Source organism: Dermacentor variabilis, chromosome 9 (genome assembly GCF_050947875.1).
Source record: "Dermacentor variabilis isolate Ectoservices chromosome 9, ASM5094787v1, whole genome shotgun sequence".
In the NCBI taxonomy this organism is placed as follows: Eukaryota; Metazoa; Arthropoda; class Arachnida; order Ixodida; family Ixodidae; genus Dermacentor; species Dermacentor variabilis.
The window spans coordinates 83,270,896-83,415,074 of record NC_134576.1 but is presented as its reverse complement, the minus strand read 5'-3'; the positions used below and the strand labels follow the sequence as shown (position 1 = coordinate 83,415,074).

The window sequence follows — 144,179 nt, the reverse complement described above, 5'->3', positions numbered from 1 at the left end:
TATAAGGACACAGACGTTTGCATGTATGTTGTTGCCGAACATACATGTGCATGTATGTAGGGGGGCTGCGGGCCTCGTCAAGCTGCCTCTACTGGAGCAGCTTTTACTTGCAGACTCCTCCATCAAGTAGCTGGAAAAAAGTTATTCTATTCTATATTACCAACCCTAATGCCGTAGCCACGGCACTACATGCACGACATTTATTGCTAAAGAACAGGTAGGTACAGCCTATGCACTAATGTGTGCTCAACGACTGCGTCTGTCCCCATTTTATTTCGCCTAATGCAGCCTTAAAGAGTACAACACCATACGATTATATATGTGATCCTTCTCTTGGTGAAACTCTATTGCATTGGATGTTTGCCGTTTGCGCTACCTGTACTTGCTGTGGCAATATTCACTAATTGTCGCACTCGCTTTATTTTACGACCCGAATGGCGAGGAAGTCGTACAAGTTTGCGGCGCCCTCGTTGCATCTATACGCAAAAGCACCGGCGACGCGGAGGAAGTGCTTAATGTGGCCGGTCTGCATTTGGAATCTCACAACGCGAGGAGGTGGAACTGGTAGCTGCCAATGATGAGAAAGCTCGTTCTCACTTTTCCGAGTCATCCACGCCTCACAGAAACTCGACAAGCGTGCGAGAGCTGAACTGTCTGGCATCAAGTTGGCATCAAGCGGTTGGCAAGAACGCGGACTGGTGGCCTCCTAGAGGCACGGTTTAAGTCTTCTTGGTGTTCAGCTTCAACACCCGAGCTGATGCGTTATGGTGTGCTGGAGAGGGGGCCTCTTTTATTAGGACAGTACAGTGCCAGCACTGTCGCGAACGCAGACCCTGAAGCAGCGACAAGCAGTCTGGCGTTTAAAAACATCAGACGAAATGAAAATGCTCACCAAGACAATATGACTGACTCCATAGCAGGGTAAATTTCTCTTTACCTCACAGAGGGAACTTGCGCAGACACAGTTAAGCCCCTAACCTATTGGAAAGCGAACGCTGGCCGCTTTCGCTTGCTTTCCCGCCTCGCAAGTATAGTTTCCACTGTGAATACGACGTCAGCTGACGTGGAACGCGTGTTGTCTAAGACATCCCTGATAATGACAGCGAAGCGAAGTCGGCTGTGAAGCAGCTCTGTTGGGCAGTCCATGTTTGTGAAGCGCAACATATAGGTATAAGGCAATTGTTTTATCTCCCTTTTTCGTATTTTTTCGCGTTTTCGTAGCAGCCGTAATTTATACTTCGGGTTTTGAAAAGTAAATCGCGAAGCGCCCATTTAGCTCATGAAATTTTGTTGCAAAACTTCGGTGAATAAAAACAAAATAACGCTTCTTTTTGAACCTTGCACTACTCGCGACATTACTTGCAGCATTTAAAAATAACGGGGACAGCTAAGTAAAAATACGCTATGTGGTCATTTTAGCATTCACACATATAAGCTTAAAAAATATTAAAATATCACAAGCCGTTAAATTATGCTGACCATGCAAATAACCCGTACAAAAAATTATTGAGAAGGCATTGAATTAATATTGGTCAATGTTGAGTTTTTGATTGAGAAATTGTGAAAATTTTGTTGGAGAATTGTTGGGCTGATTGTTGAGTGGTCTTGAATATCGGCCACTGAAATTTAATTGGAACACCATTGGGTGCCTCAATGTTGAATAATTGTTAAGTTACCACTGAAATTCCATTGCGCTTAGACGGCTCGTTGTGTTCACTTTGTTGAGCGGTTGTTGGATCACCATTGATAACGCATTCAACTGATGTTGTGGTAGTTCTGTTGACCTGTTGTTGAGTTATTGTTGTCACAGCACTGAAAAGTACGTTGTGGCCCAGTTGAGATGGCATTAAGATTTCAGAAGTAGCCATTGAAATATGATTGACATTTCGTTGGGCTTGTGGATTTTTATTCATATATTGAAATTGCTTGGCTATTCACACTTGCATGCCCCGGTGCCTGCTCATAACTTTCACAAACAAAAGCAAAGGACAGACTGATCAATTTGAAGTACCTTTATTTACACTAAAGATGCGTGCCCATGAAACATTATTACAGTACATAAGGCATCACTAAATTGAACCTGGAGACACAGGCTAGTACCTACAGCACTCTTAACAGTGTAAATACATCTGAAAAAACTTTTACATATCAATTAAATCAAAATGATCATTCTGGTCTTCCCTTGCGACTTAAGTTTTGACTGGAAGGCAAACGACTCAAAAGGTAAAGCTTAAGCATACCCTTTGAACAACCAACTTTGAACACATGAACACTTGAAGCTGCTTGCGTGTGAACACACACAAGACACCTGAATACGTTACGTTAATATGTTTCGCACACTAACCCATCACAGGAACAGTTACGGCTGACTGTGAAAAGGCAAATAATAGACCTGAAACAAATGGCTTCACGTACATGCAAGCTTTAGCACAAGTCTTTCACCGCGATTAAAATTTAATGAAGTACCAAAGTAGACTGGTCTGAGCTTTTTGTCTTCGAGATGTATATATTCTCAGGTTGCCCAATTATTTTATAAAATAACATCACTCAACTTAGCTATTAATTGATGAGACATCTTTTAGAAAGTTGTCTGGCATGGTGAACACCTGAATCACGTTTCTAACGAGCCAGGTTTGCAAGAACAGTACACCACTTGTATATTTTAAATTGAGGTACAGAAGAGTTTGTTGGTGGTACAGTCTAGCCCGGTTATGACGAAGCCGCTTATAGCGAAATAGTGGTTATAACGAAGGGTTTTCAATTTCCCATTCCCATTTTTGCATTTTCCATACATTTTGGGTCCGGTTTTAACGAAGTATATAAGAGCGCGTCAGTGGATATAACGAAGAGATTTAATACCAACCGAAAATTAATCTGTCAATCAAAACATTTTTGCGTTCTTGAGGCGATTTTTTCCGCGGAAATAAGAGCAAAATTCGACTGACGGCGTCCTTTCGTGGCGTCTTCTGCTCTCCCGCGGAGCGAAAGGTTGCTTCACTGCATCGTATGGCACGCCGGCCTCGTGTTGCGCCGTCCTTGAACGGCGTGACGGCGTAGAGCGGTAGAGCACGCCGCGCAGGGAAGAATGTAAAAAAGAAGAGACTTTTCTTGTTTATTTTTTTATGTCGTCGCGGAGAGCAGCCGTCTTGGCCAATCGCGGTTCTCTATTTCTCTAGTTCTCTATGCAGTCGGCACCACGGCTGGACTGCAGTCTGCAGGAGGTGTGGCAGCGCGCGCTTTGTTTTATGTCGGTGCCGCGGTGCGCTAGGCAGGGAGAAAGCGCGGCAGCACTGTGCATGTTGGAAGCGCGGCTCATTTTCATCGTTTTCGCGGATCGTTGAATACTTTTTATTAAGACAGTCATTCGACTTGATCTAGCTGGTAAACGGACAACTGAGCGCAGAGTCGCACTGTTCCAGGTTCGGAGCACGGCATAAATGGGTATGCCCATGTTTGCATGTTTTTCATAGTCCACATATTACGAAATAGCGGATATAGCGAAGTTATTTCCGATTCCCGCCGACTTCTTTATAACCGGGCTAGACTGTATTTCCTCAATTTAGTGAGCTCATTTTCAGTTAATTTTTCTGGACTTGCACAAAGCTAATTAGAGCACTATTTGGGGCCTTCTTCACTATACCCAGCAACTAAGTCGTACCTCAGTCAATAAAGAGATAAGGCAAGGCTAATACCTTGAACGATCAGAGAAAACATCTTTAGCACAAGAAAGTGGTAGTAACACACGGCTAACACAATTAAAAAGAGCCAAATAGATGGTCACCTGCACTTCCAATATCAAGTACCCCAGAAATCGTGATAAAGGATGGGAAAAGGTTTCAATGACTAAACAGTCAGATTGGTGAGACAGTCAAAAACGCAAATAAATGCATATACGAAAAACCAGTGACCTCAATTGCGCAGGTAAAATGTTATTAAAATGCTACCAGAATTTTATTGCATAAGATACATAAAAGTTGCAAAAAAATTGGGACAAAGCAGTAACAAAGACGGAGGGAGATACAGTACCCGTGTTGAAAAGAAATTACAAGTCATATACATGCATATTTAAGCTCAAGACAATTTTTTCTCCAATATTTATAAAAAGAGCCATGCACTGACGCATAAAAGAAGTTTCCTGCGCCTGGAGAATGCATCACAGTACAAAGCAGCGTCATGAGAACCGAAAACTAGAGCTTAGTATGTTTAAAACGTACAAATACTTGCATACCTACAGGCTTGTGACATGTCATGCCTTGAATGGATGACATTCATAAATATCACACAAATGAAGTTATCATCACTCTTATTGGCTTCCTCAGGAGACTCCTTGAAGTTGAACTAGAAAAATGTACATCAGTGTTAAAAACAGAGAAGACCCTATAGCGTTCTTCCTGAAATAAGCAGCGCAAATATTTTATGTATCACTTCTATGGACACTTCCCCAATTCGGTGTACATTTATATTTGACAACCACCCACAGACGAGAAGGATGAATTAAGGTAGGAACACACATGAACGCTGACTCAACTAGAAGTTTATTCGTGAAGACAAAGATTTTAAACACCTTGGCCAACTACACAAAGAAAAAGTCATGGATGCGCAGCAGAAACAGCCCGGCAGGACAAAAAAGCACCGAAAGACATGTCCTGTAGAACAAACATGTGCGTCAAAAACAAAAAAACACATGAAAACTGAAACGTTTGTCCTGTAAGTGATATTAACGTGAAATACTGCAGCAACTCTTTCCCACTAAGGGTCACGGAAATCTCGCTTATGAATTTTTCTTCGTGATCAAAAAATAATTCTTCTATAAGTCCTCTTGTGTTCTCGTCTTTGTGATGAAACAACCGTTCTTTTTCCTCTATACCTCAACACCAGAGGCGTTCCAGAAGCAATATTTATTATCATAAACGAAACAAATGCATAACCAAATTATCTGTTGCCCTTAGTAGGAAAGACTTGCAGTTCTCAAGAGTATATTTCGTTGGGTAGTATCACTCATCGCACTAATATTTCGCTTTTTTGAAAGATTTGTCCGATAGTTCTCATTTTTCACGCACGTTTATTCTACATGACATGGCTTTTTCATAAATTTTTTCTTGTCGCTCGTGCCTGTTTCTGCCACGCATGCAGGGCTCTTTACCTTTGTCAAGTTGACCAGCGTCTTTATTACCTCTGTCTTCAAACATAAACTTGCGCTCGTGTGTGCTCCTATCTATTTCGTCATCCGTCGTCCGCCTCTGTTCGCGCTGCTGTTTTCAGTACGCACGTATCACTTGGTTAGGCTGGTAAACATTCTCGCAAGCAAAAGGAAATACCTCCCCTCAAAAGGTAGCCCATCTTTCACTACTAAAAGCCAGAGCAAATCGAAAGTGAGCCTTCACAGCGTCCATGCGGCAGCTAGTACACCACAGAGCAGCACAAAAAAGCAGTTAAAAATCCCACTTGATGGAGAGTGGCAACAAAGATGCGAGTTTGCCAGTGACTCAGCCACATATCAACGGGTGTCTCTTGCACAACGCCAAGGTGCTCTTGACGTAGAACACTTTGGCACCTGGGCATTTACGGCATGCGCAACCTGCGAGAAGGAAATGCGGACAGAAAATGAGATTGCGCGGATTAAGAATCCACCACACACTGCACATAACTACGCACAAAATAGAACTACACGCTATACTGGCAAGTAAAAATTTGCGACTCTTTACGAGTGCTGTCTAGAAAAGGAAGAAATGGGTCACTACGGTAAATGTTAGCTAAGACAAGCACAGCGATGTTTCACAGCAGGGAGAAATATTCCCGGCTCTCTCGCAGAACCAAAGATCACGCGACAGCGCGTAGCCAACACCAAGCAGATATCGAATCTTTGGGTAGAAATCCAGCAGCAGGAATGACCTAAAGATACGCCGAAAGCGATGCGAGCGTGAGCGCGCCTGTACGAATGAGAACATGCACTGCTTTGAAGTTAGCCGCTCCGGCGTGTCTCCGATCATCCCACGCGATTTGTGTGCAGAACGTCGCGTACACGCCCTTGCGCGTTTTGCGCGGTAGCGTCTGCGCAGTGAGCTAGCTTCATGCACGCGTCATTGTTCACCGCGCAAACGCTGCTCGAGGCGACAACGCGCCGAGTGGCGCTCCTTTCGCTTCTGCAAGCAACGCACATTCGGATCGGCCCAGCTCAAAGAGGCAGCAGAGAACGGCGGCATGTTTCGGTTATCGCCAATTAAAATTGTAGAGTACGCCTTCAACAGAAACGCGCCGCGCTAGATCAAGATGCTTACTGCGGTAGTTTTGCCAGTGATAGGCGATAAGGGGAGCCCGTCGGCGGCTGTGTTCTTTGCCGACGTCGTCATCACACCTCTGTTCATTTGCGCTGTGTATCCGTGAACAGTCACCGCGCGGAAGCTGCGACTTATCGGTTGGCCGTTCTCCGCAAATCCCAGAGTCGAAATACATATTGCGGTGCGCCGGACCACTAGGCGCAACCTAAATCGAGGCACGCTTAGCCGCTACGGCACAAAAGGTGATCACACTAACCATATGGTATACGATGAGCCACTACGGATTAAAAAAATCATTATGATGACTTACGTGCGAAACCAACCCTCTGATTATGAGGCAGGTCGTAGCTGGGGACTCCGTATAAATTTTGACTTCCTGGAAATTTTTACGTGCATACAATGCACAATGCACGAGTGTTTTTGCATTCCGCTCCTTTGGAATGCGGCCGCTGCAGGGATCGTATCCACGACCTCGAGCCCCAAATTGCCATGGCGGCCGCCATAGTTACGAAATGCGTAAGCGTGACGTGCAACACCGCCTTCCGGTACGAGTGTAGTGCAAACGTAGCACAGCTGCGCACCTGCTGCACAATTATTTGTCGCGGTTCTCCCAAGTTCGTAGTCTCTGCCTAAATACCTTGAAAGGCAGCGCGCCTCTCACGTATCGGAACGCGATAACAAGCGCTTAGACGGCCCACGTGAGCCCCTATGAAAGATGGCGTGGCCACTGTACAAAATTATCACTGCTCAGAGAAGCTGATCCTCATGTTCCAATTGTGTTCTCTCATAGAAATTAAGGAAAGGTCATTAGGCAGGAACAAATGAAGCAACGCAGTTTTACGCACATGGGGCGCCGCTGCCTCTTCGCCTACTATTGTTTCAAACGAAGTGACGGCGGCAGCGAGCGTTAGTATCGCGCGCTTTCGCTCCGGGGCATACGGTTTGCTTGAAGAAAGTGAACGGTGTGCATAACATCTCACGCTTGTCAATGTCAAAATAGAAAAAAGGCTACGTGCCCAAGAAAACGAGATTACTTACCTATCTGCAGGAGCTCGGCTGCGACTCTTTCGGGGTGCCTTTTCTCCAACAGGCATCACGACCTCTGCCGCGCAACTCATCAAAACAGCCAGGCTCGCACATCAGTCGAAGACTAGTAGCTGAGTCAGCCAACGACTTCAACGGATAAACGTCCCACTTATCGTCGTTAAAGCATTTCACTAAAATGCGCGTCGTGATGTCCGAAAAGAAAAAAATACTTTCATCGAAAAGCACGAAACGTGAACCACCACACAAGGCAACCAACTGAGTCCGTAAGCCGTTCACAGCTTCACTATCGTATGGAGTTATAAAAACATTTCAAACAGAAAATAACCGCACGGAAAATCAACTAATTATATAGTAATAATTTTTCATCCACTAACCTTATAAAGTTTCAAGAACAACCTAATTTGTAGCGTAAACAACAAATACTACGACCAAAATATGCGGCTACGAAACAAGCGGTAACCATATGTACTGTTGCGAAAGTGTGCTCAAAAGGGCGTGCGTCTATTTGTCGTACAAAAATCCCTCACGTGACCAGATCCTAGGTGCCTAGGGACAGCATCGTTTAGGGATTTTTGAGAAGGCGCGATGCTGGCGCAGAGCGACGCCGTGGCGTGTTCGTCCTCGGCGTGATCGTTCTCTGGACCGCGCGTTGTTCAACATTGCTCATGTGATTGTGCGTGTGTGGCGTGTTCGTCCTCGGCGTGATCGTTCTCTGGACCGCGCGTTGTTCAACATTGCTCATGTGATTGTGCGTGCGTTGCTTGTGTGTTGGTTGTAGGCTGTGTGTTACTTGGCGGAAAACCGTGAGTAGTGGCGGTGCGGCAGAGCGGCTTTGGCCTCGGTGAGCTCCGGCAGTACAGAATCTGCGTTGTGTGACCCGTACTTTCTTGAGAACCCGGCGGTGGTGACAATTGAAATATCGAAGTGGCCTAGCGCCTCGACAGCGCAGTTCTGCGAACCGCGATGTGGCACCGCCGTGTCCGACTTTGCTTAACGGACATTGAGGGATGTGCTGCTCGCTGCAAGTCATGTAAATGCAACTGCGTCGACCGCCCACTGTTCAGCGCTGAATGTGTGTTTGGTGTGCTGTGCTTGAAATGAATGGTGCAGCCGTACAGCGGGGGTGCTGGAGGCGCTGAGTGACTTAGGAGCTCCGTTGGCGCATTCACAGACATGTGCTCCCGTTTTGGTCTCATTTGCGGCTGACGCGGGATTGTGGTGTGCTAGCTCCTTGCCTAGTATGAAGTTTACGGCGCTAACACACAGCATGTTCACGTTTTTCCGCGCTATATGTCATTTGCATGACGCCCGAGTTGAAAGCGAGACATATCTCTGTGTTGTTTGCGTTTGTGTATTGTAAATTATTTTCTATTGTGGAAGTTCTCGGAGTCTTATTACGCAAGGAGTGCGAACGTAAACATGAACACATATGTGTGTCTGAAATTTTGAATTACCCATAATACCCTTTACGACTGATAAGTGGGCTACACGGCCTGTGTGAATCAGCTACCGTATCTTGCGACGCTCTTTCGTGTGGTAGAATGATGCATGGTGCGCGTTTATTTCTGTACTGTTGTAAAAACCATTTGTTTATTCACTCAATACAAACGTACGGCTTCTTTGCCGCAGTACATTTTAGTTACGCGGTGAAGCGTACTAAAAGTGGGAGGGGGCCGCTATCAGCCAGCATAGTATGTCCACTTAGGCGACCTGAGAGGCGGCGGGTGCGCGAGTGTATAATTAAAGAACTCTTGTTATGTCCAGTGACAGTGGAGATCATTAACTGTAGCACCAAAGTAGTGGACCCCTGCCAGAACAAAGGCGTGTAGTATGCCCATCTCAATTCTTGTGCTTATGCCAGTCTTCTTTTTTACAGCAATAGCTGCTATGGGCTAGCTGCCCTGGTTGTTATGATGTCTACTGGTGTTGTCACTGGAATTCCCAAATTTCTTGCTAGAATATTGCAAATAAAGTTATTGTGCTCCGAGGATTCAAGCATACGATCAAGAGTGGCAGTCCACAATTCTACATTTCAGTCACTCTGCTGAAGGTACAGTCGTGGTGAATACTGATCCCGGAGAGCGTGATCTAGCCAACAGGTGCCATGATTGGCTAACACCTGCTTAATGGCTACGTACTGTATATAGAGCTGGCATCCACACCTTCAAGTTCTTACACATCACCTTCCCACTTGTGAAGGCAGTCCTATGGTAAATTTTCTCCTTATATGTGATTACAATGATTGGGTGCATCTGCTTCATTAATATTCTTCTAGTGCTTGGCTTCTCAGATTTACTGGATGGAGCTGTTGGTGTCTTGTTTTGCTCAAGCAAAACGCGAGATCCAGCCATGGGTAGCCCAAATATAGATATGAGAAAACCAAAACGAATTCAGCAGTAAGAAGCTAAAGGGTTGTTTTGGTGTAGATCAGTGGCCAAGTCCGGATATGAAAGAGGAGGAAGAAAAGCCAAGTCTTTCCACTTCAGCGCTCTGAGGCAAAAGTCCCACAAAAGAAAAACGACTCTTATTTTGCTTTTTAAGGAGGTTACCGACTTGCTTGGCAAGTGTTCACTTCAACAAACACTGCATATTTCACCAGCTACTGCATCATTGTTTCACATTATGAGTGAAACTGCAATTTTCTTTATGCCACAACTTGCCCAATTTTGTGTTTTGCAGTAGGAAGTTAGCAGTGCTGTTAAGGCACTTATTTACTCATGAATAGTAGTAGCGAGAAAAAAAAGTAAGAAAGCAGTGGCTTTTTGTGCGTAGACTAAGCATACACCTGGTGCTCTTATGGTCATCTCTTCCCCATCCGCTAAACCATTCTAAACAAGAAACGTTTATACACAGACGACAACTAAACTACAGGTACCGTTGGTAAGCAAAGTATATTTATTCGGTGGCATTTTCTGCAGCCCTGCTATTGGGATTTCCTTCCTTTTCAGCTGTGCAGGTTCATTAAGTGATGAGACAGTTTGACAATTTTAATCGTTGAAAGGCTTAGTGAAACCTTTCTCGGGTTGTTTTTTGTTGGTTTCAGACTCTGCACAGTGTATTTTAAGGCGTGTTTTCTGTGTTTGTTGTTTTTTCTTTATGGGTAGGGCATGTCAACATTTGTTACATCATGTCAAGTATGTGGTGCCATAGACTGTTCTTAGACGGAGTCTTGCCCTTTCGTTCTGTACAGTATGATGTCGTTTTTTGTGTCCAAGGCCATTTTACAGCGTGATTCTAGCATTTTGCTAAGTTTTACCTCTGTAACCCAAGCTTGAAAGCTTGCTGCCCACTTATGGTGGCATGACACATGTCACATTTGTTTTTCAATGAAAGGAAGTCTGTCGCCTACCCTGTGCCCTGGTTGTCTTTTGTCTCTGAATTGCAATTTGTTGCCTATGTTTGCTCTTTTGTTGCATTTCAGATTAGGAATGGCTATCATAATTGAAATTTAACCATATTGCACACAATGTGGATGATATGTAATTGCAATATATGGCCACCATAAATATATTAGAAGTTAATAATTCAATAGTGCATTTGCATGGTGGTGCAGCCATGAATTGTGGCTCTAAGGTGCCAGTGCTGTAGGTAGCACTGCTTGTGCAGAATATAGTTCAACTCTACTACTTTCAAACATCATTGTCTTTATCTGCATTTGTATAGCTCCAGTTTCTGTGAACACACATCTGGTGGAAGAGTGGCTTGCACCTGCAGTTGGGTCCAATGAATAGCCAAATTTCTGCTCGTTTTCATGTTATTAGCATATTAGTAAACCAGCTGTTTTTATAGTAGCCTGTTTGTCCAGTGTAGAAGCCGCTGCAGGGTATCAGGATATCATACACATCTTCAGCTTTGCAGGGGACACAGCATCTGGCACACAGTTTGTCACTGGCCATGTATTCGCGGCAAGTTGAGTTCACTCACTAGCAAAGGGAGAACCAAGCTTGTTGGATATGAAGTAAACCGCCTGTATACTCAGTGGCCTTTTTCATTTCGTGTGACATATGTGGTTATAGCGACCCTTGTTTTAAGCAATTCTTGTCCAGCAGCGGTAGTTTGCTTTTGAAACACCCAGGATAGCTTTCAGCAAGCTGGACAGGAACAACACTGAAATACCAGCAGATGTTAATTCTCGCACTTATTATGCGAAGCTTCGTACAGTATGATGAGGGCGTAAATAAATGAGGGTGTTCCTCAAGGCCTTGTAGCACATGTCGCGAGTTTGGAGCAACATGATGTATAGCACTTTTTTGATCGCATGCTATAGGTTTAGCAGGTGTGGCCATGCTTGAAGTGCAGTGCAAGGTCAAGAAAACAGATATCTATGAGCAGCACCCTGGTAAAGGAGACTCTGACAAAACTAGTGGGAAGCCTGTTGAACATCTGGTCGATCCACTACTTGCTGGCTCCATCAGGCAAAGTATTATAAAGAGAAGGAAGTCATCAACACATCAGAAGGTTTTTACATATAAACACTGTGCTAAGGTCATAACATGCCAACAAGTCTTAGTGCACAGGCTATGCACGACCAACTACATATGCCTTCTGTTCGGACATTGCTCATTGTAACTAACAAGGATGGAGTGGACAAAAAAACAACAGCAGCTCCATTAATTTGGTTTCACTGGTATCAACAGTGTTTTGTAAGCGTACATTGCCATACTCCCCAATGCCTTCTTGGGTGACATCAGCAACGACCAGCTTGAGGCAAGGGGTAATAGACGTCTTTACAAGCTAAAAATGCATGCATGCATGGAGAGCACATTGTGTCCAAAAAGTAGGCACTTCACAGGGGCACTAGAGAAGAAACAGGTTATTAACAGTGGGCAAAGACAAGCTACTAAACACCCAACACTGTTGCCATGTAACGACCTCTGAAGCAATCCCTCTTAAAGAGGAAATTATCTTTGTGTATCCATAAAAAGGGCAGATGGGCAAAGCCCCTTCAGTAATGCTGCCAGCTTCAAAAGCCCATTTTGCACCCCCCCCCATCCTGAATGCTTCCTTCTTATGACTTTGCTGGGTGCAAGCATTCTACTGTCCAAAATCTGTCATTGAGAGCACTGTTGGTTTGCTGGCAATAAAGTTCAGAAGCAATTGCAACAAACCTCCCTTCCTAGTTGGCCTGGATGCTTACGGTGCTTATAAAGCAGCACCAAGGGCCAGGCAAGGTGAACGGATGCCTCCAATCCATTGTTCGTTTATCACACTGTTCTGTCAATAACAACCATGAGACTTGAAACCAACAAGCTCAAGTTCGGCACTCGCATGGTTACTGCGGAGGATTTATAAAAAGTACGAAAACAGAAAACTCAAGCGAAAGGATAAAGCACCATTTAACACTTAGTATTGCTACAGCCCACGCCCTTCATTTATTTTGTCTGGTCGTGCTACATCTTTTTACTATATATAGGCATGAACTTAGGTGATGTTCCCAATCAGTGTCCAATTTTTATATACACTATGTGCTGGTTCAAAGAGGCTCGTGTGAAGTTTGGTGAGCGACACGGTGCGGTGATCGGAACGGTCAGGAGCAGACGACACTAGTGCACGCGCGCCGAGGTGGAAGAAGGAAAACGACGCCGAAGAGCGTCCGGCACGAGAACGCGCGGCGCATGATAAACAACAAAAAGAACAAAAGCAAACCAATTAGAAAAGACCACGGGGCGTCAGTCAGCCAATCCGAGAATGCCAAATTGGCCAGACAAGAAGAAAAAGCGTGATGCGCTGGCAGAACGAGAGGACACGCAAGGAGACGCAGGGGAGACGCCAGGAGAGTTCCAGAAAGCAACGGCAGGAGGAGGTCAACCACCGGAGCGGGCGTTGAAGACGGGCCGTCGGGTTCCCGACCCGAGCCCACCAGGACTTCACCCGACCGGGGCCTCCTGCCAACCTGTTCCTGTGCGTCGCCCGTCTACCTGAGCGTGCCGCCAGCTCCTCAAGGCCGGTGAGCTTCTGCGCCAGTGGGCAGGACGAGAACAGACGGGCTACGGGCCCGAGTTCTACGCCAGCTGCCCGGCCAGAACGCCGCCCTGTCTGTCGTGCCGCCTGCTGCCCGAGGCCGGCGTTCGAGCTTCTGTGCCCGTGGGCAGGGCAAGAGCAGTCGGGCTACGGGCCCGAGCTCTACACCCAGCTGCCCGGCCAGAACGCCGCCGCCCTCTACTCCTGCCACCAAGCCGCCCGCTTTACCTCGCCTAGCCAGAGCTGGCGCGCTCCGGTTGCCCGGTCGGTCAACGTACACCGCGACCTCTGGTGAGACCGGCGCCCCTCCTTTCGCCAGCTTGTCGCCGCGTCGCCACGTCGAGACTGTTACGCGTCTCCGCCCTCGTGGCAAGCCCGGACTCGCGCACCCGTTAACCTCATGCAAGCTCTATGTGTGTTCTTTGCCGCAATGTCTTCTTGAATGTTTGTTTTAGGCATGCTTTCCTTTTCCTGCTATTTGCTTTATGCCTCTTTTTAGTTTGATTAAAAGTCTTTGTGTATGTGTTCAAACCAACGGCTTTGTCCTCAATTGGGTTCTCGGAGGCTCCACCTAAGAGAACCAACCGAACCATTGAGTACACGAACCTTTGCCCCATATTAGGGTCATCACAAATTGGCGTCCGCGACAGGACAAAGCCGTTCGTTTGGATATTTTTTATTCTAGCGGCTAGGAACTATGGCTAGCGCACGAGACTTGTTAGCCTTAGCCGAGCGCATGGGGCTAGAAGGTGCGGAGTTGAGGGCATGGTTGAACGAGCAGGAAGCGCGGGCGCGAGAAGAGCGGGCAGCGGAGCGCGAGGCTAAAAAGCAGGAACTTGTATTAGAGGAAAAGAATTTACAGTTACGGTTTAAAGTCGCGGAAGCTGAGGGCGCAAAACTAGGCAAGAAACAGCCAGAAATTAGTTTGTCTGACATAACCACAGTCGCCCAGCGATTGGGGTTTGCATGGGGCAGACTTGAACATGTGGGTTCAAGACAGATGGGTAATAATATGCGAGAAATCTCAGAGAGAGCGCGAAAGCCGAGTGGCAGAACAGGCGGCTGAGAGGGCACGCCTGGAGGAGGAGCTTCGCGGGGTACGCCTCAGCATCAAATGCCTAGATTCATCACTCACGGATGCTTGCCCCGAAGGGATAAGATCCGCGGTTGATGATACAGCACAGCAGTGCAGGGGCGACCCGAGGGTTCCCTCCGACATGACGTCAGGCCTTGGCGAGAAAAAAGGGTCTCAAGAAAAGACACCTTGTAATGACGCCATTACAGGCAAAGATACTGATGTATGGTCACAAGACAAGGAGCATATTGCTTCCGTACCTCAACTAGTGCCGCGTGAACCCAGCGCAGGCAATGACTGGTTCGTGCAGGGTTCAGAGCTGCCGTGCATGGGCTTGGTTGGAAAAGTTGGAACCGAGCACCGCCTATAGGCTAAAGATAGCACGTCGGAGGGTTCGCACCATGATCAAGATGAACCTAAAAATGTCAGCGCTCCTGTGGAACCGTGTTTGGTTTCCACAAAAAGTATTGAGGGGTCTTTACTGCGTCCCTCGACTCAGACAAAAACTATTTGTGACACTATGTGCACTTGGGAGGGCTCAGGCATGTGTACCCCACCAACTTATGGCTTTGAGTATCCAGAACATCCTTTGTGTTTTCATGCACTCGTATGTGGTTCGACCACTGGCACTGATGCGGCAACCACGCGTTATAATGTTCACTACCTTAGAACGCAGGCAGTGATTTGGTCGACACCATGCAGAGGCATTATTGCCTGGAGCAATATTATCGCGGACTGGCCAGTGCACTCTGACCGAGAAAATAGATGTCTGGTCCGCCTCATGTGGGAAAGGAGCCGATGCTTCGCTTATGGCTCTTCACGGACTTTTGACCTCGGACTTGGTAACCTTCGACTTGATGGTTTATAGTGTGTTGTGATAGCCCTTGATGCTACAGTTTTTATTCTTGAGTTGTTGTGGTGTTTTTGAATTGTTAATGTCTTTGATCTGTATGCTCCGTGAACTGTGGCACTCTGTGAACTATGCATGAAACCTTACAGTGCAATCTCGTGGACAGACCATGACTGTAGTGTTGTGAACTATGTCGCGCACTGAGCGGCAGTTTTTCCTCAGAAAAACTTGTTAAAAAAGGGGCTTATGTGATGTGTGGTGCGCGACGTGGTGCGGTGATCGGGACGGTCAGGAGCAGACGACACTAGTGCACGCGCGCCGAGGTGGAAGAAGGAAAACAACGACGCCGAAGAGCGTTCGACACGAGAACGCGCGGCGCATGGAAAACAAAAAGAACAAAAGCAAACCAATTAGAAAAGACCACGGGGCGTCAGTCAGCCAATCCAAGAATGCCAAATCGGCCAGACAAGAAGAAAAAGCGTGATGCGCTGGGAGAACGAGAGGACACACAAGGAGACGCAGGGGAGACGCCAGGAGAGTTCCAGAAAGCAACGGCAGGAGGAGGTCAACCACCGGAGCGGGCGTTGAAGACTGGCCGTCGGGTTCCCGACCCGAGCCCACCAGGACTTCACCTGACCGGGGCCTCCTGCCAACCTGTTCCTGTGCGTCGCCCGTCCACCTGAGCGTGCCGCCAGCTCCTCAAGGCCGGTGAGCTTCTGCGCCAGTGGGCAGGACGAGAACAGTCGGGCTACGGGCCCGAGTTCTACGCCAGCTGCCCGGCCAGAACGCCGCCCCGTCTGCCGTGCCGCCTGCTGCCCGAGGCCGGCGTTCGAGCTTCTGTGCCCGCGTGCAGGGCAAGAGCAGTCGGGCTACGGGCCCGAGCTCTACACCCAGCTGGCCGGCCAGAACGCCGCCGCCCTCTACTCCTGCCACCAAGCCGCCCGCTTTACCTCGCCTAGCCAGAGCTGGCGCGCTCCGGTCGCCCGGTCGGTCAACGTACACCGCGACCTCTGGTGAGACCGGCGCCCCTCCTTTCGCCAGCTTGTCGCCGCGTCGAGACTGTTACGCGTCCCCGCCCTCGTGGCAAGCCCGGACTCACGCACCCGTTAACCTCATGCAAGCCCTATGTGTGTTCTTTGCCGCAATGTCTTCTTGAGTGCTTGTTTTAGGCATGCTTTCCATTTCCTTCTATTTGCTTTATGCCTCTTTTTAGTTTGATTAAAAGTCTTTGTGTGTGTGTTCAAACCAACGGCTTTGTCCTCAATTGGGTTCTCGGAGGCTCCGCCTAAGAGAACCAACCGAACCATTTAGTACACGAACCTTTGCCCCATATTAGGGTCATCACAGCTCGAAACACTGCAATGGAAGCTTCAAGTAGAAAAGGTGCCTGGGAGAAAAAAAAATCTTTGCTGCAACCATCTCGGCAACATCTTGTCACCTTAATAAATATTGTGCTTCCATACTAACTTGAGCCCTCCAGTTTAGAGTAAAGTACCAGTGCACTTATGATCAATGAATCAATTCTCAAAGAGTATGTGCAGTCCAGCCAAAAGCAGGGGAAAGAATCCGCACTGTGCTCCTGCATTGAAGGTGAATAACACGTACCATAATGGCGAATGTGCTTTAGTAAGCTTCCCTGCAATATGAATTTGTAATGTACAATGAATAGTCGATGAAGCTTACCACGAGCACAGATGCACTTGCAAATTATGTCGCAATTGAAAATAATGAGCACAGTGTAAACCTATGTGCCCTTTCCACTCTTAGTATGCTTTACTGCACAATGCTTATTTACACCCCTGTATTGCGGTGTAGCAAGCTAAAAGAAAACGTTGCGTAATCAGGCTTTTTACGATTATCTTTCACGCAAAACACTAATATTTTGCGGTGAAGCCTAAGCAATGTACTGCGGTGAAGCATACCAAAAGTGAAAAGGGGCCACTGTCACTGGACATAATAAGAGTTCTTTAATTATACACTCGCGCACCCGCCGCCTCTAAGGTCGCCTAAGTGGACATAGTATGCTGGCTGATAGCGGCCCCCTCCCACTTTTAGTATGCTTCGCCGCGTAACTAAAATGTACTGCGGCGAAGAAAACGTACATTTGTATTGAGTGAATAAACGAATGTTTTTTACAACAGTGCAGAAATAAACGCGCACTATACATCAGTCTACCACAAGGAAGAGCGTCGCAACATACGGTAGCTGATTCACGCAGGCCGTGTAGCCCACTTATCAGTCGTAAAAGGTATTATGGGTAATTCAAAATTTCAGACACACATATGTGTTTATTTTACGTTCGCACTCCTTGCGTAATAAGACTCCGAGAACTTCCACAATAGAAAGTAATTTATTTATTTATTTATTCAAAAAAACCTTACAGGCCCTATGGAAGGGCATAAAGTAAAGGGGGCACATTGAACAGTAAGAGGTATAAAAAGTACAAATTTCTAATAGGAACAGTGCTATAAAAAGATTACCATGTTACACAATATTGAAGGCACTAGGAATACAAAGCAATATCTGAAGGCACACGAACACTTGTTACTGTTAACAGAGCAAAGGAATACCGTTTATGAAAATGATATACAACATGGCAAAAATGCACGATAACATACACTAGATTGGTCACTCGTGAACGGTATTAAATGGGAAAAGCGTGAGTAACTGAGAGCGGAACGTGTCGGGATTAGATATGGAGGCTATGTTATCAGGGAGGTCATTCCAGAGACGGATGGCACATGGTAGTGCCGATGAATTAAATGCATTTGTTTTACCGTATATGCGCTTGAAACTGAACTGATTATGTAATCTGCGTGAAAAAGAGTGGGGTATTTGTAGTTGCAACCGGGTTCGTTTATTAGTGTAAATATATTTGTGGAATAAGCACAGAAGAGCGATGTTACGGCGGATATCTAATGGCGGCAACAGTAGGTCTAGTTTAACACAAACGCAAAGAACACAGAGATATGTCTCGTTTTCAACTCGGCCGTCATGCAAATGACATATAGCGCGGAAAAACGTGAACATGCTGTGTGCTAGCGTCGTAACCTTCATACTAGGCAAGGAGCTTGCACACCACAATCCCGCGACAACCGCTAATGAGACCAAGACGGGAGCAAATGTCTGTGAACGCACAAACGGAGCCCCTAAGGCACTCTGCTCCCCCGCCAACCCCGCTGCACGGCTGCACCACTCGTTTCAAGCACAGCACACCAAATACACATTGAGCGCTGAACAGTGGGCGGTCGACGCAGTTGCAATTACATGACCTGCAGCGAACAGCCAATCCCTCGATGTCCGTTAAGCAAAGTCGGACACGGCGGCGCCACATCGCGGTTCGCAGAACTTCACTGCCGAGGCGCTAGGCTACTTCGATATTTCAATTGTCACCACCGCCGGGTTCTCAAAAAGCACGCGTCACACAACGCAGATTCTGTACTGCCAGAGCTCACCGATGCCAAAGCCGCTCTGCCGCACCGCCACTACTCACGGCTTTCCGCCAAGTAACACAGAACCTACAACGAACACACAAGCAACGCACGCACAATCACATGAACAATGTTGAACAACGCGCGGTCCGGAGAACGATCACGCCAAGGACGAACACGCCACGGCGTCGCTCGGCGCCAGCATCGCGCTTTCTCAAAAATCCCTAAACGATGCTGTCCCTAGGCACCTAGGATCAGGTCACGTGAGGTTTTTGTACGACAAGTAGACGCACGCCTCATAACGAAGCTACAGCGGTTGCAACTGCGTGCGCACACACACGCACCCGAACGCCGCCTTGACGTTGGTAGCACTACGTAGAAATAAAAATTACTACTAATTTTGTTATTTCTACGAAAGCAACGCTACTGGAATAGTTTATAGCACCTTTGCAGATGACGAGGCGACAAGTAAGTTGTGATAAGTGTCCGTTACCAGTATTTCTTTCATTTCCCTTTTGTGTTCTTCTATTTAACTGAACAAACGGGACATGTTCTGCAGGCTTGGGAGAGGCCAACAGTTCGGCGAGGCTCAAATAAATCGCCTGCTTCTTGCAAGGAGAGAGTCGGGAGCAGCCGCAGATACAGCAATTAGGTGCGATACTGTTGCGGCTGTTTCCGAATCAGAAGCTCTTTGAGGTCAATGGTTACAGCGGCTGCGCGCTGCGATCTCAAAGCGTGTTGTTGTTTTATCTCTAGTACCACGGCCGTTGGATAAAAATAGCGATATTCACTTTCCGGACAGAGGGTGCGTCACAGGAAAGTCGATCTCTCACGTGTGTTTGCAGCATGTGCGCCGCTTGCATCCTACGGTTCCCACAGCGCGTCGGATGATCGAAAATTCGAAGATCTCTCACGCGTATGTTTGCAGCATATGCGCCGCTTGCATCCTACGGTTCCCAGAGCGCGTCGGATGCTCGAAGGTAGCCTCGTCGCGTGTCGGCGCAAGTCTTATCGCCGGCCGCGCTGACGCCGTGTCTACTTTTGGGGAACTCCACATGCGCGTAGTCACCGTGTTTGCGAGTGCACTTCGCATTCTTCTGCTCCCCGAAACGTGCTCACTTTGGATCGTACCAATTGCTAAAATTGTTAAAACGACGATGGAATTTGTACACCGGCGAAGAAATAAATCGTTATTAATTTGGACGGTCATGAAGCTAGTCTAACGCTGCAGTTCTTAGAGCGAGAAAATGGCTACGAAAGTGGGGCGGTCCCCGAGATAGGCGCTTGAAAGCGCCAGTTTTAGAGACAGCACGAGGAAGTGGCACGCTGCGCACGCGCCAAGCATTTCCGAACTTACTGGCTGTCGAACGAGATGAGCATGTGCGCGTTCGTGGCCTAATGGTTAGAGCACCGGGCTCAACGGCCGACGTTCACTGCCACCCCATCGGTCACACATTATGTTGTTTTTATGAGAACTAGGCGAAAGAAGAACCTACCTGCCGCAAAGCGACAGCAATGAGGCTGGAACGCTTCGCATTGAATTTTTGGAATGTCTTCATAAGCGAGTCCTAATTATTGATACTGGACTCAACTGCTACACAACAAAAGAACAACTACAAAAATCAACACAAATTACCCAATAAATTGTTTATTGAGAACACTCAACGGTAATATTGTTGTCCAAGTGTTGAGCGAACTCAATTGCTTTTGAAAATTTGTTCAAGTTCGTTGTTTTAACAATTCCCCAACCTTATATCAATGGTTAATCAAGAGTAATTTTTGTACGGGAATTCAGGCGGTGGAAGAAGTACCCCAGTGGGAATTAATATGGTGGTTGTACCGCACGATATATTTCAACAAGCTACTATCCTTCACATCTTGGTAACGTGCTTTGCGTAGTTTTGCGGTTGTTAACGCGTCTGATGACATAAGTTTATCGTGCGATCATCGGTAACTCGATAAGACTAGGCCTTTCATACGTTGTGTAATTACAGGAATGGAATTGAACTGCCCGGCCATATGCGAAGTGGGAATCGGCTAAGTATTTCATTCCGAGCAGTTGAAAGGAATCAAATTGTGGGAAGTTCTAATTTCCCGGAACGGAATCGGAATGGAATGGGGGCGCCCATTCCGCAACACTGTACCGACTACGCTAAAATGGACTACTTGTAGAGGTCGTAAAGACAGGTCAAGTATGGCGTAGCACTGAAATAGTTGTGAGGTTCTAGAAAGTACCGGCAGAACAAAATTTTGGCGGCATAGCATTTGCATTTTTCATAGCAATATTATTTTCATGAGCCGGCAGCCTAGTCTGCGTGGTGCCAATCAAAGCCTCTGCGCAATAAACTTTCGCCGCCATGTCCTGAAAGATAATCCATGCCATCCAGAGTCGGGCTTCTGGTAAAAGTGAATAATATTTAGCAAACCTGTCACTGGCTCTGAGTGAAAGCCTAGCTTCAATTACCGAGGGATTGAAGGGCGGAGCGCAAGCAAGTAATTAAAAATAAAAATCACCTGAGAATCAAGTGCAGTGCCGAGAAGGGACAAGAAGCGTCTCGTTCACTTGTTCCGTCCTCTTCCTTTTTCTTGCTCCAATAGCGCTATTGGAACTTACCCACTACCGGCGAAAGGCCGACAGGTGAATTGTAAGAGAGGCCAAGCAGTGCGGGAAGGCAAAAAATTACGTTCGTAACATTGTCATGAAACCAAGCCTCCCAGCGTTGAAGTTAAAACTGCGGAATTCAGAAAGAGAAAGCTCAGGGCAAGAATAAAAAAAAAATGCCTGATATCAAGTGAGACTTACCAGGCAGCGTATTCACACACACACACGCACACACACACACACATTTTATATATGTATATATATATGTATATATATATCCGTGGCGTAGCCAGCAATTTCCTTCGGGGGGGGGGGCATACGTTGCAGCTCGGCCTCCTGCTTGGAAGCTTTAGCTCGCGTACTCCGATCTAAATACATGTAGAAGGGGAATTCGCTTTTCTCGGCAACCGCTGCATTAAATTTGACGAGGTTTGTTGCATTTAATAGAAACACTTAAATTATACTGGCTGCTGGTTTCGAATTTTTCATTTATATTGTCAGCTCTTTATTAAAAATTGGTCAAGATTGTAAATTTTTTCAAAACGAAACTATCAAGTTTAAAACTCTGTAACTCAACAATGAAAAAAATGATATAATTCTGTGAGTTGCATCTAATATTACATTTAAAGCGGACAAAATTGATATGTCACACATGAATATAAAAAAAATGTATTATGGAAATACGGCTTTTGCAGAACCCTTGTACACAACGTAACCAATGAGGCCGAGCCATCACAGTGAAAATAGACAACCGGATGAAGATGGTGCCGGCGACTGTGCTTGGTCCGCTTGCTCTTCTTAGCTTGCCGTGGTTAGTCGAAAATCACGTCGGCGTGCAAGGGAAGGTTAACAATGTCGCCAAAATGGATCCTCAACAAAGAATAATTGGCTGAGCGATCTTGAAAACGTGCCGAAATCGCTCCTTAGTGTTATACGGCCACGGAAAAGATTTATTATGCGCAAATAAATCCATGCTCTCCAGCAGGTGCCAGTAGCCAGTGCCTCAGCGATCAACGGGCAGACATTTTCTATTCCTTTCGGAAAAGGGTAGTCTCAGCCTATTCATAAAAAAATCAGTTTCTTTCGCCATAATAATGCATTTTTAACGCGTACACGTCACTAGGCGAGGCAGCACACGGCCGCCGTGTGCTGCCAGGCTGAAGCTCTGCATCATCTGAAGATTATCTTGGTTCCACAGCGAACTTTACTGAGTCAGCGTCGCCGGTGGTGCCCCACACTGAATTCTCCCGCAGTTGGCGTTGGCCCATCCAGTAGAAAACGCCGCACGGTGTCCATGTCGATGCGCACCACCTTCATCACCTGCGCAAACAGCTCGCTTTTGCTGCGACGTCACAAAGTGGGCCGTCCGCAAGATTTGTGAGAACGGGAGGGAGAGCACAGCCAATAAACGAGCGAGCCCAGCCCCGGAAGTTTGCGTCACCAGTTTGGGCTTCGATCGGGGACGATACATTAAGTGCAGAATGTTTGTGATGCTTTAATAATTAAACACGTAATATAAGAAAATATTCTTACTGCTGCAACATATAATCTGCCTCGGAAATGTCATGCGAGAGAAGAAAACTAATTTAAGCGGCATATATTTTGGTTTAGTCCGCTAGGTGGTATTGCACAGGCGAAAACAAATTGGCGGGAGCGCGCAGTTCAATTGCAAAATCGCTGTTTATCGGCTGCGAAATGTCGTCGCCCAAAAATGTCAGGCTTGGCCCTCAAGTGTCGCCACACCAACGTGAACTGTTGGTGGCGTTCATGGAGGGCCACCCGTACCTTGTGCGGACATCGTGCGCACTTACGCAAGAGTGCACGGTGGAGCGTAGGCGGCAGCTTTGGAGCGAGCTCGCCGCCCTGCTGAACACAGAGGGCCCGGCCGCGAAGACAGCGGAACAGTGGCAGGTGTTTTGGCGGAAGGAGGTATTTCTCTCCCGCCGAGGCTGCGCCTCTGCCGGTGCCCCTTTCCGTCAAGAGGTAATGATGAAGCTAATTAGGGCCCAGGATCAGACCTCTCAATCCTGGCAGTCCAGAGGGCGCGCGACAGGGCCGTCAGGTTCCACTTGATGGTCCTCGAGTGGGCCTAGCCAGGTGGCGTGGAGTTTTCTTACGTCTGTAGTGGACAAAATAAAGTTGTTTCACTCACTCACTCACTCCCGCCGAGATGCCGCCGCAGCTTCCGCAAGTCAAAGGTGAGCGCGAGGAGTGGTTCTGTTGATCGCGAATATTTTCAATGCTGTCCGTAATTGCAGCGGCACGGGTGGAGGCCGTCTGCCCGGCCTTCGTCGCCGGGTCCTCGCCTTGGTTGGCACCTCCACGGTAACGGGAGTGTGCGAGCCGTTCTTCCAACCGCTCGACGAGGTAAGCCATTGACAAACGCACCAAAAAACGGGAGGACGCGGCAGCAATTTACAGTAGTTGCGCCGTGTATACTGCATCGCGTAAGCAGTGTTATACCCCAGTCACACAGGCCGCTTCATTCGCGATCGCGCCCAGTTTGGATAGAATTTCTCGACAGCGATTGACTCCTTTCTTCATTCCGCGGAAGGGAGGCAATAGAAATAGAGAAATTTTGCCCCGATCGGGATCGATTCAGGTCAAAAGTGCCTGCGTGACACTGGTATAACAGATATAGTTTTTCTCCCTTTATGTGCATGTGTTTGCTGCTGGCATGCACAAGACGGTTTACTAGTGGGATTTCACGAGATTTTTTTTCTGCTGTCATAACTCTATGTTAGTTGCACATTTGGAGGAGCAGATTACGCAAACTTGACAAAACTGCTTCTTGGAATCTTATACATAAAGCAGCCCGCCATGAAGGTGACAGTGGGTACGCAATCTGTGGGCACCACCGCTGGCACAAGCGGCCTTTCACGTGCAGGTAAGCTTTCGCTCTTCCCTGTTGCCTTCCTGTTTGTGAAATCTGTTTCGTCTATAAGGAACGCAAACTATTTCTACTCTAACCGTTGAGTGAATGTACCCTTTATAACCAATATAGGAGCACTGCAGCAGCCAGAAGTGGTCCCTGCCGAGCCACCGCCCCGAAGCCCTCCAGCCACTGCACAGCCTGCAGCTGGCCCTGGCGGAGTGAGAACCAGTAAGTGAAAAGGAAATATCCTGCAATGTCACAGCTTGAATGCACTGGACGTAACGTAGTTGTGCGTTTAGTTCATTATAAAGTGGTACTTTTTCCAGGCTACCAACCCCGCGTGCAGCGCCGGTCTCGTGGCCCTCGTCGGGTATCCCACCAAGAGGCCTTGGTTCAACGTCTCGCCGACGACTACGCCAGAAGCGTCGTGCAGAACGACGAGACAAACAAAGTGCGTCTGCCCTTGCCTGCTTTATATGGTGGAGCGTAATAGAATGACAGTAGACAGGTGTAACATTTTTTTTAGGAATTTGATGAGCTGCACAGGACACTAACTAACATACATGGCTAACACGTGTTTGAATAGCTGAACTGAAAAAAAAAAGACTAAGGGAGACGGACGAGAACATCATCATAAATTATGTACATGGTCATAAACACGGACACTTGCAATCATTAACACAATGTAACAGCTTCAAACACAGTAATCACTGCCATTAGCATTTCTGCAACAGGCAATAACTGGGTGGACTAGGCAACAAGAACACTTGCGATCAATCACACAATAACAGCTTCATGGATTCCTATTTCCACTAAAGCTCTTTCTTTTGAGCAGTTTCACAAACATGGCAAGTTGCCTGTAATTAAATCACTCGTTTTAAAACACTGCCTCATTTGACTTACTCGTTTCAAACCTTGACCGCCCACTTTCAAGTATTAGCTAATGAATTTTTTCGCATATGCTGTAATTGCACCACACACATCGGATTGCGCATGCTGATTGTGATAGTTCGCCCCCATCACACAAAAAAATTCATGTCTGAAACATCTCTCCCAAGGCAGCGGGGTAAATTGAGTGGCATATGTAAAACACACCTAAAATGCTCTGGGCCCTTCATCTTCATAATTACTTGCAAAGGCTATAGCTATCTCACAGTTCAAATTTATCCTGCACATCGCCGTAAGGTTTCCTTTATTTTGCCGCACTTAGAAACACTATCGTTTGCATAGTTCATTGAGGACGATGGAGAACACAAACCCCAATAAACTATTGAAACATAAAAAAGGAGAAGACTGTTGATTAATGAGTTGCAATGGTTGTAATTAAGGCAGTAACAGGAAAGCTTGGCACACAATACACTCTGGACTCTGGCTATTTCCACAAAGTTTGAAGTTGCTAACTTGTTCTGGAAGGCTTGGAAACTTCACATATAATGGCAGTTCGACAGCTTGCAATGCTTGAATAACAATTTATATAATGGGTCCAATACATGCTTTCGCAACAAAATGCAACATAGGGCCTAGCATTCTTTGCTACAGTGATACATGTCATCGTCGCTTGCTCATTCGCAATCCCAAACTCATTGCTATGCCATCTGTTAACTTTCCAGCGGCTCGACAGCATAAAAGTACAAATGGTATTTATATTTCTTTGCACAACTACATGAAAAGCAACAACAAAAGACAGATACAATGGTGCAGACAGACAACAACATAGAAAGTGTTTGTCCTTGTCCCCATAACTTAATCTTTGCATTGCTCGATTGATTGATAGAGCGCAAATCAATGCGCGATGGTTTGCTCAAGTGCGAAAATAGACGAAGCACCATTTCATCCTGTGAGATGTGTAGGCATGAAAGAAAAAAAAAACTAAGCATATTCTACGCAATTAGCATATTCTACAAACAACTGTAAGCGAAAGAAAAAGGGACAGGAACGCAACCAGCGACGTCATGTATTGTAAGTACCTATTACTATGTGATGTGATGAAAACACAGGGAAGGCGGCGGATCGAAATTCAAGACTATGAGCAAAAGGAGAACAAGGTAAAAAGAGGAACTAATGTTTCTACAAAAGGACTTGTCTTTTTCAAGGGAACATAAGCATGTGTCGCCGTGAAAAAGATAAGTTCAAAAAGTTCAAAACGACCTTGTTCTCGTTTTGCTCATGGCCTATGTTATGTGGTGTATGTTAAAACGCCGATGGCATTTGCACTCCTGCGATGAAACGGTAGAAAATGATCAACTCGGGCCGATCATGAGGGCGGTACAGCGTTGGATAATCTACGTAACGTTAGTTGTTACGAGAAAAGTACTTTCCTGAAATCGAACTTCCTCCATCAAAAGCAAGAAAGACATTTCAATCTAAGTATATTTATTATAGAGAACTGGCGACAGAAGCAATGCTCTAAATTACCTTCCTTGTTGGAAGGCAAATTGATAAGAACTTCAATGGTGCTTTATTTATGTCAAGCCTGCCGTGTATGCCAGACAGACATATGGTGAACAGCTGCTCAGGACATGTTCAATAAATGCATGAAGAATAGCGACGTGAACATGCCGTTCAGAGAATGCGTGTTGCTAAGCACTAATCTGAAAAATGCCAACGATGGGTTTGAAGCGTCGGAGCGTAGCGCGCGACGCGTCGGTGCGAGGTTGGCAAAAACGTAATCAGGGATGCAAAGACATTGGCTATTTCTCCGACGCGTCGTCATAGTAATTTTAATAGTCTTTTTGACTAATTATTAAGATAATCGGAATAAATCTTCAGCTCGTATTTGCCGAACGTCGGCTAGAATCGTACCGTAACCAAGTGACAAGAGAACTATAATCTACAGCGCGATCTAATCACCGAAGGGAAAACAAAACAAAATTTTTTTTTCGCCGCTGACACAAGCGGGCCGATGCAATGGGCGCGGTGTCTCGCGCAACCGAGTTGCGAGGAACGTTCACCGATGAACGCAAACTTTGAGACGCAAGTGCTACTGCGTGAGCTCTTGTGCGTCTTAAAAAATTGCGGGGTTTTACGTGCCAAAACCACTTTCTGATTATGAGGCACGCCGTAGTGGAGGACTCCGGAAATTTAGACCACCTGTGGTTCTTTAACGTGCACCTAAATCTAAGTACACGGGTGTTTTCGCATTTCACCCCCATCGAAATGCGGCCGCCGTGGCCGGGATTCAATCCCGCGACCTCGTGCTCAGCAGCCTAACATCACAGCCACTGAGCAACCACGGCGGGTTTGTGCGTCTGAAGGCTCGGATGCTGTGGTGGAGCGCCCTGGAAGGACAGCTGGTGATGATGATAACTGATGTATTGGCATCCCTTTTGAAACAGCGCGGCGAGAAATAGTCACCCAGCATAACCTTGGTGCTCTTTGGCTACATCTGGCCCTTTAATCCGGAGTCCCCCACTGCGTCATGCACGCCTCATAATGTGATCGTGGTTTCGGCACGTCAAACGGCAGGATTTCATAAAAAAAAAGCTGCTGGAACCAACACATGTAGAACGCACGACTTCGAAGCTTTCCGCACGCGAAAGAGCGGTGGCGCACGGGTGAGTTGTACGTCTGTTTCATTCCTCTGGAATTCGAGCTGCCGTCACGGTAAAATTCGCCATAGTTATTTCCAGCTTTCTTTTTCTTTATTTTCTTGCTCTTCTCGTGAGCCTCGAATGTGTATCCTCGTGCGACTCTTTATGCAATGCAATGAACACTGCTTTGAATTCTTCCCGAAACTAGTTTGGAGACGTATCATAAGAAGCCAACAAACACTGACACCAAGGACAACATAGGGGAAATTACTTGTACTTAATGAATGACATAAAGAAACGAAAAAATAATGGAAATTAAAGTGGATGAGAAAACAACTAGGACTAGGACACATAAATACCCAAAAAGTGGATGGGAAAACGGCGCCAACAACAACTCGCCACGCGTCCCCCATTGCTACCGAGTCGTATGTCTCATACATTCATGACGTCCTAGCGCTCTGTCATAAAATCGACACGTCCATTCCAGAGGCACAGAAGGTTGGACACATTATCAAAGGCATCGCGGACGATGCATTCAACCTCTTGGTCTTCAGAAACTTATCGACTGTCGACGCATTATGAAGGAATGCCACCGTTTCGAGCCGGCGAAGAGTCGCCGTGTATACAATCAGTTTACGCGGCTTCCAAATACTGCAGCAACCTCTTCCTGTACAGGCCCACCGACCAATCTAGCTCGCCACCTCCAAGCGAAAATTTGACCCGAATTGTGCGCCGCGAACTCGAAGCAGCATTTCCTGCCACGCCTCAACAGACGTCTTGGAACAACACTGTTGAGAGAATATCGCTGATACAGTGCGTGGTTCGCCACGAGATCGCTAATATGTGTCTTCCCAGTGCCTGCTCCTTGAGTCGTCCTGACACCCGCCCTGCTTCTATGACTCGGTCCTATCGCAGTCCACTTCATGGTGTCCGCTATCCCTGCAATACCAGGAATCCATCAGACCGTCATACACCTGACGACAGGCCGATCTGTTTCTGCTGCGGCCGAATCAGCCATGTTTCCCACCACTGCCGGAGCCGTTGGCCATCCCTCCTCGAAACATATTCCGTAATTAAAGTTCACCATAAGTTGCTCACCCCGTGGTTTCTACGACGCTTCCGACACTACTTCCTCGACGAGCCGCTATGCTCGTTCGCCCTCACCTCAACGTCACCAGTCACGTCCGCCCCAGCTTCACCGCTGGCCCTCGCCGACTAACCCAGGACCGTCCCAGCAGGAAAAGTAGGCAATGCGGCACCTCGAGGTGGTGTTGCAATGCTTTATTCGCCGCAAAATCTACCTTTGACGCAGTTTACAAGACATAACCTTCTTGACGTCGAAGTTGATGGCACACCTGTCACAGCACTCATAGATGCAGGAGCACACATATCGATTATGACCAGCCACCTACGCCGCTATTTAAAGAAAATTGTTACGCCTGCCGTTATTCGGTTCGTCCGAATTGCCGACGCTAGCATGGTGACCGTGGTCGGAATGTGTACTGCACGTGTGAGCATTTCCGGCCGCCCTACTGTCGCCCTTTTCACTGTGCTTGACGAATGCCCCCATGACCTCATACTAGGCCTAGACTTCCGCTCTGCCCACTGAGCGCTCATCGACTGTTCCTCAAGTACTGTGCGTCTTGACCTGCCTCTAGTGGATGTTCCTCCGACACCACACGAAATTCGCCTAAGACCGACTGATTTTGTTCACGTTCGACCACAGGGTTTGACACACATCGAAATGTCGCCTTCTACGCCAGTGCCTGATGGTGATTACATCTCCACTCCCATACGTGCCATCGTTCTCACCCACAACGCTACTGTCCCGCATACAGTCCTGAGGGTCACAGACAATCGCACGCATCTCCCTGTGGTGAATTTCGGGCTCGCTAAGCAAATTCTGTCTAACGATATCACCCTGGCTGCGATTACTGCTTTAAAAGTTAGTCGTGTTGAGACTTTTGCCGTCGACGCTTCTTGTGAGCCTTTCCAGTCTGACGAATGTACTGACAACAAAATTAGGAAAATGAGTGCCCCGAATCTCACTCCTACGGAGACTGAACAGCTCTGCAGTCTATTGCTTTCATACAAGGATATATTCGACTTGGACAACTGACCCTTAGGCCAGACGTCACTTGTCGAACATCGTATCCATACAGGCGATAATCCACCCATCCATCGGCGACTCTACCGAGTCTCAGCTTCGGAGCATCACGTCATCAAAACGGAAGTAGACAAGATGCTTCCGAAAGACATCATTGAGCCATCGTCAAGTTCCTAGGCGTCCCCTGTCGTGCTGGTGAAAAAGAAGGACGGCTCATGGAGATTCCGCGTCCATTACCGCCAGCACATCCGCATCACGAAGAAGGACGTCTACCCACTACCTCGTATTGATGACGCCCTTGATTGCCTATACGGGGCAAAGTATTTTTTGTCTATCGACCTGCGTTCCGGATATTGGCAAATCGCTGTCGATGATCGCGATCGTGAAAAGACCGCCTTTATAACGCCTGATGGTCTTTACCACTTCAATGTTAAGCCTTTTGGGCTATGCAACGCTCCGGCTACCTTTGAGCGTATGATGGACTCATTACTCCAAGGATTCAAGTGGTCGACTTGTCTGTGCTACCTAGATGATGTTATTGTGTTCTCGCCCTCCTTCAGCACCCACATTGAGCACCTTTCTGCTGTTCTTGCCGTTTTACGCAAGGCAGGTCTACAACTCAACTTCAAGAAATGTAACTTCCGCCACCGTGAGATTACTGCTCTTGGACATGTTGTCAATGCGACTGGCATTCGACCAGACCCAGAGAAAATTCGCGCCGTGAAAGAGTTCCCTGTTCCACGGTCTGCAAAAGATGTCCGAAATTTCGTGGGCCTTTGCTCTTACTTCGGCCGCTTTATTAAAGATTTTGCCAACATAGCCCGCCCTCTCACAGATCTCCTGAAGAAAAGTGGGCCGTTTTCAAGGAGACCCTTTCAGGCCACCGCCTTTTCTCGCCTTACCATCATACTCACAACCTCACCGATTTTAGGACACTTCGCTACTTCAGCCCCTACAGAGGTGCGCACCGATGCCAGTGGCCACGGAATCGGTGCCGTCTTGGCACAAGTTCAACATGGCCATGAACGTGTCATCGCCTACGCTAGCCGTCTTTTGTCACCTACGGAGAGGAGCTACCCTATTACCGAGCGCGAATGCTTGGCCGTTGTGTGGGCAGTGGCGAAATTCCGCCCCTATTTACACGGCAGGCCCTTTTCTATTGTAACGGACCACTACGCCCTCTGTTGGAGTTCGTCCTTAAAAGATCCCACAGGGAGGCTTGGACGATAGGCTCTGCGGCTACAGGAGTATTCCTATTCGTTGGTATATCGGTCTGGTCGCCTACACAAGGACGCCGATTGCTTGTCCCGCTACCCTGTACACACGCCCGCCAACACCGACATGGACGCGTCCGCAAGTATTCTTTCCGTTTTCCGACTTTTGAACATGGCCAACGAGCAACGCCATGACGCTACATTGAAGACCCTCATTCACCGAATGGAATCTGTTCCTGCTGATCCATCATTATGGTGCTTCGTCCTCAACGACGGAATATTGTCCTATCGTATTGTACCAATATTGTACCGACGCAGTTTTCATCCTGACGGTCCTCCCCTTCTCTTTGTCGTTCCTCAACACCTCCGCTCCACCGTGCTTCAGGAGCTTCATGACGCCCCAACTGCCGGACACCTTGGGTTTGCTCGCACTTACGATCACGTGCGCCACCGCTTCTACTGGCCCGGCCTCGCTCGCTCCGTACGACGCTATGTATCTGCCTGTAACCCCTGTCAACATCGCAAAAAGCCAGCAACGCTTCCTGCCGGTTACTTACAGCCGATCAACATTCCACCTGAGCGTTTCTTTCGCGTGGGTTTGGATCTCCTTGGCCCTTTCCGAGTCTAGCTCTGGCAACAGGTGGATCGCTGTCGCTACTGATTACGCTACGCGCTGTGCCATCACTCGAGCACTTCCCACGAGCTGCGCAATGGACGTCGCAGATTTCCTCCTCCGCGATATCATTTTAGTACATGGCCCGCCACGACAGCTCCTTACTGACCGCGGCCACACTATCCTCTCCGAAGTCATCGCCAATATGCTACGGTCATGTTCTACCAAGCACAAGCTGGCTACCTCCTATCATCCCCAGACCGACGGCCTTACTCAGCGACTGAATCGGACCATTACAGACATGCTCTCGAAATACGTTTCACCCGACCACAAGGACGGGGATGTGGCTCTCCCTTATGTCCCGTTCGCCTATAATTCATCTCGCCACGATACCGCTGGGTATTCCCCCTTTTACTTACTCGTCGGTCGTGACCCTGTCCTACCCATGGACACCTCACTCTCCTCGATAGAGGATTCGAGGACCGAGTATGCCCGCCACGCCATCGCCCATGCTGAGCATGCGCGCCAGCTTGCCCGTACTCGTTTGTTGCCATCCCAGGAGTCTCAACGGCACGCCTACAAACGCCGCCATCGTGACACATATTTTTGACCAGGCTCTCTCGTGCTACTTTGGTCCCCTTGCCGCCGAGTGGGGCTCTCCGAGAAACTTCCTCCGTGCTACAAAGGCGGTTACCGTGTTCTACGTCAAGTGACTAATGTCACTTGCGAGATAATCCCCGTGACCTCCGACATGCCACGCGGTTCCACATCACCTGACGCCGTACACGTCTCTCGGCTTAAACCTTACTATGCCCGTACCGACGGCCCCGTCTGAAGCACCGGGACGGTGATTTTTCTGTCGGGGATCGTTTTACGGTGGCAAAAGAGAACAAGGTCGTCGACGGTGATGAGGACGAAGTGGCAAGAGCCTCTCGGGATTCTCGGCAGCTGTGTAGATACGCTTTGTAAATACAACGTGCAATTTGTTTTATACTCGTGACAATATGAACTGAGGTTGGCGACAGACTTGATTGATCTTCTCTGCTCTGTACAGGAAGCCACGGAGTTGCTGCAGGAGACACCGAACTCTTGCTCCCCGTGTTGCGAGATATCGAAGTTTTCCTTACGGAAATCTTAAGCAGAGGCGCACTTGTTTGCAAAGAGGCGGCTCAAGGCATACAGCGTAGCCTGGAGGAGCGGCTGGCAGGCCCGTGGACCGACCATGTTTTTTTTATGGGTGCTTTCCTAGACACACGGTTTAAGTTTTCTTGGTGTGCAGCTTCAACAGCCGACCTGATGCGATATGCTTTGCTGGGGAGGGGGCCTCTTCTGTTAGGACAGTACAGCGCTAGCACTGTACCGAATGCAGACTCTGAAGCGGGGAGAAGCATACTGGCGTTTGAAAACATCAGGCATAATAAAAATGCCCACCAAGACAATATGCCTGCATGATTTGCAGGGGAAATTTCTCTTTACCATACAGAGGGAACTTGCGCAGATACGGTTAAGCCCTTGACCTATTGGAAAGCAAACGCTAGGCCCTTTCGCTTCCTTTTCCCCCTCGCAAGGGTACTTTTCAGTGTGAAATAGGCGTCAGCTGACGGGGAACGCGTGTTTTCTACGGCATCCCTGATAGTGACAGTTAAGTGAAAACGGCAGTCAAGCACCTCTTTCGAGCAGCTCATGTTTGTGATGCGCCACAAGCATGTAGAAAGCAACCGTTTTATCTCACTTTTTTTAGAACTAACCTTTGAAGCAGCCTTCATTTACACTTCGGGTTTTCAAAACTAAACAGGGAAGCGCCCGTTGAGCTCATTACATTTTGTTGGAAAATTTCGATGACTAAAACCAAAATAAAGCTTCTCTTTGCACCTTGCACTGCTTGCTACCTTTGATGCAGCATTTAAAAACCACGAGGACATTTAAGCAAAAATTCGCTCTGTCGTCATGTTAGCATTATTAACACATTTAAGCTTAAACAATATTAAACCATCACAAGCTGTGAAGACATGCCGGCCACGCAAATACTATATGTACCGTGAGAACTGCCCCCTATGGGAATTAGTAGGGCAGTTGTACTGCACGATATATGTAACCAAGCTACTATCATTTGACCTTGGTAACGTGTTTTGCGTATTTTTGGAGTTCTTAACATGTCTGCTAACATCAGCTTTACCGTACGTTCATCGGTAACTCGATCAAACTAACCAGATGCCTTTGCTACGTTGAGGAATTACAGCAATAGAACTGAACTGCCCGGCCACTCTCGGAGTGGGAATTGGCTAAGTTTTTAAATTCCGATGAATTGAAAGGAATGGAAATGCGGCACGTTCTAATTCCCCGGAATGGAATTGTAATAGAATGGGGGCGCCCATTCCGCAACACTGCTGCCAACGCAGCTCTCACATCGCCCGCGGCTCGACCGCCGAAGTGGAGCCGCATCATGTTCTGTATAAAGTCCAAGTGGGAAAACATACTACCGCGGTGCACGAACTTTGCGCTTCAGGTGCGAGTGAAAGGGTGCGAGGGGGAGGAGACAAAGACGGTGGCTTCCCTAGTGCCGCCTTCCCGCGCGAGCAAGGGGAAAGAGGGGGAAGGGAGCTGGCTCACGGTAACACGATCACTAACAGTGTGATAACTTCGACAACAATGCGACCACTTCTAGCATGTATAAAAAAGCCAACAAATGTTCTTGTTCGTGATCCTAGTAATACTTGAGCTCTTGACACGCATTATGGTTAGGCAGACATCAGTTTTATGGACAGCAGTAATATGCATTAGCAGTTTGTTAAATGGGGCTGGCTGGTTCATTTTTACAATAAAAAGAGGAACAGCGCAACACAGGACGAGCGAGTAAACAGGACAGAGCGCTGACTAGCAACCAAATGCTTTATTGGCAGAAGCAGCATATAAATACATCATGAAGGTGACATAAAGAATAGAAAAAGAAGGATAAGTAGGATAAGTGTCAGCCACGAAGATAATCAATTTCTTTTGTTGAGAGAGAGAGGGACGCAGAGCTGAGGCACGTATCGCCACTTCTGAATGCACGGTATGCTTCAAAGATTTCCCGCGCACGCTTTTCACTATATCTGCTGATTATTTCGCACTTCGGGGTGCAACCACACGTCTAACAGTAGTGCGCAGCTAGATGACTGTACGGGTTTCCTTTTTGTGAAGCGGCATGCTCGCGCAGGCGATCTTTAATGCACCTCCGCGTTTGCCCGGCATAGCAACGTTTACAATCAAGCGGGATTTTATAGATGGCCTGCGTTGTACAGTTAACAAAGCACTGAACATGATTCTTATAGCAGCTTTTGCGCGCGACAGTATCCTCCCTATTGACTCTCTTGCACAACCCGCTCAGTTTACTAGGGGCATTCCACACCACGCTCACTCCAGCCTTGGCCGCAATTTACATAATGGTTTGGGAAACACGGTGTACATAAGGAATGACGGCAAGCCTAGATCCTAGAAGACTTTGCAGTCACCGCCTTCCTGATCTAGGCTTGCCGTCCTTCTATCTGCCTCAGCACAGCGATGCATCCACGGTGGTCGACATTTCTAACACTCACATAGTGTAACGGGCGATTACCCTGACCAGACGAAAGGTACTCAAGAACTGTGCTATCGCCGAAGGATGACTCGTTGTGCATCTCGGAGTCTGTAGAGGTGACCACCTTTCTTGAAAAGAGGGTGCAAGTACGGCGTGTCGTGTGGAGGCCAACAACACATTCTATAATCCCCTTCCAAAAGCCATCCTGAATGGGGTTGATGTTCTACGTACAGCTTTGGAACCGCATGGTTTTCGTAAGAAGCATAAAGTATACTTGAGTGACATCCTTTGCTTACTTAATATGTAGCCACTAATAGGTTACACAAAGGAACGCTGCTCTTGGAGAAAGTATATGTATCGGTTCGTACAGCTCACCGGGATTGTTCGCTTTGTCCATGCACGCGGCACCCTCTCTATTTATGCATGCGCAAAGATATACCTATCCAGCCGCGCAACTGATAATGATTTTGGCTTTAAGCAAGGCAATGTCAACCGGCATGCGGGATGTACAGTTTCACTATTGATAGCAAAATTCACCAGCCCTTCCACTGTGAAAGAGCAGGAGCAGCGAAGCTGTGGTGTTTTACCTCAATCAACGCATCTCTGTATGTATACGCATTGTGGTTATTTTTTATTAATATTATTATTGAAGGACACAGACAAAGAATACATCTTTTGAATGTGTAGTGATTTATTCTTATTCTTTTATGAAGTAGTGACGTGTGCAAGTACCGCCGCTTGGCAGACGGGAATTTTAGGAAACGTAGATGAAACTCAGCGTAATGTTAGAGTCGACTTAGCAGCTAATTTTCATATAATTTGCGTCAGGATAATTTTAATAAAGCAAGAGTTACAGCCGTTTTGTGTAACCATACTCGCTCCGTAGACGGCCAAGTATGGACAGCAGACGGGAATGCTGTAACGTTTACAACTTCATTGTGAACTAAATACGACAAGTGAATGAAACCCGCCGTCATGATAGAGTCGTCTTGGTAGCCAATTTAAGTATGATTTTTTTCCCAAAGTAACCACGTTAGATTGAGAGTCGCGGAGTATTCGCCAGAAACTGGAGACGAAGCATTGTTTCGTGTCGACACGACGCGTAGACGGACGGACATCGACCACCGCCGGAAGGTAGCTATATGAAGCTTCGCTGTAAATACTGACGTTAGGCAGAATGAACCATGCACCGAAAAAAGAAAGAAAGTGACAGGCAAGAAAAATTCAAATTGCAATAGTTGCTTTCCCATGTTGAAGTTAGCTGGACTAATACAAAGGTGCATCTTCATCCTTGGTCGTGCTGAATAGACTTCATTGACAGATTCTCCGATTAGTTTTTCTCTTTCCCTGTTTAGCCTTCAATTATTTGGGGACATGCGTTTTCGTAATTCCAGCGTATTTGAAAACGTCACAAAGGCAGAAGGCTAAAGGTACGCACCCTCTCACTCACCAAGTCAGAAACCAGTTTTTAACGTATCATTTTCCCTAAAATCTGCCCGATTAAACGATAAATGAATCATGTATAGACGACGCGATTTTTTCCATGGCTTAGTACAGGATAACAATATCAAAATTCGTGGTGCTTCACCTGTATCAAACGATTTTCGTATGGAAAACCTCGAATGCTGCTTTCGCCATGTGCGATGAAGTAATCAGAATGACTAATCAGGCCATGTGTTATTACACATGCAAGTTGTCACGTAAGTTTAGGTGCTCGTGACTTGCTCAGGAGGAAGAGCATGTGCTACCACTGTGCGCTAACTGCTGCACTACTGCGTTTGTTTTGATACACAGTCACGTCACAAGTGGAAATAAATAACCCCTGGTTGGTGTCGTCCAGTAAAATAATCGTAAGCTTCTCGTATGTGTTGCAAAAGCGCAACAATAGAAATGCTATTACCGTGTGTGAGAAAATTGGTTGAAATGAATAACAAAAATCTAAGGTAACAAAAAGTTGATCAGGAGGTTGTAAAAGAAACTTACAGCTCCTAGCTAAATAAAAGTTGACAGTTACTTTAGCCTACCCTAAAGAAGATGAAGGCGAAAGGAGACATTTATTACATTACTTGACATTTTCATTCGAATGCGTTCTTACTTCCTAATGTTTTCTCTCACCAGATGTCGTGGGTTTGAGTGCCTTAATCAACTGTGCCTCAATTCACTTCGCCTTAATTTGCAGCAAAGGTAGTTGGTTGAACTTTCAATCCTCACGATGTCGATCGTAATCCAATTTAGAGATTTGTCCGGTTCGCCCACATGTCCAAGTGGGTGCGAATATTTCCAAAGGCTGGAGTGCCTTAATTACCTCTATCTTAATTAGCTTTCCCTTAATTAACACCACAGGTCATGCTGAGGCTTCTTCGCCTCGGCTTCACGCTTTCTTGTAAGAAAATTGATGGCATGATTCGCCCTAATTAATACCAAAGGTCGTAGATTGGACGCCCTATGAAGTTGGGTGCCATAACACCGCACATCGGATTCTTGGACCTAGGAACCATCTAAGGCTTTCGCATTAATAATGTCATAGATAACGTCTCACATGCCCAGGCTTGCCTTATGATTTATTTTGCCCTGAATTGCCACGTGCGGCACTAAGTTGGCATGGTTTCTCTTGTCCTCTCCCTTGTGTTGGTGTTAGTTTCATCACTGTAGTCCGATTTGATCTTGAGCAGCAGCGTAATAATGACTGCCATAACGACGACTAAAGCCACTGCCACCAGCAAGATCCAAACGAAGACGGATGTCTGGCCTTCATGATGAACCGCTGCAGTGGGGGTTGTCGCCGGATCGCGAGGAGGATCGGTGCTGGCTTGCCTTGTAGTGGTCGTCGCTGGGCTGGCCTTCGCGGAAGGCTTTGTCGGCGTGAGGGTGTCAGGTACTGCAGAGGGTAATTGGGCGGTGATGTTTTGGATTCTGAACGACATTGCAAGGACGCGGGACCTTTCCGACTTCAGCCCTTCAGCATTAACAACGCGCGCAGCCAAGTACGCCGTCAGGTAGAAGCCATCGTTGCCACGGTACGCCGGCCCCCAGTGACGCGGCAGGCTGATGGTCACTTCGTGATTGGAGCCGGCGGGAAGGGGTTCCAGGCTGCCTTTCACGACGCTCCTCAACCGCTCCTGGCTGTCGAAGTGGTCAAAGACCGCGTCTTCGTCGGTGCCGCCTCGGATCTCCACTTCAGCAGCTGCAATTGAAGATACAGACCATATAGCTGGCATTCGGCAAGACATTGATATTTACAGAGACGATAACGCTCATCCGCTCGCAGGCCTCATGGGTAAAGGTTCATATGCCAGACATGATGCCACGAGATCGCTGCATAGCTCGAACCAATGTGCGCCTACGACTCGGAAAGACCATATAAATAAATAAATAAATAAATGTGTGTGTGCGTGTGCGTGTGTGTGTGTGTGTGTATGCGTGTGTGTGTGTTTGTGTGTGTGTGCGTGTATGTGTGTGTGTGTGTGTGTGTGTGTGTGTGTGTGTGTGTCAACTCTCACGCTCCTAGTTGGAAAAGAGCGAAGCTTTTCTTTGCAGATGAAACCAGTTGTCTGTAGTTTGCAGCAACCTATTGTGTATTTGCGTTCAAGTGTTTAGTCGACATCGAGAACACAAATTTTCGTTATTTGTGGAGCGTTTTCTTTCGCGGTGCTTTTTTTGGCATATGAAATGTGCCCGCGAAAGAAAGACGGGCAGGAAAAACAGCGTTCTCAAGCGAGCCGAGTGTAAGATCATCACCTCGCCTCCAGCGCGCCGCCAAGGATAACGCGTTACGTTAACGCTGGTTGCGAAAGTAATCTATCGAATTGGGGCACTATTGCTTGAGGCTTCAGAAGTCTCTTAGAGCTCTCTGACTATGGCAACAGAAAAAACTACCCCACGTTTAGTTGGCCTATTGCCCATCTTATCGGTAGAAGATCGCCGTGTTTTTGCGTGCGTGGGTGCGATATTTCCATCATGGGATGGGATGAGCATGGGATGCAATCACAGCCATAATGGCTGCAAGGTTTGTCGCCAATGTGCGCGCACCGCCACGCGCATGTCCGCGCTCTCCCACGTGCCCACTCGCACAGCGCTACTGGCGTGGCGCCTCCTCTCTTGCTTCTGTTGCCGGTGGTGCCTCCTCTCCTGACTCCCCTCGCCGGTGATCAGCGCTTTCCTGCGTCCACCACGGACTGCGCCCGCACACTCGTGAGCCACCAAAGGTTCACACTTTAAAAGACTCGGATCGACATCAAGCTTCTGAGGGAGATTCCTGTAAACAAAGTAAATGAATAGCTTCGAAAAGAGAATTTGAAAATTTTCGGCTTGGTGTGGATATTGAAACCGTGCCTCCGGGGTGTGCCTCCGGAGCGCGCTTCTCCGGCGCCATGCCGGCTCCACGGTTCTGGCTGACTAAATTTGTGCGTAGTGCGTGCGTCATTGGGCACTGCCAATGAGGAGGAAGTGGCGCGCTGAACGGTCCTTCGAGTCATGAGAACCCACGTGACCATGTGATGACGTCGCGTTCTCGGCGCTGGACATGCTGCGGCTTTCACTGCGATATCGAGCGGTGAACAGCAAGGGCATTGGATAAACGCCATGGACGTGCATGCGTCTATATGTCGTACAAAAATTCATCACCTGACCTGATCCTAGTTGCCTACAGACAGGATCGTTTAGGGACTTTCGAGAATGCAGACGGGGGCGCCAAGTGACGCCTTGGCGCTTCTGCTCTCTGGCACATGCCGACCGCTGGTTGTGTGACGTCTCTGCGCTGGGTTCAGTGTTTATTGGCGAAAAGTCATGCATTGCTAGTGGTGCGGTATGTCGGCTTTTCGTCTTCGTTCAGCTCTGGTGGTGCGAGACCCGTATTTCTGAAGAATTCGGTGGTGCTGACGATTGAAATACTGGAGTGGCGTAGCGCCTCGTCGACACAGTTTGCGAACCGGCACTGTACAGCAACGTCGCCCTGTCCGCTCTGTCCGGCAGCGTCATCACATCGAACATGCACCTTTACTTGACGGGCGTTGAAGGCGGAGGTATCGTACATGTTCCAGGCCACGAATTCAGTTACGTAAGTGATATAGTGCTTAAGGTGGTGTTTGCTCACAGCTATTGACGCGTCTTTGAAATGAGGCAGCGTACGCTTTCAATCGAGTTCAGCGTTAGTGCACTGTCCGTGAGTTCGTGTGATTTGCCTTCATCGCGGCCTTTACAATTATACCGTAGTACTGTGGACCTTAAAGAGCACTAGTGACATCTCATGGTCTGCCAGAATATCACGAGCTAAAACGCAGAGTAGATGTTTTAGGATTTTTGGTACTAAGGGCGCTATAAGCACAGTGAGATGGAGCTTAATACCGTGCCCTGTGATGTTCAGCTGCATCTCTTCCCGTTTTTCGCACTTTTAGGTCTACCAATGTGACGTGGGGTTCTGTACAAAGTTGGGATGAAGTAACGTGTGTGTATATGCGCCCACAATAACTTCACCGCAACAAATTTGTGTAATGCGGTGAAGCAAACAGTGTGTTGCGGTGACGGCCGAGTCGTAAGTGCGCCCAAGTTCCAGCTTCAATGTTCCTGTTGCTCTGAAGATACTGCACCGCCCGCTTTGCTGTAATACCAGGTGCTCCAGAGCTCTCTACGCGCCGGAATTGGTACTTTCACATGGTAAATGGTCTCATCATAATACATATCTGTAGTGAAGTGAAGCTCACTAATTGTACCAAATGCTTTGACAGTGGCAGACTTAACAGATCTAGAATGGCATGACCCATATACCAGCCCACACTTTCTCCTTAGCAGTTTTATTAGGAATCTCAAACTAATGTTACAGCACAGAAAGATAATGTAAACGCCTCAAGAGTTGATTAGCAAGAAGTGCTTCAAACACTCAAAACAGACGCACCTTAAGTGCTTAAATATTGCAAGCATATTAATAAAGGTTGATCAGACTTACTGATATTGGTCGCTTTACAGGGAAAAGTATAGTACTAGATGAGACGCAAGCGACTCGTGTGCTGCTTGGTTATGCACGCCACATGGGTCCTAGCAAAACTTTAACAGGGTTCTTATTCACGCATGCCTGCTTGCGTCCTCTAAAATTTTCTAATGTCAGAGGTATAAAAAGCAGCTGTAGCCATAGGGCTTTAAACTCCACAACTCCAATTTTATTTCTTTTATACTTATTACAAGCTATACATAACGCTGCATAACAGCATACGGCTAGGTAATGGTGAGATTTTGTGACGAAAGCAGTGCTCACTCAAAGTTGCCTGTTCTAAAATTACTCCCAGAATTCTTCAAACAGTTCATTTTTTAAGCATGGAGCATGTCATGCCTCTCAAGTGAGCTGCATTGCACTACGCCACATGATGCTTGACTAGAAAATTTATGAAGCAATAATTTACTAGATGTAGCGAAAAACAGCAAAGTCTTAAGTTAGCATAACCTACACCTCCTAAAGTTGGTAATTATTAAATTATGGCAAGGAAAAAACAGCCCGAATAAACTTATCACCGCACTGTTTGCAAACAAAATTTTATTGTTAAGAAAATGCACAGCCTCACACAACCAAAAAGCAAGGAATTGTGTTAAATATATACGATCAGGTGCCCTTCTTCATACACCCTCTTTTTAATGCACTGTAAGGGTTATCACGATCAAAAATGCAGATCCAACACAGTGTTGAAATTTAAATACCACGAAGCTTGTCCGAGTTAGTGAGGTTGCAGCTGTAGCAAACCACATGAGCACAGCACCACTGCCTGTAGCTTTTAACTCTGTGGGTCATAGATGACGGTGATGTGTGATGCTTCCAGGGAAAAATGTTGAGAGGATGAGAAGAGAGGTTTTGTAGAAGATAGCAGCTTGTTTTGTAGAAGATAGCAGCTTCGTGTAGTGATGCTGCGAAGCCTTCAACGTGTGACACTGGCTAGCAGTCAGGGACGGTAACATCAAACATTGGTAGGTCTCATTCAAGTCACCTGGAGTCCTCTTGGGTACCATGTGCAATGGACTTAATCATGGGCTGGAAAATGGATGCACGATTGCAAGTTCCAGCATCTGCTCAAACACGCGGCAGGCAATCTTGAGCAGGTCTGCAGCTAGGCAACGTGGGTGAGCATGTGTAGAAGGTCCAGTAGTGACAGGTGAATGCGTAGACAAAATAAACAAATATCAATATGCAGGTAAGGCTTCATACCCCGTGTTTCTCACTAGCGTACCCATTCTGGGGGATTAGCAAAGAATGAGCACATACCCAGTTGCACATACCCTGTTCCGATGTTGTCTATTACGCCATACAATAATCAGCAGTAGGTTGTCTTTGTGTACATACCTAGTGACCCAAGCAGTCACAACTATATATGGCAAGAAAACGACGAAAAATGACATGCCCTGGGGAAGCGGCAAAGAAAGTGCCGGATTAAGAAACTGGAAATAATGAAAGAGGATGATGTGCAGGGAGCTGATGGTGCATGGAACTTTACAGTCAAAAACACATTCAAACAAATGAGAAACAGCAGAGCTGTGATAAATTTCGCTTACCTTGAGTACCCACATTACTCGTAATTTTTGTAGGAAGAATGGGCCCGGTCCTCTTGTACGAAAAGCTTTCAAGGTAACATTGACCTCTATAGCTATCTTGCCTTGTGTAAACCAACTCCATACTATGCCTGCAGAATTCTTAACAGTACCAGGCTACTATGGCATCTGCTGCCCTTCACCATGTTTCCCTCCCCTTGGCAGAAATTCCTAAATTAAGAGTGCCGATTACCTGCTCTTTCCATTGCATGACCTATCTAGCTCCACTTCAGTTGCTCTCAGCCAGTATATTGGCTACACTGATTTGCTGTTCAATAAGTACTGTACAGTTCTTGTCTCATAATGCTAAACCTGTCATAGTCTAATCCACCAAGCATTGCACAGTCCTGCTTGTTTTCAAGATTCTTTGTCATCCACCATGTTTCAGCCCTTGAGCTTAGTGCCGGTAGAATGCACTGATTGTGTAGTTTTCTATAATAAGAAGAAACTCAACTAGGCACTCCAATTCATCCTTATTAGGTGTTACACTCATGATCCAGGTCCCCTGTAACTACTTGGCCCAGGCAAGCATACTTCTGTAACAGGTTCGAGAAGCTGCTCACCAACCAAGGTGTCATGCCAAAGAGAAGGCCAGTAAATGTTATGGCACCAAACAGAGACAGATGGCCATTTGAAGAAGCGCTTGGCTGCATGATAGGCGCAATCAGATGGGATTCCGAGCGTAAGAAGCTCAGACGTGTCAGCACTGTGTCCAGAAACATTTACAGACACTTTGATGTGCTGGTCTGGGTCCCACCCACTACCACAGTTGGTATCACCTGGACATTGCTTGGCAAGAAGGCACCACTGTGGACAACCGGGACTAGAACTGGGCTTCCAATCTGGCCTTGTCTATAGCCGATGGATTTTCAGCAGGAGTTCACGAGAAAAGTGAGCGAGCCTGTCATGTTAAACATCGCAGACGCCTCAGGGCGATTATGGTGAATTCATTTTGACTGTACTCACACTGCAATCATATTCACTACAGCATGCTCTGTTCCTGCTATTAGTTTTGAAGATTCATATAGTAGTGCTGCTGCTCTAAGCATTTATAACATAATGTAAAACTAATTACTCTTGTGTTTCCTCTGTATTCATTGAACTTTTTTCGTCACGGCCGTTGGATGAAGCATACATGAGCATGCCTCCTGTGTCGCGCAGAGCTTGGGCAAAAGTGTGAAACAGGCGGTGACAGTTGCTGGCACCAGCTTTGTGGCGATGCCACTATTCCGGGATAGGTCTGCGGGAAGCCGCTGACCAGCTTTGAGGAATGGATTCTTTGAGTGTGTTCGATTAAGTTTGCGTCATGGTTGCGTTTGGTGCTTATCGTCCTTCCTAATTTGGTACAGTAAAAAAATGTTGAGGCCTCCATAGGAATGCTTAATATATAGTATAGACAATGAAGCTGATGATAGTGCTTTCAGCTGCTCTTACGTCTTTACTACTTACCACAGTACTAGTGAAAAGAAATTACAAACAAAAGAATGCAACGTAAGAAAGCTAGTGTCATCTTTTTATGTGGTAACGAAAAGTAAAGCAGTAAAATGCAGAGGATTAGAGGAACCTCCGAAACTAAGGGCACCGCATTTGTGTGATTGCGGTGAACAGCAAGACATTGTTGTTTGCCCTGAAGGCATTCGATATACGCTAAACCTAGTAAAAGAGGTGCAATAGGTGCATTAGGTGCAAAGAATAAAGTAAAATTAATTTCTTTCTCACCCAGTTGAGCTGTTTCAAGTCCACTAGTTTCCAAGACTGCTCTACGCTTCTGATGGCTAGTTCTATATCCGTTGTGCAGAAAATTCGAACAGTGACAAAATTATCATGCAGTGAGGTGTGCCCATCCGAGTCAAACTTCATTATCCCAAGGTTTGGGAGGAACCCCATAAAAAAGGCTACACTAGGTAACCTAGTCGTCTTAGTCTGGGGCTCTCGGGTACATAGCATATACGTATGGTGAAAGTACAGTCCACGACCGTCAACCGCGGGTTACCCTTCTTCTTACGCGTCGGGTGGCGTAAACTCTTCAAAGTGATCGTTTGAGAATGCCGCTTATGCCTTGGCAGCATGTTCCCACGTCCACCATTGCATGCGTTTCCTCGCACTTTCCCCGGCTGTAGGCTTAAGCACTACCTTCTCTCAAAGCACATGTTCATCAAACCGCCAAGCGCGGCGGAGACTTTCCGTGCCGCCTGCTATCGCATAGGTGCCTATTATGTTTTGAGTAAAAGGATAGTCGTCATCTGGCAAAGGTCGGTGCACCAATACACATGCCAGCAATCGTCAGCGCGTGAAACACGATACTGCGAGTGCAGTTCTTCCGCAGCACACGTTATCGCGCTGCTAAACGTTCTACAGAGAGTAACTGAAAGCACATGAGTTGCTCATGAATCTGGACGCCTCTTACCCTAATGCAACTACCATATTTCAGTGATTTCCGGTAGAAGATTTGCGTACAGTCGTCAGCGGATTGAAGATGACATGACGACCGCTGTTAATTCTAACGCGGCGAACCGTACGAGATAGAACGGCGAGTAACTGAGAGCACACGAGCTAAACATGAATGTGATCACCTCCTACTTTAATCACGCCGCCACGTATCAGCGATTCTCCGTACACCAAGATTGAGCACAGAGTCTACTTAAGGGCTCACGGTCGCGTTGTCGCATATCATTCGTTGACGACTAGACAAAGGGGATAATTCGCATACGCGAGTTTTCCTAAAATAATTACTTGATGCAAAGCCTGCACTGCGACCATTCTGACACCACGGGGAGGGCCGCTAGTACGCGTATTTGTCCAATCTTCTTGATCATTGCTTCAGATGTTCTTGTCGCTTTGCTTGCTACCCCTTTTGTGTCTTTAATTGACCTAAATTCCAAAGCAGTTTCACATTTTCTAAATGCATAAGGCAATAAAGCTCTTGAGCATACATAATCACTACGGAGTGCCGCGAATATACCTTTTAAAGTAGGCCAAATTTAAACGTGCCAAGCTTCTAAACGTCGTGGATCGCGCGCGGGAATTTCTTTAAGGGCTTTCATGCCGGTTTTTGAAACCATGCGTACGCCTGCTGTAGTGGTTTCAATGTCGCGCTTCTCTGCTAGAGGTCCTCTGTTTGAATCCTGCCGTGGGAGAATTTAATTACGTTTCACTTTAGTTATTTTTAACACCGTGGTTTCTTGGAAATTATAAGTTTTCAAGCTCACGAAAACCGTTTAAAGACAGAAGGTTGAACCTTAGGCAAATTTATGTGCTAAGTATGATTCCCTTGCTGGCTGGTCCACCCAATTCGCAGTTCCCTTAGACACTAGCGCCATAGTTCTCTACGTCTAGATGTTTCAGTGTAAGCAGTGTGGGTGCCGCCCAACATTAAAGAAACGTGACGTTTCAGCCAAAAACAGAAACCACAATGACACGCGACATCATCGAGGCCCACATAAATGAAGTGCTGAATGAAAACTGTGTGAGTGCGCCATCTGTTTTACTATCTGACAAACAAATGGCGCCATTTATCGGCTGACGTGTTGTGAGACCCGCTTTCCCCAACCGCGCAATGCATCATGAAAGGGTGATCATTCCATGCCTTCACATTCTTTTATGTTTTTTTATTATAGTGACGATGACGAGGCACGGCCAGGAGCAGTATGCTTCAATTTCCACGCTTCTGCCTTTTACAGGTCTGTAAGCCATATTCTTTGTGCGCTAAGAAAAATGATAATCGTTGTTTGGTTCTGCTTCCGTGCCTGGAAGTGCTTGCTGACATTGCCTGTGATTGTTTTTCGATGCTTTTTTGTTACTTCGTTCCGGTGATGGGGAAGCAAATACGGGCCCTGACAGGCGAACTAAAGCCCTGCTCGATATGGATTCATTGCCTGATGACCCATCCGAAAAGATGACAGTCATATTTACCCTCATTAAAGACGTTCATACGCGCTCAGCTCATTCCGCTAAAGTCCAGAACGAGTTGGCAACTGATGTTAAAGATATAAGGATGAGCCAAAAGAAAATCGAAGCTTAAGTTACATCAATCCAGAAGAGGCTTGGTGAGCCTAAAACAAAAACTAAATCAATTGAGCTCCTAGAGCGCGCTGTTGATCACGTAGAGGACTCAGTCAAGTCGGTTGACGCCCATCTTGACCATTTAGAATGCCGCCTGAACGAGCACGAGGTCCGATCTCGGCGCAACAACATAATTCTTCGAGACATTCCAGATTTTCAAGAATCGTGGGAACAATTAGAGTCCAAGGTAAGGTCCATCTTAGCAGGTGCGCTTGACGCCCTGTCGGACAACGCGATCGAGCGCGCACATCGCTTAGGATCATATTCGCAAAACAAATGCCGCCCCATGATCGTCAAACCTCCTGATTTCAAATTAAAAGAAAAAGTTCTCTCAACAAGAGCAATACTGAAAGAGAAAAATATAAGCGTTAGCGAAGACTTTTGTGCAGCCACACGTGAAGTGAGGCGCAAACTATTCCAGTTTGCTAAAGATCAACCTGCGCACCCGCCTACCAAGTGCGTTACAAAAAGTTAATAATAAATAAGAAACAATATGTCTACGACCGGATAAGTCAATGTGTCAAAGAAAACGAGTTGTCACGAACACGCAGAGCTGCAGACAATACAGAGCATGCGCCTGGGCAGTCGACGTCCCCTGCTCACTTAGTGAGATAGGAACGCGACAGGGTCAACAAACGCAACCTATCGAATACTTCAGTTCTTTTTACTAACATCCGAAGCATTACCAACAAACGCGTTTTACTGGAATCGGCCATCGACACGTGCGGGCCGGACATTATCGCGTTAACCGAAACATGGCTTCATCCACAAATCGGGCACCAGGAATTATTCATGAACTCGTGCGATTTTCCTGTTTATCGCTGTGACCGCGATACACGCCAAGGAGGCGGTGTACTGCTGGCGATAAATAAAAGGCTGCCTTAAAATTGCATTAAAATTGCATTCAGTTTGGAGATTGTATGGGCAGTCGTTAAACTAGCGCATCAAAAAATAATTTTGGGTGTCTTCTATCGCCCTCCGAATTTCACTGCAACATTTGTGAGTGATTTGCACGATGCCATTCATAGTGTTTGCTCTCGTCACACCACGGTGCCAATTTTCTTGCTTGGTGATTTTAATATGCCAAGTATTATGTGGTACAATGATCCCCCAACAGTGTATCCTAACTCCTCTATGGCGCAAGACTTCTTAGAATTGTGCAATACCTTTTCGCTGACCCAAATGGTTAAGGAACCAACAAGAATAACCACATCTGTATCCAATGCACTTGACCTTGTTTTTACTACCCGACCCGATCTTATTACCAACCTAACATGCTTGCCAGGTATCAGCGATCATTGCCTACTTTCATTTAAAGTTTGCCTCAAGCGACCTAAACCGATTAAAAAGATCAAGACATTAAGAAATTATAAGAAGGCTGATTTTCTTTCAATTAATAATAAAGTCGCAGTGTTCCTTGATGAATACTTGCGTGAATTTGAATGCCGTAATGTTCAGTCAAACTGGAGTATCTTTGTTCATAAAGTGATTTAATTAACAGATAGGCACATCCCTATTTACACGATCACCTCTAATCTAATAAACCATGGTATAATCATAAGCTAAAACGCTTGTCAAATAAAAAAAAACGCCTGTTTAAATCGGCTAAACTAAGCCGTACCTGTGTTCGTTGGTCAGCCTACAAATAAAGTGCCGATGAGTACGCGCAGGCTCTAAAACACGCCAAAGATAACTTCCTAAGCAGCACATTACCTCGTCTGCTTAAAACTAACCCTAAACAATTTTGGTGCACGGTTAATTTTAAAGACAATAATGTAATAGCACTCAGTGACGTTAATGGTGACGCTATACCGGCCAACCAGTGTCCGGGAGTACTAAATGAAGTTTTCGCAAAACATTTCTCGTTACCTAGCAATTCCACTCCGCCACACCTACGACCATATGACCTTGATGTAATGTTCCCTCTCATTATCAGCTATGATGTCGCAAGCATCATTAGGTCACTAAAACCATCCTCTGCGCCGGGTAGTGATCACATTAATGTGAAATTCCTTCAAAGCACATTTTGTTACACATCAATCATCTTCACTAAAACTTTCCATCAATCATTGCACGATGGTTTCCTTCCATCCGAGTGGAAAGTCGGGAAGGTAATTCCAATTCATAAATCAGGCAATAAGCATTCCCCTCTAAACTACAGACCGATTTCGCTCACAAGTATACCTTGTAAGATACTAGAGCATATCTTGGCTTCTCATCTTGCTACTTTCTTGGAGTCGAATTCATTTTTCGCACCATCACAGCATAGATTTCGCAAATCATACTCGTGTGAAACCCAACTAACACTTTTTGTACGCAAACTAAAGACCATTCTTGACAATAGGTCCTTGACTGACTGCATTTTTCTTGACTTTGCTAAAGCCTTTGACAAAGTGTGCCACAAACTGCTAATCTATAAATCACGACTACTTAAGCTCGATCCCTGTATTTTAATCTGGATTAAAAGTTTTCTTGCTAACCGTTATCACTTTGTTTCAGCTAACGGCGCAAATTCGGAAGAATGCACAGTCCATTCTGGTGTACCGCAGGGCTCAGTCCTCGGTCCTCTTCTTTTCCTCATCTATATTAACGATTTACCATCCTGCGTTTCCTCGCACGTTGATTTGTTTGCCGATGATTGCGTAATTTTCCGAGAAATAAGTTCGAATGACAGCGCTCTTCTTCAAGCTGACATTACCGCAGTCTTTGAGTGGTGCAATTCACGGCTTATGGAACTAAACATTAAAAAATGCAAATTCATGCGAGTGTCTAGAAACATTACTAGTTTACCAACTTATCACTTAAACAATTCACTACTCGACAGCGTATTTTCATATAAGTACCTCGGAGTTCACATCAGTAGCAATTTAACATGGGATACTCACATTATCTCCGAGATAAGCAGCGCGACGCTATCCCCACCCGACTAGCGTTGCGTGTGATAACGGGCGCTTTATCTTGACGCTAACATAGATTTTCGAGAATCGCTTGTGGCCTGCAGAACAAATCGACTTATCCAGCTGGATTACTCGCATAGGGCATTACTTACATTGAAGAAAATAGTGCTGTAGACAAATTAACACGTTTTCACTAATCTACCAGTCGACTAATTACATTAACGCACATATAGCCATAGAATAATTGAAGCTAGGGATTTCACTAGGCACATACGCTTATAACGAATTTTTAAACTAGCACTATTTTTCAGATGAGTCCAGTCAATCTGGCGGTAAGAAATACACTGTTATTCCACTCAGCTTTATCACAAAATGTTTTTAATGTTATGGAACAGAAAAGTTACTGGAACACTAGTGCATTGTTGCATATTACCATCTTGTAATCTTTCTAATCATCCCAATAAAACTAATTATGATTCTGCTTTCGCTTCAAATTTTCAGAACTCTCATCTCAAAACTGCTGTAATCAACAGAATTCATTCTAAGCGAATATGACTGTCTAAATGGCCAGCTACAATTCGCAAATTGTAGTATGTGCCCTAACGTAATTAGTTTGAGTTAATTAGCCTAAGTTAGTTATCTGTTTAAATATCCTCCTGAGTTCCGAGGTGTATTAAAGTTTACAGATTTTTGTGAGCTTTTCAGAAATTTATGTTTACGTTACAGAGACGAAAAGTGAACTTTAGTATTTCACAATTATCGGCTGTTTTCGCACAGCATGATGTCCAATATATTGGACACTGGAACTCTACCCAGTCATTCTTGCGGTAGTGCATAAGCAGTAGCAAAGGGCAAACTTAATATAGCAAATGGCTTCAAAAGTGCAAAATCTGTTCAATTATCCAAATTTCAATACAGAAAAAGAACGAGCGATAAAGTATGAGGAATAGAACTTACTTTTTGGCGGTTGCCGTAGAAAGCCGTGCTGCTGAATGCCGCCATTGCAAACACCCCTGATGGACAAACTACTAATGCATTTTCAACAAAACTTTATAGATTGCATTAGTATGTATCTAAAATATTGGAAAATTTGGTTTTACGGGCTAAAACGTGCTGCCGCCTGGATAGTGACGTAGTATTTGATATCCAATATATTGAACAAATGCCCCATAGCCGGCTCTAAGGAGGATATAGTTTTTTTATTTCTCATGAAATAATGTCCGCAACTCAGGGCAATCTACCGCAGTATTTGCCAAAGACGATACAATATTTGCCAAAGACATGCCAAAGATGGGATTTGATAAATTTTTAGCGATAAAAAGCTATACTCATATAGCTGAAGTACCTCGCAGTCTGAGCCTTGCATGGACAATGCTTATATTACGGCCAAGATAAAAAATTGCTTCGATTATTAGTCGAAACATCGTTTTTTCGTTCTTTGAGCGCAATACATTTTTTAAATTTGTTTTGAGGCTGTCGTGGTCGTACTGGAACCTTTACCTGAATAAAGCTTTCGATTGCAATGGACAACGCTCATCGTGCGTTCGTAGTTATAATTACCCGTGCGCTGCTTCCAAAGTCCTTGAACAAAGTCACGCATCAATCGGGGCGAGAGAGATCGTCAGTAAAAAGTGCGATGCAAATTATTATTTGCATCGCACTTTTTTACAGGCGAGGTTTCTCACCCCGATTGATACGCGATGAAGGAGGGCTCCTATTCGTACGAGTCACAAACATTTATGCTCCATACTCGTAGGCATCGGCTGGTCACAGCATCGTCAAAAAACAAATAAATTAACCCCGACTGCACTTTTGTGCCACACAGCAAAGCATTCGGACCGATAGCTGACAAATTTCGAACTACAGTGTCATTGCGGCGTCCCAGTTTTGCGACGCATTTGGCAGAATTAGACAGTCCGCCGCGAGTTAGTATTCTCACTTTCTATGAACACGCTACGCCATGGAAACCCTAACTTATGACAGCACATTCGTTTGCATTATTTATTTATTTATTTATTTATTTATTTATTTATTTATTTATTTATTTATTTAAACACCTTCAGGCCCCGAGGGCACTGCAGAAGGGAGTGGAATTCGCGAAAAACGAATGTCTATAACACAGAAATGCGGCAATACAGGAAACAAAAATAGCACAGAAATGCTGCAATACAGAAAACAAAAACAGGAAAAGGTAACTATGCTGCAGCAAAATGCAGATTACTGAAAATAAACAAGATCTTCAATAGCAGATTTAAACAAGTAAGTGTCGGTAATTGCTCCATTTGAAGTGGTCAGGCGGTTCCAATCGTTACTTGTCTTAGGAATGAATGAGTAAAAATATCAGTTAGTCCGAGAAAACGAGACGCCTACTTTATGAAGGTGATCTCTACGGGATGAAATGTACTCTGGCTCATATGTAAGGACTTCTTTAAGATGGCAATGATGATATCTTTTGTTACAGAGTGCCAACCGAGACGCTTTCTTTCGTAAGGGAAGAAGAGAAAGGTTTAAACTAGTTTTAATGGCATACACACTAGACAGACAAGAGTAGCTGTGAAGTACGAATCTTGCGCTTAGATTTTGCACCGATTACAAAGTTTCAATGAGAGACTAAAGACCGGGATCCCACACCGAGCGTACATATTCAGGTATTTTGCGTTTGAGGGATTAATAGAGTAAACATTTTAAGGAAGATGGTGCCATAGAGTAATTGCGGCTTAAATACCCAGCATACGATTGCCATTGTTGACAATGAAGGTGTATGGAAGAACAGAATATTGGTTATGAAAACATCTTCAGAATCATCAAAACGATGCCAGGGTGTTCTCCTCGTATGCTGAGCACAAACAAAAGCCGAGACTTCCAAACAAAGGGAATACATTTTTGATGCCTACAGCATAATGCTAATCAATGCGATACAAAAAAAGTCAACCACAGGTGCGTTGTTCATAGGCATGTCTTGTGTTTTTTTTTTCCGGCAGGGCACCATTGTGAACTCTAAATAAGAAAGGAAGGCGACACTTCGCTCACTAGCAATTAACATCTTCAACATATTCGGCAATATCTTGGCTTGCATTATTCGCGACATTCGGCACAACCTCTGTGTCCTCAACGCTTGTTACGCGCAAAAGAAAAAAGAAAGCAAGCGGAAACTCGTGTTCCTTCTGTGACCAGCACTAACCTTCCTGCTGAGTATTCTGAAGCCGCGTGCCCGTGTGTTCGTGAATTGCGTTCACAGACATTACGCACCTTTTCCATTTGTCATGTGCGCCCCCGGCCAAATCCATATAAGAGTGACGACAGGCGTTCTGTCCTTCTCAAGGTGCCAAGTGATACTGTGAAAGGCGATGAGTCCAGCAGGAGGAACATCAGCCTCGTGCAGGTTACTGGTGACCTTGAATGAACCACAAGCTATGACCCTTTGGAATGGGGGCGTGGGCTCAACGTCATCCAAAAGGTATTGGGCTTGTGAGTAGTTTGCTGGCACCGGCTGGAAGTCGCTGGGTTTTGGCCGCGGCGAATTTTCTGGAAGCCACATAGCCACAGTGTTACTGCATTGTCCACATAGCGTAGTGGTAGTAACATAGTATTTAAAACATAGCGACTGCATTATCCAGAAACAACCAGTTCAAATAGCGTCTGCTAAGCTAATCGCTTCGGGAATGCATACGTGACCCCCCCTCCCTCCCCCCTCCCCCCAGCACACACCGCCACAAATAGTCAGGTCACGCAGATACAGGCAATGACTATCATCCCTTGTGCTACTTTTTGCGGCGTAATTGCTATCCTTCAGTTGCTCGAAATTTTTCGTGGCGTGCTAACGAAAAAAAACCTCGAACTCAGAAAGGGTTTGTGTCGGTGTTGTCACGTAACAAAACTATGTTATTTTCTCGTGTATTCGAATTACAATTTGATTCTGTCATGTCTGCAGGTTGTCTATAAGTCGCACAAGTGCTTTGACACATTATACTTCGAGAAATTCAATTAGTCCAATAACTGCAAGAATGAAGACGAATGACGATGGACCTCAAACGGCACCTCCAAAAGGGCATTGTCTTTCAGCTCACGGGTAACAGCATTGTTTTCTCGTATATTCATATTACAACGCGAAGCTACAGTGTCTGCAGCTTGTGCATAAGTCGTACCTTACGCATTTTCCGACGCTATTTGCCTTTAAACACAAATTTTGTTCAATAAGGCAGTTGCGATTGGCGGATGGCCTAGAAGAATGATGATGTATGCTGCACTTCCGCGCATGCGCGTGCCCGCGTGACGCACGACGCCTGTGGTGGTGGTGGTGCTTGCGCAACGTTGTTTAACGTCAGGTGGGATGACGGTACCTGTCTAACATAGACACCAGCTTCGCTGTACAGGGCGCAATGGAGGCGGACTTTTTTTTTTCATGACCATTCCTCATGCACGCTGATGATATCTATTCAAGTTTAGCCGGTTTAAGTGTTGTCAGCAAAAAAAAGTCAGCTCATCCCCTAGTGTTTCACATCTATCGAAGACATGTCTTCTTGGGCGAGTTGGGGTACAGAGTGGGGCGGAGTAATTGCGCACGGCACTCTATCGCGTCACGTCTCATGTGACGGGAGTACGAGGAGCGTGCGGCTGCTTACAATGTTTCGCTCGCTATCTTTTGGGTCGGCCAACACATTCCGACGGCAAGTACTAATAGGATGGCCTTAGACTGCACTACCTGCGGATCTCCACTCGAAAGAGGCACAAACATACCAGATAAGAAAAGGGAAGCGTTCTTGCTTATATAGGCTTTGTTTTTAAAGAAGGACAGCATAAAGCACGTAAAACAATGTACATTTATTTTCACAGAATTAAGCAGACAATCCTGGCATTGCGCTTGTCATCCAACTGCGTCTAGTGTGCTGAATAATGCTTGCACCGGACAGTGATTTGTGTGCTGCCGCATTGCACAACCAATCTCGCTGCTTCTCGGCCCCACAAGGCCCCTACGTGCCGCGGAGTTGACGCTGACGCTTTCTCCTTAAGTAAAACAAGAGTGTGCTTTCATTCCACCAAGTTCATTCCGCAAAACGTTTATATGTCATTTCTGTTGGGAAGTTGGAAAAAAAGAAGACCAACGAAAAAAACACGCTTGGCAGAACGCAGGAAAATAAGTACAAATTCACTTCCTGGTCTTCCAGTGCAACGACATAGCCTAGACAAATGGTATTAATATTAAGCGGCTGCGGCGGCCTATTTGAGCGCCACCCGTGCTGCTTGCGCTAGATCGCATCTGACGGCGGTCTTACTCGAAGCTCTCACAATTTCTGCAAGTTATAAATGGTTAATTGGGTCATACTGTCAACACGATAGTTCCAACAGGTGACTGTACTCCGCACGCCGGCTGTGTACAAATGTTGAACAGCGCATGCTTTTCGCATTTACCAAATAAACTGTTACCCAGGACTTTTTCTAACCAATCACCATAACACTGCATATGCTGTTGATTATATCCTCGGTAGAAGACATTCTTAATTATAAAAAAATGAATCTCTCTACTTTCGTAGGTGGCGACGAGATCAACTGAAAGCTGTTGAATGAGTGCTAAACATATAGGATCAGCAAGTCTGAGCAAGTTGTCACTGTTAATTGTGTGCATGGACGAGACTACTGCAAAGGAGAAAAGGTCGTTGCAGTTGTGCAAACAGTGAATAATGACGCCCATTTCGTTTAGCTCCACATTTTCTTAACCTGTGTGCTATGCAAAATAATTACACTTCTCATATATTCTAATACCATTAACTTGTTTCACTCGGTAATTGATATTCACCCTTGTCAACAGTGATTAAGTAAGGAGCTTTCTTGTAAAGCGCCATTAGCAATCTTGCTCCATATCTTGTCACGGTAACCTTAATAATAACTTTGAAACGGATGCCATCTATTTTAGGCATGATGAAGAATTGGATAGAAACTAGCATCAACGCTTGCTACTTACATTGTTATAATTGAGCCTATATACGTTGTAATTTGAATAGATAAATTATAAACCAATCGTTATTGCCAATAACAAGTCGTACAAACTGGGTTCTTTGAGTGTCATCGCTTTACTGACAAGCACACATGTCTAGCGGCCGAAACAGTCTATAAGCGAGCTGTAGATACTGACAGTAGAAACAATAGGCTTAGAAATGCCGGAGACATATGAGCGCTGACTTCAAATATACACTGCAAGCATAACCAGTTCATTCGCGGGCTGTGTTCCTCCTAAATGTCGAGCTGCAACAATACATTGTTCAAGAGCATACAACCCAAAATTTATTTCCAGTACCACTGTCCTTATGCATTTCATTATCAGGTACGGCACATTCTCCGAGCAAGTATCTGAGTTTTCTCAAGGTAATATTCAGTGACAGTGACAAGAACTTTATTAGAGTGTGCTGAGGAACTCGATTGGGGGGACCGAAGGCTCCCCGATCAAGTTGGTGGCTCCGCCCACGACGGGACAGGGAGGTGGTGACTCTCCGCGACGTCGCGGGCACTCTGGACGGCCTGTAGTTGGTTTGTGAAATCCGAGCTCTTCAGCAAGGCGTCCCACTTGGACTTGTTATGAAAGTCGGAGCCCGCGTTGTACGGGCACAGCCAGAGCATGTGGTCGAAGGAGCAGCACGCGTGACCGCATTTGGAGCACGATTGCGGGAAGTTCGGGTCTATCCAACTAAGCGCTCTCGGGGTGAGGTAGGATCTCGTCTGTAAAAGCCTGAAAGTAACAGCCTGAGCCCTGTTCAGTTTCGGGCTGGGGGGAGGGAATTTTCTCCTGCTGTGTCTGTAATGTGATGTAATTTCATGAAAGGTCGTAAATTATCTTTGAAGGGGCAATCCTGCGGGAGAGCCGGACCGTTAGCTCGGGCGCGGTTCGTGAATTCACGCGCCAGGCAGTTGGCCCGCTCATTAGGGTTGCAACCCGCTTGGTTTGTTACATCGTTCATGTGCGCCGGGAACCACGCTAATGTATGTTCAGTTTAAAAAAAGCTTAGCTGTGCATTGCATATGTAACACGGCATGCTAAGGGTTAATGTCTCAAAACTGACAGCGTTCATCGTCCGGATACTCTTTCGTAAAAATTACGCCCCTCGCCACACATATGAAAATAGATGGGACATCTGGAACGTATTCAATATATGTATAATGCAATCATAGTTTTGTCGCTTTAAAGTAGTCTAAAGGCGGTCTGGATGTGTGTATATACGTCGAAATACATGCTGTGTTTTCAGATCAGTGGTGTTTTTATTATACATTAATAATATAACGCAAGTTATCGAATCAGAAATTGCACTTCTTGCGCATGACTGCGTATTGTATCGGAAATTGACTAATTCTAAGGACAAAATTCGAATGCAAAGAAATAATAACAAAAGTAATGATTGGTTCCTGTGGTTGTGGACGGAATTAAACATCAAGAAAGTAACTTTCACTGAATTTATTTGATAAAAGCAAGCTCCTCCGACTTGTTAAATGATTTGTTGGGACTGGATTTATTCAAAAGTCGACGGGATTTATTAAAGTCGGCTTGATTTATTCAAAAGTAAAAACAGGTTCGCCGTGTTGCAGTTGTGGCGTCCCAGTCAGGCAGCCGCTTCGCTTACAAGAAAGAGCAGGGACAATTACCGTCATGGCGAGGCAAACTGGATTGCCGGAGCAAGTGGCAATAACCCGCGCGGCGGGGACAACGAAGAGACGGACGGTCGCTACAAGAGCTCCCCCCCCCTTCTTAGAATGCCGGAAGCTTAGGTGGGAATGGTGGAATGAATGAAGAGTTTATTATGTTCAAGATAGGCCGGTTTCATGAGGTAGCACGACACTCTCTCTTTCATGCCGCGAACGTCAATCTCCATGGCCTTCTCTGAACGCGAAACCACACGAAAGGGGCATTCATAGGATGGAGTCAATGGTGGCTTGATAGAGTCGCGTCGCAGAAGACGTGCGAGGTTGTGTCCATCGTAGGGAAACTAAACGCAGGCTGCCAGGAATGTAGCGTCCCTCTCTGCTGTGCTGCAGCTGCCGGAGTACCTCGCTGGGGGGCGAAGAACTGGCTTGGAACGCGGATTGCTGACCCATAGAGCATCATCATTATTGGTTGTTAGCAGCCCTAATAGTACTCGAGGTAGCCTTTCCACTGCGGGAACGACGCAGTCCCTCAGTCCCCACCAGCAGGCCCCAGTCCTGGCCGGCTACGCCCAAGAGCGCCCAGCCGAGCCTGGAACAACCGCTCGCGCTTAGAGACACTTTGTCCTCCACTTCTTCGACTGCTGGCTCCGATGCCAAAGTTCTCATTCCACCCACTGCTGTCTGTCGAGCGTGGCGGTCGATGACGCTTTCAGTTGTCGGTGGAGACGCTCGACCTCGCCGTTTCTCTCCGGGTGGTGAGCCGTGATGTTATGAATGCGCGTGACGAGCAGTCTCGCCAGGGCAGAAAATAGGGAGCTTTGGAATTGTCGGCCTCTCGCAGTAGCCACACAAAAAGGAAGACTGTGCCGACACAACTGCCTAACAAGATATGCTTCCGCCACCTTTTCGGGCGTGATTTCTTGCAGAGGCGTCGCCTTAGGTCACCTTGAGTACCGGTTGACACACGTGAGGAGGCACCTGAAACCTTGGAAGGGCGGAAGAGGCCCCACCAAGTCTAAGTGCACATGATCGTATCGGCTCTCTGGTGGTCGAAACAGCTGCACCACTGAACGCGTGTACCGGGTCACTTTCACGGCTTGGCAGGCCTGGCAGCTTCCTGCCCAGCTTCAAACAACTTTGTTGGTCGCTGGCCTTACTGGCCAGATATGAATTGAACCGAATAATGACCGCCGAGACGGATGGGACACGAACGAGCGAGGAGCTCCCTGTGATGTGTTGCAAGTGACCAATGTTGTGTGGGGAAGCGCCACCTCCGCAGGTTGGAGTCAGGAACCTTTTTCCCTCCACTGGCGCAGCTCGGGGTCGTGTAGCTCGGCGGAGGCTAGAGCTTGGGAATCCACAGGCCAGCAGGCACAGCGCCGATCCGTGACGGTGCGTGAGCTGCCTGATTTTCTCTCCCACAGATATGGTGGATGTAGATAAAAAATTCGGAGATAGAAGAAAGTTGCCGAAGCTCACGTGCTGAGCACGAGGAACTATTGTTCTTGAAAATGAAGGCTAACGGCCTGGGGTCGGTCAGAATGTAAAAGCTGCAGACCTTAAGAAAAAAAAACGGAGATCCTTGACAGCGCAATAGATGGCCAACATGTCCCTCGCGAAGGTGCTGTAGCGAGCTTTTTTATGTTTGAGGCGCTTTGAGAAGAAGCCCAGTGGTCTCCAATCTGTGCCATCGTGCTGCCGCAGTACTGCACCCACTATCCTGGTCGATGCTTCCATCATAATGCGAGCTGGCGCGTCGGGCAAGGGATGAATCAGCAACACTGCAGTCGCCAACCGCGTCTTGGCTTCCTGGAAGGAGTGTTCGTGCTTCGAGGAGCAGTGAAAGGTAAGCGTTTTTTTTTTTGGCGTCGCGACGGAGCACGTTCGTAAGTGTTTGAAGAACTTGCGTACAGTGTGGCATGAAGAGCCTGTGAAAATTTGTGAGCGTCAGAAACTCGCGCAACTTCTGGAAGGAGGTTGGAAAGGGGAAATCCTCAATTGCCCGCACCGGTGATTCTTTGTGGAGCGATGGGCATTGGGGTGAAATGTGATGGTCGAGAAGATCCAGGGCTTCAACTCCGAAAATGCATTTCTGGGACTGTAGGACCAGGCCGTGTTCATCCAGTCGCACAAATAGAAGGTGAAGGTGTTCTTCGAAGGTAGACAAAAATGAACGGGAGTCCGCGCGTAACCTCGTCCGTGAACCTTTGAAAAGCTTGCGCCGCATTCTTCCGATAGTAACGCATACGGCAAAAGTCAAATAGGCCAAATGAAATAGTGATTGCTGTCTTCAGATTGTCGCTTGGTTTGACAGGAATTCGGTGCTACGAGTTCATCAAATAGATCTTGCTGTATAATTTGGCTCCTGCGAGATGAGAGCCGCGTTCATGTATGTGGGGAAGGGGATATTGATCCGGAGTAGTGATGGCATTTGAGCCTCGGTATTCAACATAAGGCCGCTAATCACCACTGTCCTGCTTCGGAGCGTGATAGAGAGGGGAAGACCGATTGCTGGAGGAAGGACGGATAACCCTGAGCTGAAGCATGTGTTAGAACTCACGAGAGGCGACTTCCAACCTCCTTCCCGCTAGCCTCCATGGCCGGGCAGCGACAGGTGGGTCGGTGGTGGTGATACGATGCGTCACCTTGTGTTTCGCGGGCAGAGCGTCGTTTCGGGGCTTCATGAGTTGCTGGGACCCAGCAAATATTTTGTCTTACGTTGAGAGCAGCGGAAACGTGCAGATGTCAGATGAGGTGGACTGTAGACCAAGCAAATCGAGGGATGTGACGTTATCCTTTATGCGACGAGCGCGAACACTGACATGTAGGTTGAAATGCCTGAGTAAGTCCGTTCCAAGTAAGGCAAAGCGGACGTCGGCGATCACAAACACCCATCTGTTCAAGCGCGAGAGTTCGATGTCTACTGTTCTTTACCGGAATCCATACGACACGAACACAGTGTTACTCACTGTGCGGAGCGTGGGTGTAAGACTTGCCGCGTTGGGGATCTGCAGCTGTGGTGCGAACGATAGACAGTCCGGCTCCAGTGTCGACGAGAAGGGGGGCGCCGGTGATGCGGCCGACTACGAAGAATAGGCGACTTGTGCGAGGGCCGATGTCGCATGCCGCCGTTAGCGACTGGTCGGTGCATTTCGCGTCCATGAACAGGGCCAGATGCAGAGAATTGCTTGTTCGCGAAAGCGATGGTGGCGCGAGCACAACTGCCGCAGCGAGACTCTAGGATTCGTTGCGAGACTGCGAAGGCGAATGGTTGCGCCGAAGTTGGTTGCCAGTATTGCCACCCGTTGTCAGCTTCTCCCGTGCACTGGTAAGGCGGTTGACTGTTTACTCCAGGCGCGTGAGTCGATCTCCTGGCTCTGGGACTCACGCAGCGGTGATAGCAGACTTGAAATCTATTATGCGGTCAGCGAGTTCAGATAGCCGATCAAGACTCGTCTAGACGGAACTCGCCAATACCATGCGTGGGGACTGTGAGGGGCGTTGCAAGAAGCGCTAGCACAAAATTGGAAGCTGCCGCTGTCGTTTGCGGAGTGCTCCCTCATTAACTGACGCAACCGGTTCAGGAGTTGTGACGGTCGTTGGTCGCCGAGTTCCTCGGAGAGGAGCTGTTGAAGCGTACTCTGTTGCGGTGACTCGAGGCGGTGCAGGACCGTGCGTTTCAGGTAGTCGTATGCTGTGGCTGAAGGCGTATTCGCTAGCCAGTCGTCTATTGCATTGGCGATGAGCCGTGCTATAGACGACTGCATAGATGGGAAGTAATGAGCCGGAGTTTATCGAAAACGGGCCTCTACTTACATAACCCAAACTTGAGCATTCGCAGCTTGTCATCGCCGCAGCTGAAGCACTGCGGCGATGACAGGAGACGTAACCATGGCGTCATTTGTATCAGCAGGAATACGAGCAGCGTCGTACATGGCTAGTGTTCGAAAAAAAATAACTTAGAGGTCCTTTGTCACCATTTGTTGGCAGCTCTGTTTAGCGGAGGCAAGGAATACACGTTTCGAAAGCTTCAGAACGGAGAATAGACTGGCTTTATACATAAGTAAATCCAGGACTGCCGAGGGGCAGTGGTGGCGCCCCAGTAGGGCAGCCGCTTCTGCTGCAAGAAAGAGCAGGGGGCAATGACCTCTACGGCGTGGCAAACTTGATTTCCGGAGCACTGTTGAGGCAACTACGGGGCGGACGGTCGCTGTACATTAATGATATGGCAATAGCTAGGCTATCACAGTATAAATATCTAGGAGCATACACATAATTTCGATTGGCAGCGTCATGTTGACTACGTAATAGTTAAAGCAGGCCAGATACTAAGGTTTCTTCTTCGAATTGCAGAAACGTTTATTTGAAATTCTAAGGGGCTACTTTATTAGACTTTCGTGAGGTCTGCCCTTGAGTACGCATGCGTTGTTTGGGACCTACCAATATGGAAGACATCGCTAAATTAGAAAGGGTGCAGAATATGCCAACTTGCTTTGTCGCTGGACAATATGACCGAAACTTTAGTGTCACCCGTGTAAAAGAGCTTATGAAATGACATAGTTTACACCATCGTCGTCGTGCAGTTTACCTGGGAATTTTCTAAAATATTTACTCTCTCTGTTGCTGGCATCCACAGGGGCGAGTACCTGAGGGAACCTACACAGCGAGGTGACCTCAAGCTGAGAGGACGCGAATACTCGTATAAAACGAAATTATTTATTATTTCATTCTTTTCGACAACGAATCGCAAGTGGAACCGGTTGCATCCTTCGATTGTAGTGGTGTCTTCTAATGATGATTTCTTTTACTTGGTTAACTAGCGGATTCGATTAGCTGTATTTTCTGTTTACCGTGAATAATTGAAATTGTTTGGAGTGTAACTTTGTGTTTGTTGACTGATTTATAATTTTTTTCGATGGTTCTCACCTAAATTTAATTTTGACTTGTGTGCACTTCTGTTGCATTGAATTACCTGCTGAAGTGATGTTAACTGCATCTGAATGATGTACATGTAACTAATTTCTCCTCCCCTATCTGTTTATAACGCCTGTTGGCGATATGGGCACAACCTCAATAAATAAGTAGAAACGCCTCACCCTTCTTGTATCAAACATGAGGTAAAGACCATTGCTAAGCAGAGAGACGCTGTACAAAACAAGCACAACTCAAAAACCGATGTAAGCACTTATACGTCACACATAAAAACGTTCAATAACACGAAGAGCAGTTGATCGAATATGAAACAATTGTGGAGGCTTGTGGCGGCGCGTCAATTGTAAGGAGCCGGTCCCGTGTTAAGAATATAACTAGTCCCGCGTGAAAGCGCCACCAGAACAAAACACGCTAACGCGGCCGGCCTCAATGGCCGCATCTCCGAACCCCTTCTGGCAACCATCGGCATCATGACTCGTCACATAGAACATATCCTTAGCGCGGCAGCTTATCCATCGGAGTGCCTCCTCAGACCTGAAGCACTCGAAAAATTCGACGGTTCCGTTCTTGAAATCTCTCAGCCGCCATTTTCTTTTACGCAGTCCTTGACAACCACTAATAATTCTTCGTAAGAAATAGAATATATCATCTCTTGTACGTCTTCTAAAAATATAGATCCAATCCTCTAATTTCCAGGCAATACTTTAGTGGCATTCCCCTAACAAGTGTTAAAGGGATCTTCTAAGATAGAAGCTTGGTAAAGTGCCTTTTACAAAAATCTACTCATTTATTTCACCCACGTGCCTATCTCTGTGACGGCTGATCTGAAAGGAATAAGCGCTACAGCTTTCTTCTGCTGGCTATCGGAGGAAGGGCTGGCAAAATGCTGGAAGGGTTTCTGGTTTTGGTGTTCCTCCTGTAAGGCCACCCATTTGGAGTTGCTGTTTCAAAACTACCGGCCCAAAGAAACAAACTTCTATTGTTTTACTCGCTCAATTCATTTCGGTCGCGGCTTCAACAGAAAAGGTCAAGAAATGTTACATATTTTTCGGGCAATATGTGAATTCTCAGTAGCGTAATGCGTGTAACGAAAGTCATCGTCATCTTCATCAGCCTGGTTACGCCCACTGCAGGGCAAAGGACACTCCAATACTTCTCCAACTACCCCGGCCATGTACTAATGGTGGCCATGTTGTGCCTGCAACGTTCTTGATCTCATCCGCCCACCTAACTTTCTGCCACCCCCTGCTACGCTTCTCTTCCCTTGGAATCCGGTCCGTATCCCTTAATGACCATTGGTTATCTTCCCTCCTCATTACATGTCCTGCCCATGCCCATTTCTTTATCTTGATTTCAACTAAGATGTCGTTACCCGCGTTTGTTCCCTCACTCAATCTGGTCTTGCCTTATCCCTTAACCTTACACCCATCATTCTTCTTCTCGTTGCGTCGTCCTCAATTTAAGTAGAACCCTTTTCGTAAGCCTCAAGGTTTCGGCCCCGTACGTGAATACTGGTAAGACACAGCTGTTATTCTCCATTAACTCTTATCCCCGAATCTTCCCAATCCAGGTCCCTAAATACCTCCAGTAAACACGCTGTGAATAGCATCGGAGAGATCGTATCTCCCTGCCTGACACCTTTCTTTATTGGAAATTTGTTGCTTTCTTTATGGAGAACTACGGTGGCTGTGGAGCCACTATAAATATCTTCCAGTATTTTTACGTACGGCTCGTCTACACCCTGATTGCGTAATGCCTCCATGACTGCTGTGGTTTCGACTGAATCAAACGCTTTCTCGTAATCAATGAACGCTATATATAAGGGTTGGTTATATTCCGCACATTTCTCTATCATCTCATTGATAGTGTGAATATGGTATATTGTTGAGTAGCCTTTACGGAATCCTGCCTGGTCCTTTGGTTGACAGATGTCTAAGGTGTTCGTGATTCTCTTTGCGATTACCTTAGTAAATACTTTGTAGGCAACAGATAGTAAGCTGATCAGTCTATAAATTTCAAGTCTTTGGCGTCCCCTCTCTTATGGATTAGGATTATGTTAGCGTTCTTCCAAGGTTCCGGTACGCTAGAGGTCATGAGGCATTGCGTATACAGGGTGGCGAGTTTTTCTAGAACAATCTGCCCACCATCCTTCCACAAATCTGCTGTTACCTGATCCTCCCCACCTGCCTTCCCCCTTTGCATAGCTCCCAAGACTTTCTTTGCTTCTTCCGGCGTTACTTGTGGGATTTCAAATTCCTATAGACTATTCTCTCTTCCATTATCGTCGTGGGTGCCACTGGTACTGTATAAATATATATAGAACTCCTCAGCCACTTGAACTATCTCATCAATACTAGAAATGATATTTCCGGCTTTGTCTCTTAATGCGTACATCTGATACTTACCTATTGCTAGTTTCTTCTTCACTGTTTTTAGGCTTCCTCAGTTCCTGAGGGCATGTTTAATTCTATCCATATTATATTTCCTTATGACGGCTGTCTTACGCTTGCTGGTTAACATGGAAAGTTCTGCCAGTTCTATTCTAGCTGTAGGGTTAGAGGCTTTCATACATTGGCGTTTCTTGATCAGATCTTTCGTCTCCTGCGATAGCTTGCTGGTATCCTGTCTAACGGAGTTACCACCGGCTTCTATTGCACACTCCTTAATAATGCCCATAAGATTGTCGTTCATTGCTTTAACACTAAGGTCCTCTACCTGTTCTGTGGCTTGATCCGGAATTCCTCTGTTTTCCCTCTTACCGCTAACTCATTGATCGGCTTCTCGTGTGCCAGTTTCTACCGTTCCCTCCTCAAATCTAGGCTAATTCAAGTTCTTACTATCCTATGGTCACTGCAACGCACCTTGGTGAGCACGTCCACATCTTGTATGATGCCGGGGTTAGCGCACAGAATAAAGTCTATTTGATTTCTAGTCTCGCGATTATGGCTCCTCCACGTCAACTTTCGGCTATCCCGCTTGCGGAAAAAGGTATTCATTATCCGCATACTATTCTGTTCTGCAAGCTCTACTAATAACTCTCTCCTGCCATTCCTAGAACACATGCCATATTCCCCCACTGACTTGCCTCCAGCCTGCTTCTTGCCTACCTTGGCATTGAAGTCGGCTATCAGTATAGCGTATTTTGTTTTGACTTTACCTATCGCCGATTCGAAACGAAAGGTACATGCTGTTGATACGTAAACAATTTTGACACGCGTGCAGCGGCATATTAATGGAACGCCATAATATCAGCATATGGCCTTCGATGCATCTACCGCACAGTAAATGCTTACGTTGTGGCAGTACTCCAATAGCCTGTTATCAGCAATGTGATTGTTATAAAACCAACGGCTAGAGTGAGCGCAGGCACCAGATAATATTGTGACGATGGATCGCGTCTATCTACAAGATGAACAATGCAAGGTTATAGCTCAGCAAAATCAGCTCACAGCGCCGCACGCGAGCCAGTCCAGCCTCGTTTTCCTTTTCATACAAAGAACACTCGCACGTTTCACTTCCCAGTTCGCAAACGATGCCCGCTGATGGAGTCGTGCAGAATATCGACGGTAGAATGACTTAAGGCGCGCGACATGTGTCAGCTGTGTCTTTCTAGAGCGGCGACCATTGGTTGCGACGCTGGAGATAACATACATAAGGTCACTGAGGTGGTCGACCACGACGAATGGAATGGAGTAGCGGGCCAAGAGCTTTCGGCACACACCACGTTTGCGGACCGGTGTCTAGAACCAGTATAAGCAGTATAAGACATGGTCCGATGGCGGGCGTCGTGACGGATCTTTGAGCGCTTTTTAGATGTCAGAGTTCGGGGGCTTGCAATGTGACGGACTTCTGCTCGGCACAATGTCTCGCCAATTGACTAGGGTTGGTGACTGGGCGAGTCGGTATTTCATTCTAATAGTGGTACAGCGCTAAATAGAAATGAAGAAAACAAGCTGAGCTGGGCAGATAAAGGAACAGAGCGAACTGTTCCTTTATCTTGCCGGCTGGGCTTGTTGCTTTCTATGTTGCGCTGTACCAGTTTTAGACTGCCAACCAAAATTTCCACGTCTGCCGTAAAAGAAAAATCGAGTCGACACAGATGCGAGGAGAGTGAGCGCAAAGCAGATAACATGGATGGTGCTCTGTGGTCTCGTACTTCGCGTTGTTGTATGCCTTAGTTATTTTGTGCTTGTAGTAGACATAAATGAATAACATGTTCGCAAGAGTCTTGTTCGGGCGCTCCACGAGGCCATTGGCCTGCTGGTGATATGGAGTGGCACGGTGGACCTGGCAGGTGGACAGGCGCACGATCTTCTCAACGACGTCGGCGGCAAACTTGTGCCCGCAGTCACTGATGATGACTCGTTCAGGACCGTGGCGTCGAGTTATAAGGCGAAGCATAAACTGCGATACATGGTAGGTCGTTGTTGCAGGTACGGCCGCAGTTTCTGCGTAGCACTTCAGATGGTCGACACAGATGACTACCCATCGACTGGCATTGTTTGATCATGAAAAATGGCAGTGGACATCGAAACAAACAGCCTTGAAGGCACAGTTAGGAGGCGGTACAGTATGAAGAAGTCTGGGAGGCACATTCGTGGGACTCTTGTGACGTTGTCATTGTTCCTATGATTGGACGCTGTTAGGAAGGCCCTGCATAGGTGCCGACATGCAAAGTTTTCTCAGCCAGCTGCAGCAGCGGCGCTGGCGTTTTCTAGAAACCAACCGCCAGTCTCTAGGCAAACGGCGCCACTAGATCTACAGTGGAGGCTTGCTTTGAAAGGACGACAAGCCGTCGTTCCGCAGCTTCTTGGCGTCACGATGTCTGCTGCGGCGACTCACTTTGTCACTGTGTGAGGAGAACAATACACCGAGTCAGTAACTCTTCATCGCCGGAATGCCGAGACGAGGTCGACGAACCAGGCTTTGTTAGTGAACTCGACACCACCGACCTGGTCTATCGGGAGTAGGGGAGTTCCCGAGGGAATGTATTTGGCGGCACCGTCCCAGGCGCCTTTCAAGACGCAAGACCCAGTTTTGCGAAGACCGCCTCAGCTCGGTGGGGGCAGTGAAACCTGTGCGGAGGTGTGTGTGTAAGCCCTCCCGCTCAAAGGCGGCTCGGTTACGATGACTCTGGTCGAACGTTTTCCATTTCACTTTGGTGGGGGCAGTGAAACCTGTGCGGAAGTGTGTGTGTAAGACCTCCCGCTCAAAGGTGGCTCGGCTACGATGACTCTGGTTGAACGTTTCTCCTCACCGAAGGACCTACGGAGGACAGAGTGTATTTGAAGGGCTGTTGCGCGGCTCCTCCTTCTGCTTTTCTCTCGCAGTCATGCTAGACTGACGAACTGCAACGTCCGTGTGTAGATACTGTAAATAAACCCATATTTTTAGTTCTCGATGAGAACGAGTCACTCACTTCAACAACGTCCTCAGAGTGGACGAGTTAGACGACGGCATCGGCCAGCTACCATCTAATTCATGCCCGACTCCAATCATTAAAACTGGCTGACAACGGTGAGACGGACTTTGCGACGTGATGCTGTGTGTGCGGTGAGTGCTTGGTTCTTGCTTTGACTCTCTAGGCTTCATTATGTGGTTGTTCTGTTTAGAACAGTAAGGACGCTAGATTGTTGATTGTTAGCTAGGTTGTGTTTTCCTAGGTAAGTTTAGCGAGCAGAACCAAGGCAGTAAAGCAGCAATCATGGAGTTCAGGACACTGCTGAGGGACGAATTGTTGATTGTTGGTGAGGAAGTGGGCCTAGAGGTACGCAAGGAAATGCTAAAATCGGAATTATTTCAGCTGATTTCCGAACAGGCCAGTGAGGAGGACTTTGAAATTGGGTTAGAGATTTTTAGCAAGATAAAGAAACGGGAAAGAGAGGAACGCGAGAGAGATCGCGAGGTAAAACAATGCAACTTGAACTTGAAAGGAAACGTTCGGTGTTCAAGGAAGTTTAGGCGCTCTGGGACGGTCAAGTGAGGCAGAATCATGCCACATGGACAGACTGTTAAAGCCATTTGAGGTCGGGAGTGACATAGGTTTGTTCCTAGGAAATTTTGAAAGGACTTGAGGGAAGATTAACTTCGGTCCGAGTACGTGGCTACAGCGGTTGCTGTCTATGTCGCCGTGTGAGGCTGCTGGTATAATCGCCAGACTCAATGCGCAGGATGCATATGATTATGCGAAAGTTAAGACCAGTCTTTTGAAAAAGTACCGCCGTTCAGCCGAAGCTTTTCGTCAGAGCTTTAGAAGCACAGGCAAGAAGGATAGCGAGGGATATCCGGAGTTTTCATATAGCTTAAAGGGAATCCTAGTCGAGTGGCTGAAAACCGCAGAAGCGTAACACAGCAGAGACATGAGCATTGAATGCATGTGTCTAGAGCAGTTTTGCAAAAGCATCCCCCAGGGTGTGAAACAGTGGGTATAAGACAGAGGGAATGTAACACTGTCGAAAGGGCGGCTGAATTTGCCGAAAAGTACGCAATGCGTAGAAAGCTGAACGCCGAGGAAGGAAATTGGGATGGTCGAAATGGACCGCGGAAACCATTTCCGTTCAAAGAGGGTTCGCAGAATAAACGACAGGAGTCTGTAGACGTGGATAAAAGTCATCAGAAAAAAGAGAGGAGAAGTATAACGGGGAAACCATACAAGAAGAGCAGAAAAGAAAATTCCAATCTTTTAGACCGGTCCGCTGCTATAAGTGCCACAAATTGGGACATATCGCTATAAACTGCAGGAACCCTATTGTAGGTTTCTCCTACATGGAGGAAAAAGACGAGAATTTAGAACTTTTAAGCCCATATCTTCACGACCTGCAAGTTAACGGTAAACCATGCCGGGTACTGCGAGACAGTGCCACCACTATGGACATTGTCCATCCGTCTTACGGGACGGTAGGTGACTTCACGGGAGAAGTAGCATGGATCAAACAGGTTGTAGGGGAACACAGCGTGTGTCTGCCCATGGCCAAAGTGAAAATTAGTGGACCTTTCGAGGAGCTAGTGACCGAGACTGCAGTTTCCAAATTTTTGTCGCAGCAGTACCCCTACATTTTTTCGAATCGTTCGGATCAGTTACTACGTGACAAAGGGCTGAAACTGGAAGAGGGCGTAGCACAGGCATTGACGCGAGGACAAGCTCGTAAAATCGCGTCACTTTCGGCTGAAAATGCACAAGCTGCTCCAGCGGAAGTAGCAAAAGAGGTAACTTTAGTAACCGAATCCGAGGGACGAAAAAAACGGTTGAGGAAAGCCTGCCAGCTGACCAACTCAATAAGAGCGTATCCCTAGGGTGTCAAAGTTCACGCCTGCAGGAATAGCCAGCTGATGCAATCGCAAGCGGTACAGGGTCGCTGCTATCACCGGCCTCCAAGAAATTTGAGCAGCTCTTACGTGCGGACAGAGAGTCACTGGCAGCCGAGCAAAAGAATGATGACAGCTTAGCTAAATTACATCAGACGGCTCAAGAAGGCTAGGCGTTGCTAGGGCGTAGCTTCCGTTGCTAGGCGCAACGTGACGATACAAGAGAGCGGAGGTTTGTTGTGTCGGCACTACAAAGATCGAAAGGGAAGGATTCTAGATCAGTTAGTCGTACCTACTAAGTACAGGGAGGACCTTTTGAGTCTATGTCATGGAAATCGGTGGTCTGGTCACCTAGGCATAAACAAATCAAAGGAAAAATTGCTTATGTAATACTACTGGCCTGGCTGTTTCAAAAGACGCAGAAAACTTTCCAAGATCATGCAACGCCTACCAGCGCTCTGGTAAACTAGGAGAACATGGAAAGCTCCAGTAAAGGTAGTGCCCTTAATAGCAGAAGCTTTCAGACGACATGAGATAGACACGTTAGGGCCTCTACCAAAAACAAGATCAGGTTACAAGTACTTGTTTAGCATGCTGTGTCCGGCTACAAAGTTTCCAGAAGCAATTCCTCTAAAAGAGCTCAGCTCCACCGAAGTACTAGACGCGCCTTTGACAGTATTTGCGTGAGTTGGGTTTCTAGCCGACATTCAGGCGGATCCAGGGTCTGTATTCACTAGCGCACTGACTTCCACGTTCCTACAAAAGCTCGAGGTAAAGTTGATACACAGTTCCATCTATCACCCTCAGTCAAATAGTGTGGAGGTGGCATTCAGTGCTTAAGCGAGTTTTGCGGGCGCTGTGTTATGAACACAAGGAGGACTGGGAGAATTGTGTTCCGGCCACTTTGTTTGCTTTGCGAACGGTTCCTCATGAGGCTAAAGGGTTCTCGTCAGCAGAACTAATGTTTGGGAGGACACTCTGTTCTCCACTGAGAATGTTAAGAGAGATGTGGGAGGAACGAGGAAAGAGTCCAACAGTGGTAGAATACGTGCTAAGTCTACTGGAACGGCTCCGTGCAACCCAAGAACTAGTGGAAACGAACATGGGAGTAGCTCAAAAGACAGCCAAATTCTGTTACGACTAGAATTCGAGGCTTCGTATGTTTAACGCCAGAGACCAGGTAATGATCCTCAAACCTTCAAGAAAGAACAAGCTTGAAGTTCTCTGGGACGGGCCCGTTAACGTGTTGCACAAACTTTCAGATACTAATTATGGTCTGAAAATGCCCGGTCACAGGAAGTATGTGAGGATATACCACTGCAATTTGATGAAGCCGTACGTAGAGCAGAGCGGAGTCGTTCCCTCCACCATCAAGGAGCAGGATGACACTAGTACCGAGTTTAATGAGTGCAAGACAACTTCCAACTCTGAAATCAGCCTGGAAGAAGTAGTAAAACATTCAGTAAGCTCGCACTCTCTAAGACCCGAGCAGCTAGATGACCTAAGAGGGCTTTTAGGGGAATATCTCGACAAGTTCAGCGATCGGCCTGGTAGAACCGAACTAATAACGCAGGAAATAGAGCTGACATCAACCGAACCCGTACGATCAAAGCTTTACAGGGTGTCTCCACGGCAGAGAGAAATTGTGGAGGCAGAGATACAGCGCATGCTAGAGTTGGGATTTATTGAGCCCACTGAGAGTCCCTACACGTCACCGCTGTTGCATCTGGGTCGCAAGCCCCAAGGGTAGCGTTGGCCTGGCGGCCTGGGGCACAGCTGGAAGCATCCGAAGGTCCTGGAAAAGGATGAGTCGACTGCTAACAGAACAACTTGTTTATTCTAGCATCGCAAAAGAGCGGCCGGTCAGGTCGACGGAAGTGGAGAGACGGGAGAGCACGTTACTCGACGGAAGAAATCGGAGCCTCTCCGTTGGCGTCCGGGGGCAGCTACTTTTATACTCTCGGAGTCGAGGGCAAGAAGGAACGGCTCGGGATGACGCGCACGTGATGGCGGCGCACGGACACGTTGAGACTAGACGTGACGCATCCGCCGGGCCGTCGCCGGTCAGACCTCCTCGCTTCACAGTTGGGGAGCTCCTCTCCCCGGCTGCCGCGCTTTGACAAGCGTGGGCACCAACATGCATACACACACACACGCACACACGAAGACACGTGGCATTGAAACATGCCTGGACGCGCATGGCAGGAGGCGTTGCGGCAGCGCTGAACGGGCCAAAATGTCCGCCGCTTTGAACGAAGCCCCGGCATCCGTTGCATCCGCGCCGGCTATACCGCGCGTCGTAGGGGAAACGTAACAGAGCGCCCCGCCGGGAGAAGGAGATCCCGATGGTCAGGGGACTGCATCCGCTGTCCGGAGGGATGTCGCTAGATGATGCTCGTAACCGAAGTCGGTCGTCCCTCGGCGTTTCTTGAGCGCAGCGCACAGAGAAGGCCTCGTTCTCACGTTCAGGTTCACACAGGACACTGCAAAGTGACTTCGGGAGAGTTGCCATTTTTGTTCTCGTTCCCAGCAAGCGTTAGAACTACGCCGAAACTCAACCGCTCAGTCAGCAAGCACGACACAACCCTCACTAAGCCATGCCAGGCTCTTTCCCCTTTTATACTACTGCCTAGTTGCTTACAGCAGTCTAGCAGCAGTCAGAACGCGTCCACAAATTGGAAAATTGCACTAGAAAGCACGTCATGACTTCGAAACACTAAACAAAAGCAATATGTTGAAAATCCTGCCTCAGGAAGAAAAACATCAGTAACAAATAACTTTGAAGCAGATTCCTACGTTAGGGCACTCGACTTAAGCCGTCGGCGTTACCGTTGAGACTCCCCTTTTTGTAACGCACCTCAAAGGAATATTGTTGCAAAGCGAGGCTCCAGCGCAGGAGGCGGCCATTTGTGGAAAACATGGTCTGCAGCCATTGGAGAGGGCAGTGATCTGTCTCGAAGCATGCGAAGCGGAGACCGCAGCGAGCGACCTTACACCAGCTCAACTGGCGAAAACCCCGTAGCCGCATGCGGCGCGGTCCTTAATGCAAACATCACCCCAGGCAGACACAGCTCCGAGTCAGTTTGTTGTTCAAACCACAATGCCCTCAACACGCGCTTCATGACGGAGTGGAGCTTCTCAACGGAATTCGACTGTGGGTGGTACACTGAGCTGTGTAACAGCTTTACCCCACACCTTTCTAGAAAGGCTGTCGTCAAAGCGCTGGTAAACACTGTGCCCTGATCTGACTGGATTTCCGCAGGAAAACCAACTTGCGCAAATATGGACGGTAGTGCACAGACTATCTCAACTGAGCTGAGTTCTTTAAGCGGCACTGCTTCAGGGAACTTTGTCGCTGGGTAGATCACAGGCAAAATGTGTCTGTACCCCGTGGTTGTTACCGGCAGAGGTCCCACTATCAATAACGAGCCGTCTAGAAGGCTCCGTAATGATAGGTACCAACTTCAACGGCGCCCTCGATTTGTCCCCTGGTTTGCCCACCCGCCCACAGGTGTCACATGTCCTCACAAAGTGTTCTGCGTCACGAAAACACCCTGGCCAATAGTACTCTTGCAAGAGACGGTCCTTAGTCTTCTTAACTTCTAGGTGTCCGGACCACGAACTTCCACGCGACAAGCGCAACAGATCCTGACGTTAGCACAGGGGCACGATCAGCTGATCGAACTCCACTCCCCTGCGGTCTAGATACTTCCGGTACAGGACCCCACTTCTTTCCACAAAACGAGCACTTTTCTTGGCGATACCTTCCTTGACATTGCAGCGCATGTTTTGTAGGCTGCCACCCTTTTTTTGCTCGGCTATCAAAGCCAACCGGCTGACTTTTAGCAACCTATTAAGTCCATCTGACGTAGGCGTGATGAGCAAATCTGCAGATAGCTCTTCTAACTTTCCCGTGTCGGGCATTTCCTCTCCAGTATCTGGTGCCTTCAACGCTACAGGCTCAATTTTATTCAGTTTGGACGTGCTCTGAATATCAGCTTGCTGCGCCTCCGATCCTTTCTCATTGTTCGACAACGTCAGCCCCGCAACTACCGCCTTTGCAGCGAGCTTCCGAACTCTCGATCTGGTTAAGGCCTGAACGCTAGTCTCAACAAACAAAAGCCCCTTCTCGCTCAGGAGGTGATCGGACCTGTTCGAAAATAGGTACGGGTACTGGGGGGCAGAATAGATGACACTGCGGCCTTCGTCTCAAGTGCTCCGAAATGTCCTTCAATAAGCACTTTTGCTACGGGCAGACACACGCTATGAGCTTCCATGACTTGCTTGATCCAAGCGCACTCGCCCGTGAACATATCGGGTTCTACGTAAGAGGGGTGAACTACATCCATTGTAGCTGCGGAATCACGAAGCACTCGGTACTCTATCCCGCTCACGAGGAGGTCTCGCATGTAAGGCTCGAGAAGCTTCATGTTCTCGTCAGTGCTGCATAATGACAAAAACACGACTTTTGTTTTTGTTTCTGGACTCTGCGCCGAAAAGTGACCCGGCTTCTGGCACGTATAACACACGCGCGCTTGCCTCGTCTCGAACCGCTTTCTGCGTTCGGCTTCGGCTGCTGCCGTCTCCTTACGTTCGGACGGACTGCTTTCACTCGCATCCGCGCTGCGTGTGTCCCCCCTTGCTCTCACGGGCGTGAACTTTGGTCTCTCAAACTTGGAACCAAATTCACCCTTTTGACCGTCCTTAGCTCCGCGAGCCCGACGCGTCACAAACTCCTCGGCTAGCTCGGCGGCTTTAGCCACCGTACTAACGTCTGGCCTATCCAAGACCCAGTACCGCACGTTCTCAGGTAACCGACTATAACATTGTTCCAGCCCGAAACACTGCAGAACTTTCTCGTGGTCACCAAACGCTTTCTCTTCTTTGAGCCACTCCTGCATGTTTGACATAAGCCTGTAGGCAAACTCTGTATATGACTCACTTCTGCCTTTCTCATTTCCCCGGAACTTCCGACGGAACGCCTCCGCACACAGCCTGTACTTTTTTAGTAGACTCGATTTCACTTTGTCGAAATCCGCTGCCTCCTCTCAAAGCGAGCGACTACGTCGGCCACCTCGCCGGGTAACAAAGTGAGCAAGCGCTGTGGCCACGTTTCCCGAGAGAATCCCTGCTTCTCGCACGTCCGCTCAAAGTTAACCAGGAACAAACCAATGTCCTCTCGAAGCTTAAACGGCCGCATCAGGTCAGTCATTTTGAACGATACTCGTTCTCCTGCACCGTGTGCCTGACTTCCATTACGAGCGCGTTCCATCTCTACCTCAAGACAGTTCATTTCCAAAGCGTGTTGACGGTCGCGCTATTCTTTCTCTTTTTCTTTTTGCTCTTTACGTTCGCGCTCATCTTTCTCTTTTTGCGTCTCCCTCTCCTCAATGGTCTCAAGGCATTCCGACAGCATGTCATCCTCATCTTCTAACTCAAGAATAGCCCTTAGCCCTTTTCTGAGTTTGTCTGAGACATCCAGAACCAACTCTCTTGCAAGCTCCAGCAATTTCGGTTTGCGCAACGATTTCCAATCCATGGCTGCTCTGAATGCTGCTTTCTCTACCGCCTACTATTGTCTTGCCGCAAACTAACCCGTTAGCAACGACAACGACAATTACCAGCTGTGTTTCTGACACTAACAAAAGCCTGGCAAAACTCAGAAGAAGAAAGTCCCGAACTCACCAAACCTCGCAGCCAAAAATTCAGAGCAGTCGCTCCGCCGCAGGCAACCAGTATAACACACGCGCGCTTGCCTCGTCTCGAACCGCTTTCTGCGTTCGGCTTCGGCTGCTGCCGTCTCCTTACGTTCGGACGGACTGCTTTCACTCGCATCCGCGCTGCGTGTGTCCCCCCTTGCTCTCACGGGCGTGAACTTTGGTCTCTCAAACTTGGAACCAAATTCACCCTTTTGACCGTCCTTAGCTCCGCGAGCCCGACGCGTCACAAACTCCTCGGCTAGCTCGGCGGCTTTAGCCACCGTACTAACGTCTGGCCTATCCAAGACCCAGTACCGCACGTTCTCAGGTAACCGACTATAACATTGTTCCAGCCCGAAACACTGCAGAACTTTCTCGTGGTCACCAAACGCTTTCTCTTCTTTGAGCCACTCCTGCATGTTTGACATAAGCCTGTAGGCAAACTCTGTATATGACTCACTTCTGCCTTTCTCATTTCCCCGGAACTTCCGACGGAACGCCTCCGCACACAGCCTGTACTTTTTTAGTAGACTCGATTTCACTTTGTCGAAATCCGCTCCCTCCTCTCTCTTAAAGCGAGCGACTACGTCGGCCACCTCGCCGGGTAACAAAGTGAGCAAGCGCTGTGGCCACGTTTCCCGAGAGAATCCCTGCTTCTCGCACGTCCGCTCAAAGTTAACCAGGAACAAACCAATGTCCTCTCGAAGCTTAAACGGCCGCATCAGGTCAGTCATTTTGAACGATACTCGTTCTCCTGCACCGTGTGCCTGACTTCCATTACGAGCGCGTTCCATCTCTACCTCAAGACAGTTCATTTCCAAAGCGTGTTGACGGTCGCGCTATTCTTTCTCTTTTTCTTTTTGCTCTTTACGTTCGCGCTCATCTTTCTCTTTTTGCGTCTCCCTCTCCTCAATGGTCTCAAGGCATTCCGACAGCGTGTCATCCTCATCTTCTAACTCAAGAATAGCCCTTAGCCCTTTTCTGAGTTTGTCTGAGACATCCAGAACCAACTCTCTTGCAAGCTCCAGCAATTTCGGTTTGCGCAACGATTTCCAATCCATGGCTGCTCTGAATGCTGCTTTCTCTACCGCCTACTATTGTCTTGCCGCAAACTAACCCGTTAGCAACGACAACCACAATTACCAGCTGTGTTTCTGACACTAACAAAAGCCTGGCAAAACTCAGAAGAAGAAAGTCCCGAACTCACCAAACCTCGCAGCCAAACATTCAGAGCAGTCGCTCCGCCGCAGGCAACCAGTCATCACAGAGGGCTCGTTGCACTGCTCCAGGATGGTCGTTGTGCTGCTCAGCATACAGTCGTCCGCATATCTTCGCTGTTGGCCTCCGTTGGCGCGATCTCACCGCTGGCAGCCAGTTATTGCAGATGGGTCGCAAGCCCCAAGGGTAGCGTTGGCCTGGTGGCCTGGGCCACAGCTGGAAGCATCTGAAGGTCCTGGCAAAGGATGAGTCGACTGCTAACAGAACAACTTGTTTATTCTAGCATCGCAAAAGAACGGCCTGTCAAGTCGACCGAAGTGGAGAGACGGGAGAGCACGTTACACGACGGAAGAAATCGGAGCCTCTCCGTTGGCATCCGGGGGCAGCTGCTTTTATACTCTCGGAGTCGAGGACAAGAAGGAACGGCTCGGGATGAGGCGCACGTGATGGCGGCGCACGGACACGTTGAGACGAGTAGTGACGCATCCGCCGGGCCGGCGCCGCTCACACCTCCTCGCTTCACAGTTGGGGAGCTCCTCTCCCCGGCTGCCGCGCTTTGACAAGCGTGGGCACCAATATGCACACACACACACACACGCACGCACGAAGACACATGGCATTGAAACATGCCTCGACGCGCATGGCAGGAGGCGTTGCGGCAGCGCTGAACGGGCCAAAATGTCCGCCGCTTTGAACGAAGCCCCGGCGTCCATTGCATCCGCGCCGGCTATACCACGCGTCGTAGGCGAAACGTAACACCGCTAATGCTTGTAGAAACCCCTAACAAGGACCCTCTTCCTGGTGTTGATTACAGGAATTAAATGCCATTACTAGGGATCAGCTGTACCCGATACCCAACATTGAGCAACGAATTGAAAGAGTTAGCCCTGCTAAAAACATTTTAACTATAGATCTCGTGCGGGGATACTGGCAAGTTCCCCTTTCAAAAAGTGCTAGCTGCTATGCCGCGTTTATCTCATCTGTAGGCCCTTTTCGCCCTCTCGCACTTAGCTTCGGGCCAAAGAACGCGCCGTTTAGCTTCTCTAAGTTAATGGATATTGTCCTAAAAGACTTGCAGGATTTCGCCTTACCATATCTTGATGATGTAGCAATATTTTCGGACAGCTGGGAACAGCCCGTATCGCAGCTCAAACAGGTGTTCTCACGGTTGAGGGAAGCCGGTTTAAGGATGACAGCGTAAAAGTGTAGATTTGGCTGTTCGCGGGCGGCTTGTCTGGGCTATGTCGGCCAAGGCACGAGACAGCCGGACGAGCTGAAAACAGCTATGATTGGAGAATTTTCACAGCCGTGCACAAAGAGAGTCATTCGTTAATTTCTGGGACTTGTGGGGTACTATCAACAGTACATTCAGAATTACTCACAAATAGCAAGTCCTTTAATGGACGCCCTCCGAAAGGCAGCACCGAAGAGCGTGCACTGGCATAAGGACAAAGAGAACGCTTTTCAAAGAGTTTGAAAACGCTATCCGTTTCTCGTCCTGTGCTTCGCGCGCCAGACTACACAAAGGAATTCATAGTACAGTGCCACGCAAGCGACAGAGGTATGGGCGTGGTACTTAGACAGGTCGGTGACGATAATCGGTAACGTCCTATCCTCTATACCAGCCGTAAACTAACTGTAAGAGGGGAAGCCTACAGCGCTTCAGAGAAGGAATGTGCTTGTTTGGTTTGGGCAGCCCAGAAGTTGTCGTGTTACTTGTACGGAGCGAGGTTCATCTTCGAGACCAACCACTGTCCTCTGACGTGGCTCAATCAAATGTCACACAAAGATGGCCGCTTGCTCCAATGGAGCCTAACTCTCGAAGAGTACAACTTCTGCGTTAGATATAAGAAGAAAAAGTTGCATAGCAATGCGGATGGTTTGAGCAGGCTAATTTGAATTCTGCGTTTTAGGGTCGTGCCAAAAGTTTAGGGTCGTTGCTGTTAATTTTGTTAAGCCAAGAAGATCCCCTCTCATTTAGCAGGATTCCCTCCATGATTGCTCAATTTTTCAGCACGATATTGCTTCAAAAAATGGCGTAGCGAAATGCAACATTTTTTTTCTGCATTTACGCTTTCTTTAACCCTAGAGGGTCTAAAGTGAGATCCAAGATACGTCATCTCGGCGCAGAGCCGTGTTGTGGGCTTCGTTTTGCAGTTGCTTGTCCTTGTTGGAAGTTTTGTTGCGGTGACATCATTACACAAGTGGTCACTGCAAGCCAAGGCATCACTCCTTTGCCACCATCCGTTCTTTTCCTGCCCGGCGGTTGTCAGCGCTGGACAGTCCAGGTATTCCGGGCCATGGAGGAGCTGCTAGGAACAGCCTGCAGAGGGGCCGACATGCAAAGTTTTCTGAGCCAGCTGCAGCAGCGGGGTTGGCGTTTTCTAGGAACCAACCGTCAGTCTCCAGCCGAACGACGCCACTAGGTCTACCGTGGAGACTTGCTTTGAAAGGGCGACAAGGCGTTCCTCAGCCTCTTGGCTTCACGATGACTGCTGCGGTGACTCACTGTGTGAGGAGGACAATACACCGAGCCAGCAACCCTTCGCCGCCGGAATTCGGAGACGAGGTCGACGAGCCAGGCATTCTTAGTGAACTCGCCACCACCGACCTGGCCTGTCGGGAGCGCGGGAGTTCTCGAAGGAATATATTTGGCGGCACCATCCCACGCGCCTTTCAACACGCACGACCCAGTTCTGCGAAGACCGCCTAGCCTTGGTGGAGGCAGTGAAACCTGTGCGGAAGTGTGTGTGTAAGCTCTCCCGCTCAAAGGCGGCTCGGCTACGATGACACTGGTCGAACGTTTTCTTTCACCTAGAGATCTAGCAAGGATAGAGTGTATTTAGTGGGCTGTTGCCCGGCTCCTCAGTCTGCTTTTCTCTCGCATTCATGCTAGGCTGATGAACTGCAACGTCCGTATGCAGATACTGTAAATAAACCCATATTCTTCGTTCTCGATGGGAACAAGTCTCTCACTTCAACAAGGTCCTCAGCGTGGATGAGTTGCACGACGGCATCGGCCAGCTACCATCTAATTCATGCTCGACTCCAATCTTTACAACACCTGTTATTGGAGCCAATCACAGGCATCCACTCCCTGAGGTGGGGGACGGAAAGGGTGTGATCGCGTGTTCCCTCGCCTCGGCGCCCGCCATTTCCCGCCAGTATAGGCCCTGCACTCAGAAGGGGAGGGCGCGTTTGGTTGGTTCGGCCGAAGAGTAGGCTGCGTTGAAGTAACGGCAGTGGGAGCGGGCGGCGCGTCGTGCGTTCAGCTAGAAAACAGGCGGCGGTTTATGAACGCCGCCGGAAACTCGCTTGAGAAAAGGCTCGTCATCGACGTGCCTACCTCGCCGTGAGGGAGCGTGAAGCCGAGGCGTTACGACAACGAAGAAGCCGCGGATCCCGAACTTTGCTTGCACGCCTCCTCACAGTAGTGAAGGGCGATCAATTATTTTTCTTGTCCTGTCCCATCTTGGGCCTAGAACCTTATGGAGGCGGTGAGACATTCGGACAAAGCCCATAAAGCCGCAGGTTCAACCGTTGTGCATTAAGCGAAGAACGTCGGAACTTAAAGTGCGTGGAACGACGGCAAGCGGGCGGGCTCCTTGGTCTGAATAATTTTTCTTGTAGAGGATGTCCTCATGGACTACAAAACAGCTTGGGTTGACGTGCTCTTTCGCATAGGCGAACACGGGATCTAAGCCACGGTTGTCATGTCGTGCTTGTTGCAATGTCGCGAGATCAGGGAACGGGGCGTTAATAGCGTCGATATACTGATCGAAGTTGTCGGCTTCGCACTCAGTCGTAGGAAGAGGTAGGCGCGATATGCAGTCAGCGTCTGTGTGGCGATTACCGCTTTTGTAGCGTAGTACAAAGTCAATCACTTGTAAGCGCAGAGCCCACGGCGCAAGTAGGCCAGAGGAGTCACGTAGGCCCACCAATCAACAAAGCGAATGATGGTAATTGGTGGCTGTGAAACGACGGCCGTATACGTATGGGCGAAGCTTGTGAACGGCGAAAACGACTGCCACGCACTCCTGTTCTGTAACTGTATAGTTGCGCTCTGCCTTGCTCAATGAACGGCTTGCATAGGCAATCACGAGTTGAACATTGTTACGATGTTGGACGAGCAGTACCCCACGGCCAATTCCGCTGGCATCGGTATGCATTTCTGTATATCGGAGCAAAAGAATCAAAGTGGCGCAGCCCCGGCCCCGATGTCAGCATCAACTTTAGTTGCGTAAATGGAGAGTCCGAATCCAGTGTCGAGTGAAAGGCACGTCTTTTTGCAACAAGTCAGTCAGTAATTGCGCCCGATCAGCAAAATTTGGAATAAAGTGGCGTAAGTATGAGAAAAGGCCCATAAAACTTCACAGGTCCCGAAGAGATTGAGCCTTCTTGAAGTTGCTGACAGCGGCGACTTTCTGCGGATCCGTTCTAGAGCCATTTTTGCCCACAAAGTGTTCCAAATCCAGTGTTTCGCGTTCTCCAAAAGGCTTCTTAGTTCAGTGTCAGTGCAGCTTTCTCCAGATAGGTGAGTGTGTGTGTCGTGACTCGTGGCAAAATTGCGTCGCCCGGACGGTCGGTGCATTCGTGTGTTATGTGCGTGAGTGTCGCTGTGTGGTTGCTACACCAGGGACATGTTCTGGACGTATAACTGTCTAGGGAGATTGCGTGTAGACGAGACAAGTGTGGGTATGTGTTAGTTTGCAGGCGGCGCCAGTCATTTGCCTGGAGTTGGTCTTGGGAGGCGAGAATCTTCGAACTGGACCTCGGAAGCCAACTGGCGACCCTCGACCAGGCCAGGTAAGCCGCGATCGCCAGTGGAGCCCTGTCAGAGGGAACCACCCAGGAATAAACGCGCAACGGTTTCTGCAATAATGAAGCCCCTCCTCCTCCTCTCCTCCTCCTCCTCCTCCTACAGACAGGTTAGAACAAGGTCAAGGTGATGGTTATGTTCCTCGAATGTTTGGCTAAAAATCACCGCATCGTCCAGATAACATAAAATTATTTCCCATTTGAGGCCCCCCAAAATGGTGTCCATATATCTTTTAAACGTTGCGGGGGCATTACACAAAGCGAACGGCATAATATTAAATTTGAACGAACCACCTGGCTTTACAAAAGCTGTCTTTTCTTAGTGAGTCAAATCCATAGGAACTTGCCAGTACCTGGATCGCAAGTTTACTGAAGAAAATAAGGCACCGAATGTAAGTAGTCGATAAAGTAATCGATGCGAGGAAGTGGGTAGACGTCCTTCTTATTTATGGAGTCGAGACGTCGGCAGTTGATACAGAACCTCCATGACCTGGCCTTTTTCTTAACGAATATAACAGGCGCCGCCCAGGCACTCAACGATTCTTGAATAACGCAGGTGGTCAGCATCTCGTTGACTTGCTATGAAATGACTTTGCGCTCCGATGCGGAAACTCGGTAAGGCTTCTGCCGGAGAGGATGCCGCAGACCCGGTGTCAGCCTCGCGACGAATGTGCGAGCTCGGTATCTGAGTTCCGTGCGCCTTCTGTGCTAAATCAAATACTTTAACGTGTTTGGCCAACAATGTAACTAAAGCTCTGCGCTCCTGCGAGGGAAGAGTCTTGATAATCATTTTTAAAAACTCCGATTTTGTCACAGAGACACAGCAGGATCAGACTTGGCGCAGTTGCTTAGGGCTCCAATGCACATTACACACTCCTGTTCAAGCAGTGCAATGCGTGTGTACTCCGGGAGCATAACTGACTCGGCTGTGCAGTTCACCACCCATAACTATAATTTTCCGCTAGCAAGCGATACAAGGTAGTGAGGCACAAACATGTTTTTCTTCACACTATGCAAGGGCAACGGCTCAATCATAATGTCAAATGAACCTGTACTCGGGTTGGCGGTCGGTCCATTAACTAGCATGCTGGTCGTGGACGAAGGCGGAAGAGAAGAACCTTTTATTACATTAAGGTGGTCGCTTTGACAGGGAGGCTGCTGGGCGAGAGCGGACAACCGGACTTTCCCTGCTCCGCAGTTCAGTACCGCATGGCACTCTTGCAAAGAGTAGATGCCAAGGGTAACGTCATGCGCGGAATTAACAAGTGCTGCTAATTCTGCCTTGAGAGCCTTCCCAGCGACACACAGACACGGTACATACACCGACTAGACTCAAGGACGCGCCGCTTACTGCACGAAAGGTAGTAAGCTTCTCCCCGTAAAACGCAACTTTTCGGTAAAGTCATTTCCTGAAAACTAAACTCTTAACAGAAACAGCTCTTCTGGTGTCTATCAGAGCCATTGTCGGAACATCGTCAACAAGCACGTTCCCCTTCTTTTGAAACATTGAAACTTGTGGAGGCATACTTGTGTGCAATGCGGTACGTCCAGCGACCTTACCTCCATGGGCCGCACCGGCTAGTTTCCCAGTGGGCGAGATGAAAGCTGCCGCTGGGACCATGGAGATGGCGACTATCGCTTGCGCGTAGTAGGTGGCGTCAGGCTTCGCACAGAGACGGGAGGGTCACTACGGACGGTCTGCCGGTACACGGACTGCTGGGAATTTGAATCCGAAGGCCGGCTGCTATGATCGGGCCATTGGGTTTGCCGTGGGAATGTCCCAGATTGTTCGGAAAAGGTCGTACGTGGGCGACTTCGCGCAGCGCAGAACTGGACGATGTGTCCACGAACGCCGCACTGGTAGCACACGGGGCGTTCACGCGGCATACCAAAAGTCGCGGTATTGTGGGTGTAGCCGGCAGGCAGTTCCCAGTATAGAACGAAAGGAGACGGTGGACTGTTGTAGCTGCAACTGTCACGGTGCGCTTAAGACGGCTCGACGTCACAGGCCTTTGGTAATGAAACCCTTAGCCGAGGCTCGCGCTTGGAGTAGCTGCGCTCGTGGAATCTCGCAGCATGGATAGTTGTGGATGGTATATGAGAATGCGCGTATTTAGCTTGCAGTGGAACAGAAGCATGCCGACGTAGTTCCTCGCGTACAACAAGAATAATGGTGGAGGAAAGGTCAGCAGGTAGTGAATCATGGCATACATCGACGATGGCGACCGTCGTGACGTTGGCCAGACGTGCAAACATCGAAGTGGTGCAACGTGTTTTAAGGGCCTCGAAGGATTGATTGATCATGTCAGCTACTGATACCAGACTGTCCTTGTCGATGAGGAAGTGGCAAAAATCCTCGGTAATACCTTTGAGAATATGGCCCACCTTGTTTTCTTTGGCCATGTGGGCATCCGCCGACTTGCATAGTTTCAGTATCTCTTCAATGTACATTCTGAGAGTTTCCCCGGTGATTTTGGCCCTCTGCGACAACGTCTGCTCCGCGCGTTTCTTCTTCGTTGCTGGGCCTCCAACGCATTTCGTTACTTCTTCCACAAGTGGTTCCCAGGTTGTCAAAGTGTATTGATGTTTCTCAAACCATACTAACGCTGTAAAATCAAGGAATAACAAAACGGTAGACAAGTCGCTTGCAACATACGGACCACTCATCCACGTCGTTGCCGGAATTTCCTGTGATAGTCCGCGGCTCCCTGTGGTGGTGAGGAGGGGCCCTCGCGGACAGTGGCTTGGTGTCTCCATTTGAGTTCATTTCTTGAGTTAGTGGTGCCAAGTCCGCCCACAAGTCGACGGCAGCGGCAAAGCTAGTACTGTTGTGCTTGCGTCGTTGGCAAACGATGTCCCTCAGCTAGCACTAGGTAGTACGTGGCCTTCCGCGCGCCTTTCACCACAGTTGTGACGATGCATCGCGTTTACTTACAAGATCAAAAAATGCAAAGGTATCGCTTAGCGAAATGAGTCCACAGCACCGGGCTCGAGCCAGCCCAGCTTCGTTCCCCTCTTCGTGCGAACTCCACTCGCACGTTTCAATATAACAGATGCATTTGGACATCTGTTGATTATTATCACATGACTGCGAGTTACCGTACCTATAAGTGACATTTGTATCGCCTGAAGTGACTGACTTTAAAAGGATCTTATAAATGGCGGTAGGTGTCCTTGAAGCTAATTGATGGCGTATAATGGTGGATTTGGATTGGCTGTCAAGTAGCCACTTGTTATGCGCTCGAATTGCTTAGCCTTCAGCTATTGCCCTTGTTGAAGTTGGGTAATACATGCTCTCGCAATCATTCAACACCATCGGTCTACGCGTTTTACTGAAAGTCAGCTTTCTTTTTTATTAATTTGGCTCCTTAAACAGTGCCTAACATGACGTCCAGGTCAAAGACCACTTGGCCTGACGAATCCTCGACCGCATCTACAGATACACAGAAAACATAGTTACAGACTACATTGAACACATGCACCAGTTCGCGGAAACCGCATGCGATTCCGTGAAAGCTAACACGCAAAAAGCAGAAGCGTAAGAAATACGGCATATAAACGGACATTACAGTTACCATCTGATACATCTGCAACAGTGGGAACGTTTTCTAAGGTACCAAAGAATAAAAACAATATCATTGATCTATTTATGCTTGAATGTCAGACAAAGCGAGGATATCCGGAATATACCATTTAGTCGCTAATTTGTGATCGCCCTTTACTGGCTAGTTCTCTGTCCTGTGTGGCGCTGTTTTACACAAGAGAACGCTGCACCGCTGCTGCATTATTCCTATGGTCGTTTCGAAACCGTAGAAATATGCATATTTCTGATGGCTTTGTTGTTTGTGAAAGGCGATATACCTGGCCACAATAAACGCTATCTACTACCTCTGGTGAACGCTTTCAAGGGCTCTCTATAATGGCCATCGGTAAACACAGTATTCCTTTAGTTCAAAACCACCACAAGAGGCAAACTGTACTAACACCAACACAACTTGCTCATCGGTCGTCCCACCTTTAAAGCAGCACCGGTTTAGAGACTAATGAGTTGCAGGCGCTTCGTACCGTGGTTTGCGTACTTTTCCCTCCGTATTGGCATGGAAAAGTTGAACGACCTTCGGTTGCACGCGCAAATTGTCTTAGTTTCTAAGCATATAAGCACAGTGCTCAGCAATTGAAACGCAATGCTCATTCCGCGGGCACCTGCCGACACTTTTCGAACGCCGGGTGCGACTCTGGAGACACCGAGTCGACACGTTTTCGTATCCCTTGAAAGGCGGGAGCCTTCGCTTTGTAAACCTCGCTGCGTTCGGCTGCGCAGCGATCGGCCCAGCACTGACCAGTGGCGCGGAAAACGCCCGCAGCGTCGCATGCACCGAGTATCGCCTTTCAGTCGGCGAGAAATGTGCAAACAATGCCTTTCAAGCAAGATTAAACACATTTACGACATACGTGTCTGGCTGTAGTTCACTAGTCGTTATTGTAATAAGCGCACACGAGAGAGACGTACTTATCTGCTGAAAACGTACAAATGACCAACTCACCGGGGCGGGGTTGATTATGACCGGTCATACTAGAACCACGGGGCTCTCTCCTTCGGTACGCGTGCCTGGTCTTGCTGTCTCCGTAAATGTAAGCAACGACAGAGTACCGTCCCGCACCCGTGAACTGTGTGAAGTATTTACTGTAGGTTCCGTCAATATCGCGTGCGTCGGGATCTGCGAATTTAGGAGCAAGAGCTGGTGAACGCGCACACGGCATTCGCCTACACTTACACGCAAGCAAGTCCGTATACCGTAGTTATGCGACGTCGTCTGTAGCACAACGTTACTTATCTATTCCGAGCAACAGCAGGTCAATTTGGGTTCCTTCCAGGTATATAGGATATTTAGCGCCAGAAGTTTGTTACTGCCACGGTAATGACACGCATCCACATTCCAAGTGAGTTGGAAACCGTTTGGGTTGTCGCTGAATTTCCTAAGCAAAAAATAATTATTGGTGTCTGTTACCGCCCCCCTTCTCCCAATTCCATTTTCGTTAACGAACTACACTATGTGATTAATTCTGTGGTGTGTCGATTCCCGAGGTTACCGCTTTTCTTAATGGGGGATTTTAACATCCCTCATGTATCGTGGGACTGTGAGCCACCTGCGCTAATTTCGCCTTCTTCACTCGCAAGAGATTTTTTAGATATGTGCGCTGTATTTTCTTTAACACAATTGATAACGAAACCAACTAGAATAGCTGAATCAACAGCAAACATTCTTGATCTCGTACTAGCAACACACCCTGAATACATTTCTAACGTCACTCACCTGCCCGGTATAAGTGACCACTCTATTCTATCATTTCGCATTAACCTTTCACGTCCAAAATGCAAAAACTGAAAGAAAGTTATAAAAGAATATAAAAATGCGAATTTCGAACTAATCAACCAGGAACTTTGCACTTTTCTTGACGGTTTTCTCGATGGTGTTGAAGAGCGAACGGTACAATCAAACTGGGATTTATTTTTATTTAAGGTTCAAGAATTAACAAATAAATACATACCTACTCGTACAATAATTGTAAAGGCTGATGCACCATGGTACAACCGCCACATAAAACGTTTGTCGAATAAGAAAAAACGCACATACCGCTCAGCAGTACGGTTTCCAGATGACGACCGCTGGGCAGCCTACGAACAAGCTTCCGCCGTGTACATAGCAGCCATAAAGAATGCTAAAGATACATTTCTGAATAACACGTTACCTTCAATGCTCACATCCGATCCCAAAAAGTTTTGGCGCGTGTTTCATCCTAAAAGTGATAGCGCAATCAGTCTTGTTGATTCTGCAGGGAATGCTATACCTGATGCGCAATGTGCCCGTGTGTTAAATGAAGTCTTTGTCAGCAACTTCTCTACAATAACACAAACAATGCTTCCTCATGTTAAGCCTTTAGGATTTATAGTAATGTCTCCCATTATAATTGAATATAGTGGCGTGGTCAAAGCTATAAAAAATTTAAAAGCATCCTCCTCACCTGGGTACGATTCCATTCATCCTAGGTTTCTTATACATACAGTCTGTTACTCATCAATTATATTAAAAAAAATTTTCAACAGTCTCTAGAGAACAGTTCCCTCCCCACTGACTGGAAGATCGGGAGGGTGGTTTCGCTTCACAAGTCTGGCAATAAACGCTCGCCTCTAAATTATCGCCCCATTTCGCTAACTAGCATTCCATGTAAAATTTTCGAGCATATTCTATTTTCAAATCTTGTTTCTTTTCTTGAATCGAATTCATTTTTTTCGCCTTCGCAACATGGTTTCCGCAAGACATTCTCGTGTGATACTCAACTCGTTTGTTTCACTCACCATCTTCATGCCATCCTTGATCGTTCTTCTTTAGCTGACTGTATATTTTTAGATTTTTCAACAGCATTCGATAAAGTATGCCATAATCTCCTTTTATATAAGTTGCAGTTACTAAATTTGGATTCCAAACTGCTTGCATGGCTCGAATGTTTTTTGCTAAATCGTTCCCAGTTTGTCTCTGTTAATAACACTGACTCTCCTCCGAGCCCTGTTTCCTCAGGAGTACCACAAGGATCGGTGCTTGGCCCTCTCCTCTTTCTAACCTACATTAACGACTTGCCTTCCTGAGCCTCTTCCCATATCAACTTGTTTGCAGATGACTGTGTAATATTTCGAGAAATAACTAGTCCTAACCATACTACTATTGTACAGTCTGATCTTGATTCTGTGTCCGCTTCGTGTAAGACTTGGTGCATGGAATTAAACACTAAAAATGCAAAGTCATGCGTGTAACTAGATCTGCTAATGCAAATGTTTCATATCATCTTGATAACTTTCCTTTAGAAGTAGTATCGTCATATAGATATCTTGGCGTCACTGTATCCTCAAAACTAACCTGGAATGATCACATTGAATCCATAATCGCCAGTGCCAACAAAACACTTGCATATCTTCGCCGGAATTTCTCACGCGCTCCTCAGGCTCTGAAACATTTACTTTATAAAACACTGATTCGTTCGAAGGTGGAATACGCCGCCTCTGTTTGGGACCCTTTCCATGACAATCTAATCTACTCACTCGAAATGGTTCAAAATAACTCTGCACGTTTTATTATGTCTAATTATGCTCGAACCGCAAGTGTGACTAATATGAAATCGAGCCTTGAACTACCATCACTAGCATCTCGCCGTAAGTTTTATCGCTTGTGTCTTTTTCACCGCATATTTCACCATCATTCACTACACGATGATTTCATCTTTCCTCCCCAGTACGTATCATCACGCATTCACCACCGACATAAAGTAGCCGTTCCTTTTTGCAGGACTTCTACTTTTCAGTATTCATTTTTTCCCTGGACTTGTGAAGAGTGGAACCATCTTCCTACCACTACTGCAGAAATTACCGACCATCAACATTTCCAAAATGCTCTAACAGTAACTAATTAGTTCTTTACCTCATGTTATTTCTCGTTTTTTCCTTTTGTTTGCTTGTGCTTACCTGTATCATCTACTCATTTTACATTGTTTTGTAGTTTGGTGATTTGTATTGATTTGCTTGTTAATTAGAGTATTTGTATTTGTATTGGTACATTATATAACTCCATGTATAAGTGTATCTTTTCACAGAAATGTTTTTTTTGCCACTCCCCTCTGTAATGCTTCGGCCCTGAGGGTACAATAAATAAAATAAATAAATAAATCAGTGGCGTATACATGCAGCCAGCGCCACCGTAGTGGCCTCCGTGATAAGTCTCGGTATTAACGTCGCAGGAGGAGTCAGATACATAGGCACTTCAAGGTCATGGAATACAGTGTGAATGCGCAAGCGATAAGTTTGGCAAAAATATAAATTATGAGGTGTTACGTGCCAAAACCCCAATCTGATTACGAGACAGGCAGTAATGGTGGACTCCGGAAATTTAGACCACCCGGGGTTCTTAACCGTGCGCCTAAATCTAAACAGACGGGTCTTTTCGTATTTCTCCCCCGTCGAAATGCGGCTGCCGTGGCCGGGATTCGATCCCGCGACCTCGTGCTACTAAGCCCACCACCAGGTAGCCACTAATCAACCGCGGCGGGTCGGCAAGTCAGGGAAGAGAGACTAGTATGTCATGGCATAGCCTGGCATAACTGTCTCATCCCGAAGGGTTCTTTAGACGCGAGTGAGGCACAGTCCGAATCAATTTACTGACAAATATTTTGAGAGCACTGAGGCGCTACTGTCGGGAGGTGTTTATGGAAGGCGCGAGTATAAGCGATTGGGTGGCATGATCGCTGTGGCTGGCGCGTGGATTTGCCTGAACAGCGCATTTTGGCCTTAAATCGTCTCAAAGTCATTTTACAAAAAATAATGCAACGTCTCGCGGTGATTACGCGTGATCGCCCAGGCTAATTGCCTTGCTGTTTTCAAAAACTATATGACTGCTTGGAAATTCATGAAAATTAATTATTGTCAAATAAACGAAATTGAAGCTGAAAAATACAAAGATTCCATAAGTACGCGAGGTATATCCACGGGTTCATGGTGGGGAATTGGTGGCAACGCCGGCGTTTCCTCTAACGAGTTTTCTCGCAAACACTACGACAGTCAATTCTGCTGTGAAAAGGAAAGATCAGAAACGAAGTGCAAAAAAGTGAGAAATGAAGTGGACGCACAATGACCCTATAAGTAATTACTTCTTTAATGAATTATTTGAAAGAGTCTATTAATTATTTACTATTAATTAATTAATTAATTAATGGAGCCCTGGCAGTGTTGTGGATTACGTTGTGTTCGAATGAGCGTTGTCGTCAGGTGAACTAGCATCGGGTAGGTATAGCTGAAGTCCCTAGATTTTATCTAGGGACTTTATCTAGGGACCTTAGGCATAGCGGGAATGCGCTGACTTAAGCGTAAGAGACAATAAAGGTTAAGTGGACTGGAACGGCTATCTGTCGATCTCATCTCGTCCTTGCCCCCGTGTTTCGAGACGCCTTTGCCAGGCTGCTAGTTCTGCTCCGAAGCAACTGCCACCTCGTATGCCGCATCGATTCCATCGCGTCGCCCACGCGCATTCCTGGAGTACTCTCCGAGAAGCTTCTGCACAAGTCTTAAAGCTTGCTACCGTCGTGAACGCTACATTCTCAACGGCCAAAACTGGGCAGTCTGACGAAAGTTTCCGGGGCCTGCGAAGTAACCGTCGATGGAACGGACTAGAAGGGTTAACAACCGCCGTTTTACCGTTTTCTGAAAAATTTGCTGAAATGCAGGCGCGTAGCTACTGGCAGACGTCTATGGTTAGTCATACTTCTTTTGACGTTATCGCGGTTGTGATAGGTGGAAATGTTTCAGAGATTAAGTATAGCGCAAGAAAAGCCAAGCGATCTGATCACGCAAGGTAGTAGGTTTACTTTGTCTTGAAGCCAAGTGTTACTTCTTTAATTTTCTCGCGTGTTAACAGCAGCCTTCTCAGCAGTGTTTTTTGCCGGAAAAATGTGGTTCAGTGCAATTTGAATTATTTTTTGCAAAACCGCGATAAATAAATTGCGCCTGTGCTCTCTTCATATATGATTCTCTGTGGCAACCTACCGTTGAAAAATTAAACATCTAGATTAGATGTGGCAAAGTAAATAACCGAAAATTAGCAGGACTGCGGCAACTCAGAAACAACAACAAAACATGTTACGTTAGCCATGTGAAAACCACGTCAAAGAAATTATTTTTCATTTCTTTATGCTAGTCTCGTATGCCAACTTTTGATGATAACTGCTGCACCAAATTTGGCGATTACCCGCCGCGGTTGCTCAGTGGCTATGGTGTTCGGCTGCTGAGCACGAGAACGCGGGATCGAAGCCCGGCCAGGGCGGCCACTTTTCGATGGGGGACAAATGCGAAAAACACCCGTGTACTTAGATTTAGGTGCACGTTAAAGAACCTCAGGTGGTCAAAATTTCCGGAGTCCTCCACCACGGCGTGCCTCGTAATCAGAAAGTGGTTTTGGCACGTAAAACTCCATAATTAAATTTTATTTTTTTTAATTTGGCGATTATAAGCTAAATAACAGAATCAATGACGCTGTACCACGGAGCAATAAAGGACGCGTAACGGTACCATTAGCATCTCCTCGCCACTGGATGTGGGCGTGAAAGATGTGCTTAAACCTAGTCGCCATGATGTGACATTCACGAGAGCCGCTGCGGGTGGCGTCCTTCCTGTTTCACTTCCCTATTCGGTTCCTCTGCGCGTTGACTCGTTCTCTGTGGTGAAACACTCGCGTGGATATTGTCTTTCTGTGTTTTTTTCGGGGGGGGGGGGGAGGAGTCAGGGCCGGGGGACATCCACATGGCACCCTTCATTGCGATGCATTTTGCGTTGATGCCAGTTGTTTTTGACATCCATTTATATTGCTGTAATTAAACGCGATGTGCTTAGCAAGTAGTTGTGTGCGAAACACTTAGCAGCAGTTTAAAATGCTGCAATTAGGGTGAGTGTAGCACTGAGCATGTGCTCCGCTGTTTGTGCCACTGTTTAATTAACATCCCTGACGCCGACCTCGATTCCTCGACCTCGATTTCCGCAATTATTCTGTACGAACGGTGGCATCGCCAGATGGCGCAGAGTGTCTAGAGGGAAGAGGAAGAGACGAGCAGGACTACTCTACGCGCTTCATAAAAAACTGCGTTTCGGCTTTTCGCATATTTATTCATTGTAGAAGACTTGTAGCCATTTTCTTCTTGTTTCATGTCTAGGAAAACAAGCTTGTGGTACAGAAATTTATCAAAGGCAGAGTAGACAGCAAATATTTTTCTGTCGACGAAAGCAGCGCTGCTTGTGGTGGCGCGATACACAATTTATGACTTCGGTGCAACCGCCGGCAGGGACACAAAATAGACCTCGGTGTCTGGAAATTGACGCTAATGCCGGCGCTAATCCATTCGATTCATCTGAATAGCACACAGTTATTGCCAATGGCTTTCCTGCATTCTACATAATGAGGATGCCAAACAGGTGCGAAGAAACTCGGGCAGTGAGACACAGGGGTACCGGGCCGATTTAACTACGGCTAAGCGTGTCCGCCAATGAGACAAGTTCAGGAGCCTCAGCAATTTATGACAGCAGCAGGCTTGAGCGGTGCAGGACATTCCCGGGCACCATCATGTAAGTGTGTGGGGGGGGGGGGATCATTTCCGCACCCTAGTACTAAAATCTCCAGTGGAAAACAAATGTACCCACCACGAACATGGAGCGAAAAACAGCTGCAGCATAGGTTTAACAACTAACATTTCTAGAGCGCGAATAAATGTAGCTGAAACTGAAACGCCATTTCTGTACCCGAGGTCCCATACACCTTTCGCAGCGCGCGCAAAACATTTCACGTACGCCACCGTGGTAGCCTCCGTGATATAACCTACCGGATAGTTCGATTAAGCTGGGCGACATTAGCTCAAATACCACTGCATCGAGCATCCCTGTTAGCAGAAAAAAAAATTTGTCCGACTAGAGGCGCAGATTGAAATTAGTGCTGCGGTTGTGGGAAGGCTGAGCTGCAGCCAATAAATCCTCCTTTCACAATGGAATACCGGGTTGGATCTTGTCGGCATGATTTTTTGTGTTTCTTCTGTTGTGCAACAAGCATCGTACTATATCAATATATAAAATACGCAGCGCTATTTGCAGGTTTAACGAGAACAAATAATTTGAGCGATGCTCTTACCTACACCATTGTCAAGCAGTGGAAGGCACGAAAGCCCCTGCGTGTTGACCACCACCGCCATAACCTTCGCGCCAATGACAGCTTTATCGCCTTTCGACACAGAGACGTCTATGATTGCTTCATCTGGTGCGCGAACCGATCCCTTTGGTATTTCACATGAAGCCAATACCGGCATACTTGTATCGTCTCTGACTTCGGACATGACCAGGATGCTGACTTTGACTGGGTCCGCGCTTGAGCTCTTCACTTGAAGCATCCAGGTACCTGCCTTGAAATATAAAATACATCAACCAGTCAGTCCATCAGTTGCACAGTCGCTCGTTCGGTCAGTAACTCAGTGGGTCACTCACTCAGTCATTTAGTTGGTCAGGCAGCCAGTCAGTCTTTCAGTCACATGACCACTACCTAAACCATCCACCGCGGTGGCTTAGCGGATTTGGTGTTGCACTGCTAAACACGAGGTCGCGGGATGAAATTTCGGCCGCGGTGGCCCCATTTTGATAGGGAGAGGGAGGGGGGGGGGTGAAATGCAAAACTGCTCGGGTCCGGTGCATTCGGGACACCTTAAAGAAGCTCGGATGGTCAAAGTGAATCCGGAGTAAACCACAACGGCGTGCCTCATAATTAGGTCGTGGTTTCGGCATGAAAAAACCCCATAATTGTAATTATTACCTAAACCACAATAAAATTGCTTCTTTTGTTCTATTTCTGGCAGCTAAAAACGCTGTAAATTGTGAACAGAGAAAGGAATTATGGAAGGAACCATCCTTGTTGACTATCAAACACAATGCGCAGCCTTGCTCGCGTGCGCGTTGTCCAAAGCGCGAACGCACTCACATCCACCCTGCCACGCTCGCTTGAGGACCGCCACGCACTTTCGCGGGTCACGGCCCGCCTGACGACGTCGTATGGGAACCGGAGGTGCTCTCCGACCTGACACGCCGCACCTAATTCGTCTTCAGCAAAGTGATTTCTAAAGTGCGAATCTGCGTTCTGCAAGTGGTGGTCTTCCAATCGGCGGTGCTTGGCCTTTGTAGTCCGTTCGGCGGCCCTCGGCTTCGCCTACCGCTGCTGGGCCATGTTTATCTCGTCGGCCCGTCGCTTGGCCTCCTCCTGCCTCGCCGCTTTGGTACGCATCGCGCACCTCTGCAGTGCCTTACCGCTCCTTTCCCGCATGATACTTCTAGAGGGCACATTTTTCTATCTACAAGTGAAGGCCTACGCGCAACACGGCAAAACTGGCGAAACCGAGCCCCGTCTACTTGTGGCGTGCAAACCCGCACAGGGCCCAGTGGAGGAACCAAGCACTAGCGATGCGTGAGTGCTTGGTTCCTCCACTCCTGAGTGCTCTCCTAAAGTTCCAACAACTTGCCGCTGTCCTGAGAGGCCAGTATTACGCATTACCACAACTTGGAATTGCGATAATGCGTCAACGTTCCGATGTCGCTGGTCTGTCCGACTCATTATATCAAAGCAATTTTTTTGCCAATCGCAAAGCGTTTTCATATGCTGAAACGGCAAAGAGACTTCCAGGAGTCTCAATACAGTGTCAAATGAACTGGCTTTGATAAGCGCCGTACAGCTGTTCACATTTTTGAGACTGAATTGTCTGAACACATGATGGACGTACGCGTTGTTATGATTGGCGTTTAGCACTGCTGTGCCCGGCATCCCTCCCCGACTAACAAGGCTCCGCAGGCGAGCGCGCAGCTATGAAAGTGAAAGTGTAGCCCGCTTGGACTACACTCGATGCGACATAGACTACTACGCGCGGACAAAGCAGCTCACTTGGAGGCGGTCAAAACCCACTGCCCTCCGTGGAAGCAATGAGTACAGCGAAGATTACTCTACCTGAACCTGACAAGCGGACCGTCACGAATGGCCCACTAATTGATAAAAGGGGCCAACGCCGAGGACTTCCGTGGAAACGACGTCGACATCAAGTTTGCAGTTTGCCACGACGTTGCCTCGTATGGAGCGGACGAATGCGCAACGTTGGAGGCGGAGTCCGAAAGAAGGGTGCAACGTAATGGGCGGATTCCGCGAACGGTTCAATGATTGTGGGTAGCCGAGAAGGACAGTGAATTTCCGAAATGATGGAAAGGAGAAATAAAAAGCGCTGAAAAGTGGATTTTTAGTGTTTGGCGGCGGGGGGGGGGGGGGGGGAGGGCTGTACATGCTAGTACTGGTGCTCGTACTCGTGCTCGTACGTGTAAACTCTCATCACGTTAATTTGTAAATAAACCCTTTTTCTCATCTATTGGACGTCACGCCGTACCTCTCGATCGCCTGGCACCTGGCACATCACCAGCCACGGCACCTTCATGGCCGCTCAGACCCTGAATCGCAACAGTGTGTACAGTCCAGTTTGTCTTTTTAAGGAGGCGGGAGATTCCCAAAGTACAAAGCTGTGCCGCAACGGCATTCAGCAACGCTTCAAACTACCTTGAGTGAACTGGGGCTAAGATGCATACAGAGCTGCCCATCATACTCGGATGCCTTCCAGTCATCGGATGCTGATCAATAAAGTGGGAGAATCTACGTGCTGTAGTTCACTGTGACGGCGATCAGAACCAGTGGGGCTCAGGGCTCGAAATTGCAACGAAAATGGCGTTGTGCAGCAAATGCTATGTAGATAAGACGCAAAATCAGAAACTATGTAGAATGCGGAAGAATTGGCGTTCCATACGCCGAAACCAACAACAGCAATGCGTAAAAGCTCGAACAGTTTTAGGCGGTGGTAAATATTACAAGTGGAGGAGCACCTACGCGAGACTCAGCGGCGGCGTCGCGATAAAGTCAGATTTTCACGTTGCGGTGCATGGTTCCAATTCACGTCGCGGCTGTTTCTTTTGTGTTTTTGCTGCTATTTGTGTCATGTCGAAAGAGACTTTCCGTACTAAGAACTGACAATGGGAAATCAATGCTAGCAACGCTTCCTTACAACTGCCCGGCGGTCGCACCTGTTGGACAACCGGCTCATCCGCATCAGTACGTTTAGTGCGATGTTTTTACCTGTGTCACATGTCAGAACAGCACAATAAACGCACCTAAACCACGTGACCCGATGTCCCCTCGGACGTGATTGCCCGGCAGCAGCGAGGCCGCACTTCTTCCTGTCATCTTTCATGTCAGCTGTAAGCGGCGAAAAAGGTTTTCGCCAAGTCTGGCAAACTGGCGCCGACAAAAAAAGCTTTACAGAATCATTGATCAGGTACTGAACCTACATATCCGGCGTGTCTATCGACGATATTACGTCAACGCTAATGAAAGGGCCGACTTGGGATCGTCTGTGCCAGTAATAATAACGACTAGCTGCCAGGTGTTCACCTTTCTTCCGTGAAATATTTCTTGATTCCGAGGTTTAAAAAGGCGTATTCCTGTGCACGTCATGTACGTTCTATTATGAGCCTTTATCTAAAACATATTCAGCTTTTACAACAACTTCTTGAGCAAATGCGCACTGAACTCGCAGGATTGAAGCACCGTGAATTTGGTCAAGTGATCGGGTCGCTTATAATGTGCCAGCAAAAACTTCGCGGCGACATTTCACCAAAGATGAGTTCTGACAGGCATGCAGTGTTTGTAATTGTGCTGTGTGGCACTTCTAAGAAATTGCTGGCAAAAGTGGGGCGCTACACCTTGCTCGCGGTGACGGGTTTTCGGAAACTTTTAGACAGCACTATAGCAGAAACGTGGTAGAGTACATGTCTTTGATTCGACGAATATAGTTCACATAGTATATTTCCTATACACTGCATAGTACCTACGTGATGTTCTTTTTTTCGCGAATAGTAGTAAGTACAACTTTCTTATCCAATGAAAAATAAACCTTTAGATTTCATACATTAATTTCATGTTACATGCAAAATAGTTGCCTGCCACCGATCAATGCGGCCCATGCTATACCCAATTTTCCTTGCCTTTCGTTTTTGGAGATTCTTACTTTGCCCCACCCCTCGCACTATTTCCATTATTTATCACTTTTAAAACATTCATTTCTTCTTTTTAGTCAGTCGTGTCTTGCGGCTAATTGTAGACGAATTAATAAAATGATACCCGAAAACATGGGTGTTCTTCTTTTCGTTACAATTAGTAATAATGTGTCAGAAAGTCATGTTTGAATTTTTCAACATGGTACCCATAAATTTGGTGCCAGAGTCGAGAGGGGCGCATTAGTTTGACTTTCGTTGGGGAGACAAATTACCTTAAAACGTCTCTGCGAGAGAGCGCCAAACAAGCTTGCAGCCCCATTTTAGACAGACATTAAAACAAATGTATCTGAACATGGGCCAGGACAATGTAACTTTTACCCAGATTATTTTCCTTTTCACACTTGCGGAATTGTCAGAGGGGCCTGGGCCCACGCTACCGCCATGATCGGCAGACCATGAGGGCCAGCTGGTAAGAAATTAATACAATCGAAACAAACTAATGTCACGATTATCCCAGTCCTGGTTTCTCAGGATGCAGCCTTACCTGTGCAGGGCTGGGTATGGTGAGCATTTTCTGGAGGTCAGTGTTATCTTCACGACAGTTTTGACACCATTTTCCGGCGGGGTCAACAAGCTGCACCGAGCGTGGACAGCTTTGACCGGAGGCGCAGCTCACAGTAACGACTGTGTTGTTTCCAATGTCTTCATCAATAATGAATGTTTTCTCCAGAGTTCCCACGAAGCTTTCGCTTTCTGACATAACCTGCAAAACCAAGTGATGCCAACTCATTGACAGTTCAAAACAACACAGCAACATCCTGTTTTTATCAACAGAATGGATAAGGCTCTGAATTAAAGTTCCCCTACAGAGCATTTTGAAAAAAAAAAAATCCCAGACAACGAGACGCGTCTGTGGAAAGGAATAAGTAATATAAGCAAGGGTGCGCAAAAACGATAAATAAACACAGACATAATAAAGATCTTACTCAAGATAAAGAAAAAATACCCATGTAATAAAAATTTTAAGGTAGGCATTATAACCTTTCTTGATTACGCACGTAGGCATATTTTGTTCCAGCAGAAGAAAATGCTTTTAGGACTTCACCCTGCCGTTGCGTCATTAGCGTCTGTTGTGTTTGATTGTTACGTTTTTATTTATTTTATATGTCATTGCAGGCCCTTTTGGCGACCATTCAAAAGTCGGCACATGATTAAGCCACACAAAATAGAATGGTGAACAAAATATTTTCTCGGGATTGAAAACGGAACCAATATACGATTAGAAAAGGGAAATGCGCGAATGACAAAGCCCAATTAAACACGAAACAATTGCCCCAAACGAGGAACATATGCTAACACACACAAGCAGATACAGAGACAAAGATATAATTTGCTCTGTAGATTTTAACAAATAAATAAGATAGTGTAATGGCAGGAATCAAAGCAAGACTAAACGAGTTTAGATTGGTGAGTTGCTCTGTCAAAAGCCCGGTCCCATCTGTTTGGCAGAAAGTGATAGGTTGATTACAGGAATTGAATGGCCAAAGCGAAACCAGCGAACCCTTAAGTGCGACTGTGCGGAACAGCGACGAGGCCTGAACCATAGCGGATCATGTAGAATTCGTAACGTTCTTGCGAAGTCCCGGATTCTATAGGTGCCTATGATGTCGGGGTTCACAACTATATTCACAATGTGATGGAAACTCAGTCGATAGATTCGTTCGCCTCTTTTCGAATGCAGTACGTCTAATCCTAGCACACCGACAGCGTAGTTACTGGTCAACAGATATTTTTCTTGAAATCTTTGACCTCAAGAATATAAAACGCAGAAAATTCAAGGTGGTGTCTGAGAGTTGTCTTGCCCACGGTGTCTTGGCGCTGCACTCGGAATAAGACGGCTCTTAGTCGCGTATCGGAAGTGTCACTTACCAATAGACTTTATCCTCTTCTGCTCGTTATTTTTCGGCTAAAAATACTTCTTTTGCAAGGCTATTAGTCTCTGAACTTTATTTTCAATTCATGCAGCTTACTTCACTTCGGAGTTGTTGTCGCGGCTCTTTGCTTCGCCGGCAGCACTTGACGACTGATCAACACACCAAAAAGCCAGCACTGTTCTTTTGGTGCAGCGCTTTACCAAAGACCAGATGGTGCTTTTCGTTGAAGCAAATTGTTCTATTCTCGCTGTTAGAGACCGCATAAATTATGTACTGTCGAATTGCACCCTTAGTTTGGGTGCCCTATTGCGTAGATAATTACCAAGCAACTATAAGATATTTTGCGATAAGCACACCAGTAATAAACCAGCAAGGCAGCAATTCGTCCGACAACTGCGGAGTTAAACGAGTCTGCTCGTTGTAGCTGCATTATCATCATACGTGGTAGGAGCTTTCACTCAATGCCTGCAATGGAAACAAGCACTGTAGAGGAATTCCGATCAGACGAGCAAGAATATTCCGCGCACTTTGGCCGTTCTAAAGGAAAAGAGGCATCTGAAAGGTTACACTTTATACAAAGCCTCCGTGCCAACCGTAACAATAGCGTTCAATGAGGTCTCATATTTTGCTACGCCGTAAATGAGGAAAGCAAACGATTCGCAAGCAATGAAGTCCTGGTAATTGCTCGCATTTTTTGTAACATTCATTCGCTCACAATTTTATGCACTGCCAACTTTGCAGAGCGCAGTAAGGCATTTTATCCGGGTGAAAATAAATAAGCAATATAGGCTCGAAAACTGTGGCTGCCTCTGGATTATTTTGATGTTTCCTATGGGGTTAACATCCTATACTCACAGTGATCGGTTTGACTGCGTCGCTTCCCACTGAATCTCCGAACGACACTTGGATGGCGATCGTCGAATCGTATCCGGAGAGCTGGAAGCACTTGCTGTCAGCCGACTGGAGGGAGTGCAGTTCTGCAACATCAGCCAGTTTGCCTATCTGGTTTTTCGAGGCGCGGTCAGATATTTCCGGAATGGCTTTCAGCGCTCCTTCTCGTGGGCTGAATTTCTCATTATAGAAGCCCACGGTCTCGTCGCCGTGAGCCACTGGTACACTAGTGGTACTTTCTCCAATTTCATTGGGAGTGATCAGCCCCTGAAACCAACAGATACCGGCACATTGACCTCGTTTACTGGTTTACAGCGATTTCTGAGTTGATAAGTAGCGTGGTACGTAAGCTACTTATAACATGATTGGAATTTGATAGTGAACAGTGGCGTAGCCAGAACTTTCGTCCGGGGGAGGCTCACGTTGCAGCTCGGCCTCCTCGCTGTACAACTTGTCGAGGGATCAAATACAGTAATAATAACTGCATTGCCGTTGCCAAAAATGCCACAACCGAATTCTGAACGCTACGCCCTGTCAAGTAAAATATGTATTTTTTCATAAAAGAACATGCTCGTATCTGTCAAGAATTGTGCCCAAAATAGCTGATATTAATGCTTCCATGTTTTCTGTCTGTTCAATAAGTAAAGAAAATATCACACGAACTTTAGAACAATATCAGTTTGAAACCAGCAAAGCAGCGCACGTCACTGATAAGAAAAATGTAAAGGCCATGAAATAAACACGTTGAGGACAACTCCTTTAATGAAACTTTGTCATTGAAGAACCTTGTTTACATCTTTGTACATATACAACGACCACGGAAAGGTCTCAAGGACGCTTTTCAGGGTTACAATTTATCGCGCAGGAGCAGCTTTCATCGGTCGTGAATTGTGAGTAATTGCAATGAAATTATAGTCATAACAGACAGCACATATAAAAAGCAGTTCTGCAAAATATACGAGGGCGAGTGAAATGAAAGTGAGCAAATGCGAATATATGACAAACGGGGTAATTTATGTTGAAAGCAAAGTAGTCTCCATGAGTATTTAGACGTTTGTCCCACTGATTAACGAGTCGCGCGATTCCCGTCTCATGAAACTGCTTGGGTTGCTGCTTCAAAAAGACTGTAACTGACTGTTTTACGCCGCCATCCGACACGAATCTGGTTACCTTGAGCTGTTCTTTCAGAAGCTTCAAATGTTGAGTCGCAAGGCAACAAGTCTGAGCTGTATGACGGATGTTGCAGCTTTTCTCACTTGAACTTTGCCATTCTTGTATTTGCCACATCAGTGACATGGTGACGGGCATTGTCGTAGAGCAACATGACCCCATTGCTCAATTTTCCACGTCGTTTGTTCTTGATTGCGACATGCAGCCTATGCGGCGTTTCAGAGTATTGGAAGCGATCGATAGTCTCTCCAGGTTTAACAAATTCGTTTACTAATGGCTCTTGACTATCGAAATAGAAAAGTCAACACGTTACCCGTAGCAATGACAGCCTTTGCTTTCATTGGCGGTGGTTAAGTCGATTGTTTCCACTGCAAGTTTTGCCGTCGTCTTTCAGGCTGCTAGTAGCGGCACCATGATTCGTCCCCGGTCTCTGTTGCAGACAGGTAGTCATCGCTCTCATTGTGATACCGGATCAGATGAGTCAAGGCAGCGCTGAACCTTCTAGTTCTTCTGGCGGTGGTTCAATATCTTGGGCATCCATTGCACACACAAGAGCCGATAACCGTGATGTTGATGAAATTTGGTGTTACGCGAACCGCGACTGATGTTCACATGCCTTGCCAATTCAAAGGGCTTCAAAGGACTCGGGCTTCAAAGAACGAAATTTCTTCTTTTACAGTTAGAGCAATGACTTTTTCTTTTTTCGAGCAAGGACAGTACCGCGAATAAGCTGGGTGATCTCCCTTACAGTTAACACAATGTGGGGAAGAGGTGCAATTCTCAGATTGGTGTTCGTTGGAGCTACATTTAGCACAAATTGTTTGTCCTCGGCATGCATGTGAAGCGTGTCCAAACCTTTGGCACTTGAAACATCGTCAGGGGTTTGGTATATATTATCTCACATTGACTTTAACATAACCTGCATCGAGTGAGGTAGGCATTACGCTTGTTCCGAAGGTGAGTATAACGTGTTTGGTGGGGATTTCTTGATCGTTTCTGCGGATTACTATTCTCTGTACTTTGGTAACATTTTGTTCCTGGAAACCTTCCAGCAGTTCCTCGTCGCTTAATCCAATAAAGTCTTCTTCAGACATTACTCCCCTGATTGTATTGAGTGTTCTGTGGGCTGAAACAGTCACTGTCGCCTCGCCAATACTGGTAAGTTCAGAAAGCTTATCTACTTGATCTTTATTATTCAGTTCTAGGGGGAGGTCCCCGCTATGCATTTTGGAGGCTTTGTATGTCGGTCCGATTTTATCTTTCAGGCATTTGGCTACCAGGAATGGGGAGAGCTTTCTAACAGGTGTGTTGCCTTCACTGTGGACTACATAGTATTTGGGGAAAGATGGAGCGTTGCTTCGAAAGGAGAATTGAAATGGTTCTTCGGTGCGGCATCTTTTCAGACGCCAATCATGGACACCAGGGATTTGAGCTGCCATTGGAAAATGTGTGTGTTCGGCAACAGCGCCGACCGCCCACCACGGAGCCCAACGAGGGGATGCGGCAGAGCTCGTGTTCAAGCCTGCACGACTCCAGCCGTACGCCGTCACTATAACCAAATATGGTGTACCCAAGGTAGGATAGCCACACAAGGTTAACCCTTGCCGCCGTGGAAGAAGGAAGTAAATGGAACAGAGAAGAAGACAGGAAAGATAAAAAAGTTAGAGATAAAGACGAAGACTGAAGAAGAGAGAGATAGGAAGAGGCGACTGCCGATTTCCCCCGGGTGGGTCAGTCCGGGGGTGCTGTCTACGTGAAGCAGCGGCCAAAGAGGTGTGTTGCCTCCACCGGGGGGCCTTAAAGGTCCGAACACCCGCATCGGCTCAACCCCCAGGATCCCCCTTTCCCCGGACACGGCTAAGCCGCGCACGGCTACACGCGGGAGGGTCCAACCCTCGTGTGCTCGGGTACGTGGTGTCGCAACACACCAAACGCCTGCTGACGCAGACGCCCCTGCGGAGTTCCATTTGAATAGGGCACACACACACAAGAAACTGTTCCGCAGCACAAACATGGCAACAAGGAACCACCCAGGAATAGCTGCCCCGAAGAATTAGCCACCAGCTGAACATTACTAGGTCATATATTATGCACTATCCTTGCAACTCTCTTGATTCAACCTGATTTTTCGGTATTGTTGAAAACTCAATTTCCCAGATTATATTCGTGTGAGGACGAATAACAAAACCGTTGCGCACAGACTGCAATGTACACCCTTATCCTCTACCAATGCGACCCTTATTGCGACACCGATTATATCCCTACATGGATACTCGAGATGCGCTCACGCTGCTGGAGCACATCATCGTACGGCCAGGACATCGAAGGCAGCGCATGCGTGGTGAGCACTTCGGTGTTGGAAGGTCATGTGACGGGCACAGTGCGTGTGCCCGCCGAAATGTCAAAGCTTAATAGACGCACTGTGAACCGACACTAAACCGGCTCTAAAGCGTAGCGCAGGCAGCGCTGAACCTTTTACCGCTGGCACGACGAGCATTGTGGGCGCTAGTGTGCCTGGTGAACAGGCTGCGTGCGTACGATGTTGATAGGACACGTCTCATCACTTGCCTCATACACACTCTTAGAAAGGTAAAGTGTAATAAAGGAGCATATTCTGAGAAGTTAGTGTGCCTATAAGTTAGAAGTTGCGTAGTAAACAATTGCTGAAGTAATCTTTATTAAAGGACCATATTCTCACAATATTGCGCATCTGAAAATTAAAAGGTATGGGTAACCGCAACATTAAGTACAGGTACACCTCACACGCTCTTAGATGTTATCGCAGCATTCTTATATTGTAACCAGTTGTATAGGCCTACAGTCTTTGATGTCCACCCATGCATCATGGCGTAGTTACACGCGTACTTCACTGAGCGGCACTTTACAAGAATGTTATGTCGAAAGATCGGCAGTAGTTAACTTTCAGTTCGCAACCTCAAGAGGATAATCTTTTCAAATAACGTAGACATTTACGACACTTAGTCTTAACGTCTCTGCTGCGTTATAGCAGTATTTTGGTTAGGAATAAAGCAATGCTATAAAACAGCAGGGAAGTTGCTCCCTGCTGGTTTATTCCTAAGCTTTTGTGCAGACCCAAAATTATGCGCAGTGTTGCCTTAAGTTTATATCTCATGTACGGCATTGGAACTTTGAGCTGGTGCGCTGAGACATCACCTAAAACAAATTAGTGTTCTACACGACTATACGCGTCGCGATGACCGAATAAGGGTAGTATCTAAGCTGATTTAGGCGGGGTGAGTTAAATATACAGTGTTGCTGTCTCACAATAGGGCAGGGGGGCTATGAAGCTTCCTTGTTGTTTCACAGTCCTAATCCTAGTACTTCGAACAGCTCAACCAAGACTTAAAATACAAAATCAAACATTACAGTTTGCATCAAATCAGTGTATCCAGTCGTGTTCTGAACACACACTAGCTGGCTGGTTTACCTGACAGTTAGTTCAGTCTTGGACACAATGCAGAGAATACTTCTTGCGACTGCAGGATGTGTCGGGTTATGCAACGTTCGTTCGTATGTATCAGACTGCGCTACTGGAGATGCATATATATATATATATATATATATATATATATATATATATATATATATATATATATGTTCATCGTTCATCGTCGTCGCTGTTCGACATCTCACTCATGTCATGCCGTCGTCGTCATATCATCGGCGTCATACCGTAGTCATGCATTCGTTGTCACACGAACGTCGGTGTTCCGTCGTTGTTCGTCCAGCATCGTCATCCGGCTCTCTTCATGCGGTCGTCGTCACGCCAACATTGTCATACAGGCTTCGCAATGCAGTCATCGTTCAGTCATTGTCGTCATAGACTCGTCATATCATTGTCCTTATGCTGTTGTCATCTCCTGGTCGTCATGCAGTTGTCAACATGTGTTCACTCTAATACCATGATCTTTTTGCTGTCACGGTTGGTCATCGTCGTCGCTGTTCGACATCTCACTCATATCATGCCATCGTCGTCATATGATCGTCGTCATACCGTAGTCATGCATTCGTTGTCACACCAACGTCGGGGTTCCGTCGTTGTTAGTCCAGCATGGTCATCCGGCTCTCTTCATGCAGTCGTCGTCACGCCAACATTGTCATACAGGCTTCGCAATGCAGTCATCGTCCCGTCATTGTCGTCATAGACTCGCCATACCATTGTCGTTATACGGTTGTCATCTCCTCGTCGTCATGCAGTTGTCAACATGTGTTCATTCTAATACCATCATCTTTTTGCTGTCACGGACTGTCATCCTCGTCGCTCTTCGATTTCTCACTCATGTCATGTCGTCGTCGTCACATCATCGTCGTCATAAAGTAGTCGTGCATTTGTTGTCCCGCCACCCTCGGGATGCCGCCTTTGTTAGTCCAGCTTAGTCATCCGACTCTCTGGATGCTGTCTGCTGTCGTCGCCGTGCCAACATCGACACACCATCGTTATAATACAGGCTTTGTATTGTGGTCGTAGTCCCGCCTTTGTCCTCATATAGAGTCGTCATTATGCAATCATTGTCTTACCATCGTTGTGATGCCCCGTTCGTTCACCGTCGTCATTCTTCGACATGTGACTCGTCATTACGTTGTCTTCACGCATTTGTTTTCTAGTCTCATCTCCTGAGAAACCTCATGCCATCATCGTAATGCCATCGCCAATTTATACCACATTTTCCGATCCATCAGCGTCGTTCCCTTTTCGTCATTATATCCTTATCATGTTGTTGTCATTAAACAGTTATTATGCCGCCGTTAATTGTCATGCCATATTCGTAATTCCATCGTCGCGAGACTGAGCCTATTAAATTGCTTTTGTCATAACATCGTTGTCATACCATCGTCATCATGTCATCGTATTCAGGCACTCGTCGCCATCCCATTGTGTTCACGTCGCCGTCGTTGTCACAATGTTGTCGCTATAGCATCGCCACCATTCAGGAATTGTCGTCTAATTGTCGTCAAGTCGTTGTCATCGTCATTGTCTTTGTGCGTTCCACCGACGTCATTCCTTCTTCGTCATTCCCTCATCGTCACTGCTTTCGGATCGTGCAGTCTTCGTCATACGGCCGTGCTCTTGGGCGACCTTGGCAAGCCAGTGCCATGGCAAAGCGGGACGATACCGGAGTGCGCCGCCTGTAACCGAAGCATCGGAAATCGCAGCTTGACCGATACAGATTTCGCACAAACGCGACTTCAGAAATACGGAGTCTCGTTACATTGCTCGAATGCTAGTTGCATTACCATCAACAATCATCCGGAAATGAGCTCTCCGACAATTTATTTTTCTGATTTGTAGGGAGCATGTCCTTTTAGTCTAACCAAGTATTGTGGACGTGGTCATATGCGACTGTCGGAGCGTAGCTATGACCAGATGTGTTAGAACGGTGGGCGTTGTGTTGGCCTATGTGGCCGCGCTGTACTTGTAAATGAGTACGCGGCGCATAAACTTCCTATAAAAGCGACAACATAAGCTAATTTAGAACTGTTGATGACACCTTGCCTTTCTTCGTAATCACTGGTATTTGGAGGCGTACTTGAGGCATGTGCCACGAAGGAGATGTTAATGTCGCAGTGGGTGCGGAGCTCTTTGATAAGGAAATCTGGTGAGTCACAATGGTTCCTTAAAATGTAGCCCCAAGTCTCTTCGCTCGCAAGGAAGAGAAATGGTGGATTCCTGAGCACCAAAGAAGGCAAGGTGCTTCTCACGGCCTCACTGACGAAGTGAGCGCACGCCGTCTACCTCGTAGACGTATGGCGCTACCCGTTTACGAAGCTGGAGGTTCCCCGTACGGCTCTCTTGAAGACTGGCGTGTAGCACAGGATTTCAGTGGCGAGCAAATTGAATGCGCCAAGTTATAGGAGCGAGCAGACAGCAGAACCACCCATCAAAATACAATTTTGGTTGGAGCATTGTGGCCATACTTTTGCTCTAAAATCTTCTCGTGCCCTTGCGTACACGGCATTTCTCAACTTAGTTTCTTTTTTTTTCTTTTTAAGGTGAAAGCCTTTCTAGACTCATGGCGAAGTTTGTTTCAGCTAACCTGACCGCTGGAGTATCTGCTGAAGCGTCATCACGCCATACGAAGACAGATTAAAGACAGAAGAAAGAATGAACAATGATTGATAGTGACAGTGAATGATAACGTTATAATAGAGATTGGTAGAGGTTAATAACGACTACTAATGACTAATAATGACTACGAATGACTCTGAAATGACCAGTATGTCTAATTACGGCTTGTAACGGCCACAATTGATTAGAAATTACTAATAATGAGTAGTAATGACTAATATGACTACAAATGACTTGTAATGACCACTAATGACTATGAAATGACCAATATGTCTAACGAGTGCTTGTAATTACAATTGACTAAAATGACTAAAAATGCTTACTAGTTAGCAGTAATGAATAACAATGACTGAAATGACTTGTAATGACTAGTGATGACTATGAAACGACCAATATGTCTAATGACAACTTGTGGCGACTACAATTTATTAGAAATGACAAAAATGCCTAGTAATGACCAGTGATGACTAATAATGACTGAAATGGCTTGTAATGACTACTGATGACTACAATATGACCAACCTGTCTAACCACGGCTTGTAATGACTACAATTGATTCATCATCATCAGCTTGGTTACGCCCACTGCAGGGCGAAGGCGTCTCCCATACTTCTCTTAACTCCCTCGGTCATGTACTAACTGTGGCGACGTTGTCCTTGCAAACTTCTTAATCTCATCTGCTCACATAACCTTCTGCCGCACCCTGCTACGCTTTGCTTACCTTGGAATCCTGTCCGCAACCCTTAATGACCATCGGTTATCTTCCCTCCTCATTACATGTCCTGCCCAAGCCCATTTTTGTCTTGATTTCAACTAAGATGTCATTAACTCGCGTTTGTTCCTTCACCGAATCTACTCTTTTCTTATCCTTTAACTTTACACCCATCATTCTTCCGATTATTCTGAATTCTTATAATCTGAATTCATTACAAAGAGCTAAAGATGCTTAGTAGTGGGTAGTATTGACTAATCATGACGGAAAATTATGACTGAAATGATTTGTAATGACTACGAAATGACCAATATGTCTAACGACAAGTTGTAACGACTACAATTAAATAGAAATGAAAATGCCTAGTAATGACCAGTAATACTTAATAATTACTTAAAAGACTTGTAATGACTACTAATGACTATGATATGACCAAAATGTCTAACGACGGCTTGTAATGACCACATTTGATATCAGTTGATTGACTAAAAATGCTTAGTAGTGAGCATTATTGATTAAAAGAAAGAAGAGAAAGGGAAGAGTCAAAGAGAAAGAGGCGAATGAAAAGAGGAGGAAGTGTAGAATTTCGCGATTCATCTTTTAATCGGGGTCTTAAGAGTCACTGTAATTTTTTTCGTAAACGAAGGTGAAGTAAAGTAAGACATTTTACATTGAACTATATTTCACTGAAGTAAGTTCGCTGGTAAGACTAAAACCTTTAATTCTCCTTAAGTACGAGCCAATATGAAACTATACTAACCGGTCCAAACCGGTTACAACCATTACATTTTTTCACCGTAGCTGAAGTCGAACAGAAACGGAAAATATGCATATGTCTTAAGCCTGAAGCCGAAGCAAACCCTAAGACTTTTCGGTTTGACACCCTGCCTCTGGCTGCTTTCAGTCTGCAACAAGATGTTCTCTAAAGCAATAAACCAAATCTAATCAATAAAATTTTGTTCCTACATATATGTGATGATAAATTTCGCACAAGTTCCGATACCCCCCGCTGCAGAGAAGCTTTCACAGCAATGAAAGGTCGTTTCCTTTTGAGTCCCTAATATTCGGCATAGATCTTCGGCCGTCTTTTTTATTTTTTATTATTGACACCTGTCGTGTAGGCATCTAGTCTTGCAGGTCTTCTATGTCGCCTCCTTCAGGACTTTGCATCGTCGTCCATCCGTCGCATTTCACCGCAATGCACTAGAGTAACTCAATCAACAGCACCTTCAAAAATTGATATTTAAATATATCGGCCAAAATTCAGCACTTTCAGTTCGCAGTGTCCAAAAGCTAGTTTTTTCTGATACCATGCGCTTTTACTGCAGTAAGTCGCAACTTCCCTGCTGTGTTATAGTAGTGTTTAAGTCCTGACCAAAATGCTGCTACAGCGCAGCAGGGAAGTTTGGTCTAAGTAATGTAGATGCCTACATTATCACAGGAGAGTAATTGATAGCTGAAAGTTATTTAAATTCGGTCGATCTTTGGGCATGGTATTTTTATAAAGTACTGCTCAGTGAGCTACGCTAGTGCATTGTGGCAAGTTTAATGGATGGCCGAAGGAGGAATGGCCGCAATTCATGGACCAGCATGGAAGGATGCGCTGGTGAATAATTGCCAGGCGTAATGCCAATACGAGAGGCTACGATTATAGAACCGCAACAGCAACCGCTAAGGAAAACGGGGTTAGTTGCGCCTGTTACAAAGGTTACTTATATATATTACTATATGCATTTTAATATATAGGTGTAGAAGCTTGTGAGAATAAGCCCCTTTGTTAAAAATTTGTATGTAAAGTCTATTAATAGGTGCGCAGTATTGTGAGGTTATTGCCCTTCATTGAAGATTACATGAGCAAAGTTTGCTAAGCAACTTAAAATAACTTATAGTCGCATAAAATTGTCAGGACATGCACTTTAATTAGACGTTATGCATGCGAAGAGTATATACACGCCTGGTGGATGCAAGGGCGATGTTTCTGCTTCGCAGCAATGGTTCCTTATAGTGTGACATGACAATGTGTCATCGCTGTGTGCTCTTAACTCTCCATCCGAGGAGCTCGAGCACAATTCTGAACCTTTTTTCTCACTTGCGAAGTTTCTTCTTTGGGTGAAAGTGCAAATATTAGTCAAAGCCAAAATATAAAGCGGTTCTATGGATCTGTCGACCTTTATGGCGTCTTTGGTCTTTTACGGACATTTCTGAAACTCGATGTACGTTTTGATTTCGATAAGCCGAAAACAATGCACAAAGGCGTTAAAGCAACTGCAGCGGCAATGAAATTTATATCTATGGTCTATTCTTAGATGACAGGGTACTGACCAAACGCTGTCTAGTGTGCCCGTGCTCTGGACTTTCGGTAGCTTCGATGTAGGCCTTCGGCGTGTTCTCATGGCTGTCTGGAAAAAAGAAGGTCTTCCCTTTTGTTGCTGTAGCAGTTTTCTCAAGCTTGTCTTCAGCCTTGTCTCCTATTGCCATAGCCAGAACTTCGACCTTTTCCTCTAAGAGTCGCGGCAAGACGTCGTCAATGTAGGGGTGTTCATTCTCTGAGCCGTCGGTCAAAAGCACTATAACTGCGCCCTCTGGAGTCTCGTTAACAGAACGCAGCACCTGCACACAAGAAAGATGGAATCAATATACTTGGGATGTAATAATACCATTCGTAATAACACTGATGATACAGTAGAACCTGGTTGATACATTCCCGCTACGTACGTTTTTCGGGCGCCAACGTTCGCATTCGAGAACACAAAAAATTACCCAACAGAGTTGCGCTCATTTTTTGCAGGTTCATGCGTACCCGGAAAACACAAATTTTCGGCACCAACGTTCAGTGCGTCGCCAAACGACGATCGTATAATACGTTTTCCGGCCGCTAGATCCCGTGTGAACAAGAAAATGCGCGAGGCGCGAGTGGTTGAGAACAGTATAAGGCGGCCCGCCGCGGCAGCTTCACCACAATACTAGCCTGCCCGTCTCGCGTGAAAGCGCAGGCGCGTACTCAGTTTCTCATTTCTGTGCCAGCAAATCTTTCCCGTGGTAGCTGCACGCGGCATTCACAGCTATCACCGCCAATTCTTCGGTGATAAGCATCTTCGCCTATCTGTTTCAGAGTGCCAGGTGCCGTCGTAAGCGTAGCGCGAGCTTTTAACAGCCGATAACCAAAACACGCCGCCGTTTCCTGCTGTAGACAGCGTTCGTACGTTTTCCGGCCGCTACAGATCCCATGTGAACAAGAAAAGGCGTTAGCTGCGCACGTGATCGAGCACAGTATATAGCCGCCTGTCTCACTAGAAAACTACGGCGGGCACAGTTCCTTATTCCGGTCCCAGCGATTCTACGCGTGGGTCGTCACACGCCGAATTCACAGCTGTCGCCGCCAAACCTATTGCGATAAGCATATTCACCTGTCTGTTTTGCAGCGTGTGGTGCGTAGTGTCATTGCTAGCGTACTGCACGCTTTTAGTAGGCGATAATCCGAACCCCGCGCCGTTCCCTGCTGCAGGCCACGTGATGTGGGCATCACAATTCGCGTCGGTGGCATACGGCGTCACCCGCCAGCGCGATTTTTTTAGGTCCCCCCTCTGTCTGAAAAACATTTGTTTAGATAAGTTTTGCATCAACACTAGTTGGGCTCCCCCTTAAGGGAGCCCATTGGCGTCGGCCGCCGCCCGGGCCCGCTCGAGCAAGGCCCGTTGGGCCGTCAGGTCAGAGCAGCCGAGCAGGGCTGCCTCCCAGTCCTGCCGGGAAGGGTTGGGTAGGGGGGTTATATTTGGGGTTTTTTTACATGACCATACCATGTGGAAAATGTCTGAGGACATTTCCCCACAGTGCGGGCACTCCCCCGTGCAAGCGGGGTCACAGCATTTCAAGGCTGCCGGGCACAGCAGAATTTTGGCATAAAGGCGAAGCAGAATGCGCTCATCCGCCTTTGCGAGGCCCTTACAGGGCTTGGGATAGATGGCATGGCCAGATTGGTAGAGCTGAACGATCTCTTTGAAAGTATAGGCGTGATTGGGTTCGGGGTCCGGATCAGTGGGGGACGAAGGTGATGCCCGGAAAGTGAGCGCACGGGCGACGGCATTGGCCATCTCGATTCCTTCGAGGCCCGTGTGAGCGGAGTCCAGTTAATCGTACGGTGCGAGGGGGCAGCGAGATAGTCGCTGTTTTGCAAGATTTTGTAGGCAAGGTACGGTATGTGCCCGTGCTCAATATTGCGGCAAGCACCCCTCGAGTTGGTGATGATGACCCGCGGGTGTTGATCTGCGGCGGCTAGCGCGATGGCAACCACCTCCGTGTGTGCAATGGTTTGTGCACGGAAAGTGAGTCCGTTTACTGCCGTCTTTGGTGGACGACTGCGGCCGTGTACCAACCTCCATGGTACGGGCCCGAGGCGTCCACGTACAAGACTCCGTGTTTGTGTCCGTAGTGGTGAGCCAAGGCTTCCGCCCGCGCGAGGGGTCTGCCACTATGGTCCTGTCGTGTCATGTTGACCGGAAGAGGGCGCACGTGCAGGGCATACCTCCACTGTGATGGGATATGTGCGTGCTTTTCTGTATGTATTGAATGATGGATGTGTAGTCGGGCAAGGAGGCGGCGACCGGACGGCGTTTTAGAGAGTCTCGTGTATTGGTTCATCAAGTGTGCCTCTCGCAGCTCCTTAAAGGTGTTCACCATCCCTAGGCCCAGGAGGCGCAGGTTGGAGGTACTGAGCGGGAGGTCGAGGGCACGCTTGTAGATTTTACGGAGAATGACTTCGAGTGCTTTCTCGTCAAAATTTGCGTAGGTGGAGGTATGTAGCCGAGTAAAGGACTCGACTGGTTACAAATGCATGCGCCTGCCGCAAGGCGTCTTTGCATCGTAAGCCCCCGCGCTTGTTCGAAACCCGGCGGACCATCCGGCCCACCTGGTCCCCCACCTTATGCAATTTGGTCAATGTTGTGTCAGCTTTTCGATGTTTGTGAATAAAGAGCCCCAGTACTCGGATCTCGTCGTGTTCGGGTATGGGTCCACTGTTAAGGGAGAGGTCGATTTGGGTGGTGCACTTTGGCGAGGGGCGTATGTGCACAAATTCAGATTTGGACGGGGAGCAATGAAGGCCGCATCGACGGGCATAGTTGTCTACGATGTCCGCCGCTTGCTGCCGGTTGGGCTCCATTTCTCCTACCGAGCCGTGTTTAGCCCAGATGGTGATGTCGTCGGCATACAGCGCGTGCTGGATGCCGTCGACCCTCGCCAGCTGAGCGGGAAGTCTCATCATTGCCAGATTGAAAAGGAGGGGCGATAGGACCGCTCCCTGCGGAGTCCCTCGCGTGCCTAATGGGTATGGGCCGTGTTCGCTGTCCTGAATCCGAATGTATAATTATCGATCAGTGAGAAATTGCCTTATATGGTTAAAGGTGTTTCGGCCGCAATCTGTTTGGGAAAGATGTGTTAGAATAATTTCGTGGGTCACATTGTCAAAGGCCCCCTTCAAATCCAAAGCGAGTACTACTTTGTCACTTAGGGGATATTCGATCGGGTCGAGAGTTTCTCGGTCAAGTTGAAGCAAGACATCCTGTGCGGACCGGGGTGGGCGGAACCCGAACATGGTGTCTGCGAAAACATTTTTGTTCTCCAGAAACTCAGACAGCCTGCCGCGCACCATCGTCTCCCTTAATTTTCCCACACAAGAAATAAGGGAGATGGGGTGGAGGTTGCCTGTTGATGGCTTTACCAGCTTTGGGAATGAAGGTGACCAGAGCGGGCTTCCAATGAATTGGGAGGGGTGTTTCCCCTATCCAAATGGAGTTCATGTAAGCGAGGAGTGTGGAGTAGGCAGAGTCGGGAAGGTTGGCAAGTAATTTGACTGTAATTTTATACCGACCCGCTGCCCTTCCTCGCTTCATTTTTGCTAGGCCCGCCATCAGGTCGTGCAGCTGGAACGGTTGGTCCATCTCCGCGTTCTCGGAACCTGCATACGAGTACGCGGGCCCTCGGGGGTCCTGCTGAGTACAGAGGTATTTATCTCGGAGTTTGCATACTCATTTTGAAGTGTCTCCATCGAAGCAATGAATGGCTCGTTGGAGATGTTATTGTGTTTCTGCTCGAGTTTGGGTGGGGTTGATTAGGGCGCGGAAGAGGAGCCACGTACTCCGGCTGGACATTTGTCGCGCGGCCGTGTTGCATCGGTCCACCCAGTTAGAGTCAGCAAGTTGGGCCGCGTACTCTGCCGTTCGTTGTATGAGCTCAGCGATGCGAATTTTGAGTTTCCGATTGTGTTTTTGCCGGCGCCATCGGCGCGCAAGCCTGGGCCGGGCGTCCCGGAGGTGAAGGAGGTGGTTGTCCACCTCCGGGGTTGCCGCTGAGAGTTGAATCTGGGTTTCCGTGGAGCGAAGGGTGGAAGCCAATTGCTGGGACCAGATGTGGTACCCTTGTTCCTGAATGGGGGTCGAGTTGTTGTATGTTGGTCGGAATTTGGTCCAATCGGGCAATTTTACCTGTGCGAAAGTCTTGCCAATGGATGGGTGCGAATAGTTGTATTGAGTATGCAGTGGTCACTACCGTTTCTTCGGTGCTGACCCAGTCTACATATTGCATGTTTTTGGTGAGGGTAAGGTCCGGACACGTGTCTCGGGTCACGGAGTTACCCACGCGAGTTGGGTGGGCAGGGTCGGTGTGGAGAGTAAGGCCTAGCGTGGACATAAGTTCCGCCAGCTTACGTCCACGTTTCTCTTCACGCGCGCATCCCCAAAGTCTGCTGGTGGCGTTGAAATCGCCCACGATCACCAGGGGATACCGGCCCGCAGCCTTTAAGGCGCGGCTAAAAACGTCTGCGACAGTAATGTTGGCTAACTTAGGAAAACAATAAATCTTGAGAACGTGTAGTGGCAGGTCCTGTTTTCGTAGCGGAAGGAGGGTCACCATCACGTACAAGAATTCTATTTTGAGGTCAAGGTCAACGAAGTAGGCCGTGTAATATTTATGCACACAGATACAGGAGAGGGGGTCCTGCTGAAACGTGGTGTAATTTGTAAGTGTGGCGCCGCTCCCTGGCTCCTGGAGGGCTACCACAGCAGGAAGGTGCTAGAATATTGTGAGGACGAATCGTAGGTTGGTCCGCATAGCGTGGGCATTGAAGCCTCAACAGTTCCACTGGGTAATTAGGATGGGGATGGCCAATTTGGATCGGGGAAATTTCCTGAGTTTAGGGGGTGCCCGCCATGATCGGTAAGATTGGTAGGGGTTGCGAAGACGAGGTTCCATCGCCAGCACTCACGGGGAAGGGAGCATCCTCCATTCCGGAGAGTGAGCAACTGTCTTCGTCATCGAAATCGAGTTGTCGTCGAAACATTTTGGGGTACCGGCCGGACACGTCTTTAATTGGGCCGGCTCGCCGGGTGGTGCGAGAGGTTTGCGCGATTTGTTGAGTTATGAGAGAGGGAATCATCTCTGTCAATTTGGCAATCGCGGCATTCATGGCCGCGGAGATTTGGGTATCAAGAGCGCAAATCCGGCTGTCCATACGGGCCTCGAAAGCGGCTACCGCTCTAGGTGCCTCCGCCGGCGCTTCTGTCTCGCTTTCCATTACTTCTTTTGCGTGGGTAGAGAGGGCTTGCGTCAATTTTGCTTCGAGTGCTGTAATTTTCTTTAGCAGCATCTCATTTTGCACCTGGAGAGCCGCGATCATGACTTGTTCGGCGCTGCGCGCCGCAGGACGGGCAGAGGGAGGGGAGGAGGAGGCAGCCCTGCCCGCGCCGCTCACCTGTTTTCCTTTTTTTGACGCCGTCGGCCCAGGCCCCTGCCATGCCGTGTGTTGGCGCCGTAGATTGCCTCCTGGCTTCTCCGGCAGGGGGCGCTGGCTTGCCGGTCTTGGTGACGTGCCGGTGCGGCGACTCCCCGGGAAGCTCAAGATGGCGGTGTTATTTCTTGACCGCCGTTTGTTCTTGCCGCCCTTTAGGGCGGCTATCTTGGAGTTGCGGAACTTTTCAGTGCACTCGCGGGAGCTCGTGGCGTGTCCACCACCGCACACTGAACACTTGGGCACGCATTCGTGAGGGGCGCGCACCCCCTCCACGAGTGGAATCTGTTGCCCGTACAGGCCACAAGTGTCCTGTCTCAGGTTTGGGCATGCGTCCATCCTATGGCCGACAGCACCGCACTTGCCGCAGGCCGGGATTGTACGGTAGTAGGGCTGGACGGGCACCCATGTTGTCATAGTGAACAAAACGCGGTTTGTCTCTTCCGGTGAAGGTAACACGCGCTTTGTTCGATGTGCCAAATTTTCTCACTTCAACAATGGTGCCTGCTCTCCAACGCACCTTTTGCTGAAGTGTCTCAGTCGTGTCCGAGTTTCACACGACGATGACACCGTGCCAAACGTTTTCGCCATCTTGCCGGAGGTATCCGTGGAGCGGGACCGCTCCGCGTTCCGTGTTGACAGAAAAATCCCCGATCACTCGGTCTGCTGTCTCGAGGTCCGAGGTATGGATTACAATCAAATTTTGTTCTCTAGAAGGGAGAATCGACGCGGTCTCTGCCCGCTCAGACCCGAGGTAAGCCGTGAAAGCGGTCTTGTAGTGATTCTCGGAGGAGGCTTCGTGCAAGGAAATAGCTCACGCGGCTTTACAACGATCACGTAGTCATCCGGGTTGGGTTTTAGTAGCGGGCGAGGCTTCCACTTCGTGAAGACCTTGCTCTTGGTTCTCGCAGCGTGCGGGGCGGGAGGCTGCGTCTTGCCGGCTGGGATGCCGGACACCGGGGCGGCGGCGGACGCCACCATCTTGGCTTTCTCTTGCAATCGGCGAGCGGCCGCGTTGAGGAGAGCTTGGCTTCGAATGTTCGAAGGAATCGCAGAATTGGGCTCCTAAGTCGTCGGAACCATCGTTCAGGACATCGCGTCCGGGTCGTAGCCACGCTGGGTTAGCGTAGAGACGGCCATGTTGCCTCGGGAAGCAGTCTTCATGCCGCCGGGCATCGGCGTCGCCGTCAGGCTGGACGGCGTCGCCCACGTGGCGGGGTGAAAAACTGCTCTAACCTTGCCGAAAACCGGCCCACCTGGTTGAAATCGGTGTCCACGGGCGCCGGCTGACTTGCTTTACCAGATGGTAATAAATTTGGTGGGGTACCGTGAAGTTATCCGTGGCTCCGGCCGAGAATTGGCGGAGCCGATAAGATGAGGCCCCCGCGGCAGATCGCTTTCAATGTACCAGGTTTCCCCTCTCTCTCTTAAAATACTGTGCAAGAACAAAACAACAAAACGCGTCTCAGGCCGCTGGAGCATCACCAGCTCGACGTGTGTCGGCGTCTCGTGCCGTAAGATCCGCGCTAGGCTTCGCATTATGTAGATGTCAACAAAAGTTGAGTCTGTCAATTTATGTTGTTATTCGGATCGTACGTTTACTCGGTTAGTACATTTTTTCTCGCGGTTTTTCCACAAAACGTATGAACGAGGTTCTACTTATATTTATGTTGTACCCTTGCCGGAATAGTGTATCGGTCTTGGACCTAGATAATTTGGCGGCACAGCAAATAAAAATATATTGCCAGATTAGGTAAAAACTTTTTGCCCATTTCTATGTACAATCATTCTGTTCTCGTATTCGTGTAGCGCGCCGAAAGGCTCGTATACTGTAAATACGGATTTAAGCTCAGATTTCCTCCTTTCTTTGTGAATGAAAAACGATTTCATTAAATCAGTCAGTCAAGAACTTTATTAAAGTCCTGCGAAGTTTCAATCCGTTGGAGATCCCACGCGGGGAACTCCTCCGGCAGAAACCGTAGGCGACACCCAAGTCGGGACGGGAACGTGGTGACGCTCCGCCAGTTCTTGGGCCCTCTGGACGGCCTTGAGTTGTAGTTTGAGGTCCGGGCTTTTGAGGGCTTCTTCCCATTCGGGCTCACTGGAGAGAGGGCCCTTTGGTAACGCGGTACATTGCCATAGCAAGTGCGAGAGTGAGCAATAAAGTTCGGGGCAGTCTGGGCAATTAGCCGGGATTTCTGAGTTATAGTGACTTAGTAGGCCTCGTGACGGATACGAGTCCGTTTGTAACATTAGAAACGCGGCCGCCTGCGCGCGTTCGAGTTTGGCGTGTGGGAGCGGGAATTTGGTTCCGCCTTTCCGATTTCATTAAATGAGAAACAAAACATTGGGCGAATGAACATAAAACCAGCTAGAGATCAGACAAGGATGATAAGCTCTCACATGAGGGACACAGTGTCTGCACAGGCACGCCCATCCTTAAATATCGGAGCACTCACACCAAAGTCTTTTGAAGTAATACTTATGTTTCTTGAACAAACGCCGCCATGCACGTGTGTTTTGAATAACTCATTTTTTCAGCAGACACACTCTTTTTCTTACTGCAACTATTAAATAATATAACTGACTACTCAAATCTGGGACGGCAATTTAAGAGGTTCATACAGCGCCCCATAAACGCCTCCATTAAATCATATCTGACTAGTTTATTTTTGTTAAATGTACATCTTATTTTTCAAACCTTCCTCTCGATAAGCGTGTGGCGATAACTGCTACAAAAGGGGAGGGTGGCAACCATGTAAAACCAAAAGCATAAAAAACTAGTATGATAAAGCACATGCCGGGCATCAGTATAAGGTTGCACAGAGGCGGCAACAAAATTATCTACGCAATTCTAAAGGAAAGCACAGCAAACACCAGCAGTGCACCGGCAAATACGCTGGGATCTATACGAGCCACTTATTTGTTACCGATGCGTTTGACCCGCACATCAAATTTCGACGATGAACGCAACCCTTGTGGCGAGCACAGGGGTTCAACTTGCGTTTATACGCACAGGATTGCGCGAAAGAAAGTTTGTTTTGCGACTTTCCTAGGTCTGATTCTTCACAACCAGGACAGCGCGACAATACCGATGCTTTTTTAAAGAGTGGGTAATAAAATTTTCACGATATAGCGTACCTCAAGAGCCTTCTCCAGAGCGCAACCAATACAGGTGCCGCGAGACGTTGACATGTTATGCACAGCAACGCGAAAGCCTCCCACGGTTGCTTTATTGACAGTCGTAATCGGGTGCTGCACCTCTGCCACCCTGCTGAACTTGACGATGGCGAGCCGGATCGAGTCGTCGAGTAAGCTCAGGAGGAAGCCAACAACCGCATCCTTCACCATTTGCAGTCGATTGTGTCTCTGCAATATGGAAGGCATACAGTGCAGACATTGTCCAGAATAGCAAGGCGGGAGTATTAATGTTGCGCCTTGTGTCGAGTGATGTGGTCATGGCACTGGCGTGGCACAAGATAAGAAGAAAGCGGGACAAGTCGTCTACTAAACAGACATTGTTAGTTTTAAATATTTCACTAGAAGACGCTGCATAGACAACTTGTTTAACACAGTTCGACATCTGGCACAAAATCGATGTAATGCGCGTTTACAGAACCAATTTTTTATGCTGCTCCTTGAATAAAAAAAAAACGTTAGAATTCACAAAACGCAAGTATCACATATAAAAATTATAATTAGCAACATTATTTCAAATTGGCAAGATCTGAAAAGAAATTATAGTACGGTGTTTTTCGGAGTCCACCCATACACGTTTCAATATAATGTGAACTTCATTCGGTCTAAACAGTCGATTGGGCAATTTCACTAAACCTTACGCAACGTATGATGGGAAACACAGTCCGAACGCGAAAATGAAGACCCCCCATTTTGACTTAACAGCTATGCAGCGTTCTGGGGGCTCTAGGAATTGTACCAGCGACTTCTTCCTGAGAAGGAGACGGGGTAGTTGGTACAATTATAGGCCGCTGTATTCTAGAGGTCATTTAAACGAACTGTGGCACTTGGAACATGTGTTTGAATTGTAGTGAGAATAGAGAAGATTGTGTGTAATATAGACGGATACGAGCATGCTTGTATCTCATAAAAATTTATCTTCAATTTGGCTGTGAAAGTGGTGCAAGCATCACATGCATGTGACGTCGCTCGAGAGTGAAAAAGTGTATGGAACCTGTGCACCGTCACGTAACCAAAAAGTGGTGCAGGAAGAGTTATCTTACTTAGATGCAATATTGTATCAATTGCCTGAACTTGAATTTCATCTGGTCCTGCTAACTTAACACGAGAGAGGTATTGCTTTCATGTTTCATGTTAGCGCATGTTGAAAAGTTGCACCGCTTGTGAAAATGAATGGAGCCACGTTGATTGGAGTAATGCATCGACACGTGGTCTCTGAGATTGCCATCGCGTCCAATGATTACTATCGCCGCCATCCGCACACACTTTTAAGGGGAAACTATGCAGATAAAAAATACTATTGTAAATCTTTCTACTCGCTTACCGCAGAAAACACTGCACATTGAGACACTTCAATTGGGAGGATTTCTATTGTGCTACAAAATAGAAGGTCCTTGAAAAACGGTAGACAGTCTCTTTATTATGCATGCGCATTACGCGCGCGAGCATTGGTGCAATCTGATGGGCGCCGAGTGAAAAAAAGAGCGTTGAGCGTCATTTATGTGCATGTAACGCCCCACGGATGGCAGAAATATTCCCAGAACCCTCCCCTGCGACGTCCTCTGAAACGACTCTCTGATATTCCGAAACATAAATATTTATATTTTCAATTCAATTTGCAACAAAACGTTCTAGATTATATAGAGAAGAAAGCGGGTTATCCGAGAGGCCCGTTTTATTAGTAAAGTTTTATTATTAGATAATATCGAGTTATTCAATCAAATATACGAAACTGGCTGTGGATATTCGCCTTGCCCCCTTCCACGGCAAGAAAAGTACTAGTTCCACTGGCACATCTTTGAGAGGCTTTGTACTATTATAGTATGTGCTTAAATAATCGGTCAGGCCTTCACCTCGCGATCTTGAGGAAAACCGTATGGGCCCAAGGGCTGCCTCCGATACTGGCGCAGTGGGCATTCTGAGACCACGTACTTCATGCACCATTTCCAATGTTCGAATAGAGAACAAGAGAAACACAAAATGTAATAAACTTTTAACGTATATTCACATCACTACGGCGTGTTAAATGCCTTTGATGCCGTTTTGCTTAAGGAGAAGCGGCCGCCTAATATCCATACGGCGTATACATTCTGCATGTAACATGTGCGCTGGCAAACATGGGAGCAAGAGAACCCGGACGTGTATTTCCAATTGCTATAGTAGGTAAAGCGGGGGGTGACATGTGCGGAGACGACGGTCGTTCGTGCCCATGCGCGTGTTAGAGCGGGTTCCAAAGAGGAAATGAGGGAATTTTTGCTTCCTTAATATACGCCTCTGCCTAGGCACTACGGTGGAGTTTCTTAGCTCGTGTTGTATGCCCTTGTCCCTAGGCGTGCCGGCAGAAGTCATGGGGCGTGGTAGTGCTGAACTTAGCATCGCAAGTTGGTGGCTTGACGCAATTATATTTATTCAATCGTGTTTTTTTTTACTAATTCAAACAACGTGCCATTATTTCGCATTATTGGTGGAGCCTCCAGGACACCAAACCGGCAACGGGGACATCAAAGCTAGAACCTGGACTGGTCCATGGGTTGGGGCTCGCAGAGGTCTGCGCGTGCCAGGGAGTGTTCCCATAAAACGTTGGCTGTCCGCGACAGTGGACAGCCGATATTATAATGCGGTTCAGTTTGCTTACGCTCCGCCGCTGGCTGCACGCGCGGTGAGACATTAGGCACGGACGTCCCATTTGGTGATCGCTGTGTCTGAAGGCGCAAGGTTCTGACTGGTGTTGTTTAAGTCGCGGGTTGCTTTTTTCGTCGCGACGATAGATTGGATTTTTTACAAGCACTGCTCAAGGAGGGCACATGTACCGGCAAACGGAGGCCTCAGGAGAGCACCTGAGTTTATAGTAAAGCCGACGGCGCAGTATATTCAGTGCACCCAAGGGGTAGCGGGGGTATCAAAGCTGGAAGCACGGCGGCCCATGGGTTGGGGTCGCGGAGGCTGAAGCGTGCCTGGGGGTGTTCGCATAAAAAATTAGCTGTCCAAGACAGCGGACAGCCGATCTTTCTTACGTGCAGCCCTCGGCAAGCGCCAACCCACGGACCAGTCCAGGTTCCAGCTTTGCATGGTGTCCCCGTTGCCACTTTGGTGTCCTGGAGGTGCCGCCAATAATGTGAAATAAAAACACGTTGTTATAATTAGTAAAAAAAACACGACTGAGTAAATTGTGGCGCTAAGTTCAGCACTACCGCAACGCGCGACTTCTGCAACATCAGTCAGAACTTCGCCTCTGAAGGTACGCCGAAACGATTTTCTCGCGCCGGCGGCCTTTCACTCAATTGCGTTCAACCGTGGTTGCTAAGGCGCTCTGCCTTCTAGATTATCAATATATGCGGTCAGGGCTCTACTACGGTCGCTACTGTTCCCACAGAAACGTCTGTGGTGTTAGTTACAAGTTACATTGCCGTAAGGCGCGAGAAAGCTATGATCCGCCACTATTGAGAAGCACGAGCGCCGCAGGTGCGAGACAGTCTGTCCGACGCAACGGTCGGCAAATCAGCCGTCAGCGCCCGCTGCTTCACATAATTTACCGCGCCAGCAGCCAGCGTCCGAGCGCACACAAACGACCCCATTCCGCAACGCCGGCATGCCTATAGGGGCAAACGCCTACATAGAAACCTCCTCCGTAGTGCCTAGGCGGAGTAATATATTCAAGGAGCAAAGCCCCCAGATTTTCTCTCTTGCGCCCGCTCTTACTCGCGCTTGCACACAAACAGCTATTGATCCCTCAAATGAACGTCTCATAAGAACCCGGTTGACTGCATTAGCATAGAAAAGCGAGCAAGTTGGTAAGCATTCATGACGACGCATTCTTGTGGAGCGCTCACAATTCGACAAAGGACAAAGCAGAAACACACATGCGTGAAATAATTGAAGTCCTGCACATCAGAAGAAAAGGGGCTGTCGGTCAACCGTCAGTTCGGCTATGGGACAAGGAATTTGAAAGTCGGACTAGCACGCGCGGCAGAGCCACATAGGTGCTGACGACGGGCTCCAAATTTGAGTATGCACCAATAAGACAGCAACGCTTCGGCTGGGGTTTTGTCACGTGTTCAAAGACTACGGATTGCTCTCTTTCTCGTTGTTTTTCAATATAAATGTCAGCTGAGGGGCAACGCATGTGTGTTTCTCCTTCGCCCTTCGTGGAATTGTGAGCGCTGCACAAAAATACACCACGAATCCCGTCAAGCCTATTTAGAAATGCTCGCTTTTGAATTTATGCTGACAGTAATTTTTTTGGATGCAAATTGACGATCAGGAGCTGGTAGCGCAGCTGTGTTTAGGAGTTTCCTTAAGGCCTGCTTTTGAGCCTCATCAATTTCCGCAAACATTCTTGCATGGATGTAGGCTATTTATAGTGCAGACTGTAGAGAGATTCTGGGAGGCCTTTCGAATGACCAAGCAATATGTGCTGTAGAGGAAGGTGTCTTATTTTGGCGTCTTCCGTTTATAGGGTCTTGAATAGTATGTGCCGTCCGTTGATACATTCTTCTACGCCGTGCATTACAGTACAGCCACGCGTTTCCGTCATCCTCCAGGAGCTTAATATTCGTGCTACATTCGGGTGGATAACATTATCTTCCCTTTCAGGAGCTTAATATTATTTCAGAGCTTTCGGTCAGAGCCGGAGTGCATGTGGAAGGTGACGAACAATTATTTTTATTTTCTGTTGGAGCGCAATATCCTGTAGTACTATAGACATCGCCGCTGCTCTGGGCTTGAATTTCAAGGGAAGATCATGTAGCTACGGCTCACCGCGAATATTGCAATGAGAATATACGGTAGGTGACTGTCGGAAAGCTGTACCTTGAGTGTTTAATTCATTTCTTGTCCCGTTGAGTACTTCTCATTTGCCGGCCTAAATGATACTGTGATAACCTTTAAAATAATAAAGTTTCCAAACTACGTTAACAATATCGTGGCTTACTGCCCTGTGCAGAAATTTACGAAGTTCTTTACGAAGCCTGTTTTATAAATGCACTTAAAAAAGAAGCTGGTACAATATACTTGTCTACGTGAGCTGGTTAATGCGCTGGGCATTCAGTAATTTGCAATGAATACTCAGTACACGCTTAAAAGCTTACGCCAGGCCAGAGTTTGAAATGTGGGAGAACGTTGCGGAAGGTTAGTAATAACAAACAGCGCGAGAAGCACAAGGCACTTACCGACATGCTACGGGAAACGTCCAGAGCAAAAACAATTCGCTGGATCGTTTTAGGTTTTTGCTGAACTTCTTCAAAATCCACCTGGATGAGTTTGGACATGTTGGGTGGGGGCAGCCTGAATATAAAGTTGAAACCTTGTCACTTACTACGAAGGCACGTGCTAAGACAGGTGTGGACAGATAATACGAGGAACAGCGCGGGCATGGTTCGAAACGACGGTAAGAGTTTGAAGTAATAGTTATGTGGAAACCCGCAAGGTGGAGAGAAGTAATTGATGAATGGAAAATTAGACACCCACCGAACAGTAGCAATTGCTACAAACGAAATCCTTACGGGTTCCTCGAAAGAAAAGCCTGGCAGTTGAGGAAAAATTCGTCCTGGTCCGGGATGCGAAAGGGAAAATCAAACACTTGCATTTGCTTCGAGTGGTAGACAAATGCGAATTTGCCCGGATACCTCAGATGGTAGAGCGGCTGGACCGGAAAGGCGGTGGTCCTGGGTTAGAGTCCCGGACCAGGACAAATTTTTCTTCACCTGCGAGGCTTTTCTTTCGAGGAAACCATATGGATTTCGTTTCAGCCATTGCTACAATTCGGAGGATGCCTCATTTTCCCTTCATTAGTTACTGCTGTCCACTTTGCGGGTTTCCGCAGAACTATTACGTCGAACCACTTTCATGTTGCGGTGCCTCTTGCTGCTGTGACGCTTCATTTCTTATTCTTGCCGTGTCTGCCGTGGTGTGCAGTCATCAGCAGGCACAGGCTTTTCAAGGTTTTTTGGCGAGTTTTTTTGCACTTTCTTCTCTTTTATGCCGCTCATGAGTGCTTAGCTTGGGCTGGAAAGGCTGGTGCACAACGCAAATACACAATGGTTTCGGTGGTACAATTCAAGGCATGACGCCGGAGTTTCTTGTCGGGATAGTCATAAACTGAGCCAATTGATGCATGGCGAAGACAAGTTTGAACAGCTGAACTGCAATCCAAAACAAATGGCGGTAGACAAGCGACCTACCTGTCTGTCTCCATCTGTCCCGTGTTTCAGTGCAGCTTCTCATGCCCGCCTTGGTCCTTCTTGTGCTGTGATTCTCGGCGCCCACAGGTTTTTTGCACAACGGCACAATGGTTTCAATGGTTCCGGCACACGTTTTCGATAGTGGTGCTCAACATTGTAAGATAGTCACCATTTATGCATTGCTTTTTTTCTGTGTGCTGGTGGAGGGCTTTTGTAATAAGGGCTCTCTGTCGAGCTAAGTGATCTTTTGCACGCTTTGTTGCTCTTCTGTATGTTTACATAGTTCCTTTGTACAGCGTGTACTATTACGTGCTTGTATCGTTTGTAGGCACAAGCTATATACTGTCACGTGTTCTTGAACAGTCAATATGTTTGCACATTACATAAAGCTTGGCTGTGCTCTACTGCATGTATGGACAAATTTCATTGCTAGTGGTACTATTTAAGCAGATGCCTTTGGTCTGCTACAATGATAGAGGAGTTGCTATAGCTGGAGATATCAACTCTGGGATTTTATCCTAATCACTGCATGTAGAGAAGCTAAAAACCGGTCACTTTAGGCGTCTCAAGCTACTTCGTATACCTTACCCCTGCATTTAGAAACGTGCCTTAACTTGAAGCCCACACGTGATTTGGTAAAGATAACGCCCCACATGAACGCGCTTAAGGAAAGGCAATGATTGTCTTGGGAACATCCACTACTGTCGTTATATTGACTAAATCAATCATGAGCTTCAAGTAAACATGCATATCTGAATGCGCGGTAAGTAGTAAGCTATTTGTTTGCATAGTTGAAAGGATTCTGTCCTCTTTTTCATGTTTAGGATGCTCAAGCTAGCCAGCAAGAGAGCGATCTTCCGAATACGATTTGCCCTCCAGGCCAACATAGCATCGTACCATGTACCTTTAGGAGTTCTGACAAATAGCTAACTGTCTAACTTGTAAACACGGTAATGGCTAGAAGGCTAAACCTCACTATGCTCAGCGCAGCACAATAAAATTGCCTTTGAAGTGGCAACACACTGCCAAATGTTTCCTTTGTAGTACAGGTGCGGGGGCCAATGCAATTAACCACTGCTGCCATGTTGAGCCCAGTGTATGAACACCAACATGATAACGCTACGGAGATATAGATGTAGCAACTTGTCTTCAGCATCAGCTGAATCAATGATTTGACCTTTCGTGGCACCTGATCGCATTAAAAGGAGTGCTGTGTGTTTTCAAAATTGTGACAAATGTAGAATCCTGTTGCCTGGTGTCAGGCTGAGTGCATGAAAAGCATTGAGACTCTTTAAAAGGGACGACACTGCTACGAGGGCGTCTCCGCACTCACAGCAGCATGATGTGGCCTGGTGCCACTGCACTTGATTGACTAGTGTATGCCAAGTGTGCTGTGGTACCAGGTAACCACTAACTGCCATTACATTGAAATTCCTTATGATCCATGCATCTACACACGAATTGGCTGTAGTCTCACTCGCATGGAAATATGGTATAGTTATTCTATTGAATAACTTATAGAGCTTACGATTTCTGTACGTATACTGCATGTTCAGTTATTCTAGGAAAATGACGTTTTTGTCGAGTGAGAACAATATGTTAAAACTATTTTTTAATGCAGCAGCTGTGTTCCAAATTCTTGCCCGTTATGGAGAAGCTAATTTGGCACCCTTCTGCTGCCGAGGGTTGCCTGCTTTTATTACAGAATTTATTATAGTAATAACCTATTGGTGGTTTTCAGAATGATTTTCCTCTAGAATATTGCTGTTCTTGGCCTTCAGATGCTGCTCTCTTTTATGTTTCACTACGTTATTTCTATTATTCTTTGTTTGCTGGATACATGGCTAGTCAAATAGTGCTTTAATATTTCGATGTGTAAATTCTCCTTTGCTTTTTTTCGTGAGAAATAAGTCTCATAATGGGCCCTTTGTGTTTTATTTTACTGGAGAGAGTGCAGTTACCACTGCGCTGTTGCTCAGCTAAGAAGAACTTGTATCATGTTTTATGAGAGAAGTGTTCCTTTTCAATCTTTGCTTCTACTGTGTTATTCCATTTATTTTTAGTGTTTTTATGCTTAGCTGTTATGTGTGTGTGATATTTTTGTACTGGTTCGTGCTCGTTGTGCTCCTTGTGCCCTTGTGCCTTTCAGAAACGAAGAGATGGCATTGTGTTGTATCTTTAGTGTTTACTTTATTGTCATGCGACAGCTGCAGTCTACCATTGTATATAACTGCAAATATTGTGTACATCATTATGTACTTGTCAAACGGTTGATACCAATAAGAATTTTCACAATAAAAATGCTGGTGGTGACAACGGAGTTTTTCTTCGCTTAGTAAGTGTAGTACTTTGATTTGTTGTCCCAAACAGTCCAGGACTGTCTGAGAAGCTGCGTATGCAAATAATCACTGGCTATAGTAGCCTCTCAAGCAGTCTGGGGCAGTCTGGGACAACAAATTGAAGATGCCCAGCGCATGCATGCATGACGAATAAAAGAAACAGCCAAAAATAGGACAATGGATGTCCTATGGACGTAAGTGTGGTTGATATGGATATGCATTAGATGTTACATATATCCAGCGCCGACATCGCCACAACGTACTACTTACACGTTCCGGATGCATTCGCGATGATCCATAGTACATCTATGCAACGCTTTCGGGATAAATCTGGATATCTAATGGACATCCTGAATCTCCAAGGTGCACCATATTATTCACATCTAATGGATGTATCTGGCAATCTGGGTAGTTAGAGGTAACAGCTTTGTTACCCGAGATATACAAAGGAAATTAGCTTTTTTCCATTCATTAGGAAGGGAGCAGGTTAATAAAGATTTATTGAAGATGAGACACAAGTATTTAGACACCTATTCTGCGTATCGCGTTATGAAATTTTGGATATTGTCGGGTCCAGTTCCTTTTTTGGATCTGAGTTTAGCAGTAGAGTAAGTACTCCTGCCTCATCTATTGTGATTGGCTCAATTATGCTGCTGCAGGCTGTCGAAAGATCTGCTGTACTTTGATCATCGGTAGTGAAGACTTATTTAAAATACGAGTTTAATGAGTTTGCTATGTCTTTGCTTTATTCCGGTGTTAGTGTGCTGGTGGAATCATTTTTGGGGCTTTAAGTAGTTCCAAAACTTTTAGAGGAATTTGTCAGAAAAGAATGTGGCTCTAACAGATTATACATGTACATTAATAAAAGGAAAATGAGACAACCACCCAAACGTAGCTAAGTACTACAAAGTAAACCCATACGGGTTCCTCGGAAGAAAAGCAGCGCAGTTGAGGAAAAATTCGTCCCAGTGTGGTACTCGAACCCGGCACGACCGCCTTTCCTACTATCCGTCCTAACCAGGCGGCTAGCAGATGGCAAGCGAAGCCGAACTCATCAAGAACTCAGAAGCAAAGACAAAAGTTTGACGTATTGGTTCTGCGGAAACCTGCAAGATGGAGAGAAGTAATTAATAAAGGGAAAATGAGATATCCATCCAAACGTAGCTAAGTGCTACAAAGGAGGAACTAAGACAAGGAGTAGCGAGCCAAGTTCTTCTAGGAACCCGTATGAGTTTCATTTGTAGCACTTAGCTACATTAGGGTGTATGTCTCATTTTCCCTTTATTTAATACTTCTCTCCACCTTGCGTGTTTCCGCGGAGCTATTACATTATGCATGTGCAGCGAAGAACGCTACAGGACATTATAAGGTGTGACCCCCTGACCAGACAGCTTGAACCAAGATACGCGCACTGCGATCCTTAGAAAGAATCATTTTTTATTGCGCAAAATGCAAAAAGGAAAGAAGAAGGCGACAGGACAGAAAGTACTCTTCTCGCCTTATCATATTCGGCCTGAATTTTGCTCAATAAAGCAGTTTTTCTTGACGAAATAATGCTTCACCAATCAGCCCAAAGCAGCCACTCTTCGGCCGCGCTAGGCCACACATCGAAATATCCACTCTGTTCGAGCTCATATAGGCATGCACTATAGGGCCGCATGACTCAGCACAATTGCAACCGTACCTTGTTTTGAAACTGAGACCAATTTACTCGGGCATACGAGCACTGTGCCTTCGTTCCCTTCTGTTGTCTTCGTGCTTTCTGGCGCTCTGCCTCAAGTTATGCAAGATATGGTCACCGAGGCTTGCCTGACTGGTTAAGCTGTACACAAATGGTAACTGAAGATACTAAAGAAAGGAAAAAACTCTAATTTCGCTCTAAGTAGCGAGGACCAAATCTTCACATTCACTTTTGGCACCAATTTTCTTAGAATGAAGCAAAATTCTGTCTTGTACCTTACAGAGAAGGAAGTGATTCCTTAAAAAATGAAATATCGGTCATCCATTGAATTACATTTCCTTGTAAGAACGATTCTGGGATTTTTGTATTTTCTCTATAATTTTTCAGTGCAAATTTTCCAAAGGGCATGACAACTCTTTGGCAGCCTGTCTGCTTATCTGCGCAGGTGGCAGTTTTTTGCTTGTTTTTGTTTTAGCCATATGAACCCATGCTGTTCACATCAACTGTTGGCAGTTGAATGGGAGTCATAATGGCCAAGATCGTTCACCTTTGGTATGGAGCTAAAATTACGCAACGACATACGAAGTTCCGCCGCTAGAAAGGTGTCGGAAATATGCTGCATGTGGTTTCTGTTTATGGATAGTATGGCGCATAAACTAAACATATAAATAATGTGTAACAGATGTACTGCAAAACAAGCACCCGGTATAAGCCAGAACTGTATACTCATGGCTAACGAATTGGTGCTTATAAATTAACATCTGCGAATTGGTTATACTTATTGTAAATATTATTCTCATCAGCCAAAAAACAATTGTGTTCTATGCTGTGTCGTAGTTCAATGGCACTAAAAATATTCTGTAGATGATAGTGCTCAGGTCGGCAGAATCTGTTAAAAAAAATAGGTCTTGTGAAACAATCGTGTCTTAAATTTACAAACAGAAGAAGCAAACTATGTTTTGATTATTTATGGCTGCGTTATGCATTGTAACAACAACTTTTTCCTGAGCTTAGAAAAGAATCAAAAGTTATGTCACACTTCAAGCTGTGCAGCCTCTACCAAAATTGTATATAGCGCGAAACGTAAAAGAGAGGCGTTGATTTGTAGTCACAACTGCTTCGCGTATTCTTACGCTGGCGGAGTGCAACACTGTTTCACACTTTGACATAAATCATTATAATCTCCTTACATTAAAAAATCTAAATTATTCCAAAAAGGCGTTTTGTGGCTCAGCAGAGGCCTTAATACATTTTAATATTTTAGTTCATACCAACACGAACAGGACTCTATAAAAGCATACACCACTGGCATTTTTCTTCCACAGTGCGATGTTAGTTTTAGATCATTCATCACTTCACCTGAAGCAGCCTTCAAGCCCAAATGACTCAATTATTTTACCTGCTCTGCAAATTCAACAACTAGTACCCATGCATTTCAGGGTGAGCTCACTGGGAGGAAACATCCGTCGATCGCCTTAAAATGGCGAAAGGGGTCAACAAGCAGAAAGCTGTCAGTTTATCAAAAAAAAAAGATTCCACGTACTCTTTGAAGTCATCATTCTTGCTGATGACCTCCCAAGTTGAAGCACCATCACACATGTAGTTATGCATGTTCGGTGCAAAACGGTTGTGCGGATGGCTTCCATTCTTGCCTTCACAAAAATGACTTATCTGTAATATAATAGCAGACGCCTTACTAGAGCGTGTAATATTACCTCTAAAAATTCACGAATATTAAATAGCACTCAAGTTTTTGTGGCGTCTGAAAGAAAACGTTGGTCTGTTTGGAATACATCACGAAGATCTGACCGAGAAAGGATTATCAACGCGTAGGTTACCAATAAAGAGGCACAAAGGAAAATTCGACAGTTCCTTTATTTTCCCATTTCACTCACAGTTTAAGAAATCTCGCAAGTTTCAACACACGCCTGTACCTAAAATAATGCAAGTTGGTATCAATCACTGTGATTCAGTAAAGCTTTTGACATTCTCTGTTCATGCTTCTGCTCAAGCTAACGCATTCTGCTATAAAATTTCCAGCTGCCATACTTTTACGGTGCTATCTTATTGACAGCTTATGTTATCTTAGAATAATTTGCGAAACGTCTTTGTCTAAGGCAGCTAGCGGCGTGCCTCATGCGTCAGTACTAGCATTCAGTTCAGTTCGTTTGAGTTTATTCTCAATTCAGTAGCAATGAATATATAACAGATAGTGTGCGGACGAGGGTCCCAAGGTCAATGACTGCAACGGGGTCCTTGTTAAGTCACTTGTTAACTTCTTAAATAATGTCTGTTCCACTTGGATTTCGTTCCATCTCTTATAGGCCGATTCTCATTAAAATTTATGTTGTTAGTGACTCGTGCCTTGCAGTGCGAGTTTTATTTTTCTGAATGGTGTAATATCATTAACCTCATGTTCATCGCTGTTTAGAGCAGAGCTGTGAGTTTTTCTCGTGAAACAGCAAGTATCACGTTTCCTGATTCTGCAGATTCTGTGCCGCTGTGTGAGGCCCTTGTGTTTAAAAATATTCGCGCACTCCTTGCTACAACGTTCACTTTTCTGCTCGGACTAAACGCTATGTAGGTTCTGCTTGCAGAGTATAAAAAAATACAATTCTTCACCAATTGTACGCAACAATGTGCTATCCTTAAGTTCAATAAGCGTTGGTTGTGTGGACTACGGAATGACAGCTTTAAATAGAACTTTGATATTGCAAAGTGGGTGCTGAGTAAGATTGGCATATGACATTTTGCTTTCCCAACACCAGCCCTGCAACATATTGTTACGTTGCCTAAGTCACAAATAATAAAGATATATTTACAATATTTACAAGCGAGACAACGATGCATAAATATGATGGCTGTCGAGGCCGATTCCGCCTACACATGTTAAATCGTGTTCTTCTGACTGGCGCCACTCTTGGTTGCATCGTAACAATATTGGCACGTGGTAGTGACGGTCAAGATACACAGCAGCAGAACTGTCAATAGTTTGAATAATCTTCTTATTGGGCGAACGTGTGCCCACAAAGGCAAATTGCACTCAAATCGCAACGATGACCGCGAACACATTTGGCGATCGTCGAGTACATGAACTGCCGGTCAAGCGCGTCGGCTTTTATACATAAGTCATGGAAGTTTCCAGAGTCACAGCCGGTGCCCACGTGTTTTGGAGCAAGTACCACACCATGCGCTTCGCTCATGCAATCAGATTACAAAAACCCTGGCGGCAACCTACAAGGCATAGAACCATCGATAGCATTCCAGCAAGTTCCAATCATGCAGGCATGTCTTGCACTGAGCGTTAACGAGCGTTAGCGAGTTGTTATTGAGTGAAATACTGTCCCCGAGAAAAGAAAGGATGAATAACCACACGTATCAACGCCTTCCTCTTAAAAATCATGATTCCGATGCTACAAAGCACAAGAAACTAAAGCACATACAGTGAAGTGAAATAAAGAAACGAAGTCCTTAGTTAGCGTTGGTAGAACGGCTCAACGCGCAGAACATGGACTATTTCAGGCCGAAAGAGGCGCCGCTGCGATTGCGAAATGCCGTCTTGCGTGACTAGAAACACCAGTGCGGCAATATGTCGGATGACCTTGTGGGGTCCGAAGTACCATCGCGAAAGCTCCTCGCTAAGTACTCGACGGCATACTGGAGTCCAAACACGAACACGGTCGCCAGGCTTGTATTCGACGTAGCGTCGTCCAAGATGGTAGCGTCGGCTGTCGGTCCTATACTGGTTTTTGATCCGCAGGTGGGCGATCTGTCGCGCTCCATCGGCGAGCAGGAAATAGGCGGCGACGTCGAGATTCTCTTCGTCGGTAACGTATGGCAGCATGGCGTCGAGAGTCTTTGAAGAGTTTTTGCCGTAAACCAGCTTGAACGGGGCGATCTGCGCTATTTTCTTTCACCGCTGTGCTGTGAGCGAAGGTTGCGCACGGCAGGGCGAAATTCCATTATCTGTACTCAACGTCGACGTACATCGCTAACATGTTGGTGAGCGCGTTGTTGAGATGTTCCGTTAGGCTCTTCGGTTGCGGGTTGTAGGCAGTGGTAATCCGGTGACTTGTCTGACTATACTGCAGTATGGCTTGAATCAGCTCAGCTGTGAAAGCCGTTCCTCTGTCAGTAATCAGAACTTCTGGCGCACCATGTCTCATCGGGAGGTTATCGATGAAAAAGTTGGCTAATTCCGCTGCACTACCTTTTGGCAGGGATTTCGTTTCGGCGTAGCCAGTAAGGTAGTCGGTAGCCACGACGATACACTTGTTTCCAGAGGTTGACGTCGGAATGGGACCCAACAAATTCATCTTCACCTGCTTAAACGGTAGGTAACGAGGCTCTATCGGCTGTAGTAAACTAGCTGGAGTTGTTCGTAGTGCCTTGAGTAGCTGAGAGTCTCAGCATGTCTTGACGTAATGGGCGACTTCGGCGGTCAGAAGGGGCGAGAAGTACTTCTCCTATTCTTGCAAGCATACGGGAAAACCCAATGTGCCCGGCAATCTGATCGTCATGCAGGGCGTGCTGCTGAAGCCAAAGTACTGCTGGAACAAGAAGGTGGCTTGCGCGGACTGGGGCGTTCTTCTTAACGAGGACGTCGTTGCGCGAGCAAAACGAAGACAGTTCACGCTGAAATACCCTAAGGACAACGTCGGTATTGCCTTCTGAGCACTCCACAAGGCTTCGTAACTCCGGATCCGCTCGTTGCTGTTCAGCGAAGTCGTCTGCAGTTATTGTTCCTGGGAAGGCGTTCATCGAATAATGGATGGGCAGGTCATCTCAAGCGAATAGGCACTTTTCCGGCTTCTGGGTGAGTCCAGAAGACTTGATAGCCTCCACTACTATCTGATGCCGCCTCAGGTGATCTTCGAAATTAGTAGCAGAGACTACAACGTCATGCAAGCAGACAAGACAAGTCTGCCACTTCAGTCCTGCCAAGACTGTGACCATCGCGCGATGGAACATTGCAGGCGCAAAGTCCGTATGGCATCACCTTAAACTTGAATATACTGCCTGGCGTGATAAAAGCGGTCTTCTCGCGATCCCTTTCGTCGACTTCAATTTGTGAGTAACCAGGCTCGAGGTCCATTCACGATAAGTACTTAGCATAGAGAGTCGTTCTGCAGAGTCGGTCTAATGGGTCATCTATGCGTGGAACAGGGTATACATCTTTCTTGGTGGTCTTGTCCAAGCGGCGATAATCGACGAAGAATGGCAGAGTTACATCCATATTCGTCAACAATACCACAGGAGACGCCCAGTGGCTTTTCGAAGGCTAGATGATGTCACGCAGCATTTCGTTGACTTGTTGCCTTATAGCTTCTCATTCTCGCGACGACACTCGGCAACTGCTCTGGTGGAGTGGTCGAGTAGATTCTTCGGTTATTATGCGATGCTTTGCAAGGGGCGTTTGCAGAGTCTTCGATGACGAGGAAAAGCAGTCATTGTATTGTCGGAGAATACTTTCGAGCTATTGTTGCTTACGTCACGGGGAGGCTTGAGTTTATTTCGAAGATTGTTTCAGGAACTATGGTCGTCGAGGTGGATGTGGCAGAATTGGAGAGCACAAACGCATTGCTGGTTTCCACAATTTCCTCGAGGTATGCGATTGTCGTGTCCTTGTTGACGTGCTTGAACTCCTGACTGGAGTTGGTCAGCATCACTTTCGTTTTTCCTCCATACCATCATGTGACCCCTCTTGCGAGGCAAATTTCATGATCGAGCAGTAGACGATGAACGCTCTTTACGGCGGTGTATGTGATCGTTTCTGGCTTGGGTCGCAGCGATGGCGGTAGCACCTGAGCACCTGAGTGATCGCTGTAGTTGCTTCTAGACCATGTCAGAGACCGAGGCCACCTGAGGTTGCGATGAAGAGGTCTTGCGCAGTTCTTCGCACACTATGGCCCTGATGGACTTTTGGAAGTCGTCGGAGCCCAGTGTTTGGATGGCGCGCTGCTGCGTGTGCACTTGGCGGTAATATTGCCTAGTGCGCATTTGCAGAGGGTTTTACGTGCCAATACCACGATCTGATTGTCAGTAACGCCGTATAGGGGGACTCCGGAAATTTGGACCACCTGGGGTTCTTTAACTTGCACATAGATCTAAGTACAAGGGTTCGAGAGGCTTCTCGATTGCCGTTGCCTCTGTCAAGAATTGGGCTACGGTCTTCGGCAGGTTGCGGATAGGTCCGGCAAAAGGTTCTTGCTTGATGTCCCGCATCAAGGAGCGCTCTTTCTTCTTTTCCGACACTAATAGACGGTACTCTCTACCATGAAATTCGTGATAGCCTCGTTGGACAGCTGCGCTCGAATTTGTAGTAGCGCTTTGGCTCGGCCTTTGCGCACGGCGCTTGTGAATGTCTGGAGGAAGCCGCTGCCCAACAGGTCCTACGTTGTTAACGCGGTGTCTCGATTCTCGAACCACGTCCTGGCGAACCACGTCCTCGCGAACCACGTCCAATGCGAAATAGGCATGTCGCATTGCTCTCCTAGGTGTTAAACGTAGCGACCTTTTCGTACGTCTCCAGCAAGCTTTCTGGGTCCTCAAATCTTGATCCGCGGAACGTTGGTGGTTCCCCGGGCTGCTGCAGCAGGATGTATGTTGGCGATGCTGGGGCTGCCAACGTAGCTGCTGTCGTGGCCGTGCACTTCCTGGTATTTTCAGGTAGCAGTCCGTATACTGGTAACAGTCCTTGCTGCCTACGGCTAGCTGGGTGGTTCTCGAGGACGTTGGACTTGTCCTCGGGTGTCGGGTTTGTATCGCGGCTTTGCGGGGGCATTCGGTACACGAGCGCACTAGCACCTTCACCAGGTGTCACGCGGTAGTGATTGCCAAGAAACGCAGCGGCGAGACTGTTAATAGCTTGACTAACTTCTTATTCGGCGAACCTGTGCCCACAAACGCAAGTTGCACTCAAAGTTCAAGGATAGCGGCGAGCACAGTCGACGATCGTTGAAAATCTGAACTGCCGGTCAAGACCGCCGGCTCTTCTGCCGGAATCGTCGAAGTTTCCAGAGAAATTGCCGGCACCCAATTGTATTCCTGAAAGTAGCCACAATTCGCGTTGCGCAAGCAACCAGATTACACAAGCTTCGGTGACAGCTGACAACGCATAGAACCAACGATAACGTTTCAGCAAGTTATAGTTATGTAGGCGCGTCTTGCGCTGAGCGATAAGTTTAAGTTCTTAGTGTGTGAAATGCAGTCCCCGAGAAACGGATTGCATAAGTACACGTGCCAATATTGTTATCACTGTTGGATTATTTTCACCGCCATCACTTCATTGCCAATGATATTGGGATTACCTTAATTTTCTATTTTCATCGTCTTTGCGCTATCCTTGCCCAACCTGAACTATTCAGTTATATATATATATATATATATATATATATATATATATATATATATATATATATATATATATATATAAGTTATGGGGTTTTACGTGCCAAAACCACTTTCTGATTATGAGGCACGCCGTAGTGAGGGACTCCGGAAATTTCGACCACCTAAGTGCACGTGCGAAAACACACGTGCACTTAAATCTAAGTACACGGGTGTTTTCGCATTTCGCCCCCATTGAAATGCGGCCGCCATGGCCGGGATTCGATCCCGCGACCTCGTGCTCAGCAGCCTATTACTATAGCCACTGAGCAACCACGACGGGTAACTATTCAGTTGTATCGCATTTTAATTGCCACGCATAATCACCAGACCTTTAGAACTTTCCATGTTCCTGCCTGTCTTAGTCAACGCTCAGCTGTCCACACAATACAATATAGTTATGCGGCCAGTTTGCTTAAACTACGCATTGTTTCTTGCGAGCTTTGCGCTTTTGTACTATGTTTCATTATATTATTCGTCATTTTCTCCTCCATTTTCTACTGAGCATAAATTTTTTGTTGTCGGTATATTTCTACATATTTAATGTGTTTAGTCATGCACATTATGTCCAGTTGTTCTGGCCTTTTCTTCATCTTTTCATATTTAAAAAAACTTTTTTACCTAATGTGTGCGCTAACATTCTAGCATCAGGTTTGCTCGTGCGTAAGGTATAATAGTTACTGATTGACTGATCATTTGGTTTAGCATATTTATTATATCAACACAGTGAGACGATAGCTTTTTCCAGAACCGGTATAACAGCTTTCCGCAGGGCTTCTGTGGAAGTTCTGCTTGGTGCTCATCATTAGTGTAAGAATATATGTGAAACATGTTACACTGCAACCGTGTTTTTGCATTATAATGTATACTTGAAAACGCTAGTCCAGTGAATAATTGCAGTATACAAAGTAAAGCGTCCAAGATGTTTCCGACGCCTTCCAACGCGAGTGGTCATCGAAATTCTTCAGATTTCTCTTAGTTTCTATAAACTTCAATAAATATTCATTTGAAAAGCGAATGAATACAAATTGTAGCTGTTATTAGATTTGCACAGCGCAAAATGATGTCGTTCAGGTTGTCACAAAACATGGTCCCGAAATATTGCCCATTTTCGCATAGTTTAATCATGTACTGAGCGGGAACGAATTTGTTTGTATTTCAGGCAAATAGCCTTTTTCTTCGCAATGTTACTTCAATATTCTGTGACTCGTTCAACTGCTAAGGTAAAGGAAGCATAATGGTGAGGGGACGATTTCACCGCGCGATCCACTGGTAGCAAAAGAAAAACTCAGCAGAGCAAACAAAAATTCTGATCTCATAAAATAAGCTTAAAAGACTTCCTCCACAAAGCCGCATTCTCTGCAGGCACTCAAATGAAAAATGAATGTGTGGTAGATATGAACGACATGCGTACGAGAAGACGCCCATATTACAGAAATACTTGCATTATGGAGGTAAGGCATAAACATAATGGACGAATCGACCGGGTTGTCAGTTCCTTGGAAGATCACCACCTGGCAGTTCTCTGTAAGCTGGCAGTTTTCGCGGATCTCGCATTCTCCTTCAACACTAAATAAAATTTCGCTTGAGCACGAGTTCAAGGTGACCTGAAACAGTGCAAAACAAAAAGGCGAGTAGTAAAAAGAAAGCACATTCTGAAAGGTTGCATATATATGTATACATATATATATATATATATATATATATATATATATATATATATATATATATATATATATATATTGAAAGTACGCATTTTGTCCATTTGCCATGTTGAATTCAAGCGTCTGCATGATTGCTTGAACTGTATGTTTGTATGAATAGGCTTGTATGTTGCCACCCTGCTAATATCTTGTAAAAGCTCGGAGTATTTATAAATAAATGAATAAATAAATAAATAAATAGAAATATATCTAAGCAATGCGAACTTGCCGTTGTCCTGTAAACTTCACTCTGAGACAGAACAAAATACCTCAAATCCGCTTATGAGTCATGCTTGTGTAAAATAGAGAGTGTGATAGCAGCGCGCTTTCACCAGAACAATGTGAAAGCCAAGTTTTCAGCAAGCCACTCGACAGAAGTAAGCGCAAGCCGCAGTCTCAAGTTCGACACCCAAACAGTTATGCTTCAGAGGTAAAATTCGTAAAATTGGGTTTTGCTGGCTGATTACTATACCAACATAAAACAGTAAGCAGCCCAAAAACGGGACTCCCCAAAAGAACTTATGACGCAGTAGCCATTTTCACCTAAGAACACATTGCAAAGAAGAAAAACCATAACGTCAGTCAGGACCAGTTTAAGCGCACGCGGTACAGAAAAGGTTGTGGAGGGTGAGTAATCTTGTGAATTTGCGAGTTATTCGTCAGAGAGTTGAAGGTGCATATTGGCACGCAGTAGTGACGGTGAATCACACAGCGGCCAATCTCTGGGCCGCTATCTTGTAGCGATGCCTTTTGCCTTATTATATGGTATTCTTATCATCCACCACACACGGCCGCCTGATCCCGTTGATAATGTTGGCAGACAGTCGCTCTCACCACTGGCCAAGCGCGAAAAGCCTGAAAAAGCATAGAATCGGAAAAGGCATCGCTACAAAATACCGACCCTGAATGACGAAGCTAACTTTTATTGGGCGAACTTCTGCCCACAAAAACAGGCTACACTCAAAGCACAGTGAAGCGGCGAACACGGCCGGCGATCCTAGAAATCTGATCTGCCGGTCATACGCGTCGGCTTTTATACATAGACCATCAAAGGTTCCAGAGTAATCACTGGCGCCCGCGTGTCTTCCAGAAAGTTCTGCACAATTCTTGTCGCACATGCAATCAGATTACAGAAGCTTCGGTAACAACATACAACAGATAGAACCATCGATAACATTCGAGAAACTTCCGATACTTTCGGGCTCGTCCCGTGCTGAGCGATAACATTTGTTAGACGGTGAAAAGCAGCCACCTGAAACAGATAAACAAGTACACTAGTCAATGCCCTCTCTCAAGAAGCACTTCCATAACAGGACATCGAAAAACAAAGGATACCTATTAAATAAATGTAAGAAAATAAAAAACAAAAGTCGTAAGTCTCAAAATCCCCTGCCCCCCCCCCCAAAAAAAAATAAAAGCCCGAGATTCAGCTATGTGAATTCCCAAGGTTCGTTAGCGCTGGTAGAAGGGCCTAATTCGCATAATGTGGACCATTTCAGGTCGTGAGCGGCGCCCCTCTGATTTCGCAATTTCGTCTTGCACGACCTCACAGTCCAGTGCGCCTATGCGTTGGATGATCGTTTACGGTCCGAAACAGCGGCGTAAAAGCTTCTCGCTAAGTCCACGTCGGCGTATTGGGGTCCAAACCCAAACACGGTCGCCGGGCTAGTACTCTACGTAGCGTCGTCGAAGGTTGCATTGTCAGCTATCGGTCATCTGCTGATTCTTGATCCACAGGTGAGCGAGCGGTCGAGCTTCTTCGGCGTGCTGGAGATAGGTGGCGAGCTCTTCGTCAGTGACATGCGGCAGTATGGCGTCGAGAGTTATCATCGGGTTCCTGCCGTAAACCAGCTTGAACGGAGGGATCTGTGTTGTTCCTTGCACCACCGTGTTGTAAGTAAACGTTACGTATGGCAGAACGGCATCCTAGGTCTTGTGTTCGACGTCGACGTACATTGCTAGCAGGTCGGCGAGGGATTTATTCAAGTGCTCCGCAAGATCATTCATCTGAGGTCGGTAGGCAGTTCGTGGCCTGTCAGGCCATACTGCAGAATGGCTCGGGTAAGCGTCGCGTAAATGCCGTTCGTCTGTCGATGATGATGACTCCTGGAGCGCCATGTCGCAGCAGGATGTTCTCGACGAAGAATTTCGCCATTTCGGCTGCGCTACCTTTCGGCAGAGCTTTCGTTTCAGCGAAGCGGTTCAGGTAGTCCGTCGCCCCGACGATCCGCTTATTTCCGGATATTGACTTTGGAAAGGGTCCTAACAATGATTTCATGGCGTCTAGTACTGTCACAAGCCACCTAAGGTGATCGTCGAAATTAGCGGCGAAGACGACGACGTCGTCCAAGTAAACAAGATAGGTCTGCCACCTCAATCCTGCTAAAACCGGGTCCATCAACGCGTTGATATGTCGCAGGTGCCGAGCAGAGCCCAAATGCTATAACCTTGAACTCAAAGAGGCCGTCTAGCGTGATGAAGGCGGTCTTTTTGCGATTCTCTCGCCGACTTCTATTTGCTAGTAGCCAGACTTATGATCCATCGAAGGGAAGTATTTAGCGTTGCAGAGTCGAGGCAGTGCATGTCATATGTAAGAGCCATGCAGCGAAAAAAGGAAGGAAGAGGACGGTGCCTGCGGATTCGTCCGAACGGCACGAGCCCTCGAGGCCCCTGACCCGAGCTGTGATCGGGAGAGAAGCGGCAGTGAGCTCGTATTATAGACGTGTCTCTGGGACAAGAACGTTGGAGCATCAGCATCGCACTGGCGACGGGAGCCATGGAGTTTTGGTCAAGCCCATGTCGCTGGCGATCCAGGGTGTGGCCGTCGACCTCGGCGACGTTCGAGCGAGGCTCCTTGCACCTGCTGCAGGCTCTCACGGCAGTGCCAGGCACTAAAGGAAGGATCCCCTTTCAGAGGCGGACCAGCATGTACGATAGTCCCTGGGGCGTGTAGCCAGCACTTCGCGTAGCGGCGGAACCCAGCGCTAGGCCTAGCCAGCGAGGCTGTTGTGCCACGTCACAGACAGGGTTCGGGACACCGGCATCAAAAGATGGACAGGTGGACTGGCCGACATCAAGGCAGCGACGTCAACCGCGTCGGTGATGAGGTAGATCTGACAAGCATCGGACTCAGAGGATACAGGCGACGAGAAGAAGCTGCTAGGACGCTCCTTCATCGAAGGAGCGTTCTTGCGCAGCCATAGGTTAGGGTTGCCTGACTTTCGCCTAGGAACCGCTAAGGACGAACGTAGGCGAGGATAAGGACATATTTAAGCTATAAAAGTGCGGGGTTTTATTTTTAGTCAATTGAGTTTTGAGTTTTGCATATTGAGTTTGGGTAAATGAATATCTGTTTCCTCTGTTGCCCTGCGCTTCCGGCTCCATCTATCCTAACATCCGCACGGCCCCGAGATCAGGGACACGCGACACACCAAACCGTTCGCGACACAAATTGGCGAGCCTGCCAAAATAGAATCCGTACCACGATACGTCCTCGGATAGTATCCGTCCCAGGATATTTCCAGGATTCTATTTCGGCCCATTCACTGATCTCGATGGTTTATAGATGGAGTGGGAGCGTTTGGCGGTGATAGGTAAATATTTGAGCCTGTCAAAGGACGACACGATGAAGTTCTTCGAGTATGCTCAACAAGAAAAAAAAAAGAGAAGCAACATGAACGAACGTGCGAAGAGCACAAAAGGGAAAAAGAAATTTTAGAATCGAAGATAAAGCTTGCAGTGATGGGCGCGGGCTCTCGTGATGGCACGAGTACTTCCGGATCGGCGTCATCCGGCTCACCTTCTTCCAGGCCAAGACAGATTTGCCCTGGAAAATTGATGGTACCTTTCGATGAGCGAAGGGATGACTTGAATGCGTATTTGCATCGGTTTGAAGGAATAGCAATCGGGCAAGGCTGGGAAAGGAGTGAGTGGGCTAACGCTTTGAGTCTGTGTTTAGTGGGCGAGGCTCTGAGTGTCTTTGGGCGTATGCCAGCAGAGGAGTCATTAGTCTATGAGAACTTGAAAAAAACTTTATTGCAAAGATTCATGTTGACCGCAGAAGGGTTCCGAGAGAAGTTTAGGCCATGTAAGCCGGAAGATTCAGAAACAGGCAAGCAGTTCGCATGTCGTCGAACAAATTATTTTGAGAGGTGGATAGAGCTGTCCGAGATGGGCAAAACGTACGAAGGAGTTCGCGATAAAGTCGTGGGAGAACAATTTCTTGCCAGGTGTATTTTGGTGATTTCTTAAAGTTTGGTGATATTTCTTAAAGAAGGAAAACTATAAACTGTGGAGCAGATGGCAGAGAAAACAGATAAGTTCGTACAGGCACAGGAATTGAGAAATTTGTGAAAGGGCGACAATGATACGCACACGACAGCAGTAGGAGAGACGAAGAACCAAGGGGCAATGTAGTAGGCAAAGGGGACCCCGGAGATATTTTATGTGTAATCGGTTAGGTCATGCAGCGGTGCACTACCGAGTGTTAGGTAATCGTCACGATACACTGGTGGTTTGCCAGGGAAAAGACGGGGAATGCGGGAGATGGAAATTCAAGACGATGAGAAAAACGTGAACAAGGTGAATGCAGGAGCCAACGTTTCGACCAGTGGACTTGTCTATGCTAAATGAAAGGGAACAACGCAGACGAATGCACGACTAGGTTCATGCATAAGACAATGTATCACGAGGTCAAGAGGGGATGTACAGATAGAGCAGGACATGCTTGTAGTGGAAAGCGAGGTACAAGGACGCAAGGCTACGGTCTTGAGAGACACGGGAGCCAATGCCATTTTAGTTCGAAGGAGTCTGCTGCTCCCAGAAAGCATAGCCAGCTACCTTAAACTAGTAATCTTGATAGGTAAGTCCGTTAAATATCTGGCAGAGGCACGGATTTGAATATGGACACCCGTTTTTGCAGGGCTAGTCACAGCTAGATGTGTGGAGGACCCCCTTTATGATTTCATTGGGGGAAAAGTGCCTCGGGTTCGGGAGGCTGATGACCCAGAACCAAGTTAGAAGAGGAAAGGGAAGGACGTGGAAGAGAAAGAACGCTCAGAAGCGGAAAAAGAGGAGATGCAAGAGACAGATGTAGCGGCGGCAGTACAAACGCGAGCAAGCAATAGTGATACCGAACCTCTGACAGCTTTGCAGGTATCCGCCATTAAGGGACTAAATGTAACCGCTGCAGAATTTCACGAATTACAGAACAAAAACGACTCAATACGAAAGTCTGAACTAAAGATAGGGGAACAAGTGCGAAGAAAAAGGAGTAGGACAGTGGTGAAGTTTATAATGAAGAATAACCTACTGTACCGGAAGTCGAACCGCCGTGGTTGCTCAGTGGCTATGGTGTTGGGCTGCTGAGCACGAGGTCGCGGGATCGAATCCCGGCCACGGCGGCCGCATTTCGATGGGGGCGAAATGCGAAAACACCCGTGTGCTTAGATTTAGGTGCACGTTAAAGACCCCCAGGTGGTCAAAATTTCGGGAGTCCTCCACTACGGCGTGCCTCATAATCAGAAAGTGGTTTTGGCACGTAAAACCCCAAATATTATTATTATTGTACCGGAAGTCCAAAAACAAGAAAGGGGCTGACAGATGGAATGGCACACTGTGGTATAAAGTTTGTAAACAGGAATAAGATGCCTCAGAAAGGCTGTAGAGTGTACCGGAAGTGTGGGTTTAGCTCAGGTAGGGAAGTACTACAGTTGATTGTCCCGAAGGAACTCAGGGATATAGTACTGAAGATAGGGCACGATAGTGTAATGGCAGGTCATCAAGGAATAAAGAACACGTTAGAAAGGATCACAGAAGAGTTCTTTTGGATAGGGGTGCAGAGTGATGTGAAATGGTATGTGAAATCATGTGATGGTAGGCCAAAACATGGTGGCTAAGGGACGTGTAGGAAAGGTTCCTCAAGGAAATATGCCTATCGTTGAGCTGCCATTTCAAAGAGTGGTGATAGATATTGTAGGGCCTATTAGTCCAATATCTAGAAAAGGAAATAGGTATGCGCTAACACTAGTGGACGTAGCGACCAGGTACCCTGATGCTGTAGCATTGAAAACGGTAGATACCATTAAGGTGGCCGAAGCATTGTTGGCATGGCGTGCCCAGGGAAGTTTTGAGTGACAGAGAGTCGAATTTCACATCGGAGGATATGAAGGAGGTAAACAGACTGTTGTTCAAAGATCAGAAGCT

The 144,179-nt window shown here is 47.0% G+C and overlaps 1 protein-coding gene across 1 annotated transcript; it reads right to left on the bottom strand.

The window, feature by feature from the left end:
- Positions 1-37,730: 37,730 nt before the first annotated feature.
- Positions 37,731-130,548, bottom strand: LOC142558419 (uncharacterized). Its single transcript, XM_075670554.1, has 13 exons — positions 130,427-130,548; positions 123,853-123,967; positions 118,628-118,855; positions 115,451-115,879; positions 113,840-114,125; positions 113,573-113,659; positions 111,504-111,805; positions 110,029-110,316; positions 99,701-100,003; positions 97,456-97,674; positions 92,977-93,244; positions 52,914-53,189; positions 37,731-38,323 (listed from the first exon to the last, which is right to left on the bottom strand). Exons 1-13 carry the CDS (start codon positions 130,492-130,494, stop codon positions 37,731-37,733), a joined length of 3,462 nt encoding a protein of 1,153 aa, XP_075526669.1. The 5' UTR covers positions 130,495-130,548.
- Between the last annotated feature and the right edge of the window lie 13,631 nt (positions 130,549-144,179).

Coding starts and splice junctions, on each gene's coding strand:
- LOC142558419 (XM_075670554.1), bottom strand. CDS start 130,494: ATGCATAACTACATGTGTGATGGTGCTTCAACTTGGGAGGTCATCAGC. Junction 113,660..113,839: donor GCGACAAATGTCCAGCCGGA/GTACGTGGCTCC, acceptor ACTCGTATGCAG/GTTCCGAGAACGCGGAGATG. Junction 97,675..99,700: donor ACGCAGTCAAACCGATCACT/GTGAGTATAGGA, acceptor TTGGTTTTGCAG/GTTATGTCAGAAAGCGAAAG.